The 144,179-nt window shown below is 39.7% G+C and overlaps 1 protein-coding gene across 1 annotated transcript; it reads right to left on the bottom strand.

Moving 5' to 3' along the window:
- Positions 1-38,959: 38,959 nt before the first annotated feature.
- On the bottom strand, positions 38,960-129,652 carry GALNT1 (polypeptide N-acetylgalactosaminyltransferase 1). Its single transcript, XM_050890904.1, has 13 exons — positions 129,465-129,652; positions 104,387-104,561; positions 85,041-85,269; positions 77,710-77,884; positions 63,962-64,128; positions 57,556-57,763; positions 55,764-55,934; positions 53,184-53,301; positions 52,110-52,290; positions 44,481-44,620; positions 43,260-43,358; positions 42,365-42,499; positions 38,960-39,861 (listed from the first exon to the last, which is right to left on the bottom strand). Exons 3-13 carry the CDS (start codon positions 85,177-85,179, stop codon positions 39,715-39,717), a joined length of 1,680 nt encoding a protein of 559 aa, XP_050746861.1. The 5' UTR covers positions 85,180-85,269; positions 104,387-104,561; positions 129,465-129,652; the 3' UTR covers positions 38,960-39,714.
- Between the last annotated feature and the right edge of the window lie 14,527 nt (positions 129,653-144,179).

Raw genomic sequence — 144,179 nt, 5'->3', positions numbered from 1 at the left:
TGAAGTGAATCAGGAATGAAACCCCACAACTTGTCCAAGCCCCGTGCAGTTCATGACCCAGGGGGATAAGGCAAAAGGTCCTGTGGGTATTTCAGCTTCCTCACCCTTTTTCCTCACCAGTTCAGTGCAGAAAGTCTCTTCCCTGGGGTGCAAGGTTAAGCAGGACCTCCCATTAATTCTCCAGATGGATCCTCCCTGATGAAAGGCTCCCAGATCTCACCAGCACAATGTGCAGCGCTGTTCCACTGCTTCGGAAACAGCCAGCCCCACAGTTGTTTCCAGAGAGGAAACACAACAATGTTTCATACATGACTGACCCAAGCTGGGCTGGGTATAAATGATCTCAGAGGAAAAGAATCATCATCTCTCTGGCCCATCACCTGCATTTCAGATCCTCAAGGGCAAAAAACAAGGCCAACAATAGGAGGCATCTACAAAAAGCGGACAGAAAAGCAGGCTGGGGAACAGTGTTGTGACCCCACCATGCACCAAGCCCCACACAGACCCAGACTAGGACTCCTTGGAGCCCACCTTCAGCCCTGCCTTAGGAAGCCCCCAGCTTTAGGGGAGCTGAGGGGCGGTGCCCATCTGTGGCCAAGTCAGGAAAAGGTTTTAGCAGGAATAAGCCGAGGCACAACATCGGTGCCCTCATGGACAGTTTGGAGCCATTACACGGTGCAGGCAAGGTGGAAGGGGGAAGCTCTCCAGTGACACCAAAATGCTGCCCATCTGCTGGCACGATGAAACACGTGCCAAACTGCACCCGCCAGAAAGGGCACAGCATAACGCTGCCTCCACACGTTCATCTCCAGGTGCCTGGAGCCACATGGGTGCCAAGATTGACGCGCCGGCGTAATCCATGCTGTTGAGAGTATCAAGGGCATGGAGGATTACTCCTCCTTCCCCACCTGCCTTCACTGCTGCTTGTTCCTCTCTCCCCCAGCACATTCCCATCTCCTCTTCTCCTTCCTTTTGTTGACATTTCTCTTTCTCTTTTGCACCTTGTCTCTTTCCTTGTAGTCTATCCTGTATAGTGTCAGCCTTGGGTTGTCCCGGCAGTGCAATCGTCCCTGGAGAGGGCACCATGCTATACTCCAGCACAGAAGCCCAGCAAATTACTAGATCAACACTTGCCTACAGCTCCGCGCCTGCAGCACTAACAGTGCCGTCTCCCTTTCTCGCTGCTGAAATAAAAAGCAAACCCTGCTTCAAGTGAAAGCCAGCAGCTGCTCAACTAACAGTTCCTGTAGTATTTGATAACAAAGACCACCTCCAACACCAGCTGAAGGACAGTTTTGCTGCAAAGGTTTTCCTACTCTCACAAGTAAGCAACAGGCACATCAAGCGGAGAGCAATCTGTCACTGAGAGGCAACATTGGACTAAGGGGTGTGGGGGGGGGAATACAATAACTCACAGGAGACAGAATTAAAAAACACTGTAATTAAATAAACCTTCAACATCAAAATGAAATATGTCAAACAGGGCCAGTATGTTTTTATTAAATCAGGGCCAGCCTTTCCCAAAGAGATGGGCCAGTAGGTAATTCATTCTGTTTGTTTACTCAAAGTTCAATTATGTTCCACCAGTATTAAATATTTATTTAATTTCTCTGTGCATAAATGATGGGACATACTAGCACAAAACAGTGACACTAAAAGCTATATCCATTAACTGATACATTGTGGGGAGAGAGAGAATACTACCATGTATCTTGCATTATCATCTAACATAGGAAATAGAGAGGAAATGGCCTTTTCAATTCTCCAAAGCATGCAATTTGACAATTCTCAGCAGTCTTATCTTGCACAGAGATTAGAGCTAGGCAAATAAATTAAAGCAGCATAATCAATGAATGCATTCCTCCTTCCTGTTTGCGAAGAGGGGAGGGAGGCTGGGGTAACATCAGGCGGTCAGGTTAATGAATGTGTTCATGGCCCAAAATTACTAAATGAGTATTTGTGCGCACACACTTACACTGAGTTATTGATTACACATAACCCTATTTGCAAAGAAAACTCCTCTGAATAGTTTATAGTTCTGGTTAGACATGGAACCTGTGAGGCTAACTGTGGGGACTGCGATTAAAAATATCTGTACCAGCCTAACTTACTGTCATGGTTTAACCCCAGCCGGCAACTAAGCACCACACAGCCACTCGCTCACTCCCCCCCTGGTGGGATGGGGGAGAGAATTGCAAGGGTAAAAGTGAGAAAACTCATAGGTTGAGATAAAGACAGTTTAATAGGGAAAGCAAAAGCCGTGCACACAAGCGAAGCAAAACAAGGAATTCATTCACCACTTCCCATCGGCAGGCAGGTGTTCAGCCATCTCCAGGAAAGCAGGGCTCCATCACGCATAACGGTGACTTGGGAGGACAAATGCCATCACTCCAAACGTCCCCCCCTTCCTTCTTCTTCCCCCAGCTTTATATGCTGAGCATGACGTCATATGGTATGGAATATCCCTTTGGTCAGTTGGGGTCAGCTGTCCCGGCTGTGTCCCCTCCCAACTTCTTGTGCACCCCCAGCCTCCTCGCTGGTGGGGTGGTGTGAGAAGCAGAAAAGGCCTTGACTCTGTGTAAGCACTGCTCAGCAATAACTAAAACATCCCTGTACTATCAACACTGTTTCCAGCACAAATTCAAAACATAGCCCATACTAGCTACTGTGAAGAAAATTAACTCTATCCCAGCCAAAACCAGCACACTTACCAAGTTTATTGATTTAACTGCACCAGCATAAAAATCTCTCTGCTGCAGGATATTGAACATGCATTACAGGTTAGCGCTGGTATCATTACATCAGGTCAGCTGAACACAGACAGCATTGTCCTGCCTGCAATCCACCTGGATGACCCATCTTCATGGATCACTTGAGACCCCAGCTAAAACCACAAGAAGATTGGTCTCAGCTACAAGATCAAACGTTGCAATCTAAAATCATAAAAAAAAACACAGGGAAAAAAGCTAATAGGTGGAAATAGGGGTACAACTCAGGCAAAGATCCTGGCTGAAGAGTTGCTGGCATGTTTGTAAATAAATCATATTTTGCAGCTTTAGCGCCATTGCTTTGGATTCCTTGATAAACAAGGTGAAATGGGGTTAACACGAACTTGGGTTTAGTGCAAACGTTCTTCCAAAAATAAGGTGATGGGAAGCATTTCTAGATCAGAGACTCAGGGCTGAGACCTTAAAGTTTTCTGCATTGCTCCAGGCTCCTGCAGGGGCAGGGTTTACAGTATTTTCTCATCAGGACGCTCACAGAAGCACACAGAGCTGCCTCACCTTTGTAAGCAGGGGTGCTCAAGGGTCAGATTGCTCCAGCAGTGAAGGCAGTACCCATCCCAAAAATGCACACGTTAACCCAGATAGCCGGAAGACAGATTTATTGCTGTAGCTGAACTATCTGATCTGGCTAGTCTGCGTGCCTACGCCCTGGGGAGCGCAGATTATCTCCTCTCTAATCTCCTCTCCCCTTTCCCTAACCTGCAGAGTGCTACCTGCAAACACACACTGTTTGGTGTAGGCTTAAACTGTTAGCTATTCGCATCAGGGCCCTACCTTTTATTTGCTCGCAAAGCCCCTGGCACATTTTGGAGTGACATAAATAAAGGGGCAGCCCGTTCGATTTGCTCTTCCTTGTCAGCCGCAGCTTCCTCAGGTTACCTCTTTGTTCGGGAAAAATGGCTCTTTTCATACCTTGGATAAATACAGTCAATCCTTTTTTAATATTTCCTCCATGTCTGCATGTTCACTTCATCTGTTTGTCCTGGGACACTTCCAGCTATTTTCAGTGTCTTTCTATGGGCGTTCATAGGCACGTCTTTGTCTCCTACAGCAAGGTGCCCAGTGTAACGCAGAGCAGCGTCTGACTGCGCCAGTACCAGAAAGAGGCAGGTTTTCAGATTACCAGAAAGAGCAGAGGGCAGGAGGAGACACCGTAACACAACTACAGGCCCGTTTCTTTCTTTCCTAGGGCCCCACTGCAGAAGACGGGGCACAAACTACAAAAAGATCCCCCCTCCACCTCCTGTTTGCAGGTTTCCTTCTCCAAGAGAGCAGCTGAGTGAAGCCACCCAGATGCCAAACAACAGCCTGCTGCACCCACCATCGGCACCTTGCTGCTCCCCATCGCCCCCCGAGCCCAGACTACCACCCCTGCTCTTCCCACAACGGGCTTCCCGCCCTCCTCCACAGGTGAAATCCGCTGCCCCGGGCTCCACCTGCCCCCCACACCGGGTGTTTCAACAAGAATATGAAGTAGCTGAATTAATTACCAGGGCTGTGCAAAGCTTCAATGTACAAGTATGAACTCTGCTCCTTGGTTTGTAAAAACATACAATGTATTGCTAGAGGGAGACATTACAGTAGCACTTAAAACTGACCAGTTTCTGCCCCCAGCAGATAAAATGCTACAACAACAAAGCCATCAGGAACAGTTTAGTCATGCACCAATTTTTTTTCACTTTGCATTGCAGTTAAACCTAGCTTAAAACTACTTTATCCTAATACAAGCTTTTCCGAACATTACAGTGACATCAAGGGTTACTTGCTATCGTTTGCCAAGCCCTCAATTGTGTTGCCATGCAGCCAGCTAAGAAAGAGTCCCACTGAAGGGTAATATTTGATGGTCTAACTTTGTATAACGTAACAGGGGAAAAAAAACCCACAGTGCTTTTCAAGTGAATTCATAATGTTCTATAATGTTTTGGGGGGAAAAAATGCAAGGATAAAGTAAAAAGGAAATCAAAAGCACACCACAGCATGCAAACTCCTCCATTCAGTCACTCCGAAGCAGCAAGAACAGCTCATATTTGTATGAGTCGGAAAATAAAGTCTGCCAAACGCTTTCCCAGGAAATTATTTCAGGGAACGCTACTGAATTCAGAACAGCAGCAGCACCATTATTTAACTTAAACACAGAGCAGATATTTTAGCTTGATTTTGCCCTTTGCATCTCAGATCAGCCAAAAAACAGCCATCCCTGCAAGGGAAAGCAGCAGTGCTTAGCATTATGCTAGAAAGCCCAGGGAAAACTTTAGTTGACCGTTCAGAGACGAAGCTCTGCTCTAGGAAGAGCAGCTTTAAAATACCATACTTTACTAGAGCAAGCAGCCTTTGATTAATAAGGTCTCATCCAAACAAATGTTAACTATTAGACCCATTAATAATTGAGACCAAAGATAAAAGCACAAATACACCCAGGGTCTGCCTCTGTGAGCTCCTTAAGTGGGGGGAGAAAAACAACAGAGAGTCGTGCAGCTGAATGAGATACAAGACCTGCTCCTGCTCAGACTCAAAAGTGACACTCATTCTCTGTAGGAGGAATAAGAATAGGCCACAAGTCATCTGCATTGCTTCATGTTTCCTTCTGAATGGGAGAGAGGGCTGGGAGAAACATGCAGATGCCAAAACCTTCTGCTATGAAGATGCGTGAAGCTGGCTGTTAACGCTGACCTGCCCCATTGCTTTCTTTTTGCAGTACCAGCTTCCCTGAATAAATTATGTCTCTGGGCCTTTTACACCTGAATTTATTCTTCAGCACCCTTTGACTGGGCTTCTCTCTTTGGGAGCAAAGTGCCTACAGTGATGACAGCCCAAATTACCTCCCATAACCTCTCCACCCTCCCTCTGTGCTCGAGGGGCATGTGGTGGGGTGGAGGGACCCCTGCCCGGCCCCCCTCTGACACGGCAGCTGGGAATTACTGCCTGGGTTCAACCAAGCAAAGTGCTCTACCGGCCTTGCTTCGAGGCTATAGAGATACACTGGCTGCTACGTAAACCAACACCAGCAGCTGAGAACAGAGCCTCACCTGCCTGTGGTCCTAAGCTTGCATGCGCATTTTATGGTAACTGTGCCCCGACACAGCCTGATGAGGGGATGCCTTTAGAGATGATGGTTCACTGACTAGAAACAGCACCAAAAAAAAAAACCCAAAAACCAAACCAAAAAACAAAAAAACAAGACAAACCCACCCCTAACATTTTTTTTAAAAATCAAATACACAGTCAAAGACATAATTAGGAGATATCAGCCAGAAATCTTAAAAATCTTACTATAGGACCTCATTCTCTAGAAGAACAGCAAGAGAGTGGATTTACTTTTTTTTCTTCTTTTAAAGCTGGCAAGTGTCTCCCAGCTCTGTAGTGAAGACATGGAGGTGAGGGAAAAAAAACACAAGAGGGCTTAGTGTTTTGTTGTTTAGCTGCGATGCTCCAGGGCAGGATGTTTCTTATGCTTACTGTATATGAAGCATTATTTTAAGAAACAAGCTGGGAAATTTCCATCAAAATCGCTACAGTTTATGGATAGAAATTGGCATATCTGTTTCATCAGGCCTTTAAAAATGTTTACCTGAAGAGTTTCCTATAAAATCACCCAAACATCATGACAGGTGCATAACAATGTTTAGATTGTTACTGAAATACAGTATCTATTACTAACATATATATAAAAGACACCTTTTCCTCCATATAGTCCCAGCAACTAAACCAAGCAAAACCCATATTACCCTCTTTTTTTAAGTTCCTGGTTGCAGCACATCTGGGGTGAGAAGGAGCACAGTGAGGCCACTGAGAAATTCTATCTCTCTAATTGAAATCAGAGCGCTTTTCTTGTCTTCTCGATGGGTGATTCCTCCACAGAGCCGTCATCTTCTCCTTTCATGAGAAAGGAGGATTTTTTTCACTCAGGTAAACCTCAAAGTAAATCTGGTCCCAGTCCTCCTCCCTTCCCCCAACATACAGTGGGCCCCCGTGGTCCTTTTGTTCCTACATGCAGCGAGTGGTTTCTCGGTGTTTCTAGATGAAGGCTTACACTGAGTTAAAGAGACGGGGAACCTTCAGGTCGTCCAAAGGGCAATACTCCTGCGAGTGCTGAGGAGAACGTCAAGGGGCCCAGAGGACCCAAGCCAGTGGTGCTCTCTGGCTGTGAAGGGTAACGATGAGGGAGAAGAGAGTGACAAGGTGCTTTCAGGATGACTTATTTGCAGAGAAGAATGGCAGACAGGGAATTTGGAAGGAAAAAAGTGGATATTAGTAAACAAGAGCAGAAATGGTGGTCGACAGTCCTGTATTTTTAAATCCATTTCAAATTTTAGAAAAAAACCCAACATTTGAACTGGAAAATTGTTATGGACAGCTGGACAGATCAGTGACGTGGACAATCAAGTCCGCAGGTCGCCAGCAAACAGCGTGCAGAAGAAATTCAAGCCTACCTACAAGCCCTGCCAGGATACAGACCATGTTTCCCCATGCTGGCATGGCTGTTACTTTCCAAGGACGGGACCCGAGCCGCTGCACTCATTTCCTCAGCAGTTATTTTCTTGGAACTCAGCAGAGTATTTCTTCCTTCTTTTTCCTCCCTGACAAAAAAAAAGCATGTGATGTTATTTAATGTGACAAGCCAGCTTTCCCATCATTTTAATTTCTTTCAAGGAGAAGCACCCCACACAGAAATACACAATGCTACACAATAGAGTGCCAAAGGGTCTAAGTGGGGAGTGGGGAACTCTCAGAGTGTGTCTAAGAGGGTGACATGTAATGCAGGTTTTTTTCATCATTTTCTTTTATTTCCCCCTCTTTGCAAGGCTTCCAGTCAAGTGACATTTTGTTCGATATTCACATCATTTCCCAATTACAGTTCTTCTAAAATTCTTGTGAACAGCTGAATAATTCCTGGTGTGGCTTTGTTACAGCTCATTTCACTGCATTAGCTTCCACTACCTCTCCTCTTTAGAGGCTGAACCTGGAGAAGTAGTTCAAATTTCCCTCTCTCTCGCATGCCTCCCTCTCCACTTTCGCTTTTACCCAAGCAGGTCTCTCTTATCTCAACTTCCATTTCTATTATGACCTGGTTTAGTGTAATTCCCCCAGCATACGATAGCTAAAAGACAGGCTAAAATTTATCCTAGTGATATAATCACCCCAGCAATTCAGCACTACTTACCTGAGGCATTCCTGAGCAGGCAGGGCACTTATGAACAAGAAGGATCAAGAGCCATAACACGCCTCTGTTATGCTGAAGACTCTCCAGCACACTTTCATGGTTGAAGTAGAGCAGTACATTCAGGGTAGGATATTCAGAAGCAATAAAAAAGGAGCAATCCACCTTTTATGCCTTTGACAAGGTGGATGCTCGTCGAACATCTCTCCTGCAAATATTTGTACTCATTGGCAACTTCATAGACATAACACAGCCCATTGAATGCCACTGACAGTCCTCTCTCAGGTTAGACTATTCACACAGGGAACTTTTTTTTCCCCAGGCAGAGCAATATAGAGTTTTTTAGCCCAGAAGCCATCCTAAATGGATGGCGCAGTCCTGGCTCTGCAGACCCAGTGCTTATCAATCTGGTTTCTCTGCTCTCCCTCCCCCCAAATTAAAATAGTTGTGCAAAAGAAGAGTGGAAAATGACACGCTCACGGAGAAGCTCGTGATCATTAGTGAGTTCACCCACAGTTATATCCAGTGAATACAGATTTTGGTGGTAGCCAGCCACAAGTCTGAAGGATTTTTCCACTGCACATGAAGATCCGTTTTGCATGCTGAGACACCATTGACACACAGTAGGGCTGGACGGGATCTTCCTGAAACACCTGAGGCATATTTAATATAGCTTAATGCCTAGAAAGAGGTCAAGGAAACAGAGATGGATATTACCGCTACACATAGTCCCTCCACCTTATATTATTAGAAAGGGACACTGGGAAAGAGCCTCCTAGAGTGTTGTCCCTCATAGCCTCACCTCTGCAGACCCTTGAAGACTGGCTGCAGTCGAGTCCCCCCGGTCCCTGCTGACATCCAAAAAGCAGTAAACATATGTGTCAACAAAAGCAGAAACTGGAGTCCTAGTACAGAGGATGCAGGACAGAGCTGATTTTCAGCTACCTGGTCATTATTTCATACCCCCGGATTCAGGCCTGTCTCCCCAGCCCACCCATGCACCTCATGCTTTGTCCCCCTTCTTTGTGCAGCTGTGTGAACTGCTTGTGGATACAGATATTTGCTGAGAAGCGGAGCACAGGTCAGGAGCTCACTGGGGCCACTTCACTAAGCCAGGCTACCCATGCCTACACTTGGGTGATTTATTTTTTTCCTGAAGAGATTGCAGGTAGAGCTTATGCTGCCACCTGGGCCCAGCAGAAAAGGCACTAGGCTGGGGAGTCAGGAGCCTTCAACTGCTGTCTCGGCTACACTGTTGATGCTGTGCAATGATGAGCATTGCAATGATCCTGCTCAAACAGGATCCTGCATCCTCAAGCTGGTCTCAGCACTGAGGTTGACACCAATTTTTTCACCCTTCCCTCCCTCACTACGCTCAGAGAACGAATTCCTCCACCCAGAACCCATGTCCCAGCTCACACCTGAGCTGAGAGGTTGAGATGTCCGTCCTTCCTTCCCCAGCCCAAAAGCTGAGCAAAGATTATCCTGAGGTCACCTTTGCAGCAAGAGGCATATTTCTGAGAACATTCCTGACCACAGAGTCCCCACCGTGCTTTGCTTCTGCTGCACTGAGCCAAGAGTCTATAGATTTCCTGCTCTTAAAATACATTAACGTAATAAAAGTCAGAATTACATAGCCTGGTATTTGTGATTTACAGCCCTAGGCCAAACACAACAAGTAAGAAATAAGAACATGCTGTGGCAACTCAAACAATCCAAGTCTGTTATGCAGGGGGGTGAACTTTTTACCTGCAATGGAGGAGAAGAGCTATTGTGTCCATTGCAGGCAAAACAAAAGCGACAGAGAAACATCTGCAATACTTTTTTCGGGTTTTCAAGTGAATAGATCAACATTACTAATGACTGGCCTCTGCAGCTGTCCTGTCTAATTACCAGCTGCGCTCGGACATTATCATCTAATATTAATACCACTGGAAACCCTTATTACATTCAGTTTATCATGATGTCATGTCTGGCTTCTTGTCTTTCTTCTCCAAGTCTGCATGGTTAACCTAGACCAGTATCACTCCCTGCTTCCAGACTGAGCTGGCATTTTCAGAGCCTCTTTGCTGAGGATGCTTTTAAGAAAAACATCACAGGGCAAGCAAGGCACCGTAGACATTTAGTCTTTGCTCTACGATTAGCTTTATTCTGTCCAGAGTCTCTTTTTTCGATATCCACATCAGCGTTTAGTCTTTGTGCATAAGCACGATACCAGTGACCAGCTAACGAAGCTGAAATTTAGTTTTAACGTGTTTTGACCTGAAAAGTGCTTTTACTGGCACTGACTGAAAGACTTAGATGAACAACCAGCAGCATTCCAGCACTGCACCTGTAGCACCCAAGAGGAGCAAGCCAGACAGAAGACCTTTGCCTTTCAAGCCTATGTATCAATGGTAGAGCCATGCTTTTCTGATAGCTTCAATAAGCAAAAAAGGGAAAAATGTCTCTTTGCATTTAAATGAATGACTTTAACAATGTTTCTGAAGGGAGTCAGAGGAGCAGTCCAATTCAGGAGAAAACTTAGGCTAAGGATTACACCTGTACTATGTGTTTGAGGTTCTGCAGCACCAAAACACCAGGAAAAGGTGCATTGGGGCACTAACTCAGGGTCTGTATCCTCTCCTGAAGGCAATGTAGGCTTTGAATGTCACATTGAGACCACAGAAAACCAAAATATTATATTAATCTCTAGGTTAAACATATGGCAGACAATAGGAGCTTGTTTTTTCTTGCTAGCATGCTTCAGCAGCCAGATACCCACAGGAACACACCTGCAGGGATGAGGGGGGAGACAGATCTTCCCTTTGAGGCCGAGATGCTTTTTGGCTTCCTGTTGGTATCAGTTCCTAGGAAATGGGCCCTGTTTCCACAAAGATGGATATAAACTGGGCATTTTCCATAAGCCAGTTGGCTTGTTGTCACTGCTTATGAGCTTTTTTTTTTTCCTCTCCTGCCAGACTGCTGGGGAGATGGGCCCCACATCCCTTCAGCCTCGCCACCTCGGCCCCCCTTCATCATGCTGGCAGCAGCTGCTGCGACATCGCTTCAGAAACCAGGTGCTTCTACCCCGGGGGTACAAACTGCATGACCCCACTCTGTATAAAATGGCCACATTAGTCACAGAAAGTGCTTCCAGGAAGGCTAATGACAGGAAATGGACCCAGGCACTGATGCTTTGCATATTAAGTATCTCTTACTGCAAGGATCTTCCCTGCTCTTCAATGAAACAATATTCAGAGGAAGTACTGGTCACAAACTTTCTCCACCATCATCCTTAATAGCTGGTAAAACAGTTACTTTGACCCCTTGATGATAGTGCATGACCACAAGAGCAGTGGAAGAGTGGATGCTGTCACCAGGTGCAGTAAGTCAGAAATGACTGTGCACGCAGGCTTGAAGTTTTCTCATGGACATCTGCTTTGAGGTCCTTAGCTCCCATGCACCTCTCAGCTGCCCTCCATTACGGTCATCTGCAAGAAAAACACCTGTTATTATAGTGGAGATAACCTAACTTGGCAGCCAAAATTATGGTCAAGCCGCTAATATATACAGGTCTCCTCTTACTCCAGAGGAGGGCAGACTCAAGTCCTGAGCCATCACACACAAATTTGGGCACAAGTCTAATATAAATGAAAACATTGCCTTTTTAGCTTATTGTTAAGCATAATAGCAAGCCTGAATCTGAATCAAGTTACCCCAGTCTTAAAAGGGAATAAGTTACAAGTGAACATTGAAGGATCCTGTACTGAGGATGCTTCAAAATCACAAACTGAGTTACCGTATCTGGGACATACATATGCATACATACAACATGTAGCTGATCAACACCTGGAAGACCTTTTCCAACTGTTATCCTGCTGTCAGTTTTGCTTTTTTCACTAGCATGGGAAGGGAAGGAAGAAAGAATCTGATTTTTCAGCTAAAGCATGTGTATTTGGTTTTCCTTTTTCTCTTCAGTGCAAGTGGCAAGAAATAGGGTATTTACAGTTTCAAATATTTACACTATTTCAGTGGGGTTTTTTAAAGTGGATTAAGGAGTATCGGAATATACATGCCACAAGCAAGGAACAGCTGAGCACTAGGGCTAAATGAAGATCAAAGGGCATATATGCGTCTGGATGTACTTCCTCTGTCTTTTGCTTGCATAGTAAGTACTAGGATCTGTGTCTATAATATAAACAATATAGAGCATGGGAATCACGGAAAGGAAAGTGGGGAAGACAAATAGAAATTGTTTGATATCAAACCTCACATTTGCACTTTTCTTAGAAAACATAATAATCCTCCAGAAAACAGAAGGTAAGGTAACGTTCATAACATTAAACACTAGTTTCTGAAGTATGGCAAAAGAAAACCAAAACATGAAGCTGGTAGCCGCTGGGAAATTCAAATAACCAAGTAAGGGTTTGAGTTGGATAAAACTCAAATGGACTTAAATAATACAAAGCTGCTGGATGTGCAGCCAGTGCGTGGCAGTAGCACGGAGCTCCACCATTTCCCTGCGCGTGTAACAGGGCACTCCTGGCTCGGGCACTCCAGTTTCCTGCCTTGATTCACTTGCTTTCTCTTGCTGGTTGGTGGTCTTCCACACATCTCTGAGAGGATATCAAAATGTTTTTAGTGTTATCACCTGTTGAAGTAGCTTCAGGAGTTAAAAAAAAAAAATTATTTTGCTCCTTCCAATGAGGTACGATTTTCGTTAAGTTTCTGAGTTCAGGAGAGCAGCTGTGGTGCATGCTGAGGATGATTATTTCTTTTCTTGCAGAGCAAGCAAGAGCCCTCAACATTTCTGCAATTACTTCAGACCCCATCACTGGTGTTTTACATTAATTTCAGTCCATCAGATTTTTTTCAGGTGAATGTTCTTGTTGCTGCTGGGTACATTTTCTCAGGACCCGCAAATCCGCAGCTTTGTGAGAAGCCTCACAAAACTGCAGCGCTCCTCAGCTGGCTGCTTACTCCCTTCGAATGCACACATATGCCTCACATCAACAAAGCCGTTCTCAGTCCACCTGTGAAGAGGAATTGTTATTTTCTCATTTGAATGTTGAAGCAACACCAGGTGAGACAACAAAATATGCCAGACGGAGAGGTCAAGACAGCCCAGTCTCATTTACAGGACTCCAAACCACATCAGTTTTTTTTGTCTCCTTTCAGCGTACGAGTCCCATCTGTGTCTCATTTGCTGGTGACAGAAGATGCCAGCAGTGAGAAGAGGGGCAAGATGCCAGGTGGGATCAGCCATTTCACCCCCCTCCCCAAGAGGGATTTGGTGACTCTGACCAAGGCCAAGGTGGCCCCAGCAGGTCTCAGGTGGTGAGGGAGAGCAGATCCCCCCCCTCTGAAGTCTCAGGCTCTCACTGACCTCCCTTCCCTGCCCCCCAAACCAGCAGGGCAAAGGAAGCCTCTCTCCCCCCCTCCAGCATTGCAGGCGTCTCTTCTGCTGCTATTCACAACACCAGTCCCTTGTATTAGGCCATGACATGAAACACCAAATGAGATCATGAAAAGCAGCAGCGTGTGTGCAGCAGAGCTAAAGGTCACTGCTGCATGTGAATTCACTTTTAAAAATAATTAATTGAACAACAGCCTGACATTTACCCTGCAAAGGGATTTTTGAAAGTTTGCTTGCTGAAGCCTGATGCTCACAGGCTGCAATGTTTACTGCTGAGGGAGCGGAGGATCATTGTTATTCTAGAGCAAATAAAAGAAAATGGATCAAATTCAACTCTGAGTAAAGGAGGAAAAAAAAAAACCTATAGGTAAACCTCGCATTGGATTTGCTCAGCTTTGCTCTTTCTCCCTGCTTTGTTTCATGGGACCAGTGAATACCATTAAGGCTGAACAAACATTTCCAATGCAAAAAGTAATTTGCACTTGCACCTAATGTCTTTCCTCAGGGCTGAAATTTCACACACCTTTTCCTACCTCAGAAGTATTTTTATTAATGTTATTTGCGGGAATGAGAGTCTGAAAAATGGTCAGGCAGTTTTTTTGAGGATATAGAGGAAGAAGGAATAAGAGAAAGGAAATTGTGGTGTTCTCCTCCTTACATCTTCTTTTTAACTGGTAGCTCAGTCGCAAGTGTCTCATCCTTCTGTTTCACAGATAGCCTGAGCTGGGTGGCCTGATCAGCATCAGTTGTGAGGGGCCAACAATCTAAAACCATTCTTTTTACCCACTTGGCTTCTGCACGCCCATGGGCTATCAATTTCCTTCTGACTATACGTGCCCTTTTAAACCCTGGAAGGAACAGGCCACAGACTCATTATCAATGACGTTGAACACAGTGGTTGCTCACCCAGAAGCCTGTTCCACACAATGTTCATTAAGTACTTTGTCTCACAGGGAAGCAAAAATGAGAATTTTCATTGTGGACTTGGACCAGACTTTATTCCATTTTCAAAGCATCTGAAATTTGAATGGAGTCTGTATCAGAGCATCTCATCCTTTAACCAGCTTCCTGTCCATTAAAAAAAAATAATTAAAGAAGTCTTTCCTCCAGTCCCAGAGCAACTTAGTTTCTTTAGTAACCTCTGGTGTGGACCCTTGCCTAATGCTTGTTGAAAAATGACATACATGCCCTCTCCTGGGCCATCCTTATCCACATACTTAGTGACACACCCATGGGACCCAGGAGGCTAGTTTGGCAGGGTTTCCCTTTAAAAAAAGCCATGCTGACTGCTTTCCACAGGCTGTGTTTATATCTACCTGCCCAATGCTCTTATTCCTTACCATCAGCTCTGTCATCTTACCACTGCTGGGAGTCAGACTCACTGCCCTGTGGTTCCCAGGATGCCCTCTAAAGCTTCATTTATAAGGGGAGTTTACAATTAGGGATCTCAACTCTCCTTTAAAGAAACAAGCTCTTTATGTGCAATGATACTGATTTTAAGTTTTGGCAATGAAAATCTCAGTCTGGTGTCTGTATGTTCTTCCAGCCACAGCCAAGCTGTCATTCTCAGCATTATAGCAACTGCAAGCAAAAGCTTAATTCTTCTTTACATTATCACATGTCTTGCTTAATCACCTGCTATTTGTTGAGTAACACACAGTTTAAAGGGAATCTCATACACCAGCACGCTGTAGCACCTGCCATTAGAATGCATAGGTAGAGACAACACGTACATCTCCCAAATCACAATATAAAGCAAACATTTTCCTTTAAACAGTATACATTTTCTAACATATTTGCATAATTAGATTTTGTGTGATTTAGCACATAAATCACAATTACAATCTGCTTTCTGAATACACATCAATATACACAGCATCATACTGCAGACTGTGTGCAATATAAAGATACCTAAGCCAGACTTTCCAGCTCTGCTATTGTACTATTGTATAGGTACTAGGGAAAGTAACAAAGCCGGCTACTGTGTCAGGGCGGTCCCTGCAGTCACATGAGACCGACTGGAAAATTTACCTCATTAGTTTACAGCTAGCTCTGAAATTAGTGGTGCAGTCCTAACAGGCCAAGCTTAAGAAGCAGGTAGATTTGCAGATTTATTGCAAGTACATTTAGGTCAATTATTTAAAAAATCATTTTAATTTCCTAAAGGTACATTATGAAGCCGGTTAATCTTATGGCTGGCAGGCTAGATGTGGCTTGGGACCTCTTGTACACCTTGGCTTTGGATCCCAGCTCTCCTATCTACTGGCCAGGGTTATTTATGCTTGACCTCTGTGACAAATCTGGGTGCGGTACCCAGCCATCCGGGCTGGGGTCCTTTACAGGCCACTTGTTTCTCAAGCGCAGCTGATGCACAGACACACGTGACATGGTTCTCAACATCCAATACTAACTTTTTGCAACTCCTTTATCTACACACTTCATAGGCAGAGTTCCTCCTGTTTACAAACTCTGATCCACATGCCACTCTGAGCATGATGCTGAGCTCTTTTTTTTGTATGTTGATGGCAAAGAATTTCAGAAGGAGCTAAACAGAGCTGAGCAGGCAGAAAGGCGGCAGGTGAGCCTTGGTGTCGATGTAAGCAAGGGAATACACCTAGGGAAAAATAGCCTACCTGTGCCTACACGATGTGAAGCTTGGAAGAGGCAGTTACAACTCAGAAAAGAGATCTTGGAATGATCATTGACAGCTCTCGGCAATTTCTAACTCAGCGTACAGGAGCAGAAAGAAAGAAACACCAACATATGTTGGGCATCATCAGGAAAGGTAATGAGAACAAGACAGAAAGGAATATTTTGCCACCACATAAGAAGCTGACAGCCTACATCTTGAAAATGGCGTGTGGCTTGGGTCTCTGCATCTTAAGAAGGTCATAGTGAAATTAAAGAAAGTACAGAGAAGGGTAACTAAAGTGATTAAGGGGACAGTACATTTGCCCAACAAGGAGAGATTATAAGAGACTGGGACTCTTCAACTTGCAAAGGACAAAGCCAAGGGATATCATACAATGCAATATCAATATAATGACATAATATCAAAGCTGGTGGCCATGCTGAATGCCAAACTGTTGTTCACCAGATCCCATATTGCAGGAGCTAGAGGACACTCAAAGAAACTGGCTGGAAACCAACTTTAAAAAGTTACAATAATTCCTTACATAGAAGGTAGTGGACTTCTAGGACTTGCTGCCACAGGAGACTGTGGATGTCGATAGTATCAGCCAGTTAAAAAAGGAATTAAACAAATTCACAAACAATATGTAAATGATTTCTGAAAGGACTGGGCGAGGCTGTATTCTGTATAATTTTTATGACTGTGATTGTGGATGCTGGAGAACTATGAGGGGCATGGACCAACACAAATGGCAGGGCTTGCATAATCTCCTTAAACAGCCCCTCCTGTTGCCATTAAAATCTATGTGAATTTTGCAATCATCTTCAAATGAGGCCAGTATACTGCAGAACCAGCGTAAGCTCCCATATATCATGAATGGGACTTGCTGGTAACCCAGTAGCTAAAGGCTGTGATGGATTAAAATCTGCTTGGTAAGGAGGCTCACTCTCAGGCTCAGAAACATCAGGGGACTTCTACAATTTTGACTGGATAATCCAGTTCCATCACACACGGTGCAGAGTGGACCTCATCAGATCTTAAGCAAAATCTGAATGCAAACATTACTACATATTGCTTACCAAAATACAAGAAATATGTTGTTAATACTCCACAGTGCACTTCATTGTAATTGAATACTGTGGAGCCGCACATATTTCTGTCGACATCCTAAAGATACAGCATCTTGACCTTCAAATTTTAGGACAGACAGATAAAACAACTCATCATTTGGGAAAGAGCCATAAACAAACTGGGATTCGTTGGGCTGCATCAAGGTTTATCTGAGCTTTTTGTTTTCTTGATTTAGAGGATTGTTTGGGAGTGCACCATAAGGACACTCTCAAGAGCAATGTTCCCATTTGTAAGTATCTGCAAAATATCCCCTAGCCTCCCTGCCTTTATATCACGTATTTTTAAACAGCAGGAAATCCAGACTACAATAAAAAAACCTGCATACTCAGCTTTTCCAGCAAAATGCCAAATCATGTGATAGCTTATTCATCTGGTTTGAGTTGAGCCTGTCACAGAGAACGAGCAAAACTGAAGGAAGAGGCCATTTATGATGGTTTACTAAATCTCTCCTATGCCAGTTTTCAGTTGGAAGGGTAGTACTGGTCACAGTAAAGAGCCTAAATCATGCTCTGTATGTCAGCTGATAAAGTCAAAGATAACACACAAGGGAAACATTGACCCTTGCAACTACTGGTGAGACCGAAGTCCTAGGTTACTGATGGGAAAAGGGAAGTCTGGCAGCGAGAGGACACTGAGAAAACACTGCAGGTAAAACCTCCAAGAACTTCTTGGTAACCCCATCCCTAAGGACCAGGGTATATTACACTCCGCTCACTAAGGTGTCTCAGTCTCAGACACTTGGTAGGCAACTCTGGGTCTTCTATAATTCAGGTAGGTTAACTGGAAGCTACTGGCTTTGGTTTTGCTATCCCAGAGCCTGTGAGGGTTGCAGGAATTTTCTACGTCTAATTTATGTGTGCCAGCCTACAATTAGCCACCAACCTATGTTGGTAAGGAGATCCGAGTGGAGGCTTGAAGGAATGTACATGAGCATTATATCTTAAGAATCAGAGCTAAAATTATACGCTTAAACCACTTACTTACAAAGTCTGTTTCTCATTGCAACACAAGTAATCACCCCCGGGACTCTGCTAAATTGACGTGTGTCCCAGTTAACATCTTGCATCACCAAGTCTGTTTAGATTCCTATAGATTAACTTTAGTTTTGAGAGTTAGAGATAGCAATAGTTACTTTTCTGCTATCTGAAACACTAATCACAGGTACTAGGTAGACGTAAAATTGTATTGATATTTAGTTCCAGAAGCAGTAACCTTTTACCACGACACACAGACAACTTTTACTCCACATGAACTTGTGACTCCTGGAAAAAAAAAAACAAAACCAAGAACTGTTTGCTTCATTCCAAGAATTTTTTTTGCATAAGTTAGTGTCAATGATTGGCTAAAAACCACCTCACCTCCTTACCACAATGATGCATTTGTGTGGGAGCAATGTCATCATTCCTCTTTAAGGTTCAAATTACACAAACTCCCCCTTTACTCAGCAGCCAAGATACTTTCTGAAGAGTTTCTGAGGAGATGAATGAAGGAACAGGTCAAAACAGGCTGCTGCCCAACGCCATCCTAGATAAACCCTGGTGTACATACTTACCTAGAAACCTAGATAGAAAGGATCTGTTCATATCATCATGGCTTTTTGATGTGGTTGTGCATTACGGCATCCTGAACACTCACTCCCTATTTCAAAGCCTCAGAAGCAGCAAGGCTGAGCCGCAACTTTCTATTCCTTTGATGGAAATTTGGATCCATGGGTTTTGTTGGGGGTGAGGGGTGGGGGTGAAAGAGTGTGAACTGCTAAATCAAAAAAGAGTTACATCTGCGGTAACAGACATTTTCCATCCGCAAGCCAAGAGTCTTTTCATCATTTTACTTCCTTGAACAGATTAGCTCTGATTAACAACTGCTTTTTAGAAGCCTGTGTTGTAACATCAGCTCCTCCCAGCTTTTTGGTTATTCCTCTCCACTTCATTTACAAAAATATGAGCTCATGTCTGGTCCTCACGTCTAACCTCTGCTCCCTTCTTGCTCAGACAATAGATCCCATATGCCTTCATGCCCTCGGAGGTGCCCGGCTGAAGGTCAGCTCTGGAGCACATCTTCTTCCACCATGCAACTGAGCAAACTTCAAACTTTATGAAACTTTCTGTCTCTCCATCCCACCATACCAGGGCAGTTACGTGTTATATATTCTCTTAATGCAATTTTGTCCACATGAACTCTGAGTCTTGCTTTCTGATAACTGTATTTCCACAGATACAGCCTGCCCCTTCAGACACCACTTACAAGATGGGGGCATGAATGGAGAAACATAGTGGATCAAAGGAATAGCCTCTAAGAGCTGAAGGCAGGAAGCAAGGGAGCTGCACACACACAAGCCAACAGTGCTCCTCACTTCAGGAGCTTTTTGGGTTTAACAACAGCTAATCAGTAGAATACAGACATGAAAGATGCACAACATGTCACTGCTCCTCTGTGATCTCCTGTGTTCTGCCACCACTCACACCCTCTGGAGAAATGGGATCCTTCCAAACCAAGTTCTGAACTACTTCAGCTGAAAAAAAGCCAGAATGCACTAATCCCACCCATGTATGACAATGGTCATTTTTATCCGTAAACATGAGTGCAATATTGGCTGGTACCGATATCCATGTGATATATGGATATTATTACTTCCAGTGTGCTGCATAGTACTGGTTCAGAAGACATGAACTTAAAGTCTGGCCTGTTTAAACAAAACTGAACTCAAAGTATGGCACTATACCTGCTCCTGATATGTCCGTCCTTTTTTCTATTCCTACAAGCACTTTTTCCCAGTTTGTTAAGCTTCATCTCCCCTTTTATGCCTCTTGCCCTCTGAAGGACTTGCCCAAATACTTGGCAGGCTACACCCATGTGCACTTCCAGTCAAGTGAAGGAACACACGGTCAGGGTGAAGAATTTGCAAATTGCAGATTAAGGCCTGAGAGAGGAGGACAAAAAGAAAAACGGACAAAGAAATGCCATTTTCCCCCTATAACTTACTGTTGCCAACATTCAAAGAACAAAAATGAGATTCATGGAGGAAATGTGGAGACTGCACATTAGCTAAACAGAAATGCACATTGACGGTCACATATGTTTATACATAGAGTCTGCATGAAGCAGATAATGTGCATTTGAGACAACCACCTGCTTCACCCGTTGACATGTATTGACATGCATTGACATGCATATACTCCTACTCATGGACCTTGCCTTGATGGAGGCAATGTAATCCAAACTGCGTTGTAATAATACAACTGCACTTTCAAAAAACTATTGATAACTTCGAGTGTTGTTGTTATTCAAAACCCTTGCCACCTTTGGAGACTTTCATTTAGTGTGAAACCAGAGCTGATTTTCAACTGAGTTCTTTCTTTTCATGTGAGGCCAATATGCCTTATCTAGTTAAAAGAAGCTCTATCTCCAGGATTAGACATCTGATGTCATTAAGACTTCTGCAAGCATTTAATTAAGGATTCTTCCTCTTTCCACATTCCCGCAACCACACAATATTGAAGACACCAGGTGATTCTTTCATTTTGGTTTTGTCCCCAATAGCTTTCCACAACTGCTCCTTGAGCTGGAAGTCTTTCTGCTGGGCCCTGGCAACAACACCCTAATCATGGCAATGCGATGTACGACACGTGCGCTTGTGTCTGGCACGTAACCAGAAGCAGCAGCTGCAGTTCCAGGGCTTCAGGGCACAATAAGGAGGAAAAGGCCATCCAGGTCCAGTGCCTACCTCCAGTAGGCAGCATGTCTTCTGAGGTTGTGATATTGATGTAACGGTCAGGAAAGGCAGCAAAGGAAAGATTTTATTTCAGTTCAAACCAGTAAACATCTGAACTTAAACATGTAAAGAGAACAAACACTGAGAAACTAATATCCAAAGAAATCTGATTTAACCCAGAATTTTGCTTTTCTGATTTTTTAAGGACTATTTATAATTCTGACAGTTATAACACCAGTCCTGACTTGGCATCAGTTCCACAGAAACAAAGAAAACAAAAAAGTGTTACAAGGTCCAAGACAAGCAAAGTGTTAAGCCTGCAGGCCATTCCTCTGCCTTCACTCCAGGGTGCTCTCACCTCCTGGCTGCTTATATCCCACCAATCAATCAATTGCATGGTAGCCACTGCAACTGCCAGAGCATGGAGAAGGAGAGCAAGGGCAGGGTGAAGGGCATCAGAGCAAGGAGGGTCCTTGGGCCCTTTATTGATAGAGACTACCTAGAGAGACTGCCATGAGACCCATATTCATCCCTTAGTAAGACAACTCATTTACTGCAAGTTGCACACAACCTAAAACGAAGCTCAGGGAACACAAATAGGACTCCAATGCTGCAAATAGGTCTGTTCATCTATAAAATCCTTTATTGTTGCTAGACCCCAGAGGACCTGTCAAGCTCCCTCAGCTTTTTTTCCCCTCAGTGTCTCTATGTAAAATACAGGACCAGGTTTCCTCTCCAAACAGTGATGATGTTTCAGAGCTCACCACTGATATCACACTGTCTTAACCCAGGCTTTGAAAAATGAAATTCCTGCCTTGTATTCCTCAGGTACAATAAACCAAAACTCATTAATCTGTTATCTTCTTGAAAAAAAAAAACTTAGATCTATCTGAACAGACAAAAAAATACTATCAAACTTGGTGGATAAATACACTCCTAGAGATAAAGGTCTGTGATGGGTGAGTTTCGGCTGCTGGAAGATACATGTTGATCAGCGAAGCAGCCCAGCCCCCAAGCAGAGGGCTGTTTGCTCCCTGGCCGAGCTGCTGCGGTGATGCCCAGCTGGACTCTGCAGCACCCAGCCACTGGTCACAGCTGGGCCAGCTAGCCACAGAGGACAGCTGGCTCTTCAAAACAATGCACCTCACTTTGCCGAACACATAAAACGTCACTGCTAAAATCTACAGATAAATCAACTACACACAGAGCGTTAACAGTAAAATAGCAAAGTAAATGACAAAAAGATTATGCTTGATCTGCTTGCATGCATGTGTGTTCACTTGCACATGTGGAATAGCAACCAAACACGAAGGTGCCCATTTAACCAGTGCAACATATACAACTGGACTAAAAGACTGCAACTAAACATGTCAAATGCATTCAGTGAATACACAGCAGTTTGCCTATTTGGATATACTTCATTTTGCAGGCCATTTATCTACACCCTTAAAATAAGTTTACTGACAAGCATACAATTCCCGTCAGTAAATATGGACAATGATTCAATTTTCTTTTTCTAGATGGAAAAGATTGTCCACGCGACCCTAATCCCTCTGTAAAATACCCCACCAAAAATACCATATAGACACACATTAAAATATTGTCATTATTTTTATACGTGCATATAGGCATATTTAATATGCACACAGAAGCTTATACTAAAAGTGTTCTGCAGCCATTTGCCACCATAACTACTTGTTAGGCTTTATTGCACACAAAAACGGTTTTGAAACTTGCAAAATAAATAACGTTTCCACCATATTCCTGGAACAAACTAATTCCTGTCAGAAAGTAGCAGCTGAACCCACGCACATACGGTGGCCAGAAGGGAAGTGTGAGTCCACAAGCAGGTGGCTTAGCTGCTAGAGGTCTGAATTGAGCAAGGGGGCCCGGCAGGCAGAAACGCACTGTCTGGTACTTGGATGCCCTGGGACCTGCTCGCTGGGCAATGAAGGCATGTTTCCAAGCACCTTCTGCCCCATGCAGTTCTCAAACATCAGATCCTAAGAAGAACTGATGATAAGAATAGTTTGGGTTTACACACACCTGGAAGAATGAAAGAGTTGAATGCCATGGTATTGAGTATATAGAGTCCCTCTGGAATGGAAGTATTTAAGCAGCATTTCACCCCGAATGAAGTGAGAACTTGCTAGCAACAATGAAGAGGACCTCATTTGGCAAAGTGGTGTACGTGGTACGTTTAGCAGCTGTCAGCTGAGTTGGGCAGAGGAAGATAATAGGAAGGGTCCATGATGAGATGAGCAGTACAACACGGTTTCGAGTTTGTTACTGATCCAGGGCTGATCTTGACCAGCCTCCCTGACACTGTCAGGGCCTGAAAAGAAATCAGACTGCAGTGGGAACCCAAAGCAGCAGCCCTAGGGAGACTACCAGGAGACCTGTACTTATCCCCGGATAACTCAATTCAATTTCTGCAGGTTGCACACAACCTAAAATGAAGCTCGGACTCTGACACTGCAGTCAGGACTGTCTGCCTCCAAAATCCTGCAACAGGAAGTCATGCTGAGCTGAAAACCAGTCAAGCAAGCTGGGGTGAGCTCCACAGGTCAAGACAATATTACTGCATGGAGAAAAAAAAAAAAAAGGCATGCCATGAATTGCCTCATTTTTGGCAAACACACAGTGGACAGTAATGATCACCTCAAGCACTGCTAGCTAAGGGAATTGACAATCTGTCCATAGCCTGCTGCAAAGCACTCCAAAAAGCAAATGAGATTATTAACTTTCAATTGGACACTGTTACACAGTTACAAGTCAGTTGCCAGAAACAACAGTATTAAATGGAAAAAGAAGTTCCAAGCACTGAAAATTGTCAGGGAGTCCAGGTTTTATTGTGAGGAGTCTGTCCTGTAAGAGGAGAAAGGAAACCTGACACGCTGGTGCGTGAACCACCGTCAACATTAATGAAAAAGGAAATATTTGTAGCAGTGCTTGGGAAAACAGTACCTTACCTGTACTGGATAAAGGATGGGAATACTTGCTCATCGCTGCAGCACAGAAGCAAAATTCCAAGTGTTTAAATATATAAACCCTAAAGACCTGGTTAAGACAACTACAAAATTACATCCTACAAAGCTTCACCCTCCAAATACTTTCCTCCTAGGATGACCACTTGATTTGGTTAAAAATATAGGGAAGCATAAACAGTGACGACTGGCACCTCAGGAAAGAGCCAGAGCAAACACAAACCAAGGCAAGTTTCATATAACAGGAACTCAAATAACAAAGCAGCAACTGATAATGGATGTTAGGCTAAACTGTGTCTAGTACAGCTAAATTTAGAGCAGATCTACAATATAATACAGGTTTCAGGTAAACAAAGTCTTTTCCTATCAAGAAGGGGGTGGCTGTGATGCTGAAAGCTGATAGTAGAGGAGATGAGTTTTTATGGATATATGAGGCAGATAAAACTTCATAGAAATCTCTGATTTTTGATTCTAGGTCCCACCTCCACCTTCTGCAACACAAGCCCACATCTGCTGGGGACATCAGTGACTTCAGACAGCAGTCATCACACCAGCTTGCCGCTCCAGAGGAACGTGCATTGGGAGATAGGAGGTAATGCCACCCCCAGTGTCGGGGCTGAAGGACGCTAAGAGAAGCCGAGGACAGGAGTCCTGCTCCCCCAGAAGGCCTCAGGCAACAACCAAAGCAGATTAAACAAGTGCCTCAGGTCAGAAGAGTGCTACAATAAACAGATAAGGATGTTTCAGTTGCAAGCCCAGGCAGCCACACAAAGCAGCTCACAACTTAAGTGAACACCAACAGTAAACCCAGATGCAAGCTCAGGAGCTTGTGTTGTACCACAGCAGTCTGCGAAGCCAGGTTTAGCTGAGAAAAGATGGATGTGCTATGGGGACCACCATCCTCAGGAGCGTAGCTACCCCTCCTTCAAAGCCCTGAGATAACGATTTTGCGTACACCTTACCTTTGCGTTGTACAGTATTTTCCTCCTTATAAGAAAACACAGGAGCTAGGACAAGGAGGGACAAAAGGGTCAGCTAACGCATCCTGCTTATTAGAAGGAGACAATACTGATATACTCCCCCACCAAACCCCTCATGCAAAACCATCCGCAGTCTGATGGAAACGTTGCCTGACAGAGCTCAGGAGGCTCACAGGGAGCAAACTGCTGGTATCAGCACAATGCAAATAGATGAAGGAAAAGTTCACTGAAAGCACTGCTCAAACAGAGGAACAATAATGCAAGTTTATTCGGTAGCTGGTGGTCAGCTTTTACTGGGAAGTTAGCTACTCTGTGAGTGGCTCTTGGGACTGAAATACCCCAAATACTCCCGTAATCCCTCTCTTTTTCTTTTTAGTCAGCACTAGATGTATAATATTAAAAAAATAACAGAAACACATCCAAATAAGAACACAGCCATTGCACTCCAGATTATTTCCATATGAAGCCTTGATTTCAAACAGATGATGATCATTATGTGAAGCAAACAAGAGTAAAAAATACTGAGTAATGGACTCTGAAATGTAATTATTTTAAACAGCCTACTTAAATAACAGCCAGCACACTAAACCCACACATCGGCATTTAAGAAAGCGGAAGCACGAAGACTGAAGACTCACGCTTCTCAGCGCAGCATCGAACGCGCTGGAGGCCGATGGCACAGCCGCGTGCTCTGCTCCTTCCCCCTCGCTTTTCCCCTTTGAACTCCGGTATCACCCAAACGCAGCTCAGGAACTTTCTGCAACAAAAGCCTGCTCTAACTTAAAAAAAGTCATACCCGTGGTCTGAAACAGTTTCCCCACCTTAACTCTTGGCACATGGCGCAGTTGTCAGAGGATGACATTTATAGCCCAGAGAAACTTTTCTGGTACAGCCGTGCATCAGGAAAGGAGTCCTATTGTGTCATAGTAGAAAACCAATGTTCTCCTCCAAGGGCTTCATTTAATCTTAGCTTACAGGTTCAGAGCAGTATTATTAAATTAAAAGCAGATCATGTTATTTTATTCAAATCCTCTCCCACTCCTCTCTCTCTCTTCAGCATTCTTAGTTTCTTGGCAGTAATTGAAAACTTACTTGCCCTCTTCAGCTGAGAAATATGAAAGATCAAGTCAATTCTAGGCCAGTTCTTGAGGTACAGTAAAATATAAGCACAGAAAGGAAAATTCCCAGGAATGACCACTATTTTCATCCTGAAAAGTAGGGTGGAAATCACATAAGATTCTGCAAATTTCTTATTTAGTTTTAGAACAAAGAAGACTTAAAGTGCAATACTTGTACACATCCTGGTCTTCAGGACTGAAGTTCAGCTCTATGGAGCTAAACAGAAGAGCAAAGAAGCAGATAACTTTTTTAAAATCACAAGAAAGTTGTAGTTCTTGCATTCCTCCCCCCCCCCCGCCCCGAATAATAATAATAAAAAAAAAGACCATTATGGATACTTTCAATTTACTTACCCAGACAAGCACAGGAGAGAGCATTTATCAGCAGTGCAAATTAATAACTGAAGCCACCTCTACTCTTTAAATTAGGGCACTTGCTGTCTGTCAAAGCAAAATATGCAAACTAGATAAGAGTCACAGATAACTGTCTTGAAAATTTTACCTGTTATGCTCTGAATAAGGATGTGGTGCCAATTGCAGGTTGGTTTTATATGGCCAGCTGCGAACAGTTTCAGTGTCATCTAGAAAGCTGTTTGATATGAGCTTGAAAGATTTGCTTTCTCATTCTTTGTATTCCTCCGCTTTTTTGGAAAGGGACTGGAGCTGAGTACTTTGGACAGGGCTAATTCCGTGCTTAATCTAGCACTTTAAACCAGCTATGACAAAGTCTGACAGGACAGCTAGTAATTACCACTAACCCTACAAGATCCTAAAATTTCATATCACAGAATTTACAACATTATTAGGCACAGGGAAGAGGTTTTAATCTCTTTCATATGATTTTACGGCTGCCTCTGGCCTTGCGCAGTTGTACTTATACTGTACTTATAACTGATGCTCGTGACTAACAAAAAAGGGGGTGCCAAAAATCGGTCCAATACAAACACTTCCAATCTGTATAAAACAATTGTAAAATGGTTTTCTCTAAGATTTGATCACTTACTGCTATGCAAAAGATTTTGCTTGCAATGCCCAGAAGTTTTCTGAAAGGTTTTCATTACACAGATGAAAAAAGACTGCACATCTTGGGAGAAACTCAAAATGCAACTCACAAGCAAGGAGACTGCTAAAGAAAGAGACCTGGTTTTGACTGGTCCAGGTTTGCTCTTCATAGGCACTACTATCTGGACAAAAACGATGCTGATGGCTAACAGCCACCAGCGAGATCACTAGCACCTTTCAGAGCACCAAACCAAAAGAGCACTTTCCCCCCCACACACACACCTTTAAAACATTGTCAAAATCAAAATGCTTGCAGGCACTTTATAGGCCATCTGGAACCAGCGCTGGCATCAACCTATTTTGTCTTTGCCATCAGCTTTAAGCTATCACCTTGAAAAGGATTGCATGTTACAGGTAGGTGCAGCAGAAGCCATTTAGGCCAAGAGCAGCCAAGTGATCCGAGGCAAATGCCGGGTCCCTCATGGGAGGTGGTGAGGACAGCAGGAGCCGGGCAGCCAGCAGCAGCCACAGCGCATCAGGGCCGGTGTTAGCGCTGGTTTTGCTGCGTCTGCCACAGTGATTCAGTTGAAAAGGCAGTCAAATGAAACCACGGATACGGATCTCCCCTCTGAACAGGGCTCGGGCTTTAGATACACGATACTTTTGCAATGGGGAGGGAAAGCAGAGAGGAGATAATGTCAGAGAGATATACCCAGTGTAGGGAAGGTTTTGAAATTTAGTGGTGTCTTTGGTCCCTGGTTTGAGATCAGAAAGAGAAGGGTGGGTGGTTGCTCTGATTTGGTGAGAGAAAAACCACATGAAGCAACTCTCTGTAACAGCGTAAACAGTGCGAGCCAGAATTGCAAGAATAATTACAACCGAGGAAAGCGCAGAGCAATGGAAGAGCAGCAAGACACCACACCTGCTTACCTCCTGCTCTGCCCCAAGATTAAGCCTCTGATGTAACCACAGAGTTGCATTTTTGGCATTCAAGACAAGGGGGAAAGAGTGAAAAGACATGTTGCAATGCCAAGAAAATGGGACTAGACCCAAAAAAGGAAAAAGTGAGCTCTTGTAGCTGTCATCATCTTCAAAATACTTTGCCAATTCTTTGCAACATGATGTGTTGTGTATTCTTTAAGGGTAAACATTTCAAAGTAGTCAGCCATGGAAGTGTTTTTTTTTCTTTAAAAAATTTCTTCATGTCTTATTTTTTTTCTTCCTGTGACCTAGATACTCATGCTAACAGCTGCAGAATCCTGCCTAGCAAGGTTTTCTGTGCAATTCAGTGGAGACATTTAAGACTAAACACAGTGCCTTAGATTCTCTGCTTCCCCATACCTGTACCCTCCTTTCCCACAAAAAGGGAATCTAACCGTTGTTTTTCCTTTGGCTGTTAAGCAAAGCTTCCTTTTCTTTGAAAATTAACCTATTCTACACGAGGGGGAAAAGGGAGAGAAAGACGTGCTCTATCTTTTCAACGAGAAGAGAAGGATGGCTTTTGTGGGCTACGCCTTCTGCAAACGAAGATTGAACAGGGCATGGAGCAACTACGATGGCCATTCTGACACAGCCACCGCTGTTGTGCTTCAGAGAAAGTCCCTGTTACCAAAATTCCAGTGTGGGGGCTGGTGCTGCTTTGACTCTTAGAAAGACACTCTCCCAGCCTCAGCATGCCCACCTCTTTCAGAAGTCCCTCCTGCGAAGCAGACACAAGTGATGCCATGAGAGTGACAAGAAGTCATGATGAGCAAATCTTCAGAGGGATGCTTCTTCAGCTCACAATGTTTCACGTTTGTTTCCAGTTGTCATCATGTATTAACAGACCTCTGCTCTTGTCTCTCAATAACCTGCCCCTGTGCCTACCACGACACTCTGGAGCCCAGATCCTCGGGCTGTGCTCAGCAGCTACAGCCCAAAGCAAAAGTGCCCTGCGCATCTCTGCAGTGGCAACATGCAGAGCTGGCCTTTCTCACTGAGCTGGTAGTTCCTCACGGAGGTGACAGGCATTAGTTACCTGCCCATAAGAAGCATATGAGCTCAGTCACCTGTTCCAGAGGAAGGGTCGTAAAATAATAGGTTTATGTTTAGCTGAAACTTGTGATGACATCTCTTTCTCCAGTAGTGATGCAGATACAATTTTTGGCTCTCCTAACTTAAAAGGAAAATAATTTGCTCTTCCTAGGACTCAGCTATATGTATTTATTCTAAGTTACTTGAACCAACAGAATGACTCCTGGGAAAGCATAAACTTTCCCCTATGCTGACCCTAAACATTTCCCATTTGGAGTGGTTGCATATACAGCAAAAACTGGTTAAGAAGATACACTATCTTGGACTTTAAAAGAAAAAAATCCTGCTTTCAGTAAGTAGAGAAGCATTAGAAATTATATCTTTGAGAAATTCAGAGAAGCAACATAGTCAATTGTTCATTGAGTTTTTTTACTATCCCCCTAACTGTGAGAAATTATTAAAACATAGTATGGTCACTATCAGGGCTGGCTTTTCTTGGCTCTTTTTTTTGATGTGCCAGCAAGGAACAAGTCTGTTCCAAGTCACATTTACCCCATTACCTTATAATCCAAACCCCATCAGGTAGAATATGAGCTCCTATTCCTTCTCTCCTTGATTATATACAGCTGTATTAAATCAATTTTAGCTAGTTAACATTCCTAGTCCAGGCACAGCGTAAAAAAACTAAGCTGAAATTTACAGTCATCAAGCTACATCCACAGGATGCAGGAACAATCACTTCATTAGCCTTTTGCAACAGCTTATTTTTCAATAAGCTTCATGCTCTGAATGATCAAGATAGTCAGAAGTCAAGGCTCACTTCATCAGCTTAAAAAAAATCACACACAAGTTCACATAAAACTGAGATTACCTCTAACTGGAGTTCTCCAAGTTGCAGTCTACTTGCACATTTGCATCTTGGTTATACATATACCACAATTCTTTATTTCTAGTATCCATAGTGGGGAAAGTAACTCTTCCGCTCTTTATATTTGGGATACAGATGTGCCTAGCACCATCTAAGTTCCTTCTCAGCCACCTGACAGATAGCCACAAACTGTAAGGACTTTTATGGAAAGGGAAAGGAGGGAGGAAAATGAGCCCACATACATATGAATTAATTCCAGTTGTGGGTTTTTAACTATTCTGTTATCAAAAGAAAGATGTATGGAGTCACCTATAGTGTTAACATGAAGCACCCGACACATCGATAACTACTTGTCAGAGGGTTTCTTCTCACAAACACCTTACCAACACCACGTTAGCCTTAGGTGCTCACATCATCTACTTGAGAAGTAGCAGGAAGAATACTTAATATAACCCCAGCTGTAGTGAAGTACTCTCCAAAGGAGGAGGACACAGCGTATACACAGAGGTGACCATTCCCCTAGCTTTGTCAACTAATACTACAGACAACCTTGGGTGGGCTCATCTGAAGAACATCACACCATTGACAAAGGCAAAACTGTCCGCAGTAATACTATGAAGCGCAGCTTTTGAGGTGAGCAGTTTAATGAAAAACCCGGGTACCTTTATATCACAATTAAAGTGGACCTCAGATTACTACAGGAAGAAATTTAAGCTGAACTACCATATCTGAAAAAAGCTTGGTGCAGGGTAGAGAAGTTATTATCTGTAAGTGCTTTTATCTTCTCTGTATTTCTGGCAGAATTTGTCCTTCTTGCAGACATCTTCACAGAAAAGTTCCATCAGGGGACAGGTAAGATTCAGCTAGCTTCCTTATGGAGCTGTAGTATTATGGAGTATGAACACAGCAAAGGACAGTAAACAACAAAACTCAAACCCCACAAAACAAAAACAAAACCCTTTACAACATGATGTCCGCAAAACTGAAGGACAAACCAGTCTCCTTCAGTTCCTACTGCTCTAATCAGCAATATTAAGGACTGTAAGAACAACACTCTGAAAATCATACATAAGTATACACTGTGTAATCCTTTTTGCCATTGATGAGAACATCTTGCAAGGCAGATGACATGTATGCTCCTGAAAGAGCCGCCTCGCACCCATGCCCAAGATCAAGCACAGGAGAATTGTTAGGCACAGTGCTCCACAGTTCTCCATCAGGAGGTCTGGCAGAAGGGACAGCATCACTGAACAGCTTTGAGAGCGCGATAAAGACATTCCCACTATCGCTACAGTCCCCACCAAACCACATTGATTATTACCCCATTGCCATCATTACTATGAGTCTAGTTCTATCATCTCTTTGAAAAATGAAGGAAACTTGTACACCAGCCTTTCCGGTCCTACAGCCAGAATCACATCTAATGGACCTCTTTTTTAATTTCCCATACATCACTGACAGGATGAGAACAATTAATATGTCTTGTTGATGTCCAAGTCAAACACACAATTAACAGGCAGACTCAAGCAGTCCCATGTCTGGAAGAAAGTCCATTACACGTTCCTCTGACATTTCCTACAGGAGATATGGGAACTTGAACCAATTCAGCCTGTGCACCAGAATATTCAGAGTACGCACTAAATGAGCCACAAGCAAATCGGAGGCTCAGTGCACCAATATATCAGCGGTCAACTGCTTCTACACCAAAATACAACATTTTGCTGTGTTGTGGATATTATACCAGCTGGTTACATCGTGTTGTCAGCTGCCTGTAAAATCCCAGCAGATACTGATGAAGCACCATGCAAAAGGCATCGCCTGTTCAGAATAATGTGGCCTCCTCCCTCTTTATGGGCCAACAAGCTGGTTCTCCTCTAAGCAAATGCTTTATGCGGAAGCACTTTCAACTAGCTATTCAGGCAAAAATGGGACAGAGGCTGCCACCTTACTGTGTATCAAATCAGTTCAACCACCAAAGAAAACATTTCACTCAGTAGGTTTGTGACCTTCCAAACGAAACCATCCATCCATCCAAGCTGTTGCAAGCCAGGTCTGCAATCTTCGGGCACCTGTTGTGGGATCAGGTGAAGGGAGGGTGGGCACCACCACCGGTCCATGATGTGTTGCACGGTGTCAGCACAGTGGTGGCAGGAGCAGAGAGGTGCTCACAGGCAAGTGGCTTCCAACACCAACTACAGAGCAGACCAGGTGTGCTGGAGTGAACCAACAGCTTTAAAATGCCAGTGCCTGAGCATAGCTGAAGAGTTATCTCCAGTTACTGTCCTGACAAAGGCAAAAAAATCCCTTCTCTACTGATGAAGTGTTAGGGAGGTGGGATTTTTGGGAACCTGAAGAAAACAATTTCTTTCTTTTCAGTGATGTCAGTGATTCCTTAAGATCACTCCAACATTTGTCACAAATCTGACTGCAGGAACCACCTGTGTTAATGGATTATACTCAAATGGCCTCTGAAGCTTTCAAGAGGCTGGAAGATCACTGATCCAATTGGACTGAAGCATCAGAGAAACAAAGCATGTCTAAGGGGACTGATCTTGACACATTCAAGAGATCCAGTCTCTGGCAAGTCCTTAGCCAGAAAAAAACCCAGACCATTGGGGTCTGGTTTCTGCAAAACCCATGACTCAGAAGAAGATATAATTTCCTTCAAGACATGTTTCAGCACTGTTACACGGGGCCAAAATGCACTTTTCAAGGCAAAAGTACAAGGCAGAAAAGTGGAAATGGCACACAATGCCTCCTAGCAGTCCAGAACCATGAAAAGGAACGAGAACAATGAAGCGTTTCATTGCACCAGGGACCTGACTGAGCAGGCTTGAGATGGCACTGACTATATCTTATGTACCACACATGACAGGCAGGGCTCAGCATGCCTACAACAGATAATACAGAAGTAAAACAGCTTCTCAAGTGATAGGGTGTACACATTCCTGCTGTGGGGCTGAACTTCAGTTATAATTGATTGAAGTGGTTTAACGCGCTTTGTCTAAACTGCTTCACATAAATACACACATATGCACAATCTGCAATTAAATAATTCTTTGCTTTTTCTTTTAGTAATTCACATTCAAGATCACAAAAAACCCAGGCCAGATCAGAAGAATGATTGGCTTTGACTACAAAGGGTAATTTTGAGAGCTACTACATTCAAGCAAGCCATAAATATGGGTAACAGAGTTGGTTCTCGTGGTTTTCAGCATCTGGGAATGAAAGAGAAGGTTTTGGGGTTTGAGATTAGTCTCCAGTTCATTCACCATATTAGTACAGCCACATCTGAATGGAATTACATATGCAACTTGATCTCACTGCCTCAAGGACACTTTTCTTTTTCATTTCACATGGGGAGACGTTCATTACCCTGGTAATGGAAATGACACTTTCCACTCCCAGCACTTCCCTAACTTAAAAGTCTACAGGAGAAACTGCAAGCGAAGGGTTCACTGGCATTCAACAAGCCACCACTTACCGTATTACAGCAATCACCTATAGTGACAGCTGCTGAGATCCTAGGATACTTACCATCAGAATTGGTCATTTGAGCTGTGTCCATCTAACTGACATAGATCTGAAACTACCACTTTGCTAATTTGGTTAGCTACCTGAAAACATTTGCAGACCAAAAAGATCCATTAGAGACCCGGATACCCTGATTAATCAGTTCATGTACATCAAAACCATGAAAGAAAACAGCAGCTAGAAAATTCTTCCCGTTTTCACTGAACTTGAAACAAGGTTTCTGCTCTGAAACAATCCAGATCTCCTCATTGTGCAGCCAAGGCAACTACAAAACTTATTCTCAAATTCTTTGGTCTGAATATTTCCAATGCTGAAGTCGCCGCAGCAACGAAGGCTGGGCTCCTTTCCCACTTCCTGTGGACTGGACACAGACCCAACAGTTTTTCTTGGACCACTTAACAGGATAGGTGCCTCCCTTCGCCAAAGTTAAGTTTGCAGGAAAGGCACATTTCTAGAATTTAGAGGAAGCAGTGGTGAAGTCTCTTTAAAACACTAGTTTAACCTCCTTTCTATTAGCAGTTCACTTTCAGTATATGAACTATACATGGCCAACTGGTTATAGTCCCAGAAACAGGGAAGTGACATAGCAGACAGTATCTGAACAGTAAAGGTTTATGATCAACTTTGAAACGCACAGTGAAAGGATGAGAGGCAACAGACAAGTTGCAGGAAAGGAAATTCCGATTAGGTATTGGGGGGGAATCTTCACCATGAGAGGTGTCAAACACAAACAGGTTGGCCAGAAGGTTGTATCCTTCAAGATACTGAGAACTTGATGGGAGAAGGCCCTGAGCAACCTGATCTAACTTTGAAGTCAGCCCTGCTTTTGCAGGGGTTTGGACCACATAGATGACCTGCAGTGGTCCATTCCAACCCAAGAGAAAAGGAAAAGTAGGTATGTCAGAAACTTGTGACTGAACCAGTATCGTTAAGTACTGAGAAAGAAGTCCAAGTTATTTAAGGCAGCAAAATAACCAAAGCTAGGTGATTAAACAGCATACAAGGAAAGAAAGCAAAAATCTATAAATTCAACTTAATGCAAAATGGAACAAAGAATTACTTCTATAGTCCGATATTGTAAGCTAAATATTCAGAAGACTAAATGCCACTGAGGATCACTTAATGAAAACATTTCCTTAATGCACTATTAGAATGCATAGTGGATAACATAGAAATAACGCACATCTCTAATGGCAATATACGAACTCATCAGTACCTTAAACACCGTAATCCAATCTTTGAAAGAATAAAAAAAAAAAAAAAGACTCATAGAAAGGTCATAAAAATGAGACAGAACTCCACAAGAGGTGAGACCAAAAAGCTTTTTTGAAGAATACAAATACAAAGCATGAATAATATCAAGGTTATTTGAGAACTCCTAAAGAGTTCATCTACTGAAAGAAAGATGACACATTTAAAACTGAAAGAAAGGAAGTTCTTCCGTTTCTTACTAGATGCTTCAGAGGCAAGGAAACCAGTAATGATTATTTCAGAGGCAGGTTACTATCTATGCCCTGAACCGGTGCTATGGCAATTACTTGGTTTATTGTCAGAAGCAGCAGCTTGCTTTCATCTCAGAGTTCGGTTTTGATATGGAGTAGCATCACCTGGCTGAATGGCTCGGCATGGTAAGGATCAGCTGACACCGCATGAAATGCAAGCAGAATGCTACAAATGCATTCTCCAAGATTCAAAAAGAAAAGAAGTGAACAACGCAGTTAGTTTTCATCTCAGTGTCATAACTTCTAGTTTCTAGATAACTTACTAGCTATGTGCCAATTTTGTTTTCTACATTAAAAACTTATTACACAAAAAGTACTATTTTGTTATTCAAAGTACTGTACACCAAGTGCATCACCTTCACATAATATCACAACTATGTTTAGTTGAACAATTCTCAATTATTAGAGTGTTTAGAGTAAGACACAAACTTGGGAACTATTTGCTTTAAGATGATTGTAAGAAATGTTCTTACAGACCTGAGAGCAAACAGCTCTCTGACATTGTGAAAGTTTGATCTTTTTAACTTGACATATTCCTGCCTTACCCTAAATCTCTGGTGTTACAATTAAGTTCAAATTAGATGTAAGGCTCCTAAAGCTATTAAAATCTATTCTGTAACACTTAAATTTGCCCACATTTCTTCATTTGACAGCATGGAGGAATTGTTAATGTAGTGAAGGAAAGCTTTGAGTAACTGTTTCTCAGTCAATCTTCTGAAGCATACTTGCATCTCCTTACTTACCTTGAAGGGGAAATATGGCAGAATAAATCTGCCAAGGTTTTGCTCATCTCTCTGAATGTGTTACATTACTTGAACAAATACAGCAACTAAGAAGCATTCTGCAGAGTAAGAATTAGAAAGATTATCTTACTTTTGCTGCTAACTTGTAACATAGAGATTCTCTCTTTTGCTTACAGTACGTATCTCAGATTAGGACCATTGCTGTGATAAAATGAAAAGCGACTGCTAAGCCCTTTTGTATAGTACTACCATAAAAATAAAGCTACTAAAATACAACTTAACTTCATACTGATAAAACAAACTGGCAGATTAAGACAAAAACACTCACAGTTGTATGTACACACAGATAACTGTTTCATGACTTTCAGTATCTAAACAGACTGGATGACCTAATCAGATCTGGCACAGTGTAGTTAGCCAAAGTTTGTACCATAATATGTAATACACTTCAACTCAGTTAAAAGGCACTGGTGTTTCTAATAAATGTCTTCGCACAGGCAAATGAGAAGAGATGGAGAACAGAACACTGTCTTTAGAGCATGCACACGAAATTTATGCTAAACACACTGAGCACAGGACAGAAGGACAAAAACAGAGTTTACCAATTCTCTTCAAAATATGACTACTGATTTTTTTTCACTTACCCTGCGTGTATTTGTTATCAATGTCAAATAAGACAGCAGTGGTCTTTTTTTTTTTCCCCCCCCTCCTACATCTGATCTGAACAAAGCAGCCATAAATGCAGAGGCACTGGAGAGCAGAGTGAGATTTCTACTAGAAATTATCCATATGCCTAACAACACAGGTATGTTACACAATAAGAAAAAACACAATGCTTTTTTTTTCAGAACAGGTTAAATAAAAATAGCTAAAGATGTTCTAAAAATTCCATCTGAAGACTTCAGTGTGAGAAGACAGATTAGATGGAAAGGAATTAAGTATGCCTGTAACTCTGAAAGGACAGAGTCAACTAATACTCCTATTCAAAGCTGGGACATTGAAGCACTATGCCTGTAAGTGGAGGACCACCACCGGGAGACCACAGCTGGAGTCACTAAGGAAGCTCACTTTCAGCAGGGAGCTCTGACAACAGCCACCACATTTGTGGTAAGAGAAGCTAGAAGAAAACTGCGTGGGGCAAGCTATTCTGTGGCCATGTTTGAAAGGTGCTTAATACAACAGAGTATTCGAAATGCACATTACCAGAGGGACAGGGAATCTTTGCAGAAGCCCTGTGTTGTCCACCAACACAGTACAACTGCTGAGCACGTGCCGTGGCGAGATGGGCAAGCTAAGCACAGCCCACTGCCAGTCAACCAGCACCAGTTACCCCACCATGGGACTGGCTGAGCTAAGGGGTTTTGAGCCAAACACCCAGGGGCTGCAGACACTCTCCAGTCTGCTGCTTCCCCTCCCTGTATTCAGCAGGGGAAGAGGGCTACCTTTGCAGATAAGGATCGGTAAGGTGTAGGCTGGTAATCGGGTTGCTGCTTCAGCTGTCTGAAGCTGACAACTTGATATGTGCGTTTTTAGTTGTGCGATGACTTTTACTGCAGTTTTATGTGACCAACATATAAAATGACTTGTTGAATTAACGAGGGTAAAATCATAGTAACACTGAGGCCTGCCTACAGGTTTAGTTACATTACAAGCCATGGCACTTAAGTTTTGTTAACAGGATATCACAGCAGTAATCACAAGAGTTAAAAATATAAAGTGAAAATGTATTTGGTTTTGTGTGTTCAGTGATGGGCCATATAATTATGAAATCTGAAACACTAAATTGAGAAACTTTGACAACTTACAGGACTGTTACACTGCACTCTGATGCTCCTGCTTCTCATTCCACAAAAGGTTACCTACCTCTGATTTAGAGCCTCTTTGCTGGCAATGTTTTTAAAAGGGATGTATTTTGAGTTTGGGAAATTGTTTCTTAACTAATACATAACCTCATTTTTTACACACCACCACCACCCCCCAACCCCCACCCTGAAAAGTGCTAGTTTGCTAAGATAAACTAAAATAAAATCCAAAACATGACCAGAACCATCATTCACTGATACACAGCAGAAAACTGAAAACAGTATTTTGGTGGCTGATATGCAGTATCAGACAACCACAAACTGTACCTCAGAAACGGTATAAAAGCAGGAGGGACCACAGAGTATCTAAGGAGCAAGAAAATGTATCAATTACAAATGATGACACTGTCACCCATTCCATCCTCTTCACTGACCGTCTCAAAGGCGTAAGTCTTCTCACATAACCACTAAGACAGACTTTTTTTTTTTAAATCACATTGGCACACTTCAATATCTTTCTGATAAACGTACCGTACCATTACTCTCATAAATCCACTTTGACCTCATAAGATTTGCAGGGCTATCCAAAAAGAGGGGTCAATGAAAGATAGTTAGATATTTAGATGCTTTATCTGATATTAATCCCACATCACCTCATCCTATGTATTTTTAAAGTAGCAACATAATACTGCAATTTGTTAACATTTCCCCTGTTTTGTGTATGAAAACTCTTGTGTACTGCTGCAGAAATAATGGAGATAATGACTAAAGCAACCTGGAACAGCAAATCTAAAATGGCCATAACAGCCAAATACAATTCCACACAACTTTTGCATGAGTCTAGGTTTAATTTGCTTTACAGGACAGTTGGCCAAACAATGACATTTATCATAAAAATATCCTCTCCATTAAGCAAATCTCATTTTTCTTTCCAAAAGAAAATTCAATGTATACTCTGAGAGTTCAGTGGCTCGTTTTCAAGATCAGCCCACACAGATTTTTCTTAACAAAACAAAGCAATTCAGTTAAAAAATGCAGACCAATGTAATGACATAGTCATATTGCTTTTGGCTATATTAACTTTAAAAACCATGCCAATTTAGCTATTTTTCTTTAGGTTTTATTAGAAAAAAGCAGCAGATCAACATTACAATTCAGAGTCTAATCTAAATATGCACTTGACAATGAAGCACATCTGAATATGAAGTGAAAAAGGATTCCAGAAAACCTTCAGTTTCGCCAGTCTCCTGCTATCCAAATCATGTATCTTTTCTTCTGGCTTTCTGATGACTGAAATCAAACAAGGAACAAAAGATTTATTGCTATGAAAACAAAACCATAGTACAGTAGTACGAGTCCTGGGCGCTAAGTGTATTCTGTCAAGTTAACTTAATAATTTCAAAGTATACTTAAATCTTTTGTTTGGCCACGAAAGTCCATAAGCTGACTGACCCAAGTATAAACTGAAACGGCAGGTCTGGACAAAAAAAAGAAAAGTTAGACAGCATGTTAACCTCCAGTTTTGAGACAGTAATAAAAAGATACAATTCCAACAGCCAAGAAATTAAAATAAAAAAATGAAAAAAGTTGATCTGACATTCAAGAGCTAGTTTATTCTTATGCTCATTTTGTTTGTGCCCAAAATAATTTTAGACTCACCAGGAAAAAAAAAAAAAAAAAAATAGTATTTACGGACTATCACACAATTGAAAAAGAGAAACAATTGCCTTTTGACTTGGTTATTTTCCCCCACTGAGGTATAAAATCTACATATAAATTTGATATTTCACTATAACAAATTGTACTTTTCATAGTTCTGATTTAGTTTCCATTAAACCCTGTTTACGTTTTGTTTTTAAACCACAGAATTCTTATTTCATGTTACTGAATCTGGTTTCCAGCTCTCTCTCATTTATTTGTGGATCTATATTTAGTAGTCTGGTTACCACTGCTAACCAGGAAAAAAAAAATTCTTGGAACTTTCTTCATTACAACAGCACTTTCAGCAGAGGTTACTGATGTGCAAGCAAACTACAACGATATGCAGCTCTTCAGAGAGACTATTTCATTGATTATGTTTCCACTGTCCAAACGTTCTCTAAATTATTTGCTGGAAGAAACTCTTTCGATCTTGTAAACATCAGTGGGCGCAGTTTCACTAGTATGTGTGGTAGTTTCACATCCTTATACAGGAAGGCCGGTTCACAGCTACCGAGAAGCCGCAGAGTTCTAACAGCTGACGAACTGTGGATTCTGCTGAGCAGAAGTTTCTTCTGTTGCTACTTAACAGTGTAGCCAAAGTATCAGCCGAGGTAGCCCAGTCAATCCTTGCTTTTCTTTAGAACCTCTCAGAATATTTCTGGAAGGGTCACATTGCGAAGCAGCCACTGCTGGGAGCGGCTGCCATTGCAGTCTCTGATGCTGGGTACCTGGCTGTCCTCTTCGGTGGCTTTATCCAGGCACTGGTTACTGTTCACATGCAACAGGGTTAATTTCTTGAAGACAAAATAAAAAGAAATTAGTTTTACAAAAATCACCAGGCATAAGCTAACCAAAAAGCTTCTAGTGGCCATTAAAATTCTTCCATAGGTAAGCAGGAACTAGACAAGACCCCTTGGTTACTGACTCCAGGTCCCAATCCTAAAGAACACTTAAATGTGCTATTTGATGTTGTCGATACTAAAAAGATTGCTTCATGAAAAACAGAACAGTCTGAACTTTTAAATTATGTTCTTTATCAAGCAATATCCACCATTCTTTCAATAGGACTATACAGCTAGGGACCTTTGAGGAGTTACAAATTAAAGTTTGGTAAGATATACAACTTCAATTATTAGGTATAATAGTAGTTTTGATCAGATCAGAATGAATATGTATCCAAAAGTATGCTTTTTTCTCAGTTGGGGACACAAAAACTGACCTTACACTATGTTCTCTTAGCACTATGTTCTTTTTAAAAAGTACGTTCTTTAAAAATAGATGTGTACAAATTCACATACGTATATATCTTTTCCAATATCTACTAATCTTACTTATGCAATCTTCCATACACCACTCTGTCTACCTCAGCACTATCCTCATGGAGGAGAGATCTTTGGAAGTTGCATTTCCTGCCACTGTACTACGGATACTCATCAGTGCATCAACTTGTTTATGGTACTGACAGGCATTACTATCAGTATTTCTTCTTGCTGAGAGGCAGCACAACCAGGACACTGGACTGACTGAAAAGTGACAGAACAGGCAGGCCTTATGTGCACAAGCAGCAAAAGGCAAAACAAAATGAAAAACAAAACCAAACCAAAAACCTGAGCACATCAATCTCCTGCACTCATACAGCAGCTGAAGAATGAAGAAGGGAGTTGGAACAGACTTAAGCAGACAACTAACTAACACAAAGCTTCCCTTCCCCCCCTTTTCTTTTTCTTCCTGGTAGACGTTAAGGGAAAGGGGCTTCTTACATGCCTCCTGAACAGAGGCAGGAGGAAAAAAAAGTACAGAAAAATCACCCAACTATGCAGGCAGGAGTTCTGGCTAAGTATTCTCTAACTTATTTTTGTGCTTTATTAGCCAGCTTTCAGTAAAGTTCTGAAGATTATACCTAGATTTTTCACTGACAGAATAATGAGAAAAAACACATACAACCAAAGTTATGGCTGACGATTGACACAGGGGAAGTCTGTTTTACAGTCTGTGGCAATCACTGCAAGACAGACTATTGCAATTAGGTGTCTAAAGATGCAATGTTCTTACCATTGATAAGGTAGAAACAAAATAAAAAGCACTTGCTGTTTGGTGAATCACTGCATGTAGTAATATTACTCATCTTATTTACTTAAGTCAGGTAAACTAATTACATTAAAAACAAGAATGAATGGTTCCCAAGACTCAAATTTAATCATTCCAATTAACATTTAGTCCTGAAAGCCTTCAACAGCTTTCTTCAGTCTCCTATCAGCAGTTGCTAGCAATGTGCAGAAATCCTAGTAGAGATCCACCATCTTCCACATTAACTGTCATCCTAATCAAAAAATCATCATTCATACATATTTCCTTTTAGTCTTAAAGGCTGTAGGTTTTGTTAACACCTCAGCTACTAAAATCTATAACAAGTCTATTTAGTTAGAAATACACCCCCTGCTTTTTTCTTTTTTTAAATCAGTGAAATGACTTGTTAGTAGCTAAATATCTACATGTTCTCTTTATAAAATAGTCATCATAATTATACTGGCAAGATTCTTCTTCCACAAATTATTGCAACTGTCTTTTGCAATAACTGATTTTAAATTAACAAGCTTGAGAACTATTTTTTTCTAACTAGCCATGACATAAGTCAGAGGTCTTGACTGCACTACTCAATCACAAAATTGTTTTTAGAGCTTGCATATCAAATTAATGATGAATGGATCAATGGTCAATGATTTTTAGATCTGGCAGTTCAACATATAAACTTCAAAATAAATTTGAACATTATGTACAAGAAAGAATGATTAAAATAAAGCTTTTTTAAGCATCTCTACCTTAAACGTACCACGATTAGAAATGTAAAATCTTCCTTATAATTTCGGAATGCTGATTTTTTAATTAGAAAAGTATTTCCTTTTAACCTTGTGCAAGATAAGACATCAGGTGCTGAATTTGTCACAAGATCATTAGCATTATCTTTTACCGGTCCAGTAGATACCTGGAATACTTTTCCATTGTTGATCTCATCATAACACAACACTACACTAGCAGACTATCTTTCTCCAGAGGATCCAAAAGCACATTGAAAATATTCTTCTAAAAGCTCCCTCAAAACTCACCAGGTAATTAAGTCAATACAGATGCCTACTGAGTGACTACATCATGAATTAATAACAGACAGAACATAATCCTGACTTTGCTTCCCATTTTGACTGTCAAATAGTGGTCGCACACTGGAATATGTTACTCTGTAGGCTCACGTAAAAACCCAAGTTGTCTCATTTTAATGTCACAAGTCATTAGAAGACTTACCACTGGATCATATTCCCAAAGCTGATTTCCTTTTAGATGGTGGCACTTGAGCATGGTTACTGGGCCATTAAGTTTGGATACATCTAAACACAAATCATCTGTTCGAATTTCTTTGTTAGCAGTATATGAGAACACCTAGACAGAAAAAGAATGAGAGGAACCGAAAAAAAAAAGTTCAACTAAAAGATATCTGGGGTGGGGGGAAGGGGGAACATTTGTGCATTACTTCATTAATATCCACTAAAATTTTTTTCTTTTCCCTTCAACATGTGTAGAAAGACTTTTTTTTTTTCTTTTAAGGGAATAAATATAAACACTATATGAACAAGCTCTTCGGTCAAAATTGACTTTTTTTGAATTGCAGACTGATTCCTGTGTAGAAACAGGAGGATCCCCAACACAGGTAATCTTGGTATATTGGAAAACAATTCATCAAGAATTATTAACAAAGTAGAACAAAAAACCAGATGTAAAACAAATTCCAGAACTGACAACCAGAAAAATGTACATTAAAAACAGCATTTCAGGTACAGGCATGTTATTTTTAAAGTAACAATGCCAATCAGGAGGTCTAATGAGAAGACAGTTCCAGAGAACCTACAGGAGGTGAAGTCTAGCTTATAGCAGTCTCCTCCTCCCCTCATTTCATTTTTGACTTGAAAGTTGATCTAAAACCTACTGCAATCAGGCCTCAAAAACCTACAAATGACAAACCACCAACAAATCTTCTCATGCATTTCCTCTTACAGGCATCTTCTTCAATGAGAGTTTCCTGAACTTTACAACTTAAGTATATTTTAAAGATAACTACTGAAAGAATTGAAGAATTGTCCCGATGAGAAGTAGTGTTCCAAATAATTCAATACATTAAGATAATTTTTTTTAAAAAAGTCACCTGATTGCCACCCATTCCATGGCAGTTAAAGATTCCAACTTTCTCATTTTCTTTTCTTGCCATGTTATCCAGACATTGATTTGTCTCCACATTTCTTATCTGGGAGTGAAAAAGAGCACATCACCAAAGGCTGTTATTTTTAGAAGAGAACTAGGTCCATATCAAACCACACCGGCACCAGTTCTCTCTGCTATACACCAAAGGTTATGTGAATGAAACGTAAAATATAGGAATCGTACTACAACGAGAGACCACTGTCCGAGACTCAAACTCCCAAGTAAATGTTCAAGCTACCAGGTTACAGAACTATGTTTGTTTCTTTGCTTTCTTTCGCGGATCCTTCCATCTTGGGGACTCTTTTTGCTTAAAGACCCAGCTACAACAGAACGGACACAAATAAGTCTCCAGCCCAAAACTTTCAGAAGTTTTAAAGCACTCTCCTAGGCATGGAAGGTTTAATTCCCTTTGAAATCACAGGTGACTGAATTCAATTTCCTCACTTCTTGAGTTACAGCCTTAATCCCTGTATTACTATATAGTAAGCAGGCATGAATATCAAGTCTCCTGATAGTCATGCAGCAGCACGAATGCCTGCTCCATTGTTAAAAGCGTTTCTTTTGAAAACAAACAGCACAAAATCACCCTACAACAGGCTCAATATTTGGCTCAACATGACTTGTAGGGAAGAGTAGGTGCCTACTTATTTAGGACAGCATCATCTGTACTACCTCTACAGTCACTTAAGAAACTTTAAAGAAAAAACAGAGAAATGCCCAGCAAGGCTTAGGGATCACTGAAATTTGCTGGTCACTAACGAGGGTTCTGGGGGTAAAGTTCAGAGCAGTTTTTAGGCAAAGCCCTTGCTTAACCTGGTCTATTTTTTTAAGCAAAACTCTGCTCATAATCTACACAGAACATTATACAGAAAGTTATCCATAACTATACATTTCTGAAGGAATATTTCTAAAGCCCTTCTATGTGACATTTAGTACTGTAGTAAAAAAGGGAAAACATTCAAATTACAGTACTGTATACCAAAGTTCAGTTTTCTGCCCCACTGAGAAGCCAGATGTATCATTTTACAGATGACAGGAACACAGGTGCAAGATATTTGAACTTTGCTGGAGATAACTTGTTTGCCCTACTCAGTTCAGAACACAAACAACTCACTGCGCAATGTACTTTACATAGGGTAGATAAATACATAGGATAAAATCTTACCTCTCCCAGAGAAAAGTAATGGCGTGGAATTTGGGAATCAGGATAAACGTTCTCCAGGTACCAGGAGAAAGGCTTGCACTGGAGCTTGCGTCTTAGTCCAAGTCGTGATGATATGTCCCCATAATCAACTTTAGTAACTCCTGTAGCAACAAAGAAAGTTTTATTCAATGGCTCAATTCAATAAATGTTATATAATTCCACTTAATACAAAAATTATCAGTATAATACACTGCTTGCATGAAAGACTTTCTCTTTAGAAAGTCATCTCTACACAAAGAAATTATTATTTTTTAAATATAGCATTATGCTGTTTATATTCTCAGAGAGGACACGTCAGTCACTACCTGTGACTTCTTTTTCCAGATAATTATACAAAAGATGGAATCACTGCATCTGTGCTACGCATAACAATTTCTTACCTATGGTTTGTGGAACAATTTGAATGCAGTTACTTACTAAGTTATCAGAGGAGAAAGGCTGAAACCATTCTAGTCACTAATGCCATTCTATCCCCAATGGCAACTGAGGTGCCTATCTATGCAGCATTAACATAGCAGTCTCCTTCTGTGGAGCAAGGAGAATTCCATTTTAACTTAATTCTGTAAGCCAGGTGGACCCTTTGTCATCTATCTAACTGGAAAAAGAAACAATCAGAAAGTAGCCTTCATACAGGGAACTAATCCTTTAATAATTCAGTATTTGTTCAATATAACTGCAGCATTTGCAGGAAGTATGTTCACCACCAGGACTGTTATCATTTTTTTGTGGTATTTTGCCTGCCTTTTTTCTCCTTTGCTCCTCATTTATCAAAGTGCTCGTTCTTCCTGTATCTTCCCACTCCTTTATGGTTGTTTTAATTCCTTCTGAAAATTAATTTGTGCAAGTCCCATCTGCAGATGGGTTGAGGAAAGTGTGCATGATCAGTAGATATTTTTGCCTCACCAGAATTAAGCACTACTGTCATTACTATTCCAATAATATTAATTACTTAAGGGTAGGATAATTTCTAGTTTTCAGGTATCACTTTCTTTTTGTATTTTCCACACTATGCTCCATACCACACAGGCCAAAAGTAATACACAACAAAAAAACCCAAACCAAAGAACAACAAAAACAAGTCCTAGCAATTTAAATTCCCCTCACAGGTCACAAATATGGCTCAACTGGCCACCACACTATAGATCTCCAGCTGCATATATTTTTCAGAAATCCCTCCACTTAGAGGACAGTGAATTACCTCTAAAATTGTTGACCTTTTGAAACTGAGTTTGAGACATTTCTAAGTTGGCATATTGTGTTATTAAATTGACCTGCCAGCAGATGGTGTATTTCTACTCAATTAAGACAGGTAACTGCATAATTTCACCTAGATGTTTGTAAATATCAATAAAAACATTAGTAAATTCAATATTCCAGAAAGAAAAAATGCTAGCCAGGCTTTTATGCTTTTGTTTGTTTGGTTTTTTTTTTAAATTAAAGACTTTTAACAAAGATGCCAGAGAACTATATTGGTAAGAGAATGAAAGCAAAGGAAAGCTTGTTTTTTAATGAAATTTTCAATAGTGTGAATGAAATTTAAAAATCTCTTGGAATAGAATCCCAGAAAACTTCAGTCTGGGCTTTCCAGTCACAAAAGAAATCCCAAAACCAAAAAACGCAAGACAAACAACCCCCCCCCAAAATACTGCCCTATCTTCACCAAAGCAAATATTTGCTCTACACCAAAAGGAGCACTCTCTCAAAAGATGATGAAGCAAGAGAGAGGCTGTACCAACCACAGCTAAGTATGGAGTTCTTCATTTTTCAGTGACTCATTCATCAGAGTTTGCGACACTGACCTTCAGAAAACAACACTGTCAAGGCTTTGTCACAACACTGAATGGCAGTAAGAATTACAGTCACACCCATAAAGAATTAAATGCAAAGTGGTACATAATAGCATACAAGCATGCTGTTTCTTAAGGTAGTTTTAAATGTCACCATGAAGAAAGAAAAGTGCCAGCTGATTTTCCCTCCGTCACAGTGAAATAAAAGTTGTGTATTATATTCCATTTAACCATTTTTAGTCTGAAAGATTTTTTAAAAATCCTCTTGGAAGTTAGGTCTGCACCAAACCGTATACTGGCACGTAGACTGCAGTGAGCATCAGGTTACCAGATGGACTGAATAGCAGAACCGGTATAGCTGCCTTAGAGGAGTCCTCTAACAAGGCTGAATTACTCTGTTTCCTAGGTTTCTGGTACCTTATCTATATTACTTAAAACTAACTTGAGCGTTCCTATACATTTGCACTATACAGTGCAGCAGCAGTTACTTAGAGGTAACAGTTCTTTTGGGGAAAAAAAATGGAAGCAAAGTAGGAAAAATGCAAAGTATAAAGTGTATCAAAAATTAAGTAAGTCTAGATCATTATTTCCTCCACAGACTGGTAAAATTTATATACACACAACAGTGACATATACCTTCCAGTGTTTTCGTACTTGTTTTTAAAGGCTTGGCTAAAAAATCAAAACAAAAAACAAACCACAAAACAAGAATTAGATCAAATCTTCCTCCCAGGAGACAATTATACCAGACTCTACAGGTATGTGCATCATGAGGAAGACAATCACATCCACTAGTTGTTCTTTCAAGTATTTGGCTTTGGTTCATTTTAAAAAAAAAAAAAAAAAAAAAAAATCAGAAATAGTATTTAACAGTACTTGCTACTGTTGTCTTTACTTGACCACGCAATTTTTTTTTTTTCCCCCCACCCCCTCCTGCCCCAAACCCTAATCACATTAAAAGCCTGGACCTCCCTGATGATTCTATTTGTCACACAGCTTGCTGTTTGCTGTGGGACAACCGCATGCTTTTTTTCACACCTATGCTTAAAGATGCACTCAAAAATAAATATTGATAAGGCAAAAAATCACACATCAAATCATCAATCACACCATCACCAGTTCTTTTGTACAAATGTAAGATTAATCTCAACACTTGCTTGTGCTGTCACTATTCTTGAGGAAGTTTGGTATGCAATACCAGACTACTCTGATTAGTAATATATAATGGTCTTTCCTTATACCTTTACAAAAACATACATATAATGATGTCTACCAGTAGAATACTCCTCCTTCAGTTTAATTTTCTTTGCCACCTTATATTTAAGCTTCCCATCAGCCACGTTGCAACAGCTCTGCCATCCTCAAAATTTCAAAAGAGCTGAAGATTTGCTTGCCAAGTTCAATGTTTGGCAATGTATTTATGCTACAATGCTTTGGGAAAAAAAAGAAGCAGCATGATGTTTTCATCATGATTATAAATTGCGCAATAATTTTCAAAAGCACAGTATGAAAACTGTTTCATCTAAAACTAGTCTTCTGTTAAAAATCATAGAACTTGTTTTTATTTAGTATTATGAAACTTGATAAGCAATAATCATTTAGAAACAATTTGAATAGCTACATTATTTGCATTCCCAATTAATGCTAATAGGGAATACTAGCTGAAAACAAGAACACATGGAATCGCTCAGTACATATTTTGAACATAGGCTTAGCTACATCGCAAGATGTGGACTCAGTCCCTTCTCTGTCCTCCCTATCAACCATAAATAAAAATGTTACCTACTTCCAGTCTGTACATACTGAACCTTGACTTACCATGCTTGGCTAGAGACCAAGGCATGCAGCGATTAGAAACTAGGCCTACTGATCCAGTTTTCAGGATAACACATCTATGTCTCTGCCTAGATGGCTCTTGCTCAGGTAATTCTGCAATGCTATTTTTTCAGGCCTTCTGCCTGTCCACTTAGCCCCAGTGGAAGATACCTTCTAGGGCAAACTTTTGGTCAACAATAAAATTAATTTCCGTACAAGCTAGACGAGGCTCTACCCAAGCTCACCGGATCTGCTTTTCGGGATGCCTTCAGCTCACCAGCTGGGATGCGAAAGGCTGCTGAATGACAATATTGCACACTGGACAAGGAGCAGGGGGGTGCATGTAGGAGCTGGAACCCAGACTCACATGCAGCACAGGGAAACCACACAGTCTTAAAGTATCCATGCTTCACCTTTAGATTAAGGATACCAACAAATTCTACAACTGTCAGTTTATCATTAATTAGTAGTTAGGAGAAGGTTAGGGGGAGGTACCTATGGTAAGCCAGCCTAATGCTTTGCAGCTGCTGCTGCGGAAAGGGGCAGCTTCCCCTTGCTCAGCTTCAGATTCCTGCTGCACCTCCTGTGCCGACACAGGTGCTAACTTAACCAGTAGAGAGCCAGCCCACAGCACAAATAACCCTGACAAGTTCAGCAAGTCAAATCAGTTGACACAGATGAACAATCAACAGTGAGGGGAGGTGAAGCCCTATCACTTGCCATGAAAAGCAAGGCACTCTCCTCACAGCAAGCTGTTAGACTGACATCGCCATCTCATGAAGCCTCAGCTCAGACAACCCAGTCCTAGTATTTTAGACTGGAGAAAGTGATGAAAGGCCAGCACTAGAACTAAAGAAGTGGCAGAGTCCGCAGAACAGAACGACTGGAGCCAGGAATCAGACTATTCACCTGCACATGCTGGATCTGTTTTCTAAAAGCCTAAGAGGAAATGGCCTGGGAAACAGCACCCTGCTGTAACACATGACTGCGAGGAAAACTGTCAGCTAATGAGAAAAGACCACAGCTAGTGCCATTACTGCCGTGGAGAATAGCTGTTGCATGCAATGAGATAGGCTTGATTTTGGCTGAGCAGCAGCTGCTGCAACACTTTCCTGCCCAACCTCCATCTGTACCTAACCACTTCTAAGCAGAGATGGCTTCTAAAAATGCATGAAAGCTTAAAAGAGACAAGTAACAATTTCTACTAGGCTGTACTTATTAAAGAAAAAAGGATTACAGGCTTACTTTTCAAGAGGGCAGCTTTCCATTTAACTACATTACATCAAAAGTAAAAAGTCTCTTGAGTTCCTGTCATTCAAGCAGTAAGCCTTTTTTTTTTTCCCAGACAACACAGATTACGTGAAGTGGGAAAGCCACCTGAGAATCTTAGGTTTGCTTTCCTGGACCAATCCCTCTGTGATTGGGGAGCAGAAGAGAGAGGATATAAAGGAGGAAACAAATTTCTTGTTAGCCAGGCTCAATGATGCCTGTCAGTATATTACCTCCTTCAAAATCCAATTTTCTCATCCATGTCAACTAACAAGAAAAAACCCGGGTGCACAAAGGATTGTCTGTTTTCCTTGCTCATCTGCGCCCAGGCTTGCAAACCAGCATCAGCTTAAAAATTCTCACCTCGCTCATTGCAAAGGACTCGTGACACTGTCAGAGTAATACTGAAAGTACACGTTGTACTAGCAAACAGTTTCACGGGCTGCATACTGTACTCTGCCAGAGGGTCACTACACCATCATTCTGCAAGAACTAAACATTTAAATTTTTGTATTAGAAGGATACCTGGAAAAGCAGAGTATGGCTAAATGAGCCAACGTAGCAGATTCACTGAGTGCCTAAGACAACTATTGGCCATAAAGACTTACTGAAATTTACACTGATATTATTCACTGTTAACAGGTAAAATCACGGTCTGCAACACTCAGATAAGATTGGAGATACCAGAATAACAACAGTAAGATGTTTGTGAACTTCCCAAAATAGTAATCCTTTCTAGTTAATACCTGCCGGCTCTCACAACTTACGTGGATTTGCGGGGTGAGAGGTGTGAGTGGCACTGAGTACATTTATGTGTTCGTTCTCTGAGCAACAGGTATTACATCATAGCTAAGAATGACCCACAGTACAAACCACTCTCTTCACAGCCCCAGGCAACAAATCAATTTCAGAATAATCCAACTTATTCAGGTACTTTATGATTCTATTCTTGAAACACTGGGAAATTCTAGGATCAAACTTCAGTGCAGTGTCAATATGGATATGGGTACAGAAATGAGATCATGTGCCAGTCAGCAGGTGCAGATGCTCTAAGAGGAGCCTGGCAAGAACACAGCCCTATCCAACAATCATTCAGGCTATTAGCGTACAAACTATGCAGACGTGCATCTTTTGAAAGGAAAGAAAATACACAGTGCAGTTACAGATAATTGCTTAAGTTACTTTCACCATTTCAAAATTTCTACCATATTCTATTTTAAATTAAATTCTTTCATTCCTTTTCTCCAACAGGAGAATGCAAGCACATTCCACAATACTGCAAAGCTATGAAAGAAAGTCCTATCAAAATAACAATCCTACAAAATTCAAACAGTGTAACTCCTTTTGTAGCTTACACTTACCACATGAATCGGAAGGACTATAGAGATTATATAGAGAATAACAGAGTCTTATCATGGTGTTCAGCAATTTACATTTGTTTTTAAGAATTAGGTTATTTTTATAGTTAGGTGTTCCAGCTACTTCGTACATTTTAAATCTAGCTTGACATGCATGCACAAAAGCAATCTTAACCAAAAATGATTGCACCTATTTATATACAACTTTTCTGAGTATCTATACATGTCATGTTTGAATTCATAATGCTTCATTAATAACAATACAGGGCAGTAACAATAAGCTGTTAGCTTCTGATTTCACCTAAAAGCTTTGAGTAGTAGCAAGAATTTTTTTTAATTAAAAAAATCTTACAGTCTTATTTGAGTAATACATTCTCTTAAGACAAAAAGCCACCATAAATCTGCACATTCACTTGTTCTCACAAGTATTCTTAAAACCTGTAATCTAAAATTTGACGCTGTTCAGACTCATACTACATTGTATTACAGCTTTTAAATTTCAGTACTAATGCAGGTTTAATAAGCAAGTCATAAGGAAATACTAGTTTTAAAGATATGTCTTTAGAAAAGCAGACATGGCATATAGAACTACCGCTTAGTATTTGAAGTCAAACATCTCTAATGTCTCAAGTGTTTAGAAAGGATGTCTGTTGCTACCCAAACTTTGTCTCTGTCTGTCTTTTTAAACAACAACAACAAAAATATCCCGTAGTGGAAAATAGTAATTCAGTATTTCCCAGGCTTCCTTTCTTTTCCTGATTTTTTTTTTTCCAGAAAGTTTAAGTTCATAGGAAATTTGCTCTCATATTTTACATCTCTTGTTTTGTTAACATCCATTTTAAGAAACATAATAAATATCATCACAGTCAAGTATATTGGCAACTTGCCCCTATACTCTGGATAGTGAAGTGCAAACTCTACCAAGCCAGAAGATGTTAACTTTTGCCACTCCTGCTACAGGGTTTCACTTAAATCACTTCTGATCTATTCAACCTGGAATGCCTACAACACAGAAGGCAGAGGCCAAACTCCAGCACATTATGAGATGTATTTGCATGGCTAGTTTTCAGCACTACGGTTGAGCTCTTTGACGTTCCACTGAGCTTTAATTCTATCGCACAGGAAGCTCATTCATAAATCATGCGCATGTTTTTAAAAAGAAAAAAAAAAGACTTCAGAGCACATCTCTGGCTAACAAAATTATTTTTCAATTAAGACCTTCCTTTTTGTACATTTTATGTGAGCTTTGTCTTATGAACTTCAAAACGGTAACATTTTTATTTAAATATTCATGTTCTTTCCCAGTAGTAACAACATTTTAATTCTTAATAAGTATTTCTCATAACCAAAGACCTGCTCACCTGGGGAAATGATGTAAAAAAAGTTTTTGAATTCATCCATCCAGACTTCTGCAAGCCGCCTGTTATTTTTGTTGATTATCTGCCCTGTACCTCCTGGAAAAGTGTACGGTGTTGCTTTTCTGAACACATGCCCAACATGTGAACAAGTTACAATTTCCAAAGTGCCACCACACTGCCAGATCTGAAAGTGATAGAACAATTATGGCATAGCTTCAAATCATTAAAAAAAAGTTTAAAAATGTTAATCACTTGCTTTTGTTCAAGTTGGAGAAACAACATTAGTTGAGGTCTAGAACAAATACATACTGCATGGAAGAGCAATGTATGCCTGTTTCCTGCTCAACAGATAAAGGTGCTCACAAGCCTGAGTAAGGTAGCGTAGGAAAGAGTACATCAGGCCTCACAGCAATAATGCATCAGCAAGAGACTACTTCAGAGAACTTGGCAAGCTGACAGCGAAGGAAGGAAAAGGCTCACAGGAAACCCATACACTTCCCAAGTAAAGTTTCTGAAAATATTTTCAATTTTATTTTGGACCTCTAAAAATGGCAGATTCAGAAAGCTGAACTACTTCAGAAGTATCCACCTATATGCTCTGAGCTGATAAGTAAAGCTAAAGGCAATAGTGCTATTCAGTAGGAACAAAAGTGACAATACTGGTTAGGTCCACATTCAAATGAACACATGCAATCATTATGTTAGAAAACAGCAAGAAGAGAGAGTTTGTAACAGAGGTGCTAACATTTCACCAATACTTTACACCATGCACTGATGACATCACCCTTAACTTATGCTCCCCAATTAGCTTTTCTAGCTGAACTCCTTTTAACACACACGCATTCATTCTTCAGAATGACCATCCCAATCTTTTAATCACAAAGCTCTGCCAACTATTCACCATGCACTTTCCACTGACAGATACAGTCTTTGCATATCTGCATTGGAGGAACTTGACAGGAAGCGAAGTGCTAACTGCAACAGGAGAGGACACTGATGCAGGCAGCAGATCCATATTTTACAGAACTCAAGATGCACTGTCCTGAGTAACAAAACACTGAAAGGAGTTTTACCTACCCTGAAAGAAATTTCTAAGTTTTCTCCACCCCAAATATCCATTCCAGCATCATATGTTCCAATTTCCTGAAAGTAATCTCTGTCTATCGAAAAAAGACCTCCTGCCATTGTAGGTGTCCTGGGGGAAAAAAGAAAAAAAAAAAAAAAAGGACAAAAAATAAGCATCACTCACTACGAAAACATATACTTAAATACATTTCACACTTACACTGGCAAAATGGCTTTTTATTTCCCAAGTTCCTAACATGTTCCTTCTCAGTAGGCTTCCATCCAAATTCAGTTACCACTGATATACTTGGTAGCTCCAGTTTCTTACAGGAAATTTATACTTCTGGCAACTGTTCTTGAAAAAGTTATGGGAGGCCATGAAGTGGCCTGCTTGCTTTCACTATTATTGCTTCATACAAAAAACCTGTACAGTCAGGGTTACATCCAGATTTTGTTTACAAATTCCTTATTGGTAGAAAAAATAAAACTCTGCTAGTTTCTCCTACCTTCAGCAACATCTCCCAAATTTCCATTTTTTTAGTCAAATACACAATAGGCAAATTATATATTAGGCTGATGATATAACTTTGTAGTTCAAGTATACAAATTATTTACACTTTTAGCTTAAATGATTTTCTATCACTAGTAATTTTCCTGAAACACTTTGGACTTTTTCTGAAACACAGAAAATATAAGCTAGGTCACAATCTAACTAAAAATTTATGTGCCTTTTTTCCCCTAAAAAGTAAGTGGGGGAGTGGAATACAATTAGCCATATCATGAGAAGACCTCTGGATTTCTTAAATGAAAAACAAACAAAAAACAGTACAGGCCATATTCTCAACTTTATGCTAAGTAAATATTGCCCACTTTTCAGAACAGCAAGGCCAGAAAATGTACGTGTGCGATTGTTAAAAAGTACACGTTACACACAAGTTATATGTCTTTCTCATTACCTTTGTCATAACATCTACATCACACACAAGTATAAATTCACCTCTGTATCAGGTTTGCGTGGCAAGGTTTTGGTAGTGGGGGGGGCTACAGGGGTGGCTTCCCTGAGAAGCTGCTAGAACTCCCCCTGTGTCCATTAGAGCCAATGCCAGCCGGCTCCAAGATGGACCCGCCGCTGGCCAAGGCCAAGCCCATCAGCGACAGTGGTAGCGCCTCTGGGATAACATATTTAAGAAGGGGGGAAAAAAAAACCCTGCACAACAGCAACAGCAGCAGAGAGAGCAGTGAGAAGATGTGAGAGAAACAACTCTGCAGACACCAAGGTCAGGGAAGGAGGGGGAGGAGGTGCTCCAGGCGCCAGAGCAGAGATTCCCCTGCAGCCCGTGCTGAAGACCATGGTGAGGCAGGCTGTCCCCCTGCAGCTCATGGAGGTCCACGGTGGAGCAGATATCTGCCTACAGCCTGTGGAGGACCCCGCACCAGAGCAGGTGGATGCCCCCGAAGGAGGCTGTGACCCCATCGGAAGCCCGTGCTGGAGCAGGGTCCTGGCAGGACCTGTGGACCCATGGATAAAGGAGCCCACGCTGAAGCAGGTTTGCTGGCAGGACTTGTGACCCCGTGGGGGACCCACGCTGGAGCAGTCTGTTCCTGAAGGACTGCACCCCATGGAAAGGACCCACGCTGGAGCAGTTCATGAAGAACTGTAGCCTGTGGGAAGGACTCACATTGGAGAAGTGGGTGGAGGACTGTCTCCCATGGGAGGGACCCCACACTGGAGCAAGGGAAGAGTGTGAGGAGTCCTCCCCCTGAGGAGGAAGGAGTGGCAGAGACAACGTGTGATGAACTGACTGCAACCCCCATTCCCCATCCCCCTGTGCCACTGGAGGGGAGGAGGTAGAGAATTTGGGAGTAAAGTTAAGCCTGGGAAGAAGGGAGGGGTGGGGGGAAGGTGTGTTTTTAAGATACGGTTTTATTTCTCATTATTCTACTCTGATTTGATTGGTAATAAATTAATTTTTTTTCCACAAGTTGAGTCTGTTTTGCCCATGACGGTAATAGCTGAGAGATCTCCCTGTCCTTATCTCGACCCACAAGCTTTTCATTATATTTTCTCTTCCCTATCCAGCTGAGGAGGTGAGTGACAGAGAGGCTTTGGTGGGCACCTGGCATCCAGCCAGGGTCAACCCACCACAACCTCCCATCCATGCACTTTGAAGACATTAAGTTTATATATGTATGCACACACACAAATATATACACACATGCCAAAAATTGATGCATCTTTTCAAAATATTGTTTACTTTGTTAGAATAAAAGATAAAAATAAGTTTCAATAAAAAAAGATAAAAATTAGCTTCAATAAAAACCCATGCATCAGTATAAAAACTAGTTAAAAGCTAGTAATTCACTGGTAATTAACATAAAAATATTTCTAAAGTGACAAGCTGATTGCTTCCTTCATTCCTACCGAAAGTTACCACTAACCAATCCATGTAAAAACTTCTATGCTGTTCCTTCAACCAACCAAAAATGACGCTACAACACAATTCATTAAGTACGTACTTACAAGATTAACCTAGAAAGGATATCAGTAAGCATCAGGTGAACATTTTAACCCATTTAATAATTTCTCGTTACCTAACAGGAAGGGTTCGATCTCCTTTCCGTCGATCCATCTCTCTCTGAGGAACAGGATACCAACGAAAATTCAACTTCCAGTTGAATCCACCATAGGTCATGTCAGAACCTGCCATGTATTCGAAGGTGTCATCGCTAATTACGTCAATGATGGGACACACTACTGTTCTCCTAGAAAAAGGAAAGAACCAAAACCTATTAATTAAAGTGTCAAAAAAGGTGGGGTTTTGGTCTTTTTTTTAATTTTGTTTTTAACACATACGGTTTAGATTTTCATAATGCCATCTCTTAACAACAGTACTCAATAGAATATTACCATGAAACATACTTAAATTCTGTCTTGCTAATTAGAGTTAATTCATCTAAAGGAAAATGTGTTTTTCTGATACAATTTTGGCAATACTAGCTCTTTTTTTAAATAGTATTTGCACTATTACAGTAATAAGTATTCATCCTTCTGCAGATGGAAAAACATCACAGCTTTCTCAGTGCTACACAGTGATTGTATAGAAAACAAGAGGTTTTAATTTCTAGTTAAGTGCTCAAAGTAACTTGCAAGTTTTGAAATTAAAACTTGGTCATCAGCTCTGGGGAAGTATTCTTATATGCCCTCAGGACTAAGAAATGATAGTCATTGTTAACAAAGTATAACTACTGCATCAAAGTCGACAGAAGGAGGGACAGAAAAATGTCCACTGTCCTGACATTATTAAGACATATACTCACAGAAACTAATTCTAATCATCCTAAAGACACTTAAGTAACCATCCTCAAGCAGGCTTCCTCTCATGGAAAGCTTTGTGAAAAGATTCAGGAGTTGCAACTAAATTTAAAGGACTTATTTAGTTGAGCCATTTGCACAAATTGTAACAATTTATGTATCACAGCCTCACAAAAAGTGTATTAATGGTAACTTAAAGGTTAGTATTATGTCTTAGCACAGTGCTGAACAAAGATTCTTTATTACTTGCAGCTCTTTCATCATGTAATGCTATATTTTGTAACGTTAAATTTTAAAAGTGATTTTTATCTATAACCATAAGAATAAAACAGAGATCTGTAACACTATACTTCATATCTAGTCTATTTAATATGCTGTTTACTAACAGACTAGTGTGCAACAGAGTTACTGCTCAGATGTATGAATGTTTTATAAAGCAGACCATTCTCTCACTTGTTTGGTTTTTTTCCCCTCAATACAATTTCCATCACACTATCATGGATGTAAATGTTGTGACTATTGACTTATGATAGAAATATAAAGCTATGTTACTGCAGTGTAGATCAGCATGATTCCAGTAGCTATTCTAACCTTAGAAAATACATCCCAGAAGACCAAGTCACAGCACAGATTTCCACAATACAAATACATTATGAAATAAAGAAATCACAATGAGAACCTGAAAACAGTAAACCTGACAGTTCTTGCTCACAGTGTTGGTGTTACAAGAGATCAGGGCTCCATTTCTTCCTCAAGAATATCTTCCCAAATTCATGAAGGAATGGGCCAGGCTGCAGACGGAAGACCTCAAATTCCACAGCTTTCTCAACTTCATTCATGCTCAGGTCTCCTGCTATTTAACACATTATCCCATGCATCCCAATATAAGCTTCACTTTAAATGAAGTTTTACTTTTTAAAAGTTGTAATGAATTAGCCTTTTATCCTTACACCAATGAGAATTTATCCAGCCCTTCAGAAAGTAGATATTTGCTTGTAGGTTATACTGTAATACTTGGAACATTTCTTAATAACCAAAAAAACCAACATGGACCAATAGATGGATAATTACCTGTCAGCTTTGATCCTTGCCAGCAGAGGTTCAAGCCAGCCTACTGTACATTCACAATGAGCATCTAAGAAGGTGATGACCTGGCCTTTAGAAGCAGCAGCCCCCTTTAATCTGGCTCTAATCAATCCAGAACGCTGTTCCATTCGAATCACATGAACAGGTACTTTTAATTTTTTCACGTAATTCTCCAACGGTCTTTTCAAGAAGTCTGCAAAGAATGATCAAAACCATGGAAACTGTCAGTTACATAGTTCAGCTTTTTTTTTTTTTTAAGAGACTTGAATTAAGAGACATTTCCTCATTTCTTTTCTATCCTTTTCCTACTTTCTCAGCTAGTTTCCTCTGCTGCTTATTCTACACTTCACAATATGCCCTTCCACATCTCCATGTGTTTCACTTGCTAGAGCAGGAAGTTCTTCCTCCTTTTCATTTCTTCATTATGGAAAACACAAAAATGAAGAGAATATAGAATGCTTACACAGAAACCATATGGGATAGGCAAGTTTTTATTATGGAGTAGATGTGACTCTTGCTTTCAAAAACATATGCATAAGTGCTCTTGGACAGAACGCTCCTCTACCAAAAAAATACAGAAAATGATCTGACTAGCTGAACATAACAAATTACCTCCTACAGGAATGTAACTTACAGATAATTTCTTTGCAAGCAGTTTAAAACATGATCAAATTCATTTTTCAATTGTGTTTTCTCTAGATTTTTCTGGCCAATATTTTTTCTATTAAGTTATCACTATAACATCTAAAAACAAAAATAAAGACGAAATCAGCTATACATAAATGAATACCTGTAACACCAACAAACCTCAGCTTAGCTGAGGAACAAATTATTCAAAATAGAACAGGCATAACTGACTACCATATGCCTAGAGACTCAAAATTACTTGCATTACAAAGAGCTGCCAAATTAACAAATTTCCCATTGCCAGGCACAGTTTTTGTCCATCATGAAAAATTAGACTATGATGCATGATGCCAAAGGAAGAACAAAGAATTGAGGGAGAATGCATTTGACAGTCACAGAAACAGATTTCTGCAATAACTTGCAGATTTCAAATCTGTAAAAAAGGCAAAATAGTCTTAGAACACAGCTACGGAATATATTAGATTATACACTCAAAGCACATGGGAGTTGTACTACAACAGTGCAAAGCCCGTAGTAGGATTTAGCATAAGATATAAGTACCTCATACAAGAATAAGCGTGACACTTCGGGGGGGGAAGCACAGCATGAACTCTTAGCGGCTGTTTTGTAAATCTCAAGAGGCAGAGCTGACCTGAGGGTGATTACCATTCCTTACCACAGCTCTGGATGAATGAGTTCTAATTGCCTCCTCATTTTTTTCTGTGCACTGTTGGACTGTCACTAAAACCCACAGAAATAAGTTCGGACACATCTTGAAAGATGAACTGTGCTGAAAGAGCCTAAGAAGTTGATAGATCTCAAATATTTGTCTCCAGAGAAACTCAAAGCAAGTTAATTCTTATTTTGCATATTAACAGAGACTCAAACGAATAAATGTTTATTAGTACAAAGCACGTGTACATGTCTGAACATTTTGCAGGCCTTTTGGGGTTGAGCACAAACAGAGATCATTTGGCTGACTAAGTCTGTAGCAAATATAATCTCATCTCTTTACAGCGTAGCTTTCCAAAGCCACTAACTTAAAGGAACTACTATGGTAATGTTTATAGTTTTAATGTGTATGGCTTCCATGATATACACTAAAAGAATAAAAGAGTGAAGCATTTCTCTCTATGCTAACCACCTCGCAAGCAAGTCACACAAATCAGCATGTTCCTCTGCACATTTCAGTTGTAGTACTGATAAGCTTTTAAAGTAGTTCTAACCACTTAAAGCTGAATGAATATGGGCTATGACATTTGTCCTTGAATGCACAGTTACACTAACAGAATGGTAAAATTCTGCCAGGAGGAAGAGATAAAGAGAGAAAGATTTCAATAATACAACTGCAGCCAGTCAAGAACTAGCATAAAACAGAAAGTTACATTACAGAAAGTCACGGTCAACATACTGCATATAAAAATCTTAAGTCCTACCTGCATTTTCTCTGTAAAGTATTTCAACTTTCAATTTATCTTTTCAAGTACTTTTCAAATTTTTTTTCTCTAAGAAACAATCACAGTTGTATGCAGTGTTTTCACTATGGAGAGAATAGGGTTAAGAACAGTCCTTCTCCCATGTTTAACCATGTCCATAAAAATATTCTTATGAACTTACCACCTCATTCAAAACTTCAGAAGGGAGAATTCCCAGAAACAAAACATTGTGCCAGACATTCAGTAACTGTGCCCTTAAAATATTACAAGAATTTCAGCAAAATAAGCAAAAAGGTAAAGCTTGACGTCTCATCCCTACAAAAGCATGGAAAATAACTCAGGCATCAAGATTTCTGGTGTTCCTCTGCTAGCAGCAGTTAGGGTTAAATGCTCAAATCTAACCAGCATATTTTCCCACCAGAGCACTGTCTCTTAGAGCAATACACATCCCTCACAAACTGCTCCCTTAGTTCAAGTAGCAAGAGTCTAGAGTTTTGGACTAGTCATACATCCAGAAACTGGTAACGGTTTCTTGTAAGGCGAGACTTGCTTTTTTCTTTAAAAAAGAGTATTTGAATAGTCTTTTAATGCATGCAATACATTTTGGCCTACAAGAAATGCCAGAATCAAGCTGTAGACATTATTTTCTATACAAACCTATTGGTCATATTTATACTAAATCTGTATTAAACACTCAAATGAAAAGTTTTATGCATTACAGAGTCAGCTGTTTACGAGTGACCCAGGATGACAGCTGAGTAAATTTTTAGCATTGCCTTACACACTTCAAACAGAGTGAGGTTTGACAACACTAAAAAAAAAAAAACAAAAACCAACAACCCAAAACCCACAAATACTTCTACTTGGGAACAATAATAATTCATGTATTTTCAGAGGTATAACTTTAGTTCCATTTAACTCTTTCTGCTGGATACCCCTTTCAAACTTTTTCTGTATCAAAAGGGTGCATAATTTTACCTAGAACTATGGACAGTTTAAAGAGCATCTTCTGTGGCAGTAGCAGAACTAAGAAAGCCAAAAAAGCAGATATATTCAGTTCAAGTCAAGTAAGTGCATGAGTTGAAAAATACCTTGCCAATTCTATTACTAAGTCACATTTATATGAATAGAAATGCAAAATTAAGTTTCAAACATTTTTTTTTTATTAAACTACAACACAACACAGATTTATCACATATAAGCATGCAAACACAGTTTTAAGAAGTGTGAATCTTTTTTAAGACATTATTGGCAGGAATTCAGTTTTTGTTACATTGCTTTGATCTGTATCTGTATAACTAAATTCTGTGAGTGTATTCTATCCTGATGCAATCTGCCTACCACGCTTGGCCATTCAGTGCTGACCTAGTTTTAAGCACTGACTAAGCCTGATTTCTCCTGTTAACATTTTTTTTAAATAGTTACCAAAGATCAATACTTAAAAACTAAACATGCAATTCTGATCAATAACTAGAGAACAATGTAACAGGTATGTCTTGTTTCTCCAAAGCTTTTCTTTTTGGTGTAAATAAGTGCGTGATATTATGCAAATTCATTCTTCTAAGAGTATGACACTAGCAGGTACAAAGTGTGCTTCAGGCAGACTGAATGCTTACTTTATTCCAATTAAATTGACTCTGATGCTAGAATTCAAAATACACTACTCAGGTTGAACATTTTCTTTTTCTGGAAAAGTCTGCTGTTTTAGTTCAACACAAACAGAATGCTTAAGTAGCATATGCTAAACCCTTCAAATTTTCAGGCATCATACCCTTCCGTTTTGTTCAATGTAAAAGCATACCTGCTGGAACCATAACAAGTTTTTGGAAAAACAAAACAAAACAAAAGTGTCAGTAATTGTTGAAAATAACTACAAATAAAAGATGCCTGAGTGATCTGAAATGAAGATCACAGATTTCAAAACTAAATATTGGAACAGGTTCAATAACACCACCAAAAAAAGTCTGAAATACTATATCTTTCAGCCTGGAATTAAGTTCCCTTGCTTTTACGTAACCCAAACCCAGAAACAAAAAAGTTATCTAGAGAAAGCCACATGCTTTTTTAACTGGACTATAATTCTACTTCATAATGAGGACATGGCTATTGCTATGTTAAAATTGATTTTTTTCTATAACAGAAATTGAAGAGGCAAAACATAAGAAATATTATGTCTACATTATTTTAATGTTAGCTTGCTCTTTATTTCTAGGTCATATTGAAAGTTGACCTGTCACAATTAATCAATAGCACTGATTTGAATTAGTGCCAAGAACTGTTTTGACAAATGAAACAGAGCACATTTGCAATAAACAAATGTACTATCTCTGTTCCATTAAGGAAGCATATACCTGTACAATAGTATATATACCAACCTAGTATAGGCACTCAGAATCCAAATATGAGCATCCATGTTAGGAAGAGGCTTGTTCCTTGTGAACAGCTCCAAGAGAGGTGAGCAGTTTCACACGCATTAGAACCAAAGAAATGTGGAATTTTTACATAAAGGTTGAAAAACTACAGGAAATTGAGGGGTGTAATTACAAATTCCCCACAAGTGATAACAGTGAAAATTTGATCTTGTGCCTTTCTACAAGCAAAAGTTAATCACACCTCTCATCTAATCTGGAAAACATTTATGTGGTAGCCTTTCCCTTTGCATGGGCATTCCTCCTCTGCTGCCAGAGCGTAACTGTATTTAAGGCCTCTGTCCCTTCCTCCAAATTGCACTGAAATTGGCTGAAGCAGTTAAAGTTAGTATCAGGTAAGAAAGCAAAAGCAAGCAAGGGTGCCCAAGTGAGGAAAGGAACACAGACTGATACAAGTGCAAACACAACCTGAGTGCACGAGCGATGCTTCCTTAGGAAAACAGGTTGGTCAGAGCTCAGTTAGCTGATATGATCTTTCTTTAGTCTACTCAGCTACTCCACAAACAGCTTTACTCTAGACCTACACAGTTTGGAATAGGTCAGTTAATATGCTAAGGCATCATACACACATGCAACCTGAGGAAGAAACTCATAATACTTTCTACCACATTAGACATGAAGTGCAAAAATCCACTCCTAAAGTTCTTCAGCTACAAAAACTCCTGTTAACCATTGCAATGGTTACTATCATAAAACCTCCTGTTAACCATTGTAATCCATGCACCATAATGCTACTCAGACCATATGATCTGAAATCCAGTGTCTCTCTTCATACATAGACCTTGTTTGGACAGATCTTGTTGTTTGGACAACAGTCAGATATCTTACTCTGAAGTTGGAATTACCATAAGCAGCAGACTATGGATTTTGCATCACTGGAATCAGAAGCATCAGGCAGAGATGTCGGCATGCTGGGTGTAAAACCCTTCCGTGACTAAAGCATGGGAATTCCTGCTGATACAGGTAACAGCCTACAACTGGTGGCTGTCAAGACTTTTTTCTAGTGGCCTACTAGCTATTAGTCCCAGTGGAAAACTTTCAATGTAGAAATATAGAAAAAAGGGTGATTCAATATAAAAATATATAAATGTTTTAGATGAAAAAAAACATACTACTCTCTCATCTCCATTTACAAACACAAGAAAAAAACCCATCCCTCAAGTTATACTTTATAACCCATACCACCGAGGAAGATTAAGCAAGGAACAAGCCAAATATGAACTATCAAACAAAATGAAATATCAAGTATTGTCTAGAATATTATTTTAATTTCTACTATATTGTAATTTACAAAAAATATGAAAAGAGTAAAGTCCAAATAAAGTTATTTTAAGAAAAAAATCAACTTCAAGTTTTGTCTATTAATTTCATCACACATGGAAAGTTTCATTCTATAGCTTAGAGTTTTCATCTGGAGCACTAGTTATTAAAAAGTAGAATCTCTTACAGCATAGAAACTGAATTTCAACTTCCCATGAACTGAATAATCAAAATTAATCCCTCTGAACGCCAAGCTTGATGGTGGTACTGACAGTAAGTTTGGATGTGCGTGAGGAACAAAGTCGCCTTTGCTATTATTCACCAGGTGATTCAGGTATTAAATGCCCTCAAGCTTTAGCAATGTGTTAAAATTCTAAACGCAAAACATGAAAGCTGTAATAGGATAAACCCACTAGCAAACACAAACTACACTGTCAACAGAAAAGTAAACAGACAGATAAACTTATACTAGTTTTCAGTGGAGAATGACCCACCTGTATTTCAAAATGGGCACTGCCCACTCTGCCTTCCCCTGCCCCAGCTACTGTGTTTTGCTGAGGAGAGCTAAGCCCGTAGAAAGTCAGTCTCAATTTTTGAAGTAAAAAGAGCAGCAAGCTAAGGCATCGACATGATCATTACCTCTTTCACTAGCATCATCGACGAGGACGATTTCTTCCAGCATGTGTCGTGGTGACCGGTTTATCACACTATGAACAGTTCGTAGAAGTGTGCTCCAAGCCTCATTGTGAAAAACAATAACAACGCTTGTCGTGGGAAGGTTGTCTACATACACCTTCGTTTTACACCTATGAACAAAAATAAGGCATATATTTGTAAAGGTCAAGCCTTCAGTTAGAATTGCAATTTTGAGGTTTATTCCTGAGTATCAATACTAACATTCATGATATATCAATTGTATGCAAAGTATGACAAAGGAGCGAACAGTGCACAGATTTATATTTTTACCTAAAAACCACCCTGACTTTGATGTATCCATCTATGTATTCCATCCTACCACTAATAAAGGAGAACCTCAATTCAATAACCAGTTCTAGAAATGAAAAAGACATCCATACTGCTTACACACAGAGATGGTAACAGATTATTTCCACTACCCCTGTTTTGTGAAGAGTAGCATGTCCAGATACACTAATCCAAGCTCCTAATTTAGGCTTACATTCCCTCAGAGAGCAAGGGGGAAACCCTAGCACTGTAATGGGGACAGAGGGGAATGGAGAGAGACACACAAGATAAGAAATAGTAAACTTAAACTAGGAAGTAAATGCAATAAAAAATATATAATGAACAAACCCAAACAGTAACTAAAAGAGGTAAAGAATTCGGGACACAGCTGCAAGACTACATGCATGCTACCTATAATACTGGTGAGTTAAGTGTCTTTCATAATTTAATGTGTTTATATGACACAAAGAGGGTTTTTTCCCCTCCTCATTGTGTACATGTTGGAAGTGCTATAAAGGTTCATCAAATTAAGAGAGAATTATATTCACATTCCAAAGTTAGCATGGAAGACCATAGGTTTAACTCTCCTAACAGCACATATAGGACACTTCTGCAAAATATGACATATGCTCCAAGTAACCCCACATGCAGCCAACATTTTACACTCCACAATACTATTTTAAAACAAGTGATATTTTCAGGATCTCCTAGAAAAATCAATACTGTACATAAAGTACTCTAAACAATTCTGAAAATACAATTTTGCTCTAAAAAATAACCATGCAGATTTAAGTGTTCTCTGCACAGATCTGTTCCTCCTGCACATTCAAAATCACACACAGAAACTTACATAACATTTGATGGTACTAAATCCTTTAAGAATCAAAGGTAAAGAGATATATGCAGATCTCAAACACAAGGAAAACACTGAAGCAGAAAAAGAAATATATTCAATGGAGCTTCATTCCAACAAAAAAGCTTTTATTAGATCCCAAATTATTGAGTAGATTCACTGTAATGTAACCCGATCTAAATGCTACTAAAATACATTAACAAGTATCTGTGACTATCACCTTAACAGCAGTGCTGAGGGCTTGAGAAGTACGTAGTGCATATCCTCTACCCTAAACATATAAAAACAATACTGAAGGAACAGCCTGCCAACACAGGATCATGGTGTCAGCATCTAATCCCACCCCAACCAGTGACACCAGGAACATCAGCCAAAACCGGGCTCCCAACATGAATATTTTATTTGCTGGATAACTTGGTTAGCCAGAGGTCTTCTAAGTGAGAGCAGCTCTCACAGCACACAGGCATTGCAGCTCTGAGGTGGTAACAAAAGCCCAATGTCCACAGAGATCCCAGAAAAGATTAGTAAGTCCAGGTACAATTGAAGAAACACCTGGAAGAGCTTCTGTGGAATCATGTTTCATTTCTGAGAATTGAAGCTGTAGGATCAGGCACTATCTGTCTTCAATATTATACTTACTTACACAATTATGGCCAAATTTAACTATTCACCACACTGAAGTGAACATCATAAAATCTTTAGGGAAAGCAGTCATATATCCCTATGTTTTCCGATGTAATTCACATGTAAAAAAACTTGTAAAGCATGCCAATTGATAAAGTTATTTCTGTGGTATTACTTCAAAAATAAAATAGCTTTTCACAAAAATGCTATGAATTTCAGGTGAAAAATTCAAGCAAAATAATTTTTCCCCCATGTTTGCCACTTGTTCAGCCTATTTTGCTACTTTAAAACCAAATTCTCAGTGTTTTATTCCTTCTGCTGCATTGCTCCCTAGACCAGAAAATAAGTGTCTGATTGTAGACCTTCAGCTACAGTAGTCATACAAATCCACCAACTGTTCCTCTACTTTTTGGCAGAATATTTGTAAAAAAGTTGAGAGAAGCCTGTTAGCAGTTCTCTGTGAAAAGCAATAACAATGTGTCATTCAGCAGGAATATCGCGCTGCGGTGGCCGCAGGATCTACTATTGTAATATGAAATCTCTCATCTCTAGCCTTGCCTTTTTTTATGGTTTTACAGAAGATTTTATTTTACTGAGCTCAAATCAATGAATTGGTATAATAAAAGCCAGCCAAGTGGTCAGGGACTACCATGTTTATAAACCATTACATTGTCCGAAGTATAAATATATCAAAACATTTAAGATCCGTCTTTGAAGGGGAACTTTTTAGCACTAAGAGGAAGGTTTACAGGAATTTTTTGGGACACTCCTCCCCCCTGCAAGGCATTCCCACTGCCCTGTCCTGCAGAAGGTGAACATCCTCCTTTCCATAATGAGACTTGCCTATTCTCACTCCCAGAGATCAGCTCCTTCTGGGGTAACAATTTAAGAGCGATGCTAGACTGGCTTGTTTACCAATAGGTAAAAGGCTGCCATGCGAAACACAAGGGTGTTTCGTAACAAAACTGGCTTGGAATTTTTGAATGCTATTCTTAATAAAGTGTTTGGTGTGAAGTTATTCTGGAAAGATTCATTGATGCAGGCAGGATAAAAGAAAGACTTAATAGTATGATATCTGATTTTTAATACTCCTTTCACCTGCCTTTCTATATATACACCTTTTAGCTATATTTGTACAAATTTTTGTGAATACATACAAATAAACCCCCCTGTTTTTAATTTTGAAAACACTGACATAGACAACTTTTCCCCACGGGAACATATTGCTGCAGAACATAAGACAAACAAAATAGAACAGTTGACGCCTGTGACTAGAGCATTAGCCTTCTATGTAAACCTCATGTTTTATCCTTACTAATAAACACTGAAATTAAGAATCCTTTTTGTCTTTCGTTTGAAAACAAATTACCCCAGAAAGGGATTACTATAGAATTTAAAATAAAATATTAGTTTCAACCAACAGTTATGCAACATTAGTAGCAGAATATAACCATGAGGGGTATGACACATAGAGTATGAATTAAGGATAATTTGAAGTTTAATTAACTACTAATACACTATGTTCCTTTTGTTGGATCATGCCTCAAACAGTTTTAAAAATTGAGTGCATAATATTAGGAAGGCATACCATCTCCAGTAATTTAATGAAGACTCCAAACGGCAGCTGAGAATGTCTACTTCACATGGAATGCATCATCCTTTCCTTAATCTATGGCATTCACCATGCAAACTCTCGGCTAATGTGACTCCATATATTATTTAAATTCTGGATACTCCCCAAAAATGTCAGACATTTTAAATGCAAGCAGAGACTTACTGCCCTATTACCTACAGACACAGAAAAAGAATAGGCCAGATTGTTAAAATATGATCAAGGCAGAAAGCCTAATTAGTCTGCATTTCTTGATGTACACATTCCAATGCTCAAAACACTAATGTTCTTTATTTCATAGCAAGTGTCCGTCTCATGCACTGAAATCCCCACCTTCAGCTGCATTAGCCTTGTATTCTTCCCTAATATTTGATTTCTTGCTTTCATGTAATTAGGAAATAAAATGGAAAATTAATTAGGAAATAAAATTAAAGTTATCCAAGATCTTTAATGCACCATCAAATTCAGATTTGAGAAAAAAAAAAATTAAGTTTACAAGCTATACTTTTAAAAGTTGTTTTACAAAGGAGCCCCAGGACTTTAAAGACATGACTCTACTCCAACCTCTGTAACATGCTCATACACATTCTTCACAGAATTTCACCTTTTTGCAATTTTGCATCATATATTCAGAATACTTTGGCCCAGTTCCTTATAACTACATGGTTACTCCTAGGTCCATATCGCCCCAAGAGCACAAGGCAGTGTAACAGGTCCAAATCCTTCATAACTTGAATTTAAGTTTAATAAACTAAAAGCAAAGGAAGGAGGACAGATCCTAGCATATATGTGTATAACATTGCTGAAGAAAAACAGTTACAGCAAAACAAATACAAGTTGTTGTCCCTAACACCCTGTAGCCCGATTTCGAAGTTTTAAATCTGTTACAAAAGTTTTTAAAATAGAAGGCCAAAAGTAACCATGAGTTGTGTTATGCTTTTCTATTATCGCGACTTTCTGTGAAGGCGTTAATTGAATCTTACATAGAAGCTCTGCACATTTTAGAGGGAGATGTCCAGAAAAAAAAATCTCAAAGAGAATTTTATTCAGTGGACTATGTATAGCCTCTTGAAAACTACCTGATGCTACTTCAAATGTACCTGAGGAGCCTCTGAATAAACCGCTTTCCTACTTTTTCAGCCCAGGGTACAAATAGTCCACAGGAGACATTACAAAAATAACCAGGCAATTCTGTCCAAATAAAATTAAGCCATTAAATCTCAGAGTTTAATTGCTGTTTCAGCACAATCTTGCACAGAAAGACAACAACTCTTCATTTTGTGCTTCCTACAACACCACAACCACATACTCTCAACTCTCCTCCACGTCTGGCAGAACTGGAAGACTCTCTCTTCTCTCATGACAGTGAAGGAATGAGAAAAACGTAGTTCACTGCTGCGGGGACAGAAGAAATCGACCAGGCGATCTTACAAGATCCTTCATTTGAATTCCTCAGAAGGCGAAATTCTTCTGATACCTATCTGCTCTGCTCAGTGCCCGACTCGGAGATCAATAATTGGCTTATCCACTCTAGCCATCGGCACCCGAGATGCAGAGACGCCAGGAACTCGGGACACCATCCTTCGCTATCCTAATGCCACCTCTTTCAGTTTACTGTTGGGACTTCCACAAACACTTCAAATAGTACCTTAAAAAAATGCAACTGTGCAGCCATCTTATTACAGAATAGCACTTGGCATTTTATCAATACTATGAAATTGTATTCATGGATCAATTTACTTAGAAATTATTCCTAAAACCCAAGATTGAGTGCTACATGTGTAATGTTGTCATATCTTGAAAGACAAATATTTACAGTGTTAGCAGTGATCTGTCTGCACACTTTTCAAAGTCATGGTAAAGCATTTCTGAAAGTAATGTAATAAAATGGGATTTAATATACTGATAGCTCTTAAATACTTTTGTTTCATAGGCTAAAGAATCACACCCCAAAAAAAGCTACAAACAGGGTAGAAGTCTTGTAGGAAATCAATTATACACTACTATAACATTTATGCAGTGAGACACAATGAGGAAAACTGCATTCACTGAGGCAAAACATGAAAAAAATCTTAGGTCATTTTCTAGAAAGATGATGTCATAATTATATGCTGCATTAGAAACAAACACTGAATTTCTAAATACTACAGAGCAGATCTCTACCCCTTCTGATGCTGCCAACAGGTTATTCTCCACAGAGGGGCAATGAGAAGACAAGTAACATTGGAACTTTTTTTTTAAATATGGAATTTTCAAAACAAGGCCACTCATGCTTACCTAATCACAAAAATTAATAGACTCAGACACTACCTGAGCCATGATTTGCTATACTTGATACCAATTTTATTCCCAGATTCCACCAGCCTTTCATAGGAACAAGGCATGACCAATGATTTACAGTGGCTCAAAAACATTAACAGCAGTAAAACATGTATACAATCCTTGTTTTCTAGCCCAGTGCACACAGCCCAGAGCACGGTGATAAAGGACAGAGATGGAACACAAGCAAAAGTGTCTCCTGTGCACTAAGCAGCTCGGCTGGGAAATCCCAGTGGAGCTCAGACCAGAGCTCGTATGTGCAGTATGATAATGCAGTGCCAATGCATTTTTGAAAGCTGTACTAGCAACAGATTGGGGCAGGGAGGGAAACATATTTAGTCATCTTACAAATTTAGTACAATCTTTTATCTTGCATACTACAAGCAACAGTTATAAATAAAAGCTGCAGTTATAAATAAACTGCATCCCAGAACTTAAATTTGACAAAGGAATAATCCAAGTCTCGCTGGAAATCAGGTTAGAGCTGAAGTTTTGAGGAAATGCTACACAGCACAGCGCCTGTAATAAATCTGTTTAATATTACTGATGCAGTACAAACAGCATACTCTTCAGTACTAAAATATATTGGAGTCTCTGGGAAGTAAGCATTGGTATCCTTAGACTTGAAAACACAGATTTATTTTCTATTGAGGTTACCAAAGTTAATGTCAGATCAATAGAGAGGAAAATCAGAAAATCTGAACTCCTCTCATGAAACCTCAGGCTTTAATTACTGATATCTGATGAATATCGCTGCAGTGCCATATAATGTCAGTACTCAATTGTTTAGCTGGCTATTTGCCATAACTTATAGCCTGCAATAAAGTTAATGTAACAAAGCTGAGGCACAGCTATGCCCAACGCAAAAACTTCTCTCTACTTAAATCATGGATGAAAACAGTTTTGAAATAAGACTCTGAGAGTCACCCTGAAGCTGCTGAGCCTGACCTACATTTCCATCAGAGGATAACGCCCTGTAGCAGGGGTGACAGAAAAACTGTCAAAACACTACAGCAAGAACCACGAGCACTCAAGTGGTGTGTTTCTGGTAAACACTTAGTCTTTCCTGGATATGAGCAGCAGCCTCATGATATCATTATGAGCAAGGGTGTTAATAAATCTGCTTCCAACATAAATTTTAAGAATACTCCAAGCACTCAAATTGAAGACAATCGAGCTGGATAAAGATCTAATTTTCACACAGAAACAACACAGCTAAAAGGGTGTCGTGGTTTAACCCCAGCTGGCAACTAAGCACCACGCAGCTGCTTGCTCACTCCCCCCACACAGTGGGATGGGGGAGAGAATCAAAAAAAAGTAAAACTCATGGGTTGAGATAAAGATAGTTTAATTTCTACTTTCCTTAAAAGAAAGGAAGAAAATAATAATGATGATAGTAATAATAAAATTACAATAATACTAAAAGAATTAGAATATACAAAACAAGTGATGCACAATGCAATTGCTCACCACTCACTGACCGATGCCCAGTTAGTTCCCGAGCCACAATCTGCCCCTTCCGGCCAACTGCTCCCAGTTTATATACTGGGCATGACATCAAATGGTATGGAATATTCCTTTGGCCAGTTTGGGTCAGCTGTCCTGGCTGTGTCCCCACTCAACTTCTTGTGCCCCTCCAGCCTTCCTGCTGGCTGGGCATGAGAAGCTGAAAAATCCTTGACTTAGTATAAACACTACTGAGCAACAACTAAAAACATCAGTGTGTTATCAACATTATTCTCATACTAAATCCAAAACACAGCACTGTACCAGCTACTAGGAAGAAAATTAACTCTATCCCAGCCAAAACCAGGACAAAGGGCTAAAAGCAATACTTCTGAGAAAGACGGAATCACTGACTGTCGTAACATGCCAAGCCACTTTTCACTACACAGACTTTGCATACAACCACAGTTTTAACTTGTGGCTGCACAAAGAGAAAGAGCTGCAGATAAGGTTGCAACAAAACTTCATACTACCCCTGAAGCTGCTTCTTCCAATCAAATCAGAACAATCTGGTTTAGAAAGAGGTCTTCATTTCTATAATTCGTATCACAACTCCAATTAATCTTTCTGAACAGGTGACCTAAATGCAGGCAAATCCCTTATTCTTATTTAAACATTTCCATCCAGCCTGCTTAATGTCTGCCTTCAATAGTATTACGCAATTTACCTGACATCAAGAGTATGAAATATTCCTTTCTTCTGATCTCAAAGATTTGGATATAAGAAAGGTCGCATTATCTCATGAGTCAAGCAGAAATCTTCTTTAGACCCTGGAAACAAAATCCAAAATGGTCCTTAAAACCATTGTGGTTACAGAATTCAAGCAGAATTTCACAAAAATAATTAGCTGCAATTGACAATTTTCCTTATCCTGAAAGTGATTACAGGAAAGCATCTCTTGACAGAAGCAAAACCAAGTCTGTCCTCAAAGACTGAAATTGAACCTTAACTTCTCTAGCCAAATTATTTTCCATACTTTACCTATCAATTTGAATAAAGTTCAGGATATGGCTGCTCATCCAAAATGGAAGACTTTTATAACTAAGAATGAGATTGCTTTTACAGATGCCAGGTTAATTAACAGCCTGGATTTCTAGCTTGTAGCAAAATGTTGAACAAACTTCTGTAGTCTTCCACCACCTATGTCGACAAATTTGATCTTTTTTATTATCTTTTACATCACTATGACCTGAGCTAAATGAATACCAAAAGTTCACAAAGCATGTCACAATTTATGGAGCTATTTAAATCCCCATGAGGTCATGGGGATTTTAATACACACTTTCTCTGTAAGAAAGTTTTTTTTTTCCCCCGCCATGTTCCACCTAATCCAGTGCAACTGTAGGCTGCTGCCAAAAGCAATAATCCCACTTTTCACCACTGCAGTTTTGTCCCATCCCCTTCTTTGCACCAGATCTGGTAATCATACAGCTGCTGGATGTGTTGTTTCAGTTTGCTGATTCAACAAAATATACTTTTTTCCCCTTTTTGGTGTGCAATCCTCCATCCAGCCAGTGAATACCATGGCCACACAATCGTCAGATCAGTATCAGCAGAAGCAGTGAGAAGACTTCTTTTGGCTGCATTCCACATTTACACCAGATTATGTGTAGTATAAAACTACCCCCTTAGCTCTTCTCCTGAATTAAAATAATTAAAAGAAAAAAGAGAGCACACCTTCACAACCCTCACATAGAAGTAAATACTTCAAGTGCTGCCATTTAAAAAACCCATAAAATGTCACACATTTCAGTTCCAAGAGCATGCCCTGGCATGTGTGCCTTTACTAGTTGTACCATGAATAGGTTTACTCAAACTATTTTCCTCACACAGGAATTGTGTAAATTTTATGAATGTGTCATATTATGATTCAATTGTAGTATCTTAAAGTATACAGCAAATCAATTTGTTTTGAGAAGTTAAAAATCCAAATTCCAGTGTATTCTCACATGTATATTTCAGGCTTAAAATCAACAATACATTTTTAAAGCACACATATGAAAACCAGATTGCAGTCCCATAACTGAAAAGCATTATATTTTATCGTATAATTAACAGTGCCTAAATCTAAAGCCTAAATCTAAACACAGTTCTTTCTAAGCAAAGAGATGACAGAATTAGTCATATGAAGGACTTACTCAGAAGGTAGCCCAGCATAATTGCTATAAACTCCACAACATTCATGTAAGTTAGACTTAGAAGAATGGCTTTTAACCCCAGAAAAAAAAATTGTCTACTTCCTCCCGATTGCGAAAGTAAGCTTGGCAGCAGGAACTGAGCAGGGTAGTTTGATTCAGCAAAAAAGCCTTCAATAATAACTTAAACTGACCACATTACTGTACTAGTTAAACATCAAGTTCTTAGAGATCTGCATCTTATTTTTCTATTAAGTGGCTGAAGTCATAGTTCGTACGAATTTAGACCCAGTTCACTCAAACATGTAGGGCCACCTGGCTAAAAACTCTGCTTATACCGTAACACTATCTACACCACTCAAAACCCAACATACCTACTTCCTGAATACAGACCATTTGAGAAGAGGACAGTTAAAAGATCCCAAGTGTCATGCAGAACTAACTGAGGTATAATAAGATGTCTGATACCCTTAATTCTGGCAAAATTATACCAACTAAGGAACAAAATGACAAGGAAGATCTTTTATGCCAAGTTCTACAGAACCTGCAGCCTTGGAGAAAGGGTTGCTAAAGTATCCCAAAGCTATCCCCACTCCTTGTTGCAGGTCTGCTTGGGGAAGCCCATCATCTTTCCAGGAAATCTCAACCTGCAAAACATGACATCCTCCTAGTGCTGCATCAGAAGCTCCAGTGGGGACCAGAGCTTACATGAACGACATTATTCTGTCCCAGCTATGCCTCCACTGTTTCCAGCCTTGACCACTTCTGCCTGGAAAAGAAGAGCGTTTTAAGATGCTCTTTTTTAGTGTAAAAAAGTCAGAATAGGGTTTAAACTCTCACACCAGGGACCCAGATGTCTCCTTAAATGTTTTATATATTCCACAAATTATTAAATAATGACTACAGCCTGGAAAGCTCAGTCTTAGAACACAGAACTCATTCTTCATTTTACAAAGCACCTTCCAAGTCACCTCAAACAGCACTGAGAGCAAAACCAAGTCATACAACACATACAAATTTCATGCATTTAGCCACACCGCTTTCCAGCCTGAATACCAGCTTAAGACACACAGGCACAGCTGAACACCTATTTTAGTCATTGACACCTATTTTATTCACTCCCTCATCTTCAGCAAAATCAAGGCAAGACTCTAGTGTTCCTCATCACCCATCTTTTACTCTTTGCTGTCATGTCAAGCCCACAGCTGCATATTTTCCTGGCAACTGTGAATCAACTCCCACTTTGATGACTGATTCACAGACCAGAATAAGACATGCTTACAAGAATTATTCTATTAACAACTTAAAACCAATCTGCTATCCCGAGCTCCTTGTTCCCCCGCAACAACCACCCTCCAGAGGTTGTGGGACTGTCGGTTATATTAGTTAGTTACACTAACTTGCCCCAGTCCAGATTCGGGGAAGTATCCAGGCTAAAAAAATTACTTCTGGTTTAGTTTTTTCTGTTAAGCAAATCATTTAGTTGGGATAACGAGAAGAATAAGTAGAATAATGTTCCTGATTACAGACACAAAATGACTAGCAATTCAGACATATGTCAGTGATTTTAAAGGCATCTATGTGCCTCGGTAATTTTGTGCCAAATAATAAAAATAAATATAAACCTGCTAATACAACCAGGGCACAGCTCAGCAAGAAAACAGATTTCAACTTCTGTAGATGGCTCTTACTGAGGAGTTCCCTGAGCTGGAGAAGTGCCTAGAAGTTATTAAAACAGCTCACATTTTTGTTCTTCTAGTAAGGAAACAGAATTTCTTGGCCAAAACATAAAGACGATGCCTGGAGTGGGTCATCTGTAGAGATTAACCTATGAGCACCCGGAGGCAGACATGTGAGACAGAACATGTAACCCATGAAGGTACTTGCTGCCTCGAGGACCCAGCAAGTACACAAACGTGCTTGCCTTTGCACAGGTGACAGGGGGCTTCTGCAGAACCAGAAATTAACGTGAAGGATAATGTAGACTACTTCAAAAGCTGCTCTCCAGCTGGCAGGTTATGCCATCCCCATTAAATACATGGTCCTGGCACACTTAATTCCACCAGCTTTTGAATGATTAACTGTTAGGCAAAACTTTTACAGACTTCTGTATTTCAGAAGAACTGACATACCAGAGAATTATAGTACCTGAAATAGTCATATTCTCCCCCCACACCACATTAAAGGAAGCAACCCACAAAATCTGTGAAGAAAATAATTACATGGTTGAATAGCTAAGTGTGCCTTTGAACACATTCCACTTTTTCAAAACCTTGATTGAAAGTGCTACTGGCAGCTGTGGTGTAAGCACATAAATGTGGTAAGGAATGATTAGAAATTACCCATCTGCCTTCTCCCAAAACTATTTCCATATTATCAGGATATAATATTTCCATATTATCTATCATATATAGATAGAACAAGTCATAACAGAAGCAACTCCACTAACGCAGCAGAAAGCATTTCTGACCATGTGAGTATTTTGACTAATCAGATAAATACTTTCATAAGACATACATACATCAACGGAGCATATTTATAGTTTTCACAATTCTGAAAATGGGTACAGTGTTCTTGGAAAGAAATATTAATCCACACATACAGATTAAGATACCTTTGCCTTGTAAACACAGTATTGTTCTCAAATTTGCTGGGGAAATGTTAACACACTCCCCAACTTCTTAATTAGTGTGACCTTATGGAGTACATACTGAAAAGATGACAAGAGGAGGAGCTTTTTGGGGACCATTTTTCTCTCAAAATCTACTAAAAATGCACACAGCAAATAAACGTTAAAATTGTTGGCAGCAATTTACAGAAACAGAAAATCCAGCCCTGCCCTGAGACCTTACGTAAAATTGTATTCTAAGATTCCACTTTCACACACATAGTATTGTGATAGTATTTGTGTCCATACAAATGGAAAAGAGAAACAAATGCAACATTACTAAATTTATAATGCATATCTTACTGTGAAACACAATAACTAGAGAGCATGGCCAAGCGTGCAAGACAAAAAAATTCCTATAGCTCAGCCTGATTTTAAAATTGTAATTTCATTTGTTTGCAAAAGCTTGAGTGATGCTTAGGTAACAAATTTTTAGTAGTTTATGACAATTTCTCTTTCCATTTTTGGTTAATTCAAAGTCTAGACTTCACAAAGCTTACGATTAAGTCAACTTTTTAGATCCACAAATTTATTTTCTTATCTTTATACTTACACTATAAAAATAGTAGTAGTTTTGAAAGGAAACCCTGCAAATTCATGATTTGCATTCTTCCACTATACTGAGAAACAGGCAAGTAGTGACCATAAAATCTGACTAATAATACATCTGAAAATCAACTGAAAAATTACATTAACTCAAACTTATGAAATCATATTTTGAAAAATACATGGCTTGATTATTAAGAACACCAGCTCTACCAGGAACTCGCACACTACACAGAATCACATTCACTACAATAGATGAAGGCACCTACAAAGCGGCTTTATCACTCATTAAAAATGAAAAGTGGTCAGAGCTTCATCTCATTCTTCTAATATTATCTTCTGAGGTAGGAAATGAAAACAAATTCATCCAGCAGCTAGGCCTTATGTATACAGAAGCAACAGCAGAGCTTCTAAAGAAATGGGGTTTCTATAGCATCTGATTCTTGCAAGAGAATGCAGATAATTGATTGGGAAAATATTGTTTCATGGGCTTTATTTAACTTGAGAGTCCCTTTCATAAACAAGAGGGGTTGGGGGTGGGGGGAGTCATCAGCTACCCTGCCAGAGTAGCCCCAGGAGAGTAAAGCAATCTTAGTTTTATTTAAAACAAGGCTACAATTTTCTTTTTAATTACTTATGACTCAAATAGCTCTGAAAGGATCAATATTTCAGAGGCAAGATAAAAAAAAAAACCCAGATGAATATTAGAAAACATTATAATGCAATCTAAATGAGGCTTTGCACATTTCATTAGGTAAGAAATTTTTAAAGTATTTCTTTCTCATCATCAAATCTTTTCTATTTCATATAATGCAGAATTTTAGTCTGCCTCATTAGAAGCAGTGCATGAATTTTTCAAATAAGTAATTTCTTCCTGAAATGCCAAGTCTTAAGTTAACTTTGTTTTCCTTCAATCAAATTAATTTCCATTCCCCAAACAGGCTTCATACTTGTAATGAGATTCAAAGTTAAATAACACTGAAGAAAACTGGTTTCTGCTGTTCAATCTTATTTTACAAATAAGTACCATACATACAGGAAATCCTCCTACTTTTCACTTCAACAGTAATATCTTACAAAACTGAACTCTTGCTTTGTATCACTCTTTGCACATTCTTCATTTAAGTAAAGTACATTTTTAATACAACACAAAGCACTTACCCTTCTAACCTGACATCAGGTAAAGATCTGTTGAGTGCAATCATTTCACTTGCCATTAAATTAAATTGATTTATTTTAAACATTTCTTTCATTTTTTCTTGCTCCTCTTTTGGAATGACCACAGGCTTCCCCATCTCTCCAGGTCCTTCATGTGGTTTTTGTATGGGTTCTGGAACTAAGAATAAATAAAATATTGGTAACCACTTTTATGCTTGCTTTTGTTTGTTTATACTTTAATTTACACTGTAGGAGTGTTGCTGTTTAAAACAGGGTTCTAAACCCACCAGGTTTTGGAAGTGAAAACAAATCTCCATATTTGGGAGTTAAGTGCTACTGTTAGACACTCCAACTCATTTGAAAAAACAGTAAGGGTTTATATCTATCTATCTATCTATCATCACATTCTAATTGACTTCACTGGTAAAGTTCTGGAACAACAGACATTTATGTTCCAGGTTGTTCTTACACACACAAGCTTTTCACGAAAAGTTGAATTTTCCTTTACAGGGATTTTAGTAAAGATTAAAGTAGAATTGTAACTACATTTATTTCCACATTTTTATTTTGACAGAATGACATTGGCATTTACAGTTTAGAAATAATTTATCTTGGTTTTACTAACATTATTTTAAGTCAACGTAATTACATTTTGGAGTTTAACTTTAGTACTCAAAAGAGAAACAGTAACACTTGACACGTTTAAACCAAAGAAATCTTAAATATCAAATATCTGATCAAACTGATGAGGGAGAGAGGGAGGAGAAAAGGAATCCAGGCTCTTGAATTATTTGGGTTTTTAAACAAAAGTAGTGAAAAACCAAAACATTTAAAAAAATCATGTTACATTTTCTTTACAAATACCCATTTACTTTTCTCCTGAACTGAAATGTTTTAAATGCTCAAATACTGAATTTGAAATATAGTTCTACTTTACAAATTCAGTACAAATTTCAATTTAAAAAAATAGTCATTTAAGATCTAAACAGAGGAACAGGAAGTATTTTAAAATAAAGGCACCAAAGCCCTCAATAATAAGCCTAGCTTCAAATTATCTTTAATTTGCATCTAGGACAGCACAGTGTAATTAAAGCTTATGCCATGAGCAAAGAGCCATATAAAGAATAAAAATAAAATTAAAAAAAAAAGCCCAAGCCTTCCATCCTTGCTGAAACACTAAGACTTAAAATATATACTTAATAATAACTGAAACATTTTGCTAGTTTGCATTTAGCATTAATCGGTTACAAGCATAATGTGTTCCTTGAGAAACTTTCATTTTCAAGTACCTGAAGCAATTGCACTAGTTTCATAAACGCAGTAAGATTTAGCAGAGAAAATCCTCCCACCACAGAGATGCTTTCTTTTTACCAAACTCCCCTCGACTGCCAGCTGAGCTGTGTAATTCTAGAAGTTGCCAGCCAGCCACTCATACACTGAAAACTGATAGAATAAGTATGTCCAAGCAGATCCTGAGCAGATTGATTTAGGTGCTTGTTTTAACCATGGGCTAAAATAAGCAAGCAGTTTGCTTTGTGTCTTTGCCTCCTAAGAAAGTACGGTTGAACCTGCATCAAAACTTGCCGATTTGCAATTGCATAACCTTTTAAACTAGAATTTGTGCCTTTTGGGGGTAATTAACATAAAATTATGGTATACAATAAGGCAATTATTTGGGCTTAATTTTATATATTCAGCTTGTTTTTATTACGTGGGCTATCATAACTATTTTTATTAAGTGTATAGCAATTAGTATACAGGTTCACTTAGACAGAAAATGATTAAATGATGAGTGTTCAACATACATAAAATGATTAAACAAAAGCTATCAGAATATAGTTATATTCACCATGTTTTTCAGCATTCTGAAGAGTGAATGTCTTATCCTACCATATTTGCTATTCAGAAGAAAAAAAAATTCGTTTCATTTATACTTCCAGTTGTTTCTTAACTTTGACTATACCAGTTAAACTAATTAGCTAAATTAACTGAAAACTCATCTTTCACATTTGCAGATCTTGCTGTTAGATGCTAGTTTAGCACATCAGTGAGTTGGATCCAGGTGTACAAATCCCACAAATTCGTCAGTTGAATTTTTAAATTTCATTAGCAAATATATACTACTTGATTACACATTTTACCTAAATAAAGTACTCGCTTGTCCTGCAGAAAAATCCAGCAACAGCTAACTAGATCCACAGATATTTTATGGAACTCAATAAATGCAAAAACAGGCAAGCTTGGTGTGCAGGCAGAGAGATGACTTTCCATGAAAAGTTAACCATCTTCTCTCAGGTTTCTGCATTTATGGTAATCTGTTTTCCCACAAAAGCATGTAGTTTTCATGTAAACACAAACCAACAACATTCTCCTGCAATGACTAATACACATTGTTAAAAATTCAAACCGCAGTGCTCTTTTGTCAGTTAATTATGAAAAAAATATTTCCTTTGAAGGACTGTAGACATGTACTGATGACATACTTCTAACAAACAGAAATATAATTTACAGCTACAAGTTTCAGAGCTAAATAAATGACTTAATCATCACCTGATCCAACGGGAAATCTAGTAATGTTTTTCCAGACTTTTCTCATTTGTATCAGTAAACCTTTAGTTTCAGAGGGCTTGATCTCTTCCAGATCTTTGTTAAAAGTCAGGAACTCTTTATGTCTATGGACTACAAATTCCTTTTTACCAGGCAATATGCCTGATGAAAAATAGATAGTTCAAAATCTAAGACCAACTAAAGCCAGAAAAAGGGATGGATTCTTCCATGACATGTCTTTAGGGGCCACAACAATGGTAAACTGACCAAAACAAAATCCAGTCACCTTTGGAGGAGCCACCACAATTACAAGAAAGCTGTTTGGACAGGTGAAAGTTCAGAGAAGTTTTGTCTCTTACACACACCTTAGCCTTAATAGAACAAGACTGATTTATGATGAACAGTTCCTATTTTCAAAAATTAAATCTGTGTTTTATATCTTGAAGCTACTTACTTTTCTTCTTAGGAGTTTTTTATGCAGATGAGAATATTCAGAATGAAGTCACAACTTAGAGATTCCATCTTTATCAAAGAGCTCAAAATTCAGAACACAAGGCCTTGATTGGCACTTGACAAAAATGGCTGGTCCTAGTTTAAATTTTTCATTGCCCCAAGAAAAGAGTGTAAATAGCAAGTAGCTGAGATCACAACACTCCTGCAATACCAATCCTAGATCTGAAAGAATTTTTTTTTTTTTTTTTTGCAGGGCTTCTAATCTTTACACAAGTGGAATGCCCCTTGAGGAAAAAAAAAAAAAAAATGGAAAAAGGATGAGTTTGGAAGTTTATTTAGAAACTGCATCAAGTGCCAAAGCTGGAAGTTCCTTTGCAGCCTTACCTTTAAGAAGCCTATAACTGGGTATAAGGAAGGACTCATTTGATCTTCATTTAAGTCAAGACCTCTAGAGCTGACATACAGGATTCTTACAAAAATAAGATGGAGCTACACAGAAAAATCTTTATTAGTAAAACCACAGTACTACCTGGGCATGTTTTGTTTACAGGAATGGTCCCTTTTTGTATTGTTAGAGAATGGCTTGAACCCTTTCTTTAAGTCTAGAACTTGTTTACACTTATCAGTAAGTTCTATTCCAGGCTGTGAAACCTAAATTGTAATGCTGAATCCCCATCTGGAAACAATAATGCTCAACTAGCTATCCCAAAAATTTCAGGTTTGGAAAAAACTACTACATAACATGGACGACGCTTACTAAGGTTCAGTGATTTTCCTTCCAACTTGTAACAACCTTTAAACTTACAGCAACAGACTTCCATCAACAATTACTCTTTGTGAATTTGACTGATGAACCATCAGGAATTACAAAAAGGGAACCACCACCCAGAAGATGTGTCAATAGAAAGAAGACCTGTGACAGTCTGGGCAAGGGGAGTACACCATCCAGGTCAGCCAGGTAGCTCAGAACAGGCGAGACAACCTCAGAGCTGAGCACTGGAGAGAGCTTCCCCCAACCTACTCCCACCTCTCTGGAGCGGTCACACTGGGGAGAAGAAAGAGCAGCAGTATCAGCCAGGACAAGCACAGGCTCCCTCCCAGCTCCCATGGATTGATGCTGGAATCAACACTGCTAGGTGTTCTGATCCCACTTCCCCAGGCTACCTCCTGAAGCTACTACTGTCTTCCGCCATGGTGGAGGGGGTGGGCAAAGGCCTAAGCCTACGGCCAAATCATCCCACACAATTACAGTCACTAGATTCCAACTATCCCTCCTCTGGTATCACTTTAGTTCCCCAGTCCCATACTACCCACACCCCATGCCAGGCCCCCTTTTCCCAAAACATCTCCACCTCAGCTGTTTTACTCACAGCCTGGTAAGTGCCTGCCCCTTTTCCACTTCACCTTTTGTCCCCTCATCTCCACACTCGCATCACTTCAACTGCCAACCCTCAATCTCTATGACAGCGGACACAAAGACCTTTATCCCACTCATCTTACAGTTCCCCAAAATCATGTACACAGATTTTTCCACAGACTCACATTCCTTTACTATTTCTTATTTTGAGCAATTTGTAAAATATAACAGTGGTATACAAACAATCCAATATTAGACACACAAGCTGAAGCTCATAATTTAAGATGCTAGTATCTTATGCCATCAATACCAAGGAGAAAGATTTTTCCCAAAGGCAATTTAGATCATGGCTGTAAGTCTCATTCTGAAAAAGAAACTCCCTCCATTTTCTGTATTAAAAACCTAAGGAAAACATCCTTCTAACTTCATGAAAGCCTGAACTGTCCAAAATTATCCTCAAAATCCTTTGCTCCTGCTGAAATTTCTAAAGACTGATTTTTCCAACTAGGCAAGCACAGCCTAAAATAAACTTAAAAACTCTTCAGAAAAACTTACTCATATGTCAAGTAGGTTTATTAAATGCCATGAAATTCTTCCACGAATTGCAAAGAGAAGCTATATAGCAGAGCGACATGGACAGAGACTATTAAATTCAGAACACTTACATAATTTATGCTGAGTCAAGAAAACTAAATCAATTATGGAAATGAGTGGGGGAAAAAAGTGAAGTGAAAAAGCAGATTTTGATAAAAGCTTCACAGAAAAAATAGCCTTAATGTTATCTGAGGAGATTCTAGGCATTCTGAGTGGGAATAAATCCACTACAGACTCTAAGTCAGTAAACTACTGGCACAAATAAGTGGAAGTGTCACAGTGTCAACTACAACCATGGTTTCTAGCAGACATATTTCTGCATATACCTTACTACAAGTCAGCTGTTTAAAAAAACAAGAAAAATGTACTAAACTATACACAAAGTTTTGGTTGGTTGGTTGGTTTGGGTTTGTTTGTTTACAACTCAACCATAGGATACTAAAAAGATATCAAGCATTTGAACACACACAGGTTAGGGAAAGGCCAGAATGAAGACTGTACTCAACTAAGTAAAACTAATGTTGCATAGGGGAAGTCATAATACTAACCTTTAAAAACTGCTGATTTTGCCTCACCTGAAGGATCCCCCAATGACTTAATGTGTAAAGTCATCTGAACTTTCAACACCATCAATATACCAAACCAAGTCTGACATATATTTACTTCAATTGCTGTTTGCCAACAGCAAAAAAAAAAAAAAAAAATCCTGTTTGCAAGACAGCCCTAAGAAGCCTGGCATAAGTTATCTGCTTAGTATCGTGTAAAAACTTTGTGGGAATCCAAAAAGTAGATCCATTCCTTAATACCACAATATCAGTCATCATCTTATCCTCAAGAAAATTTCTCTACTTCTGGGGGGGAAAAAAAAGGCAAAAAAACCAAAAAGACTGAGTTCCTGTAAGAGACATACTTTCTACATAACGCTAATTCATTTTCTCGTCACTTTCTTTTCCGCTTATTGAAAAAGAACCCGAAAAGATGAAATGCAAGCAACTTTAAGTCCCTTCTGCAAAACTCAGATGAACTAGAACCTCTCTAAAATGTTTGCATGCAGTTGTGGAAACAACAGTTCAGAGGTACTAAACACAGAAATTCTACATTCCTATATATTGTTGTTCTCTGTGGAGATTTATCAGCCTGTTTTCATCACAGGGGAAAGAAACCAATACAAAACTAACATTTCCTAAACATCTCCCTAGTGTTATTCTGTAACAGAGCAATATTGTTCTTAAAACATTTCAGAAAATTTCCCAGGGAGGTCAAAGTTGTCCATACCAGATGTCAACAGGTGAAAAAGTTTTTTCTGATGGAAAGCATTAATTAATCTTGAGTACAGTTAGCTGATCAGACTTAACATTAAGCATCACTGCGTAAGTTTCCTACAGCAGCAGTGAAAGATACAGACACAGCCTTTCCAGTGGGAGAGACATCATACTACAAAATCGGATGTTTCACAAATGAACTGGAGGTGGCAGCTGCCTGCAGTTCTAAATGCCTGGGCTGAGACGCTGCAGGGATAAGAATTCTCCCTGCACCAACCCTTTCTCCCATGTGATCAACTATGATGACCTCCCTAAAATAAAGTTAGCAACATGAATGATACTGGCTTTCAAAAAAAAAAAAAAAAAAAAAACCAAACCAAACAAACCATACTCAGCTCATCTAACTGGTACCCCAAAACTAAGATGGCGGTAATAAAACTGAAAGCTTATCTGAAGACCTTTAGTATTGAATAATAGAGCTCTCACTTCAAAGAAAAAGTTACATAAGCATGTGCATATGTGTGTGTGTGTGTATATACACACACCCCCTCCATATTTGTCACTTTTACATCCAAGTTTATTCTAGTTATTTTCACAAATTTATTTTCATTACAACATTCACTGTCCCTTATTGCTACAGTCACTGGCCAAATTTTGCCTTAGGTGGGGGTTTTGGGTTGGGTTTTTTTTTTTGGGTGGGGGGTGTTGTGTTTTGGTTTTTTTTGCAGGGGCAGGGGGACAAGTAAGCTTGGTTATTGGTTTGGTTTGTTTTACTACCAAGTCTAGTGAAGTTAACAACGCCTTTGCTTCCTCACTGGTGGATATTTAGAACATGCTTTAGACTATATTAGCATAGCTTACATTCCTGAACCGCTTGTTGCATAGTTTTATTATTTTTCCATATACATTAGTGCTTAAAATTCTACATCTTAAGCATTTAAGTCTGCAACACACATCTCAGGCAATGTGCTTATTCCCTAGTCATTCAAAGAAACATTGAACATTCTGCCACACCTAAATGCTGATGCAATACTATATTGTTGGGGGCGGGGGGGGGGGGATTAAAAGGAGTGCAATTTTAAATTAGCATAATTTAAAGATTACTCAGGCAGAAAACTTACCATCTCCAGCAGGCAGGCCTCGTTCTTTTTTCTCATCGCATTTGTTGCATTCACTGAAGTACAGCAATAGAAACATATCCAGAAGGACCCAAACCAAAGAGGTGGCAAGGACCACCTTGCAATATGCAAATTTTTTCATGGCACTTTAAGTCAAATACAAAAATAAAAAAGTATAAATAAAAATATCAACAAGTTGCTTTAATCCAGTTTGAGACACCACGTTCTATATCTGGAAAAAAAAAAGAAAGAAAAAAGTCACAAAAAGTTACCTGGGGACAGCAGCTAAAAGCAGAAATTTTAACTACATTTTAAAGGTAACAATTTAATTACCAAATGCTGTATGTATCAAAATGAATGCTCTATGCACTCCAATGAGATTAAGGGAACAGGGTCAGTTAAAGCAGTATTACTCCAGTCCTTTACTATGTTAACAGTCATCACCCGAAACGTTAAGACGAGTGACCAAAACAGAGGGCTCTGTTGAGCCACCGGAGAAGAAGAGGGTAGGCACACATAATGAGATTAAAAGGAACTCTCTGGATCCTCTGGAAATCAGAACAAGCTAAATGAATGAAAACCAGGAACATCTCAGGAAGCAGGGTATCAATCTGTGCTGCATGAAGCCCATGGCTAATATTACTCATGTTCCTCATATAGTACACACTGACCTTCTGGTCCCATCACTAGGAATGCTAGTCTACAAAGGCCTGTATTTTACATGAAGTCTAATGGCACATTACACCTTTGTCACAAATACAAATGCTTTGCTTTCAGCAAACCAAAACCAAACATCCCTTTTGGTAAAGTTAAACAGTACGCAAAGTAAAGAAAGTACCCACAAGCCACTGTGATCACCCACCTGGCATTCAAAGCTAAAGGTATCAACTAATAATTTTGATGCTTAAAGTGACTTTAATAGTTTAATGCTTGATTATAGAGCAAACTTTTGTACATTTTTCAACATGTATACATTACAATTTTAGAATGCCAGCCTTTGAAATTCTCTTTTGTCCTACTCAAATTACAAGCAAATTTTGTTACAAGGACTGCTTATTTCCATGACTGACAATTGGGTAGGACAGAATCAAGAACAGCTTTGAGCTTGTTCACTAACACTAAAATATGATTTTTTACATTTTTTTTTTTACCAACAGGTTCCCCCCCAGTGATGACGTGTTTCAACACAAAGCACTCCCAAAATATTTCCCAGTGGGAACAGCTTACGGAAAATAAGACTCTTCAAAAACACACTAGAATTTTAAAATTGACATACACACAGTTTCTCTTACATGCTTTCAGCCTAAACTGAAGAATTTATTGGAAAGAAGAACTTTAATTGTAAGCCATGATTATGCAAAAACCTCACAAAAAACCTGTATCATTAAGACTACCCTTCCTTTAGTATTTCATTGTCATAATTTGAGTCCTGCCTTCCTCCCCCCCCCCGCCCCTTCTTGGGGGAAAAATACTATGACATCCCTCTTCTAAACAGAGCTTATTTCTTCTTATTGACAGGAGAGACATTGATGTCTCCATGCATCCCTATACACTTAAATGGCATAGGTTTGGATGGCATAGCAACATAGGAGCCTGTAGCCTTCCACTTGTACAAGACTAGAAGGGTGTATATCCCTCTACTTCCTGCATAGGCACGCATCAAATGCCAAGAAAGAGTTTTGTTTGGGATAATCTCAGTTTGCATCTATATAGTTTTGGTATACTGGAATGACTATATAAAATTAAAGAACTGTAAAAGTATCTGTAATTAACAACTTGCTGATAAAATAGCAGATGAAATTACCACAATGAAACATTACGTGAGGTATGTTAAGAAAAAATCCTAGGGGTTGTTTGGGTTTTTTGGTTGTTTGTTTTGTTTTTTTAAATAGACACAAGGATGAGCCTCAACTCTGGATCTTGTAGTTGTACTATAAAGCTCTATAAAACCATCAGCTTGGTGATCAGCAGCAGCGAAAGAAAAACAATTTGTTACAGACTACTAAGAGAAGAACAGAAACCAAACCATCACTATGCCATTACACAGTATCTGCTTTCTCATCTCGAGTGCTATATGAACATCCAGTCTTGTCATTTCAAAAAGGATCTAGAAGGATTAGAAAGGACAAGTGAGAAGGGCAAAAGGATGAAAACAACAAGGAATAGCTTCATTATAAGATGTATGTGAAAAGAGTAGCATTCTTCCTGGCTGGAAGAGATGTAACTTAAATCAAGTGGCAGGTCTATAAAATCAAAAGCTGCATGGAGATGGTAAACAGAGAACAACTGTTGTCTGTTACCCCTACTTCTTGTATTGGCAGAAATCAAATTAATTGAGCAGCAAGAGGTTAAAAAACAAAAGGAAAGTATTCCCCACAGTGTGTAGTTATGCAGGGGAACTACCTGCCACAGTACACTGCCAGTGCTGCCAGTCTATTCATCAGCTGCTAAATACCAAGTCCTCACCCCTACTTCAGGCAGTCCCTGACTGTGACTCTCAAGTGACTGCATGCTAGGAGACTACAGTGAGGAAGTAGTATTACAGTTTCCCCTGTTCTTTTCCCTAGATACACACTATCCACCACTGGCAGAAACAAACACTGTATACAGACAAAATCTGTCTGACATGGTACAACTGTACTTAAACTCTCCACGATGGGTTTCTTCTTTTACTCTAATTCGGGACACCATAGAAATGATCTGGCAAAGAATCAAGTCATACCACTACCCTGCTTGTACTTAAAGGAAACAAATGCTAATTAAAAATAACATGTTTTAAAAGAAAACTAAATAAATTCTTATAATCTTAGACTTCTTGAAGTTCAGACTCATGAGATACTAGCTATAAAAGAAAGTGTAAAACACACAGGAGCACAGTGCTTAAAGGGTCCTCAAATTAGCAAGACACCAGTAGGAGAACGGTAACCTAGACTTTTTGTCCATAAAAATACCAGCTACATCAAGTGTTTTAAAATGCATAGGCCGGCACTGTATCTGCCTCTAATGCAAGAAAATTCCTTTGAGAGTTCAGTGAAATGTCAAAGAGACACTTTGTGAACCCTTTGAATCCTTTGAGGGTTCAGGGAAGTGATTAAGAGACAGCAATGCAAAAGTTCAACACACTGGTTACCATCGATAAGGCCCTTCCCTGTACCTTTAGACAAAGGCTCTCACTCCCTTGGGCAGTAGACCATCTCATGAATTACACTGTATTTTTACCACTGGTTTTATGACAGCACTTCCACTGTCTGCTTCCCAGCAGAATTCAGGCAGCACAGCAGTGAAGCAGACGGGCCCAGAAACTTTGCTGAAGCAACTGCTCTTAGCATACCAGAGCCTTGACACAGACAGAGCTCTGGAAAGAGGACTCCACCATCCAGGGCTTGGGCTGTAAGAAATGCTAGGTACCTCTCTCTGGTGCTGGAGCGGTGGTGGTGGCCTCACCCAGGGGAGGGGTGCTCTGCCTGCGGTGCTGCTTCTTCAGTGGAAGGGGCTACCGGACAAAGCGGGCAGACAGGTACACCATGAGCAAGGGCGAACAGCAGGTAGATGCGTCATCACAGAGACCTTGCAGCACGACAAGCCTGAACCCCATGATGCAGGGAACAAGAGACAGCTAGGTGTTGCACTCAAAGGATAAGTGGATGGAGACTCCCAAGACAGGGGCGAGTGAGGGAAAAATCCAGGAAATTAGTGACTGGTGGCAAGAGAAGGAAAGCCTGCAGATGTGCATTTCCAGAACAGTTATGCTGCCTAGGATGCTGCTGAAAGACTGATGAGTCTGCCCAAGTTCAGCTCTTTGACAGCCACCCCTTGGCTATTCATTCATGTATGAATCAATGATACTGCCAGGTGTGAACCTGAGCATATGAGCAGTGACTGCAGAGCTCGGGGGGGCTAGCGTGTAGCAGGCATGGGGCCCAGATACTGCTCTCATCAATTGCTCCAGTGGGAGGGCAAGATTCAGGCAGGAGTGCACACAGCCTGTCAACACCTGACTGCATGGCTGGTGTCAAAGGCAGGCTTTTAAGACCATAGGACCTGCTCTGAGGAATGAGGGCTGCTGGCCAGGATCTGTGTGACAAAGTGAGGCAAGCAGCATCATGGAGAGGCTCTTGCACTACTTCTGTGAAATACACAGAAGGTGGAAGCAGAGCTACTTTGGAGGAATATAGAAACATCTCCTGAGCATGTGGGGAGGTACTCAGGGAACCATGGAGTTCAAGTTCAGAAGAAACAAGAGCAGAAACAAGAAAGGCACCTATAAGGATACTGGCAAAAGAAAGGCTGAAAATAAAGCAGATCCACTGCTCTGTGGGGCAGCAGACCTGGTGACAATGGGTGTGGAAAAGGCTAAGATACTCAGTGCCTTTTTTGCCTCCTTTGTTATTGAGTGCCCCACATCAGAATCTAGTGGCAGAGTCTGTGAAACTTCACATGAAGTACAGACAGATTGAGTCACGGATCTCTTAAGCCACTTGGATGTGTGCAACTCCATGGCACCAGATGGGAGGCATCTGAGGGTGCTGAAGGAGCAGACTGATCTTATTGCAGGGTCATTCTCTATCATGTCTGAAAGGTCATGCTGATCCAGAGAGTTGCCTCAGGATTAGGAAAAAAAAGTTATCATCAAGAAGGAAAAGGAGGATCTGGAGAACCATCTGCTAGTCAGTCTCACTTCAGTCCCTGCGAAGATTATGGAACAAATCCTCCTGGAACCTACATACACACACACACACACACACAAAAAAACCCCCAAACCAAAAAAAAAAAAAAAAAAACCAAACGAAACACCACACAACACAATTCACCAAGGGCATATCATACTTGACCAACCTGGCAGGTTGCTTTAAGGAGAGGATTGGTTTGGTGAGCAAGAGAAGTGAATGTTGTTTACCTTGACTTTAACAGGGACTGTGACAGTCTTCCAGAATACTTTGTCAGAACTGAGTGCAACATGACCAGAAGAAGTGGGCTACTAGGTGGGTGGACTGCTAGCTGGACCACCAGGCTCTATGGCTTTTGACCAGCAGTACAAAGTCCAGCTGACAGACATTCACGAATGGTGCCCTTCAGATGTCAAAACTGGAGCTGATACTGGTTAGTGTCTTTACAGAGAACCTGGCAGATGGGATCGAATGCACACTCAGCAAGGTTGCTGGTGACACCCAACTGGGGGTGGAGCATGCAGACGATACCCTGAAACGGCCCTGGGTGGCCAATCCAAGGGCTAGGAAAACAGGCAGGTTAAAAACCTCAAGAAGTTAAATAAATGCAAGTACAAAGTGCTGTACCCAGCATGGAATAACCTTATTATCCATATAGGCTGGGTGTCAACAAGCTAGGAAGCTGCTCTGCAGAAAGAAACGTTTGGAGCCTGATGGAAACTTTAACATGAACCAGCAGCGTGTCCTTATGGCAAAGAAAGTCAAGTGCACCTATAAGCAAGTCCAGTAACGACAGCAATAATCCCAAAATGCACAGGTTTAATAATTGCCTTTGCTACCAAGTAATGCAATAAGACTGAAGATTTTTTGCAAAACCAGGTATTTTTCCTCCCTTCAAAATAGTGGATAATAGATAACAAAACCTTTACACATGGAAGTAGAAACGTAAAAACTTATCAAGAATAAAGTGAAAGGAGGAAAAATGGGCACGTTCAAGTCTTGTTACTTCTGAAGGTCAAGCGATTTTTTTTTTCTTCCCCCTGACAAAATCCGTGATACACTTGACACTATAGAAAAAGGTCATCTTTAAAATTACTGCTCATATAAAGTGCATTGTTTCACTTTACCACCTCTTTTGCCAACACAGTTGGCATGGGAAAGAATGCTTACTCTTTTCAGTATGACACATGACTATTCAGTCATTTTTATCTTTGGACCAACTTCATCTTTGTTTATACTAGTGATCAGTCTTCAATACAACTTTGTAACAGACTTGACAAAGGACTTCGTTGTCGTTATTCAACTAAATCAGGATTCTACACTGGATGTGGCACCTAAACAGACAAAGCTGATGTAAAGTTTGTTTTCCAAACTTTCAGATATGAATAAACAGAAGTTGGCACAAAATAAGGGCTCATCAAAATCCTGACACAACATTTGCTCTTTCTAAACTATTAATATCAATTTAAACCAAATGGAAAGTGATTAACTGAACAGCATCTAAGGAAAGATTGATAGCTTACACAAAATTGAATTTTCAGCTTCTCAGTCTATTTAGTAATGAAGGAGAAAAGACTTGCATACTCTAAGGTAACATATTAGGCATATGTATGGATTTTTGAGCGAAATTCTAAAAAATTAAGCAAATGCAAATTGTCATATGAGCATTGCCTAAAACTCCATATATCTGAACTATTAATGAGGCCTGTCCAGTTGAGTATGTCTATATTTGAACACAGAAGTGATGCCAACGCTAGACTCAGGTTTCAGAACTACTTTTGCTACTGTGTTGATGTTTTTGGTTTTTTTTCTTTTTACTGGCCCAGGCTGTTAAATTCTTTTTAGTGCTTGTTTGCAGAGAGCTCATTACCATGAGCTCATCAGTAAATAGGTCAGTTTGAGGATAAACAAAGCATTACCTAGTTTCAATGCTACAAAAGCAGATGTAAAAAGCCATTCAGATCAGAGGGTCAACCCATCACCTGTGGAAAACAGGTGTATTCTGTGTCTTCTTCACAGAAACACAAATACATCTGGTAAATTTCATCAGGCAAAAAATATTCATGAGCTCGAGGATGCCAGGACTCTCTTCTGCTCAGAAGTTAACACAAGAGAAGTACTCTTCGTTGGGCTACACTCACCTGATGGATTTTGAAAGGTTTTAGTATTCAAGAGTCATCTGTTCAGTACAATTCAGCAACAGTAAGTTCGGAAGAAGTGATGAGAGAAAACAGATCATACTAGTCTGAGCAGTATGAGAACAATTCATTAAAAGCAAACCGACTCTTCAGAAAAATCTGAGAAATGTAGGTCAGTAAAATCAATTTCTATTCTTTGTGCTCTATGTAGGAAGACTACACTTCTAATTTATCAGAAGTAAATTTTCAATTCATAAGTCAATTTTTAAAATTGACCATTTGAAAAAACTATCAATTATGTTTCTAAAACTGGTAGGCCTCGGAATGAAGGAAGAATAAAACAGAAACATAGGAGTAGCTGACTACACTTGAAAAACAAGGATGAACTTCATACACAAAGGCAGAAGTTACTGGTTCATAAAGGCTTTCCTACAGATAAATTAGAATGCATAAATATGCTTATAAAAGTAGCTCTTGTGAGATGAAAATCCGGCTCATCACATCGAAAAGCAATGCCAAAAATGGAACAACAGGTATGTACCCCATCCACGATTTTGTCAAACTGTTTATAACTGTATGGAACTAAGTCACTGTGCACTTGAACCTCTGATTCTCCTGATTTAGAATCATAGAACAGTTTGGGTTACAAGGGATCTTCTTATCTAAGTAGTCTTTACCTGACCTCTAAACTTTCATGATTAGTTCTAATTACTTCTACAGATACATAGTAAGGAAATAACATTTCTAAACTGAGTAGAAACACTTTCAAAACCAAGCTCTTCTTTCAGTTACTGCAAGAAAATTCATTTAAAAGACATTGCTATTTTGGTACCTACACTTTTCAGAAACATCCTAACTACAATCATTTAACTTCCGAAAAAATTTTACTATTTTGCAAATTAGTGCTTAACTGTTTCTCAAATGAGTTTGTAAGCAGCATGTACTATCTTGATTAAATCTCCTCAAAATTTTCCAAGCAAGCAAGCAAGCAAGCATTTGGTCAACACTTTCAAGCAGTTTCCACTACTACACAGTCCTTCCTGATTCTCTTCCTAATCAGCATGATTAAAAAAAAAAGATAATTTGCAGACTAATAACTACCTAGTATGGCCCAAATATTAATTATACTAGAAATATAGTTTACCTCCATTTAATAAAGATGAAATATGTGAAAATTAATTGCAACAGGGACAAGGACATGGAAATTATGAAACTTAAGATGAAATAAAACCAACTGAGATTACCTACTCTGGTAAAACCAGGATGGCCTGTATAATCTCTTCTGTAGTGCCCAGAAAGAACCGCCACATGAAATTTCAAAGCGTGATAGCAGAAAAGTCTGGTAATTTACTACACATACGACCTAAACCAGGCATAAATACAAGGATATTTAGAAGGACAGCTTCCAGTTGTCCAGAAGTTGTCCAGACATATATCGTTAGTTTAATATAATAAAGTATATTAATACAGCATTAACATAGTATACATTAATGTAGTAATTAATACGGTATATAAATACTGCAGATGTTTCTAGAACAGACTGAGTGAATGATCAGGGATATAAGTAGATCAGAAGTTGAATAAAAAGCAATATAATTTTGGTAAAATTAGAACAGTGTAAATTTAATTCAATCTATAACTGACTTCAAAGTTACTGCTGTCAGCTAGTGCAAAATGTTTTAAATACAGCTCCCACAGGAAAATTAAAGTAAGGAAGATCAGGATTAATACAAAAAATAATGTGGATAAACAAGATGATTACAAGAAAGACTGTAAAGGCTCATAAAAAAAAAAACTTAGGCTGATGAGAATGTACCTTCGATAATCTAGCAACTATTTTCTTGAGTGATCTTGGTGCTAGATCTAGATGGGTGATCTTAAGGCTTGTTGCCGTTAAAAAGGAACAAGTGATAAGGTAGGAAGAAAGATGGGTTTGTGGACTGGAATAACAGAATCGAGACGACATTTAATAAAATATGTTCAATAGTGTGCCTTGGACCATGTAACTTTGCCGTCAGCTGAAGAGTTTCAATAAAGCCAAGGCTCATAAGGGTGACACTGTGAGCTGCCACTCTCACCCAGTCATGGACAAAAGGCCAATGAGGTTTTTGAATGCATCATTTAAGTATTCTCCTTAGATATAAAACCAGAAACCATTGTATGGTGCACCAGTATTTCACAAGAGGAGGACAGAGGGAGCGCTATGTATTCAGCAAAGAAGAGGTTTCAAAGCAGAGCCCTGTGGATTTATAAGAGACCACTGCAGGGGACTGGACACAGTGACCCAGGTGGTCCTTTCTACTCCCACTCTTCCAGCCTGGAATTCATTGAAGAGTAATGAACACAAATGAACAGGCCTAAATTAATTGCTTCCAGAAGCAAATGCAGATGCCAGATCTTTGTCATAAAATTCCTCCATACCAGCTCAGTGTTTGGGGTGGGGGATTTTTTGGTTTTGTTTTTTTTTGTTTTTCAGTCAGTCTTTTAGAAGGGGAAAAAAAAACAAAACAAAACCCCCAAAAAACCCACAAAAACAAATATCCACACTCATGGATTCCCCTAATGCCAAATTCTCCCAATAGATTGCTTTAGAGAATAAAAGATTATTTACAGAACTCTTCAAATGAAAGTCTTTGAAAAGCTTTCTTAACTTACTAACTTAACTTACTAACTTAAGATAGCTGTAGCCAATACTTTTTCAGACTGACTTTAAGAAATCCCTATCTTGCTTGCAGGAAGAAACTGCAATGGGCAAGGTTTCAAAGGACCAGATGAACAATATTTTTAATCAAATAATAAAAGTTCAAAACCAATTTAATCCACAGATTTTGGATTTACATTCTTTTTTACAACAATTTTTGCTATACAGGAAAAAGAATAAATTGATCCAGGAGGGAGACAAAATATTCCCCATCAGAACATCACTGTAAATATTACAAGAGCTCAAAAAGATAGCTAAAATTTGGAAAGCAAAAATACAATAGAAGTACAAAGACTACTGCTGTCATATAAACAGCTGAGACTCCCTAGACTCCTACTCCATGACTTTAAAGTAGCTTTCAAATGACTGAGGCAACAATTTCATTTTTCTGCCTGCTCTCCAGGTTGAATGAAAATTATCTAAAAATAGACAAACCTATTCAGGGATCTTTCAGACATTTCCATTCTCTCAACTGCTTTGAGATTTAAAATATACTTCTGTTATGCCCAGTGAACAATCAGTATACATTACTTAATATTGCCAATCCTATACAAAAACCCTATACATCTTTTTACAGTACTGCTTCAAAAATTAGGAGTACATCATTAGTTCAATTTAATTACAACACATAACAAAATGAATACATAGATATCTAGTACCTTGAGGCCAATAGCAGTAAGTTTTTGCATAGGCATTAAGTTATTGTGTATTACAGCACTGGCAGGTAAGTTCAAACCACCATTATTAAAATCTTTTCCTTCTTATATTGAACAACAGATATGGCCTCTCCTGACAGCTACAGAATAGGCAATCCTTTTAAGAAAGCAGATTTATAAGCCAATAGACAGTTATTTCTTTTCCTGAAACAACTGCAGTCTTAAATTGGGCTACTGACACCTCAGATGCTGACAGAGAGCAAACATTCCTCTTCAACGCCATAGCTACTTCACATACACACTCTGGGAGGGCTACTGAGTGTGCTTGACTTAGAGTAACAGCCAGCTAAAGAATACAGACAGTATTTTCATCAGTGAGTATCACAGGCAGCATGAAAACAATGAGCAGTTCACAAGTGAAAAGCTTTTGTTATTAACAGCAGCAAGAGAGGATTTTAAAGTCAGTGCTAGCAATGCACCAAGCTCATAAATCCCCGACATACAATAATTAATGGCTGAAGATCCATCAGTAAAACCTATTTGAGCTTTCTGCTGCTCTTCACTGAGGCCTAGAAGGCTGAGGTGGGATTTTCTTTGGTTTTTCGTTTTAGAAGATTCGCAGTTGGTGACCCAGCACTTAGCTTTTTCAGTACAGCAACACTCCTGCCAATCAGCATCCCAGAGCTATAAACTGGCTCCAATCTTTAATAAATCCTGAAGAGCTGTGCTAGCTGGTCTTCCAAGCCCAACACTACAGGACTGGAACAGGAAAATCCAGGTCACATCAGCACAGGTGTTCTAGGTGAAGACCTCCATTTCCTCAAGAAAAACAATTTTGTCATGTGAGCGACAGACCTTGCAAGTTCACCATTACTCAGAAGAAACAGTTTTTTAAAAACTAAGTAATTTTAGCTTCCCTATCAGAGTTAAGTGCCAGTTCCAAGGCTCTTTTAAGAAATAAAAAGCTGAACTACCCAAAATTTGTATTACAACGGGATAGTGTAATAGTAGTAGAGATTAGGCTATTAGTATACTATTTGCTGTCTGCAACAAAAACCTGTAAACACCTCCACATATTTTAGATACTCAGGCTTGTGACATGATGTAACACAGCATGAAGGCTTCTAGCCAAAAGTAGCATCACTTGGCCTTACAAGGCATATGTTCACTAAGACCAAATGCATGCAGTCAAGAATTTCTAATAATCAAGAAGCCACACATTCCAAAGACTATTTTAAATCATCTGGCAGGGGCAAGATGAGCTATAAGTAGAACACACTAGCTGACAGGACTTAAAATTTCTGCTGAAAAAAATCAGATTTACTATTGAGAGCAATCTTCTTCAAGAAATCATATGCACTAGATTAGACTATGTGGAAGTAAAAACACGGTAAGCTGTTCCATATTCTCAATGCTCATATTTTCCATCTTCCTTTATAATGTTCCTGCATAGTCCAGAAAATCAAATTTACTTCCAAAATTTTTTAAAAGTTCCACATTAAAATGTCAAACTGCAAACTCAGTTTTTACCAGCTGAGACTGAACTAAAATGAATACTATCCTTATCAATAGATCACTCTTCATACAGATGTGTTAAATACTCAATAGAATTTTCTGCAGATGATACTTTCTTCAGTCTGCACATGTCAACACTTACAAACATCAGGTAGCATTTGCTTTTGAAGTATTTTGAGGAAATAAGCAGATTCTTCTTGTAAACACTGATGAACACAGACAAAGGGGGTTGGAATTTACTCTCTATTCTGCTATTAAGATAGAAGTTAGAAGAGAAGAAAACTAGCAACTCAGGTGTCAGTATTAAAGAATCACAAATTTCAAGGAGAATCTCTCACTACTTAAAGCTCAGAAGAATTCACTGTCACCAAGCTAGTTACACATTTTTCATAGACAAAGACCTAAACAGGCTATGAACAATCAAGTGAATAAATCTTTTACAAGACATTCTTGAAACCTTCCTCATATGTTAGGAGAAATTGTTAAATCTTGCAAGCTAAGTCTTAAATGTTCTAAAATATCCAACCTCCATAAAGCTTCTGATTATTCTGTAGATATGTATCAAAGTCAAAAGCTAGAGTGGAATAAAATTGTTCATTAATTCTTCAAACACTTTTAAAGACGGCAGAAAATTACACAGGCAAATAGTCATCATTAAGGATGAATCACTAATGGGCAAAAATTTGAATTAAAGAAAAGCAGATTATAAAGGAGATTCCGGAAACATAGGGTAAATTGCCGTGAACAGATTCAACCAACCTTATGTGAGTAACTGCAGAAACCTCTAATCCTGAAAACTTTCTATCGTAGATTAAAAATCCAGAAGGTGAACTTGAAGAAATACCAAATACATTCAAAGAACATTTTTTCTCTGCCTTCAATGTATGTGGAAAATATTCAAAAAATTTTAAGCATTCTAGAAGAAAAGCTTTGAAAACAATACAGGTAAAGAAAAATGCTGGGGCCATAGGGTCTTTATCCTAGAGAAGCTGGCTGAATTCTGCCTAGAGTAACTGCAGAACTTGCTGACAAATCAAATACAGGCAGATATCAAGTTAAAAACGGCTGAATGGGATAATGAATATGACTAAACGTGAAGACTTAAAGAATTAGGAAATATAATTTGACAAAATAAGGGTGACAATCATTTAACACTTGGTGGGTTACATTATCTCAAGTAAAATGAAGAATGGTAAAGAACTCAAAGGTTTTGTTAACAAGTTTTATTTCTCATCCCTTTAACAGTGACACCGCAGATAGTTTAAAAAAAAAAAAAATTAGAAATACCCCACACCCCCCACCACATCTAGGGAAACACCAAAATTCTAACCAAAAGTAGCTCAGCAGTTTTGCAGGGCTAAACACTTCTTGAAATATAGAGAAAACATCAGATCTCCATCCAAAAAACCTAGCACCCTAAAAAAAAAAAAAACAAAAACAGAACATATGCTTGTTTCTCTTTCTCTGGAAAGGAAAGCCTTATCAGATATGGAGGAAAAAAAAGCTAGCATTGTCCAATTTCGCGACACATTCATGAAATTATTGCAATGTTTCTCACAAAAACTTGTGCCCCTTTGCTATATCCATCTGCAAATATAAATTCTACATAGAAGGCAAATGGCTGTATTTATACAGACAGGCCATATAGCTCTTAAGCATACATTCACACATGAAGTCTGTTTTTACATCATAAAGCTGTCTGCTCATCAGGTAACTTCTGCTAACAACTGTTTTGTACTTAACAGGCACAGTATTGCACTAAGGATAAGATTCTTCACATCCATCCTTCACTTTTCCTCTTACTTATACTTACTTGCTTTAGATTTAGTTTTTCTTAATTTTGTCTTCCCAGAGATCTCTGACAACACAAGCTTGAGAAATACTTTTAAGTTCTTATTTCCATTGTCAATCCATGCGAATGTACACATGGTATAAAAAGAACCACCATGAAATTTTCTTTAAGGACCCATAAATTTGTCCATGTAAAGTCTATTTCTGAAGTAGGCAATGTTTGTATTTTGGGTTCTACTTTGAACAGGTAAAGAAGAAGAATAGAACTGTCAGATAAAGAGCTAAATATGGAGAATAACAAAGCAGAGTTCTGGACATCCTTTAGAACTTGGGATCATTTGCAAGACTGGACAAGGAAAGAAGAAACCGAAGGGGAGAAGTTGCTAGAATAGTTTGCAAACAGCCCAATATAGCAATGGGTCTTCTTCAGGACTAGAGTCCTGGATACTTTCTTCGTCCCCATGGCATCTTGGTCTTCAGCACTGGTACTGATATTTCCACAGAACCAGAGCCTGAACTCTAGAATTCAGACTTCAGGTGAGCTACAGAGGTTTATATGCTGAAGCACCTGTGATGCCTGACAGTACAAGAGAATTTACAGAAGTATCAGTACTGTCCATTTTGAACTGTTGCAAAGGCTGGTTTCACATTTTGGGACATTCTCACAACAGAAGTCTACTCTCCCTTTCCTTTTCACTGCATTTTCTCCTTTGATATTCAAGCAAGCAAACTATCCTTAACCCTCAGGCAGGCAGCAGCTCTGACCAATTCTGTTCCATGCAAGCATATACACTCTCCTTCCCCCATTACTTACATCTACATCTCCTAGGTTACTACCATACAAACAAAAATTCAGATAACAGGTAAAGTGGAGACAGGATGAGAAAGTGATCTTCTGTTGCTGCTGTTATCAAGACTATATAGCAAAAGGAGGAGGAAGGAGAAGAAGAAGTTAAGACCCCACCTGTCTAAGAAATAGACAGCTGCCCATATGATTCAAAAAACCTGAAGCACACAGTATTCACCTATCCAACAAACGTCCTTCTGTAACTGTAAAAGTAAACAATTACAAATGATGGACCTAAGCACAGAAATGGTAATTGACCATGGACATACTCTTAGCTCATTATAAGTTACCAGCAGGCAGAGCTTCCATATTCCATTAAGTGGAGGGGAAAGAACTCAGTTTGATCCACCCAGGTCATACACCAGTCCTAATGCAAATAAATGAAACCATTTTTACATTAGCAGTCCCTACAAATATGAATACGTGAAAAAGCTAGATTGGTAGACAAACAAAAAGCCCAACTGAATAGTCATGAAAGATTGGCAGAAGTTTGACAGCCAACAAAAAAAAGACAATATAGGGCCAGCCAGCAGAATAAAATTACTTTTAATTGCAGAATACTGAGACTATATAGAAAAAAAACCCAAAGACTAAAAAGGACAAGAAATCCAGTCTACTAATTTCATTGTGAACAGCTTTGTCCTCTCCCCCCTGCCCTAAACCAGATATATTAGATAACCTTATAAAAAATATTTAGAAACCAAGGCTTCATTTGCCAGTATTTCCAGACAAACTAAACACTGGCTACATTGAAGACTTTTCTTAGACTCATCTCCAATACTACAATAAATATTTTAAACCTCTTCATGTTCACTAGAGTAGTACTTCCAAACAATTAAGCAAACAAAAAATCCACTAGTTAAACTTGGTTTGCTGAAACTTAAAAATACAAAGTACGAACACTGAGATCAAGAGCATGTTGCATTTAAATCCAGTCAAGTGTGACAAAACGTCTTCGTTTTATAGTTTTTCAGAATGAACTTTCTTCTGCACTCTGGACTTCCCATTATAAAAAGCATACCATTATTAATGAGAGAAAAGGTAACAAGAAAGAAAAAGGTCTACATCAAACAGGCAGATATAAATTTAAAGAAGCTCATGGCTAGCCCTATCCAGTCACTGTAATCACAGCATTTGTGCAGGACTGGATGCACAATTTGGATTACCAAAGGGTAAACATAACCACTGAGCACTCTTTCCAACTTTCAACTTCATTGAAAAATAAAAAAAATTGACATTCAAGTTCACATTTGATCAAAAGCAGTAGTATGGAAACAATAAGTTGAGTTCTACAGAAAACAGCAATCCTGTTTTGTTAACGGCTTCAAAAATCTGTACTTTTTTAAAAAAGAACAAACCTATCATGTTTTCAGCTTATTTGTGAAAGAAAATGCTAGAAAAACAAAAAGCAGTAAAACTGCAAAAACATTAGTTTTCACTTATGTGGAAAGTATTTAAACAAAGTCATTTTCAGAAGAAAATGCTACACTTGCAGAATTCTGTAATAAATGCTTTTCAAATGTTGCTGGATTTTATTTCTTAATCCTCTAGAACAAAAAGGGCAGATTCATTCACATGTTAAATTTCAAGACTATACTCTTACACCTAATGATTCGAAAAGAGGTTTTCTATCTGGCTTAACTTGTAAGTTTTCATCCTAATATGAAAAAGGTTTGGCAAATTTAAATAAAATAGCGATATCAAGATATAGGCACTGCATCAGTAGGGGAAAAAAGTAAATAAAGTTTAGAATTTGTTATTTGTTGCATTGTGCAGCGCTCCAGAGAAATCTGAAGAGTGTGATATGTAATTTAAGGCAGAAAGATTATTTCTTGAAAGAGTTCACTTTTTTCCCCCACTTACCTATAAGATTGACGCTAACAATTTTCTGCATAGTTGCACAGAGAAAACAATCAGTAGAACATTAGGTATGGCAGAGATGTATTAGACTTCGCTAAATTACTTAAGTTTCTTCAAGTACTTAGGTGCTTATTACTTTGCCATTTTTTTCCAGTTGTCAGGCACTTTGTAAAAACCAGCTAATGTATTTAATTTGACACATCATTTTTGAAGGTATAAAGCTGGTAGCAACTTAAGCATCTTGCAATTCAAAATTCATACCTGACTAGAAGCCAAGAGAGAAACAGGTCACCATAAAAAAGGTTAATCTGTCAGAAAACATTAAAAAGGGAATACGATGGAGCTGTTTTGCAAACTCAGCTATACATTAATTGGAGACCACAGCATTTGAGTAATACAATCACTTTTTAAATTAAATCAGATACTTTTTAAAGCCTCTTTTAAAATTCTGTGCTCCAATTCATTTAAAATTACTTTTCAGTAACTTTTCTGAAAGATCTTCAACTTGTCTGAAAATACTAGAATCTTTACAACAGGAGAGAGTAGACATGCCTGAGAAGCCATGCCACATGGTTCGACCATGGTTAAAGATTCACCAACATACTACTGTGTAAGTAGTTGCTACTCCATCTTCTCTCTCATTCCAACATGCCAGCCTTCTATTTTGCCAGCAAAAATTTACACAGCAATGAAGAAACTCAATCAGGGAACTGATAAAACTGAAAAATAACCAAGAACAATTGTGTTTTTTCAGCCACATCAGTCTCCCAGTGCAGACCCAGAGCAAAGAATGCAGACCAATCAGGTATCCCCCCAACAGCAGTTATTTCCACTCAAATCTGTTACCTCATTAAACTCACCATTAGAGTCAACAACCACAGAAGAGGTAGCTGAGCTACAGTGAAAGAAGTATCAGTGGAGCTACAACTTGAGAGGCAGTAAATCCAGAAATAAAAAAATTTACTCTGCTTTTTTTTACCTTAAATTTTTTATTCTGAGTAGCCTCCACTATTATTTAACAGTATTAGGTAGTAATTTTGGATATATTTTTCCCTCTCCCCTAAACTGATGCTTGTTCAAGCTATACTTTTTAAGCACTGAATTTAAGAGTACGTGCCAGATTAAGATCTTTTGAAGTTGACTGGAAAAGGATCCACTTAGACCTGAAACAGGCTTTTTCCTTTTTACCCCACTGAACTGGAACTTCAAAGTTGGCCCCAATGAGTTCTTCAGAACTCAGTCTGTGAAAACTAATCTTATGAAAGCTGCTAACAGGTTTGCAGGAAAGAAAAAAAATAAAGATGAAAACTAAGCAAAAAATGTCATTACCAAGGATATCAAGTGGAGGACAACATTTAACACACTAAATACAACTGATCTGGTTAATCTTTTCTGCCAAAGGAAACAGACTTGTCACACCACATCTTTGCCCGTCTGTCCCGTTAAACTTTGGTTCTCCATCTTGTTTCAGCCAAGCTTAAAAAAAAAACAGTAGCAAGTGGGAGATGCACACAGAGAAAAGGCTTGACAAGAACTCAGTTGTTAAACACCTCATTGGGCAGCCAGTGACTACACAGTGGTAGTTTACTAAGTCATCTCTTCTCTGACAAGGATGCTTTAAGGGAACAGTGTTTACTGTAGAAACACAAAATAAAAACCAGGCTTTCTTAGTACAGCTGGATGGAAAATTGATCTGAATTCCAGCTCACTAGCCTAGATCACTCTTTTCAAGATGATATCACACTGAGACAGTAAAGGTAGGTTTAGGAGAACTGAAAATGGGGTGCTTTACCCACCTGGATATTGTACTTTCCAATACCCAGAGACAACCACAGTAACAGATAAATGAGGCTTGTGCTAATATCTAAAGGCATTCTTATGGACATCTGTTTAATAGCTGCAGACAACTCAACTGGTCCACCAGGACCCTGGAGGAACAGAAAAATATGGAAAATGCATGTGGTGGGTTGACCCTGGCTAGATGCCAGGTGCCCACCAAAGCTGCTCTATCACTCCCCTGCTCAGCTGGACAGGGGAGAGAAAATATAACGAAAGGCTCATGGGTCAAGATAAGGACAGGGAGAGATCACCCACCAATTACAGTCATGGGCAAAACAGACTCAACTTGGGGAAATTAGTTTAATTTATTACCAATCAAATCAGAGTAGGATGATGAGAAATAAAACCAAATCTTAAAACACCTTCCCCCCACCCCTCCCTTCTTCTCAGGTTTAACTTTACTCCTAAATTCTCTACCTCCTCCCCTCCAGTGGCACAGGGGGATGGGGAATGGGGGTTGTGGTCAGTTCATCACATGTTGTCTCTGCCACTCCTTCCTCCTCAGGGGGAGGACTCCTCACACTCTTCCCTTGCTCCAGCGTGGTGTCCCTCCCACAGGCTACAGTTCTTCACAAACTGCTCCAGCATGGGTCCCTTCCACGGGGTGCAGTCCTTCAGGAACAGACTGCTCCAGCGTGGGTCCCCCACGGGGTCACAAGTCCTGCCAGCAAACCTGCTCCAGCATGGGGCTCCTCTCTCCACAGGTCCTGCCAGGAGCCTGCTCCAGCATGGGCTTCCGATGGGGTCACAGCCTCCTTCAGGCATCCACCTGCTCTGGCATGTGGTCCTCCATGGGCTGCAGGTGGGTATCTGCTCCACCATTAACCTCCATGGGCTGCAGGGGGACAGCCTGCCTCACCATGGTCTTCACCATGGGCTGCAGGGGAATCTCTGCTCAGGCGCCTGGAGCACCTCCTCCCCCTCCTTCTTCCCTGACCTTGGTGTCTGCAGAGTTCTTTCTCTCACAGATTCTCACTCCTCTCTCCAGCTGCAGTTGCTGTTGCACAGTAACTTTTTCCCCTCTTCTTAAATATGTTATCACAGAGGCGCTACCACCATTGCTGATGGGCTCAGCCTTGGCCAGCAGCGGGTCCATCTTGGAGCCAGCTGGCATTGGCTCCATTGGACACAGGGGAAGCTTCTAGCAGCTTCTCACAGAAGTCACCCCTGTAGTGCCCCCACTACCAAAACCTTGCCACACAAACCCAATACAATGCAATGACAAAGTAGTAGCATACATGCAGTCTCTAAGTGCTCCCTTTGCTCTAAGATACATCCAAAGCAGACAGACCTGACCAAAGCATCAAAAATTCCTGGATTGCATTTTGTACTAACCTCCTCTGAAGGTTTATAGCCATCTGGATGGTCCACTAGCACTGGTGGCAAAATCCTGATACATTGCTGTAGAGCATCTGCAGTAGGAACCATAGAGCAACAGACTGGCCTAGGCCATTCTGACATGAACGGAGAAGCAAAAGAGGTCTTCCATCCACAAGGTCTTAAGGCTATCCTAGAAGAAGAACAGAAATTCAAGTAAGTTCCAGACTCAACTCTGGCAGAGCTTGAGGTGGCAGGGGAGGAAAGTTTCCCAGCATTTAAGACTCCAAAATCCAAAATCCTGTGCAAGGGAGAAGGAGCCAAAAGACTGCTTCTAAAAAGAGGCAGTGAACTGAGCTTGTGAGGAAAACAACATATGCAGGGTAGAGTGGAGAGGTGGAACAAGTCATCAAAATTTTTTAGCCTTTTAGATGATATGATTTAAATGGGAGGACTGCCTGTCTTCCTAAATAAGCAGTTATCTATTTTTGAGTTCTATATATGTCACCCTCTATCCAATCATGAACACTTAGCACAACAAACTATGAATTGTTCTCGATAAGGCTAGAAAACAACCTCCTCAACAGCACACATTCACATGAGCAGCTCCCCAGATGATCATTCTTTTGGACTAAATTTTCCCATACATATTCTAGTTTATAGATGTAGGTTTTTCACATTCTTTCATCTCTCGCCCACAAGTTAAACATTAGCATTTATAATGACAGCTTTTGTAAAAAAAAAAAAGTGTTATTAAACTAACACAGACCTGATGCTTAAGAAGTAATGGTTTTTTGCTTCTAAAAAAAAAAGTGACACCTGAAAAATGATGCCTGAGCCTTTCCAAGTGTTCTGTTAAAATTTTAGCAGTATTGAATGAATTCCTTTAAATCTCTTCCTTTACCCAGTTAATACAGTAATGTCTGAAGGAAATTCTAAGCAGCTAAAAAGTAAACAAAAATATCTCATACAAGAAAGCAGATTTTTTCAATTTTTAATGCAATTGTAACTTGCCTACACTTAAGTAATATTTGCCATATATTATGAGCTTACGTGTTGTATTTGCTTTATTATGTATGAGCCTAAGTTATTCCAGTTTATTGCTCTACCTGTTTAAACTGTTAGCTTTTTTTTTTGTTAGCCTGTCCAGATGAAAAATTATGTACAAGGGAGAAAAAAATAAGATGCTGACACGATGATAACATGACAGTATGGAGGAAATACATGATAAGGAAGGCTAAGATTGGTAGTGATAGAAAATATATTTGTCAACTGCTTATTCTGAAACAAATTATTACCCCAGTACTGAGGCAGGTGAAGTAAGTATAATACCTGGCAGTCTCCCATTTTTTTTTGCATATCAAAGTAGAAAGGGAAAATGTCTCAACTCCTAATTTTGTTCTCTATTTGAGGATAGATTACCAAAATACTGATAAAGCATACTGATAGAATAGGAATAGTAAGCAGTTTTATATCCACAAAAGTGGTATACAGTCTGAATTTTAAAAGAACTGGCTAAGGATCTCCCAGAAATAATACTAACTTTTACCAAATCGGGGGGGGGGGGGGGGGGGGGGGGGGAGGGAAGTTTCAAAGGGCCAGAAAAAATATGGATTCACAAGATGATCCAAGACATACCCAGCAGGACACCTAACATAAATCACATGATTGTTACTGTTCTGAAAGTGTTAAATATTAAGAGATCATGCCATAACTCTCAAGAGACCCAACAGCCTTTATCAAAGCAAATTAGTCACAGCCTTCAAGATGGTTAAACACACAGACTTCTATGATATATCTGACTAGGCTCTACACATTGCACTGTAACATGTAATACACAAAAAAACATCAGTGTTGCTTATGTTAAATTAGCTTTTTTTATATTACTTTTCTTCAGTAAAACTCAAGTGCTTTACAGAGGTGGAGAACATGATCCATTTTTACAGATGGGGAAACTAGTCCATTACTGGCTAAGCAGCTGGCAGATCTGGGAGCAAGTTTTCTTCTACCTGCTCAAGAGTTAACGGAATTATCTATCTATACATCTATCTGGTTAGATGAAGATCCATATTTCAGTGATTTTGCTAATTTATATATTTCTTCAAAGGATCCTAAGACAACAGGCTCTTTGTTCAGTGCTGTCCAGACACTGGACAGAAATATCTCTTATAAAACACACAAACAAAAAGCGAACAATGAGAGCAGGACACACAGAGAATGGCCCATGTTGCAATTAGTAAGCAAGGCACATCTACGAAGGGCAGATGTTCGCTTTTTTGTAGTGAACTTCCATGCACTTAAAAGCTTATAGTTTCCCTTGATCTTTTCTTTGGGTTACAAAAATGCCAATTCAATCATTCTTTCTGCACATACCATCTTTTCTAAATCACCAGTCATTACCATTACCCTCCTGAGGCAAATTAACTGTGCCTACATCTGTCTTGAAGTACAATGGCCAAAACTGATACAGTACTTTAACCTTACAGTACAGAACAGAGCAGAAGGTTCAACTCTACATGTCCTCTAGATTATACTATCATTTATTCATGCCAATACATACACACACATCCTCTTTCTGAACAATGCTGCATTGTTAACTCTCATTTTATAATCCATGGCTTGCCCTAGATCAGGGTGGGGAATGGGGTGGCAGGAACAACTTCAACAGTTGTTCTCCATCTTTTATTTTTATGTTATTTTGACCTAAATATAAAGCATTTCACTTATTCTTCTAAATCACATCCTGTTCTTTCAGGCCATCTTTCCAACATTCAAGATTCTTCTGAATTGCCATCCCAGCTTCGTGTACCTGCATTTATTCCCAAACACATCTTGTCTTCAGATTTAATAACCATATGCTATTCCATTAGCCAGTTCATGAACAAGAACAATAAGCTGAAACTACACAAAATCCCATACAGTACGCTTTTCCCTTGCTGAAAGTGAACTACTGAAAAATAAAACTCTGGCTACTGTTAACCTAACGATTTTACACAGATCCTAAAATAGCCTTTTTTTATCTAGGCTATGTTTCCTTAGCTTACTCTTGCAGAGTATCACATGTGGCTTTCTCCAGTCCACAAGCTTCCTGTTGCAGAGGATGTTAGATTGGCTTGATCATGCGTTTCTGATCTTCACAATAAGGCTTCCAAATTTGCTTCCCTAAACTGCATGTTCAAAGAGAGGACTGTCTTACCTGTAACTACATCTCTTCAGTATGTTTCTACTCTAGCTGGATTTTCCATTATATCCTGTCAAGAATAAAAATTAAGGCACAGTATGCACACAGAACTGGCTGGTGATTTTCTCATGGTACTGACTCAAGACAAAAGCCATTTTAGCCAGAAACAGGCAAAAGAAACCAAGGTGAAGAAGATGCACTGTGCCCTTTCATTTTCTTGATGTAAATCCAAAGTAACCCAGAAAAAAAGTAATAACCTACACACACTGCTGATGTGGATGGGCAAGTGGGTTAGGAGACCTGGACACCAATAACAGAATACGTAGGTGAACAAAACCAAGAAAGCATCTGCTGCAACAGCAGTAATGAGTACTTAGATTAAGGCTACCAGTAACCATTAGCTTTCAATGTTCCATACCATGTTACACTGCTACACAATTTAAACTGAAGACTACTTCTGCTTTAAACTGTGCATACAAATCGCCTACAGACTTCAAATGAAATTGTTGAGGCTGGGATTTTGGAATTTGGAATCCAAGCAGCTTCTGTTAATAAGTTTTCACATCAACTCCATGTATTTCACAGGATGAAAGTTAGATGAGGATAATTCTAGGCAGAGATCTCCCTTGCCAATAATTTTTACTGTCCTGTTTTATACTCCGTTACCACCAGCTAAGTGTTCTGTCATCACAAGCAGCAGGCCCTCTGCACAGTGGGTGCTTTAGCTTTTGTAAGTGGCACCTAACAACAAAGAAAGGTTTTTTGGAAAATAGACTTTTCAGGGGAATCCAATACTCTGAGCTTTTATTTAAACCTAAACAAATTTTAGCCAGCCACTCTGATATGCTGACCAGATTCACAGCCACAATGTTTGCAGAGTGCAAAATATAATTGTCTCATATTCAAGTAAAGGTCTATACTGAACAGTCTCCATATTTGCATTTCCATTATTCAGAGCACTTCTTTCTGACACATTTAATGTTAACAGCAACAACCATGCAGAGCTACCTATGCACAATGAAATATCTATTCCTATTTGTCACTTTTTATCCCACTTACCACTGTCACCTCTACCTAAATATAAATGGATTGACTGCATGATTTTTTACTCATGCATTATCTTCCCAGTCTATACAGTCAATTTCTGTTTATTCAGTGACACACCTCCCCACACACACAAAATCATACAGCTGCCATAAAGCATGTAGCCAACTCCATTTCGTCAGCTTATTTTTTTACCAGCTCAGTCCAGGGGTATGACCCTGCATATGGTCAGAAATATCAGAGCAAGGGAGTGAACAGGAAAGCATAAAAAGGACAGAAAATTATTAGCCTGCCATGAAACTTCATAGAAAACAGATTTATAACACTGAGAAAACCACATCTTCTACCTGTTAGTCTTGAAGTGACCAACAAAACATAAAAAAACCCAGAGCATACAACAAAACCACCACAGTTTTATTCCGTAAGTCTCCATGGCTTTATCATCTTATACAGAAAGACAGCAAGGGAAATAATAATTTGAATAAATCTTTCTTAATGGAGACAATCCAAAGATTTTTTCCTGCATGCAATTTGTCAGAAAAAAATAAGATTCATAGGCATCATTTGTAATACAATCAGCAAAACCATAAACACAGGTATGTGTTTAACAGGTGTGAAGTACACACTGCTCTCATACTATCTCCCCAAAACTTATAAAAAATTGTCAAGGTAACAGTTATTTCGACCAGGCTGACATCTAAAGCGTATCCCCTTACTTTTCTTGGCCTTCACCAACAGGTTGTTCACCAACCAAGCAACAATTCTGGCAAGTACAGCCATGCAAACAACGCAGCAGTGCCTTCCTCTCACAGGCCTACCTGCTGCCTTTTGTCTTCTGGGGACGCTGACTCAAAGCAACACAAGCCAACACTAGCAGTGTATGAAAGGGACCAAGAGTAACTGAACCCATGGGCGGGTTTTAAGTAAATATTAATTTTAGAAGTCAACTGTAAAATGCACCCACCTCCCCGCCCCCAAATCAACACTACAGCAAAGCTCTTTTTCACTTTGCTTGAGAGTACTACACTGTCGGAAAGCACAAGAAAAAAATAAAAATACAAGACAATCTACTGCTCTCAACAGTAAAGTGTCTACTATCATATTCAGCATCATTACTAAATCTCTTTGGACTCTAAGAAATACCTTTTTCATAATTCAAACAGTACCTACACAGAATTGCACAACTTGAAAAAGGAGAAAGCTATCTTTCATAACCTCACAACTGCTCTCCAGAAAGACAAAAAACAAATTATTTGCAAATCAGGACCAGCACTACAGGTCTGTAAAGACGACAGAAGTCCTTCTTAACTATCATGATTCAAAAACATTAGTAAAGCAATCAAAGCCAGTTTATTTTGATAGCATTAACGTACATCAGCCTTAAGTATGAGCATGGAGCATCAATGGTCCAGGCATGCTTGCCTTCAGTGGGACTATCAACAAAGAGTTGTGTGTTGACTGTTGCGAGCTGGCAGACACCCTCTGCACCTTCTCTTCAGCCACCAGGAAACACTACCGTCATTGTTTCACAAGTATGCAAAGCAACCAGCACGGATTCATATGGAGGATGTGAGCCACAGTGCAAAATGCATTAGACACCTCTCAGCTCCTTCAGTTGACAAAGCATTCACTATGAAGGAACCCAGAAGTCAAAAAAATAAGATTTAGTGTCAACTACAAGTTTTCTGTTTGTTTGTTTATAAAGAGTGGGTAATTTAGTTTTTCAGTAATATTTCTATTGTAATGGGCTATTGAAAACTTAAGACTGAGCTGTACTTCCCTCTCAAAATCTCCACCTTCCTATCCTATTCCGCAATAGTTTCAACTCCAGTCTTGTCTTCTCTCCCCCTGCTCGCGAGAGCTCAGGTGCGACCAGCAGCAGATGCACACCCCTGACATTACAGACAATGCATTTCTTGTATACAAAGCACTGACTTTGGACCTCACTGACAACTCTTCACCACAAGTCACATGAAGCTCAGGAGACATCAGATAATTATCGCTTACTGTAACAGCTCAAGTAGTCATCTTCCTCAAAAAATGCGAGTATGGCAACAGCCTTAAACCAAGCAGCAGCAACTAGGCAGAGTCATCAGCCCCCTCCAGTACGCCAACTGGCATTAGTCCCAGCTACCTATATAGATGTGTGCATATGTACATGTGCATAGGTATGTAGACAAGTGGATTTCTTCATTTAGTTTTTATGAATGTGGCTCGACTTCCACTTTCAGAGTACTGTTCTTTGCTAGAAAAAGTGTACATGACATTAACACTGGCAAACATAGGATCCCTTCAACTGAGAAAGACGATGCTTTCCGTTTAACCTTTTCTAGTCTTCCCTGACCCATTAGAAAAGAGTAAAAGTTCCCAGACCTACTGAGGAAAAAAATCCTATTTAATTATAAATACAAGATAGTTAAATACTTAACTACAATAAAATCAATCACAGCTGCCCTCATAAATGTTCAGTAAAATTGCATGCCCTATGATGATCAATGCTTTCTTCAACAGTGAGCAGAGAGCTTCAGGAAAGCTGCCTGCTATATTCTCAGGTATAATACTCAACTGAATAATCTGTAACCTCCTGTTTTCTGACCTGATGCAAAAAAAACAATCAGTAGGAAAGCTTACAGGGAGAGGGTGTGGAAGAACAGAGTTTAGAGAAAAAAATGTACCTGAGTTATTGTCATACCCAGTTTCTCCATTTCCACTGAATTTTTAATGGAACTACAGAGAGTGAGATAACTACAGATATTTCCCATTACCTCAGAGATGATCAGAGGGATGCAAAATTATGGACATTCACATATGCTACTTTAACGGTGCTTAAAAGATCTTCCACAGGCCAAGAAATCAGTGTGCAAGTGGCAACAGGCAACTGCGGGATAATAAAATTACAGCAACTCTGTACTATATGTAGAGAAAGGGAACTACAGAATTGTTCTACTTCTAACCAAAGGCTTAGCTTTTTTGGAGATCACACACACATATGCTATTATAGCGTGCGCTATAGCATATTACTTAAAGTGAGGAAAGTGGGAGGAGGAGGTATCTAAGCAAGATCCTAAGACTTGCCATTCACAACAGGCAGTACTTGAAATAAATCAACTGGTAAATTTGTAAAAGCAAATGTCAAATTTACACATTGCTTCTCAACATTTACAAAGGATCTCAATGATATAATATTTTCTCATGAAGATAATAAACAAAGTGCTAAGTGCTAGAAAGTCCCCAAAGTAAAACCACTGCTCCACACATCTAATTACGTCTGTTTAGACACTAAGAAATCTTTTCTTTCACTCTGGCATAAGAGACAGTCTACTGGCTATTCAGCTCTATACCTTCATTGAGAAAGAAATATAAATATTAGAGTCCTTACTCTAAACCAAATAATTTATGGCTGTATACAGAGCTAAAAAAGGCTGCTTATATATTTACTAACTTAGGAACCAAATGTAACCATAAAGAAACCTCACAAATCAAACAGGAAGTATTCTCTTGCAAGATGTAATTAGCACTTGTTAATCAAAGAGGGAAATGAGAAAATTGTATTCTTGTCCACAAGCTTTTATGAAGCCCTATATTATCACACATTACAACATTAGTCCCCCAGTAAGTAATGGAAGTATTAGAGACAGCTGTTTAAGATGTGAACAAGCATATCATAACTCCAAAGTCCAAAATAATGTACTCCTTATTAGGAGGACTTTAATTCAGGGAACAGTAAGTCTACAGCACATAAAAGTAAATCTTTAGAAAAAACTTAGCCTAGAGCACAGAAGTAATACATAGAACCTCCCCTAGGAAAAAAGTCTGGCCTGGGGACTCAGTTCTTTGAAAATATTAATGCTCTATTTGAAACAAAAATTTTGTGGTGAGGGAAATAAATGGAAGCGAAGAGGGAATGGTTTGCTGCCTTCTGCCAGATTTAAAGCATTTCAGTAAGACTGTCAGTGTCAACAGGAGAATATGTACCCTAAAACAACAAACTGCTTGACTGAGCATATGTCTTCATACACAAATACTAACCCTCCCACAGAAATTCTAGTTTCGGATATCTTCATCTGCCTCCAGGCAAAGCTCTGCTGCTTGCAACAGTATCTGAAATTTGGCTGAGCTGACAAATGACTATCATTTCTCATTTGCAAGAGTAGGAAGATCACTTTAAACAAAAAAATTTCTTCGACTCTTCTAAGTAGAAACAGGCAGGCAAACACTTTCTGGCTTCAGGTGAGATAATGGTCCCTACTTCAGGAAGTTTTGTTTACCACGAAGGAACACAGGAAACATTACGTTATCAAGTTTCCAAAACAATGGATTCAGTTAGTAATACGGATCCTAACTTCTTTCTTGTCCCTTTCTGTAAAATCAGTAACAGGTAGTCGAAACAGAATACTGAGAGCTATTAACACTGTCATAACAAGGATGAGGAAACTGCGACAATAAACCAATGAATTAGCTTTTCTAAAAAAAGCACTGCTGTTTTAATGCAGCCTTTGGCAATGCAGCAATCCAGCATACAGTTTCCCAAATCATGCTGCAAACCTTAAGGTTTTTTCCTAGATATACCCTGTTTCACTTAGTTTACTAATTGCTGAGTCAGTCAGCTGTTTGCAGTGCCTTTCTTTCACAAGCACAAACCCAGAAGATACTTCCTTATGCAGGAAACAAGGTATGCAGTTTACATAAACATCATGCCTAAAATCAAGTAAAAAAAAAAAAGAAAAATACTGAAAATCAGCACTGCAGTTCAAGGAATGCATAACAACGTCCCCTAGTCCCTAAGCATTTGTTTCTATCCCCATGCTACTTTCTGACAACATCACATTTGGGTACAGGTTAGAGCTAATTTAGCACAGAAATGTACTGCAATCCAGAAAATTTTGCAATCTATTTCACAATACATGCCTAAGGGAGGGAAAGAATGGCCAGGAAAAGACTGTTTAGTTCAGCAGCAGTGGCAGACTGGCATGCTCATGAAGCTAACAACCTAATTCTTAAGTTTTGAGACTTGCCATTGTTGTTACACTAAATCTCAACAGGCTTGTTACATGGTAATTATGTCCTCTGTTTTCTCTAATTGTTTGGGTTTTAGTTATTCTGTATCTGTTTTCCATCTCAATTTAAACACCTCTCTAGCAGCTGGACCAGGAACATTGTGAATTACATCATAACATCATGAAGAAAGGACTATTAATCTGATACCTGGCAGAATGCTTCAGGGTCTGAGAAACTTTCACTACTGGAAATCTCCATCAGCTATTCAGATATAAATTCAACCATTTAGCATTTTCAGTAACTGGAAAAACATCAGTTGTATAACCTCTTGCTTCCCTAAAACACCTGGCTGGCTCAGGGTTGAGGAATAATTCTTGTTTGAATATTCTAGAAAGGGATGAAACAGGAATCTTCCACACAGAAGCTCATCCTAGTGTGAATCAAAAGTTAGGTAGCAATACAAAAACATTCAGAATGTTTAAGTTTCTAATCAACAGCTAAAAACAAAGTTACTAAAGATAGTGTAACAAGTAGGCTAGGTACTTGCTATGTTGAAAGGAAGGTCAGGATATAGAGAGAACTATGACTTACAGAAGAATAAAATCTGAACATTTTATTTGATAGCAGGTATGCTATACTATAGAACACTTCAGCAAGCACCAAAATGAAAGAAGGCACCTTTTAAAAATACAGTTAAGTAAAAAGCGATAAAAATATGAAGGTACTACTTTTGTTGAATCAACACTGAATTATTCTTATTCCTTTAGAAAGATAGGAAAAATCTTTGGAAGTACAATACTGTCTTAAACCACCTATCCTGAAATGTTTAACTTGACATCAGGAAAAGCAAGCAGGAAGCTCTCAACACTTTTGCACACCTCATGATAGGCCAAAACAAAGCCTCCCAACTCATTCAGCTTTCAGCTCAACTGTTTGACAAAGTCATACCCTTAGCAAACCACTTCTTAACACTGGCTCAACATGGAAAGCATCAACTAACTTTTTTGTATACATTAGGAAATGTACTATGTTTTTTAAAGACTCAAATCCAATTCATCATTAGTAACTGAACTAGAGAAGCAGTGCCAGCTGAAAAAGCATTTCTAAGACCTTCCTCTGCAACTGAAAACTTGAGGCTTGCAATTACCTCCCTGTGAGGCTCCCACCAAAACAAAGACCATCCATTTGTCAAAACACCTAAGCTGGATTTCCATGGTATGATACATGAACATTTAGCTTCAGATTACTTTGATATAAAATTAATAAGAACCAACTTATAAGTAGCAGCTCAAGTGCTTCATCAGCTCCAAAAGAACAGCAAATGCTGAGAACAGTTATTTGCTTTGCAAGCTGAAGTGTTCTACAGACCAATATGCTCAAACCACTGATTTGTCAGCATTGCTCTTAGATTTGCACCAAAAAGCGTTCCACACTTCCAGAAACTAAGTTCTAAATAAACTCTAAATGAAAAGATGATGACTTAAATATGACCCTTTCAGCAAAAGCCTTATCAACCTTCCATATTCATGGAAAAATTATATACAGGATGGAAAATTAAATTTGATTTTCCATACCATAATAACAATATTCTGCTTACTCATCAAGAATGAATAGGGCAAAAAAGTTTGTAAAAGACTTAAAGTTCAGTGCTATCTTCAGCACATGTATGTAAAAGAAAACTACGAGAATTTATAGAGCATGTAAATTTAACTTATGTAACTATCTTGCCTGTCTGGTTTGGACTACCATGTAATTTTTTTGCTCAAGAGACATCACATCTTATCCAAATACATCAACTGTCTTGTCTACCTCCTCAACAATTATTCCAACATACCCCAGTGCTATAACGGTGTACCCTATGCTACAAATGAAAGCAGATGGTATGCCTATTCTACACTTTACTGGGGTATATAAACCCCTCCCATTTCTTGCCAAGATCCCACTGATATTTTCCTGCTAATCATAGCTCACCCTCTTTTGCCTGAATTATATCAGTGTCTTTAGCATCTAAAGCATTTTTTTCCTCCATTTTTATGTTTCCATTTCCAGAAAGCACAAGCAAGCATGAAAAGAAATCAAGTCCTATATCAAGCACAAATTCTACTCTTGTCAGAGCCAAGAGTGGCATGAAGGAAGGAGGTCAAACTGATTTTTTCCTACCTGAAATTGGCTAGACAGGCTAATCATGCTAGTCAAAACTTTCAGCTGCCAACAGGTAGATTCTCCCCAGTCAACACTTCTACATTCTCTTAATAGTTCTGGATTTGCAAACTCCTTTACTAATTAGCTTGCTACACAACCTAACTGTCACTATTTGACAAAAGAAATAGTGAGATACTATTTAGCCATTTAAATATTTTTGTTATCTTCTAGAGCAAGACATTTACATTTTATTCTCTTGCCAACTCTTCTGTTCCCTTCTCCCACAGGTTTTCTCTTGCCCAGCTCCTGTCTGCCTATACTCGGAGCCCCCAACGCATGCCTTTAGGCAAAGCATTGATTAGGAGACACTCCAATGCTGTTTGTAGCTGCAGTAAATTAAAAAGCTGAAAAGGAGAATGTCATTGCTTCCTTCACATTGCTCAGTGCAGTTGTCCAGGGAAGGCTGGAGATCACAGCTTTAGTCTCATCAACAAGATCTTGTACCAGAGTTCTTATTTCAAAGCTGTTAAGATGCTACCAAAGCCTCTAATTCTGACCCACCCCCAACTACTTTCAATCGTTAAAAGATGCTTGGTAACATCACTTATGCCACCCAGTCCCAATTTTCCTCAGTCTCAAACATTTGCTCTTTGAGGCAATCTACTTCTTTTGAAACAGCCTTCAACAAAGCAATGTCTCATTATCAGATTTTATTTTATTTTTTTAAGCAGAGGTCTAGCCTTTGACCATTTACAGCTTACATACATACTGAAATAATTACAAGCTGAAGAGCCAACAGTACAGTATTTCAATATTGTGACCCAGTGATTTACTTATAATGCTTTGAAAAGAATGTCATTGACCCATGAACATTACCAGAACGAAGGGAAGTTTGAGTGTAACAGAATGTACATTACGTGTAATTTGCAAATTTTTGTTAATATGCTAAAAGAAAAAAAAAGAGCAATCCCCATTAGGCAGATCAACATAGACACATAATTCAGATACCATTAGCAACAAATGAAAAACTAGTTAGAATACATCTTAAGACAACCTATGCTTTTTCTTAGGACTTACTCACTTCAAGGCTTGAAGCAACCAACTCTTTTGATGATTATCTTTTTTTATACCAAGGAAGTTGTTACGTTACATATTACATGTAGAAAAAGCAGATAATTCAAGTAAAAACTGGAGTGAAAGTATAGGTGACAACAATGCTAAAAATATGTCAACACTTACGTTAACATATCACTTCTGTCTGAGCAGACAGTTGCTTGATTAATTTTCTCACCCTTCTGTGTAAGTAGCTGTCATGGGTAAGAAATAAGCCTTGGTTTTCTCAATACAGTAAGATATCCAGTTTAATTTTAGTGTAGAAAATATTAGAACAAAGACAGTGAGTTGAGCTTCTTTCATTCCTTTCCCTCATGGTATTCAGAAAGTAAATAACTAGGTTATCACTTTCCCTAATTACATCAGCTTACACACTTTACATGTATGAACAATACATTAACCTTCCCCTCATCTTGTATGAAGCCTGCTCTCCTCTTCCCTTTGGTTTTTCAAGAGAAGAACAGGAGATGGTATACTTACAAAATAACCACTTTATAAGCTAATCATCTCTTCTATGAGCGGATTTCAAACTACTCCCATTTAAAAAAAATACATTCAGTAAATTCAGATTGAAAAGTTCATAAGCAAACTGTGGAAACTTCGTGTCGGGGAGAAGAAACATGACCAACTACTCATTAATGCAAGCAAAATGGTTTAACTTTTACCCCTATGTTCTTCTGAAAAACTACGCTGTAGCAGCAGCTAGCTACTTTTTCATAATTTAAAAGAACCAGCTGCAGTAGGAGCAGCAGCACACTGAAAAATATCTGATGGAATGCTGATGCTTAGAAATAAATTGCAGTCCATCTGCAAGCAGCCCTTGCTAAAACAAGTTATCCTGCCTTGTGGAAAGCAGAACTTGTGGCCTGATCTCCCATAGATTTCAGTGAACAGCAACAACCTCAGCACCTTGCTGCTGCTGCCCCTTATGAGCTCTCCTTTATTCAGCCACCCCCAAAACATCCATTCCCCACGTGATACTATTATATCTTCCCTGTGTCTCTTAATTACCAAATCAGCAAGAGGTATCACATGCTAGGGTTTGTTCCAAGGTTTAGGTATGCCATCTTGTCAGTCAAAAACACGGCTCACACTAGTGAACTGGCAGGCTGGAAAAGAACAGGCAATTGTTGAGCTGTTGAGTTGCCTTTCTTCTTCCTCAGCATCAATTTTCTCAAAACTTGTGTCAATTTAATATTTTGCAGACTTTTGCCCATCGAGTATGACTAAAAGCAGCCTACAAACTGGGGGGGAGAGTGCACAGGGGAAGAATGATGGAGGACTGAAGGCGAACAAAGCAGGAGTTCAAACTGTCTCAAAAGGCAACTCTTCCTCTCCTGCCAAAGCGATTTTTGTTGCCTGGCTGGTGCAAGCATTCACCTAAAAACACTATTAGCTTTTTACAAGAAGGATTACCACAGGGCATGATGTTAGGATATTTGACATACGATGAGAAAACAGACAAACTGCAGGCAGAGAACAGAACCCCAGCCAGCGCTGGTACGGCCAGGGAAATGCCCCTCCCTTCACTTGAAGACTGGACATTTGATCCATACAGATGCAGCCAAAGCAATCGCCTTCCAAGTTTTTCCAAGTGTCCTTCAAACTTTCTGTGTATTAAAGTTTTGTCTTTAACTGTCTTCTCTCCTGAAACAGCCATGTAAAAAAAAAAAAGTTTATTTAGAACTCTATTAAGCATTCTTTTTGAAGCTGAACAGAAAACTGTATTTCTTCCATAAACCTTCATTTACAGTAGATACAAAGATTTTCAGACATATACACAGTCTTAAGATAGAAATCTCTTAAAATTTCCCTACTCTATATACAGTTGATTTCATAAGCTTGGAGGTTTTTCAGTAATGTTCCTCCATAAGCATTCAAGCTTTTATTTATAAATACCTTTTTTTCCCCCTCCATCTGAAACAAATCCCTTTCGGAAAAGGAAGATAATTCTTCAACAACTGTTTGCATAAGATGGGCTAAACTTTCTCCTTCTTGTGTCTGAAAGTGACTGCTCAGCCCATGACGAGTTTCATGATGCCAAAGCAGTAGCAATTCTAGCCACCACCAAAGAGCCAAACTAATCCCCTTTCCTCCAAATCACAAGGCTCAGATTTGGAAATCTTTAAACACAGCGTTTGTCACTCGGGCCACTGTCTTCATTTCCTCTTCAATATGCCCAGCCATAAATAGATTTCAATTTACTTCAAAGATGCCAGTCATCACTTTTCTCTTAAAGAAGCATTGTCTCTCTCTTCTGACATATCCTAGTTTACCTTTTATGTAACGGTTTAATACATTGTTAAAACACAAAGGAACTCATTAAGTTATTCAAAGTACATTGAAATATCTCTAGTAAATTAAATCATGTCAAGAATTCACATGCAAAGGAAAATACAAGACCTCACACCCTTTCTGAATACTTTCCAGGCACCAGTAGAGTAAAATGAACATTCTCAGTAAGCTGACTTTGAGGTAATTTTCTTTTTTTCTGAAATACTTGAGTTACACTAAAAGTGATGATTTTCCAGAAAAGGTTGAGCTTCACTTTCAGACAGCCAGGTCTAAGACATGTCAAACTAGATATCAAAAAAACCAAATTACTAGCAATTTCTATTATTTTGACTTCTTTCAGATAGATTTCTCTACTCCCATTCTTGAATCCTTACCACATCCTTCTGAATAAAAATTAATGACACACCCAACCACTCATTACGCATCCAAACAAATGGAAGAAATGGAAAAATCACAAATTACGGAAAACTGTTAAGCTGGTATGCTACAACAGTAATTGATAAGAGCTGTTTTAAACTAACAATTAGCCAGCATTTTACAAGTGACAGATACAGAAGCAAACACAGTCTCTTAGAATACCAAGAAATTGTTCTTGTTTCTGCTCCATAGAAATAGACTGTACAGCTTATCCCTGCAGACGGAAGCAGTAATGAATCGTAATTTTATTAGCCTCCGCAAAAAAAGATGGTTTGATTATAAGAAAGTTGGTATCAAATACTTTTACAGTCTTGGAGTTGAAAATTTAGCTATGAGGATCCCAAGATCAAACATTTGTTTTGGAAATCAGTGCCTGACTTGCATGCTATTTAAGTCTGGGCTCTTCTGCACAGAAGTGACAATAAAGAAAGCCTGCTCATTTTAAAAACCATCCCATTGTGGGTTCTTTGTTTAAAAACGCTAGTGATCCAAACTAGTGGATTAGTGCAAACTAGTGACCGTAACTCAGCGCTATTCAACTCTACTGCAAATAACATGAGGTATGCTATAAAAAATAAAAGGCATTGTTTTCCTGGCAGAAGCTGAGATGGTTTATGACGTTTTCAACAAAGAGGAAAATGTGGTTAAAAAGAGTCCTTAGATGTCTTTCAAATATACATAACACTCATGAAATATAGAGAAACCATTGTTTCAGCTCTAAGAAGTTCTTACTGTGTTTGGGAAAGCACAATTTTGGGAAAAATAGTCACGATAGACTAAAACTGCATAAGAACGCTTTATATAATCCAAAGCAAGAAAATTACATATTATTGTACTGCTGTGAATCAGATCACAGCTGAGATTGGGACAATTGGTTTCTTGCACACAGCAGATTTCAAGCATTAACTGGTTGCAAAAGAGCAATTAGTCTTCCTGGACATGGAAAGACAAAATAAAAGATGTGATTTGACAACTCTGCAAAATCCAAAAGGAACTAAAGGAAAAACACATGAGGAAGGAAGGAGAGAAAATAAATAACTTCCAGAAACAAGGGGCTTAGTTTTCTGGTTTTTACAGGGTTTCTTTTTTAAAGATTTAACAAATCCAATATACAAGATTACTTGGTTTCTTTGGGGCATTGGTTACCTTACATTTTTTAAAATTAACTACTGCAGATATAAAGTTTTTATGATTTAGAACTGCAGTGCAAAATTAGATATATAGCCTGACAAGCATATATGAGAGAGGTATGTGCTGGGTCTGCATACACAAGGTGAACGTTGCTTTAAAGTGTTTTAACCATTTCTGGTTACTCACTAGACTCCTAAAATTGTTCATGTTATTTAAATATCCTTTTTCATTCAATGAGATGACACCATAGCAGAATAATGTGAATAATATTATGAAATAGTATTTGAATTTGTAATACCAAAAAAAACCCCCAGCCTTTGACTTTTAACAACTGTACCATATGCCTTTTGAATATATAAGTTAAGATTTTTTCAGACACTTTTGTCAGAGTAACTCTGATTCTGCTGTACTGCATTTAGGTATCTTTCTTCCAACTACACTTTCACAACAGTTGACAGATTGTTTAATATTTTCTGCAGGAGTCTGTTAGTGTTACTGGACAGTCATGGTACCAAATTTTGCCTCATTCTTTAACATTTTTTACAATAAAGTAGTATTTCAACTACAAACACACAAATTGTTTTAGACTTGACAAAATATTAATGCAGCTCCCAGCAATTCAATGAATCTATTCACAGCCAAACATCAAACAGATTTTAGAGCATGTAAAACCTATAATGAATACTATTTTTTCTAAAGTTATACTACCAATACTTTTTAAGCTCTCAGCACATTAGAGTTATCTTGAAGGCTAGATTATCGACCATTTACTTCTGGAACTGCACAAGTGAAGCAGTCCTTAAGGCTGATGTTGATCTATACATTTTGAAAATACTTTAGTCCAATGTTCATAAAACCTGTGATGCCACACGTTAAAACCAATTTGAGGCTGAAAAAACAACCCCACTTTTGATGCATATGCCATCTAACATATCAGCAGCTGCCCCATTCTGTTCTGCTTTAGCAGGGAACTTGAGCTTTTACAAAGAATTCCTGTGCATCCTTCCTGTCACATTATTGTCCCTACTCACTTCACTGCCCAAATAAACCACAGTACAAGTTGAAGGAAAGGGACCACTGAGCAGCTTGGAGTTGTTTTCCCACAGCTATCTTAGACCACATTTCCAAAACGTTACCAATCTGTTCTTTAAAAAGGCCAGATACTTAGATTAAAGCTAAATCTCAAGCAAATGCAAGTTTAACTTACTGGACTTTCCTATCCTATCTGTAACCCTTTTTATACACGAACAGCATTGGAGCAAGGAGCAAGTCGTGGTAAGAATCTAAAGGCCTTTCAACGTTTGTGAGAAGGTACAAAGAGTGTATAATTTTTAATCTGCATTTTAATCACGTCTTCTGAAGGTGGTACTGCTCTTTCCTACTCCCTAAAATTACTGAACTGAACAACTTTGTATTTTTCATGCTGTTTCTGAGACTTTCAGTTCAGGAAAATAAACCACAAAATCAAATATTTAGAAATGTCAGCCTGAAAAAGGACTTCAATTTTATAACCTCTCTTTGCAGGCACAGGGCCTTAAGGGGTGAGTTTCATTTTTCTTGAAATACATATTTCAAGTAAACGTATTTAAACTGTAGTACCTCTGCTGCACTTTAGGAAGCTTAATATTTGTAGTATGATCTGTACATGTCCGCACTATCTCCAGAACTTGAAAACTGAAAAACAAAACAGGGTTACTAAACTATTCCTAATTTAAGTACCTATATTTCTTAAACTTCTGATCCGTGAGCCCTGAAGAAAAAATTGCAAGAGTATATTGGAAAAGGAGTGAACAAAGTCACACACTGCTTGCAGGGGTGGGGGTTTTTTTTGGCTATTCTAAGTATACCTGTTATTCCAAGTATCTCTTTGGAACAGGACTGCTCTGCTATGCTGTCTTCAACCATTTTTCAAAGATAAAAACAGCAGACATTAATTTCATTCACATGATACTATAGATAGTAGAGTTTAAAACCACAAAGTGGTCTTAAAAAACAAAAGTTCTCTGGAAATGCATCCTTAACTTTTTTACAACAGTCACTAACTCACAAACTGGACATTCAAAGTAGTATTCCAGTCAGCAGAAACTGAAGTAATTTCTTACAGAAGCACTGTCTGGAGACAATAGTCAAAGCGGAGTTTTGCATCTAGAATTAAGATTCAGCTTCTGTGTTTGAAAAGTGTATCAATCCCAATTACCCTGAGTACACAATGAACTGAAAAATTAAATAAATCCATTAGTTTAATTTTAACTTAAATGAGTCCTTAAAGATACTTAAAAAATGCCCCATCAGTGAATGTTCTCTCTTCAATGTATTTAAAGCAGAAACATCATGAACAGGATATGCCCATAAGAGCCCAGGTTGTTCTTAATGCTAAATTATTCATAATGGTAATCAAACTGATGAATTTCACAGAGTGAAAGCACAACTGTGACCAATCCTATTTTTTCCACCTACAACTAATTTGCACTTGGACCATCTGAAGATTCTGAAGATTCAGAAGCCTATTATACTTGTGGATTGGTCTTTTTTTTAAAAAAAAAAAAAAGCATCACCTAGCAAAGTTAAGAACTGACTATATGAAATTACATCTGCTTGTCACCCGCTTTTGGCTGGGGTGAGAAATAGCTTTATGCTTGGTCTTAGTCCTTGCTCATCCTGGCCACTCTAGTTAAACTCATCTTAGAAAACTGTCGTGGAGACATCTGATTAAAACCAGTACTAGATACCTCTTCCTCTTTACAGGTCCATGGTCATTTGATCGATTTTTCTTTCTGCTTTTCAGTCAGCTTCTTCATTCTGATACATAACAAGCGCTTCCAAATCTCTCTCTACACAGACAACTGATTCCAACCCATTACTAATATTCCCATCCCCTGGTTTGTTCCTCACAGAATCCTCAAAAAAAACCCAAAATTTGTTTCCCTCTCCCTGGAAGCATCCTGGCATTATCACTTCCCTTTTAATTTTCAGTGTAATTCTGGTTATCATTCACAATTTGCACTAAAGCATTGCTAGCATACAGAGCGCACGCTGAAATGGCATGGAAAAAGAGAAGATAACAATAAGCCATGGCTATAGAAAAGTAAACAGATTCGGATTCAAGTTCTTCAGGCTCTGTTGGCCTTCGGCATGTTGTGCCTGTAAGATGAGGCTAGTATTCCTGTCTCCTGTAGAACCACTTAATGTGAGATATTTATGCACTGTGATATTATCATAATTCCTGTAGCTGACGGGAAGCACCAGCTGAAGCTCTGGAGTCTATTTTGATGCACTGTAAAAACAAAAAAAGTCAAAGAACACGACATACCCTTTTGCTTGCCTGTAACAAGTTTTCACAGGCAACCTGGATGTTGAATATTATCCTGATTCAATTGTTCCACATAACCGGGATGACAAATTTTGTCATATGACTTACACATGAGGAATTCTCTTACATGAAGAAATACTGGAACTCAACATATAGTACGGCGTTCCATTACAAAGAAATACTATTTGTACAAAAAATGCTAAGAGTTTATCTACAGTGAGAAATCCCCCACAAAAAATTCCTAGAGATTCTACCACTTGCACAGCTTAACCAATATTAGCACTAGTGAAAATAAAGTAGACTTTCCAAAACATTTACAACGTTACACTGGCCTGCAATTTACAGGACAGTTTTAAAAAGCAAGACGAGCGTTATGGAACAAAAGAGCAGTTCACACGTTCTGCCTCCAAAGGATGCTAATGCTCTTTCAGCTAGACAGCAGAACACTGAACTGGCTTATCTTTTGGATAAGTTTTCTAACAGAGTAAAGTTTCTGAAAGTTGATACCAGCACGGCACAAGAAAAAAAAAAAAGTATGAAAACACTTCCCTCCTTAACTAGGAACGAATTTCACAGCAGCTGTACATCAGCTGGTCCCGCAGTCTGAACTTCCACAGCAGCAAACTGCTGTTGCTTTATACTGTTCTTCACTAGCAGTAACTTCTCACAGGAGAACAAACACAAATGTCTTAAGGACCATCACATTATGCAGAATAGGAGTCTACAACACAAACAGTGCTCAATATCCCTACCTGTATCCCTCTCTCAAATGCTGGAAAAGATGTGATAATAAAGGAAAAATACACGAGCTGAAACTATCAGTGAGAGTTGCGGTGCTCATTAAACACTGATTCCAGCGAAAACGCACCATTACAAAGCTCTGACTATTGAGGATAACTTTTTAATTCCATGGAAATGAAGCTGACCACGCCAATACCAAAACCAAACACCTTGGCAAAAAAATAGTTTTGAAGCCACTTCACAATCAATCAAATTCCATACCATAGTTACCTACCACTTAAAGGCAGAAGAGAAGGAAAAAAAAAAAGTTGTGGGGTTTTTTTAAACGATTGAAAATAAAGCCCTGGATTACAGAAGCAAGGGTGGTAAGTGATATCAAGAGACGGTCTAGGGAGACCACCTTGCCAACGGTACATTTTTTTAACTGACCAGGTCTCCAAGCACATTTGCTTTCAGTGACAACTGAGGTTATCAGCTAAACACACCTTTCTATGTCGACTGTTCCGTTCCACTGGCCCTTCAAACAAAGACATAGGGAATCAAACTCACATTTCCTACAAGAAACTACAAACCACCACTCAGTAACCTGCATAGTCCAGGGCTTTAGAATTCAAGTTAATTCTCTTCAGTGGATTATAACCAGACCTTTATGTGAGCCTGATGGTAAGAACACCTCAGCGAGTTGGGAGTTACTACAACAGTACATGCGCAAGACATTTATGCAGTGCTCAAAGTCACAAGCTTCTAATTTAGCTGAAAGTAAATGCCCCTTAAGAATCTTCATATTTCACAGTGTAAAACCATATTTAAGTAATCAAAAAGTGAATAATAGAGCAGTTAGCCAGCTCTTTAATACATTAGCTAAAAGTATATCAATTCCATTGATTTTTATGATGGGCTGATTTCACATAATGGATTAAGCTTGCTAGAAAGACTGCAAAAGGGAAAAATGCTTTGCCAGAACTAGCAGAAGATGGTGTCAAAATGCTTTTATGACAAGCATACAGTTAAAACATTTTATTTGGGGATGTTAAATTTAGAATACTACTGTCAAGAATAGATTTGGTGCTAAAAGTTGAGTAAAAGCCATAATTACAACACTGCAGATATATTTTACAGATTTCAGTTATATTTTGCTTTAAATATTTTGTTTTATTCCCAGCTAAGAAACAGGAAGCTTGGACTATGAATACGTAGTCAAACTTCAACACGGCAAAAGGTTAACAGCAGGATGCTTCAAGGATCCATACAGCAAGCAACATTTAAAGGCATTAATTAATGATCAGGAAAAGAAAGTAGAAAAGTTAACAGTTATATAGGTTAGTTAAGTACAGAAGCCCAAAAATGTAACTGGGAGCTAATCAACCATGATGTACAGGTAACACAGTGGCAGATAACATTCAATGTTAATAAATGCAGAAGAAGCATCACTGGAAGTTAAAGACAGAATTAGTAGTATGGTCAGCAACCTTCTAAATTAAGTAGACCTAGTACAAACAAGAGGATTACAAGCATCCCTGTGGAACTCAAGGAAGATCTGTGTTCAATATGAGAACATAGCTGTTGAAAATTAAAAGTATCAGGATTCAAGAACAGCAGTGGCAAGCACAAGCAAAACTGTGGTATCTTCATATAAAACTAGTGCTTCATTCTTAATCATTACCCAAAAAAGGCTGCTGCAGCATTACATTAGGTGGAGAATTAGAAATTAATACTGTTAATACAAAAAATCACAAAGCAAGACATGAAAAAATGCATAGTTGTAAGTAGACTAAACGTAAACAGAAGGGAAATAATTTACACCTCAAAAATTAAGATGCTGCTCAGTGAAAGTGGGAAGTATACAGTTCAGAGGTATGCTTTTTTGATACAATGCATAATTAAATATTCAAAGTAATTTCTAGTGCGTTCGTATAATAAAGAATCTGCCAATAGTCAAAGAAGGACAGAAAACTGGACTGGGATGAGGAACATCACATTTAAGTGTCCAAGTATACTTCTATTAAGTATTGGTGTGAGACCCATACCATAACAGAGGTATTCAACATTTGTCTCCTTTAACACTTTTTATATCTGCCACAAGCTATTCATCTAGATGAACTCCAAATAAACTCCACTGCCACAATTTCACTGCTAAAATCACCATGATGGCCCTGCAGGGGCGGGGGGGAGCAGCATCAGAACCACCACCTTCCAAACAAACTTTAAAAATCAAGATCCTGAAGAACAACACTAGAATGCAAAACATACACTATAACTTGGCCTAAAGGACAGCATTACAGATTTCCAGATTTTGGTTAAAAATTTAAGACAAATAAAAACTCCAAAATTCTTGACAAAGTGATTGGTTTATAAGTATGAAACAGCACCATTCTCAAAAGCACCACTCCAACTGCTAAAAGTTGTTCTAATGCATCTTATACCAAAAAAAAAAAAAGTTCTATTTCAATTTGTAGGCCAGTCCTTTTCCTTGTAAGCACTGAAGGCTCCCAATACAGGTCAACTTGCATCTAGAGATGGTTCCTGCACTTCCGCATAGAAGACACTTAAAGAAACAGACTGGGGAGGACTGCAGAGCCAAAGACCATACCATTTTGGTCCTGTGAATCAAACTTTTGTGCCAGGTAGATAGTCTGAGACTTATCATGTGCACTAAAAAAAAAAAAAAAACCACTAAAAATATAAAATGCAAGATCTGTCAAGAATCTCTTGTCTCTTGAACTAATGTAAATTGCATTCAAATGATTTAAGTATTTGGAAGTACCCTATTTTTAGATGAGTGTCCCTGGAGCTACTTTTTGTTCTCATCCCAAAGACAAACATCATGGTCTTTCTGTGAGAGAAGAAACAAAAATATTTAACAAGTTTACAGCTAACGTATAGTTTATCAACACGTATACAACGAAGAAAGGACAGCAGGGTACTATTTCGCTAAAGCAGCAATTTGGCATTGAAATTTATTCTAAATTACCTCCATTCTTTCTCTGTATAGCTTATTCCTGAACTCGTTTGAACAAATCCAGTCTGAGATGATTGGGGGGGGGGGGGGGGGGGGGGGGGGGGGGGGGGGGAATAAATCTTTGTATAAAAGTGAAACAGTACCACCTCACCACTAGGCTATGCAATGACTGTCACATGGTATTTTTAAAACATTTCCATGACTTTCCTTAGTCTCTTTGAATTGCCCTATTCCTACAGGAACAAGGTATATGAGGAATAAGGTATCCTCATTCACGCAGCTTATAATTCTGAAAATCCAGGCAGCATTCAATAATAGTCCAAGTGTTATCATTATCACCTTGATCTCAAGGGTGGCTTGTATGTGGTGTCCTTGCCAGGTACCATTTGTATCATTTTTCTGAAGATGACCATACTGCCACAATCTCCCTATCGACAATCATTTGAGGAATATTTATCTCTGATGTGCATTCATGTTTTACAGATAAGGTAAGCCTGATAAAATGCAGCGAATTCAAATTCAAAGTGCTAGCAATACCACTTAAAAAAGGCCAACATCACAGGAGGACACGGACAAAATTCCAAGTCACAGAAAACGACAAAGCTGGCAGTAGAAAGTGAAATGCTCTCTCCAATATAAGCAATCCTTTGTATTTACAAGAAAAACGAGTTCTGTGGTGTTCCAAGTGTTCAAAGTAGCATGATCTTCACTGCCTTTGCAAAGGAGTGAAGTTGAGAGTAGCAGTGTATAAAAATACATGGTTAGTTACATAGTTTTGGTTTGTACAGCTGTTGGCTATGTTCATTTACAGTTCATGTAGTGCCAACATCATTTATATAAACAGAAGAGGCTGTTTCACTCCTGTTCATCACAGTAAAAGTTATTTCTCTCAGCAGCTGCTGCACAAAAATCAGTTCCTATTTCAGTGTCTCGCCCTGTAAGTTTACAAAGTGGCAGATTCTAGAGACTGCTAAAAACAAGGAGGACCTAAAGAAAGTTGGCCGTACTTAATATAATAAACGGGGGGCGGGGGGGGAGGACGGACGACACACACTTCTGCTTTCTTGGAGTGGAAGGAGGTAGTAACCCGTTGTTAACACGGGTAAAGTCACATGAAAACTAAGTTGCTTTAGGCAACTACTTGGAATGAGAGCCTTAGTTTCCCCGACCCTCTTCAGCTTTATGAATTAAGAGGAAATAAAGTAAGGCTGATCCGGATTCTAGCATATAAGAGAAAGTCTAAAATAGTAGTCACATGTTATGTAATAAACATTAACTGATCGAACTTGATGTGACAGCGGTGCAGAGGTAGAGCCGGGGATGCTGCCCTGGTACTCCCCCCCTGCACACACACACGCGCTCCTGCAGGCTGCCTGCACAGAGCAGCCCCCCGTCCCTTGGAAGCAGCAGCAGGACGTCCCCAGCCCCCCCGGCCGCCCCTTTCCCCGGCAAGCAGCAACTTGGGGAGCCGCTGGAAGGCAGCGCGCAGCCTGTGCGTGCCCGTCCCCCCCCCGGCCCCGGTCCTCCCCGGCGGCTGCTCCCCGAGCAGGCACCGCGGCGGGGCCGCCCCGCTCCTCCGGCCGCCCGGCGGGGAGGAAGCGGTGATCGGCCGAGGCGGCGGCTCCCCCGCCGGCGGCCGGTGAGGGGAGAAGCTCGGCGGTGCCTGAACTTGGCGCTTCCCTTTCCCGGAGCCCCAGCGCGGGGCGGGAGCGGCGGGGGGTGGGGGGGGGAAGCGGAACCCGAGGCGCCCGGAGCCCGCACTCACCTCGGCCCTCTCTGTCGCTGCGGGGCGGCCGGCGGAGGAAAGGCGGCCGGCCGTCGGGGGGAAGCAACGGGCGCCGCCGGCCCCGCCGCTGCTGTGCCTGTCACCGGGCGCCCGGGGAGGAGAGTCCCGCAGGGTAAATCCTCCGGGCGGCGGCGGGGACGGGGACGAGCCGCGCACCGCCCGCTCGTCGCGGCGGCCGCTGCCTCGCACCAAGTTGAGGCGCGGCCGCCGTTGCGCAGCCGGGCTGCCGGCGACGGCCGCTGCCGCTACAGCCGCGGGGAACCGGCGCCTCCTCTCGCCGCCTCGCTCCGCGGCCGCGGAAGGAGCGCTGCGCCGCCGCCGCCACCGCCGCCTCGGCCCCCCTCTTCCTGCGGCTGCCGGGAGCCGCGCTCCGGGCGCAGCGGCGCGGTCACACGGAGCCCCTCGGAGGAGCCGCCGCCGCCGCCGCCTCCCTCAGCGCCCCAGTGCCCGCAGCTGCAGCCTCCCGGCGGCGCCCGCCCCTCATGCCCCGTCCTGCGCGCACCACCGCTGCCGGCGGCGCCCCCGCCCGCCCGCTCGCTCGCTCGCTCGCTCGCTCGCTCTCCCGCGCGCGCCGCTGCCGCCCGAGCCCTCCTCAGCGCCGCGTCTCCATCACCGGCGCGGGGGCGGCGGCGGCGGCGGCGCGGGGGGCGGGCGCAGGAAAGGGGCGGTGACCGCCCCGGCGCGCGGACGCGTCCCCCGCGCGCCCGCGCCCCCTTGGGCGGAGCCCACGCGCCCCGCCCCACCCCGCCGCTACCCCGGATGTGCGGGTGGGGGGGAGAGGCGTGCGCGCCTAAGGGCTCCGGGCGGGGGGCGGTTGTCAGCGGGGGTGCCGGTACCCCGGGGCGGGTGGGAGGCGTGTGCGTGGGTGCTCCCGCCGCTGCCTCCCCCGGTGCAGCAAAGCCGGCGGGCGCCGGTGTCCTCGGCCCCCGCCTGCCCCCAGGTTGGGGTGGGCCGCTCGTTTTGGCTGGTTCTCGTGGAACAGGCGGGTGGAAGCGCCGCGTGTCGGCCTCGGCGCCGCTGGCCTGCGCCCCGCCAGCCCTCTGAGCGAGGGGTGGGGTGTGCGACGGCTGCGCCTCGCATGTGGGCCTCCGGGCTGTTCGTGCGTGGCTGCGAGCGGGGACTGCGGCTCCGTATGGTGTGTAGGGTTTGTAGTAAGCGAGCAGGTGTGGTGTTTTCCTGTGGCATCCCTGCTGCGCTGGCACCTGCTACAGTCACGGTTACGTATGCCTTAAAAGTAGGTCTGGTCTATGAGGACATGCAAGAACTGCGTGACTTACCGAATTGCCCTTCCTACGCCTTTTGATGGGGGACACCAGCAACAGCAGTTCCCAGCTCCTTGCTGGGCCACGGATGGCTTCGGCGTAGCTTGCGTACGCAAGCACGCCAGCAGCGGTGCTAGGACCCATGGTTGAAAGAAACGTTGCATTGGGTCGTTAGGCTGTAACAAGCCTCCTCTTAGCAGTGGCCCCTGAGCAAGACCGCAGGCCACGGGTATGGGGCCCATTGCAGCATCAAAATGTTAGACGTGTGCCCTGTACACAATGTTGGTGTACTAAGATTATTTCATACAGCTAGAAAATTACTTGAAACCCCCCCCAAGACATATTTTGACACTTGAATTCTGGGAAGTGTTTTATCTTTCCCTACTCTTAAATTCAGCTTTTTAAAGTTTATAGATCAAAGTTTATACGCCCTCTTTAAAAAGTCTAACTAGCAAAGTTTCAGTGAAGAAAACACTGGGTTTCGTTGACGAGTGAATCTTAAGTCTCTGAAATTATGTATAACTTTAAAGAGGTATTTGTTTACAGAACCCAAAAACCATGCTGTGCTCATTATAAACATATTTAACAAGTTCCTTGGCAGAAACCCTATATTCTAAATAGAATTTGAACAGGGAAAGGAAAAAAAAAAAAAAGGCGCGCAGACAAAGTTGGGTGAGTGCCGAACACTGTCATACTGATGCCCCACAATTTTGTGGGGAATTTTGCTGTTGCTTCCATTTATTTCTCTCTTTAAAGACCTTTCTGTTCAGACACTGACTGGTTCTAGTTCTTTACCCACCACACACTTGCAGCTGCCACTAGCCCTATGGTATTTTTATTTTGTCTAACTGTAAGATTGATTTTTTACTCTCTTTGTCACATAATGCAGGTGCTACTTGCTCTTGCCTCCCTCAGAAGTAACTTAGGCCTTTTTTTAAAGGCACTCAGGTTTCCCAACCATTCATCTGGGATACTTTTTCTTCAGACAAAACCAGTGAGTTCAGAATCCTTCTGTGTCCCCACAGATCTGCTGAGGATGAGTACTTAGTTTGCTAGGTAGAGAGCATACAGAATCCTGTTTCTCTGTATATTTTGATGTATGCATATTTTGACAGCCGTATACTTGCCTACTTTTGCAAGTGTTAAAGAAGATGTTTCAGGCCCAGCCTCTGTAAGCAGGAGAGGACAGGCAGCAGCACGGTGGTTGCACTTGGACTCCATCTGCCTGTGCTCCCCTCACTGGGGAGAGTCAAAAGCGGACGACGGGTTCCTGAGGAGAGGAGACATCTAGCCAGGGTAAGCTGAGGATTAGACTAAAAGTGGCTTTGACTAATGTTCACTGAAATAGTTTGAATAAAAAACATTTTGAAAAATGCTTAAAATTGTAGTCAGGTGACGGAGTAAACATACATGTAAAAATACCAAGGTAGCCAGTGCATAAACAGTCGGACAAGGAGGCATTCTTCGCCCAGCGCAGAACTCGCGCATATGTTCACCTTCAATGAGCTGAATGGGATTCCTTGTGTGCTTAAACAACTTAAATGTTTGAGCTTTGCTGTATTGCTCAGCTGATATATTCGTCAGGGACTGTGTACTACGACAGGCAGCTTCCCCGTGAGAGGTAATGCACACCACTGCAAGAACTGTAGAGCTGTCTTCATTTAGCATTTATAGGCTGGGGATTGAATATGTGTGTGTTTATACACAGGCAGATAATATAAGAAGTATCAGGCTTTCCTATGCCAAAAACGTGTGTTTTCAATTTACGCTAAAAAGTTTTAGCAAGAATGATCTATTGTATGCAAGCAGTTTACCATATGCAAGCAGCTTAACACTTGTTCCTTTATGATTGATGATGCTGTAGGATGTGTCCCAAACCCCTCTGGTGGAATGTCTTTATGACACCTCAATTATCTATTCTATTGCATTGCAACCGACCAGGAAACTCACTTAGCAAAAATGTTATCAATTTCATGAGAAGAAGAAGTCAGCGTGAGACATCTAGAAACAGCCAAAGACACTTTAAGAAGTGATATGAATTCACTAAACCATGTAGATAAAAAGATGTAATTTTGGAGTAAGTGTACATTCAAAAATGTAGTCTATAATTTAAGGACTAAGTTTATGGCATTTGTATTAAGAGAAGCATATTGAGATTCAGGTTTATGGATTGTGGAGCACCACTAAGTCAACTTTGTAAAATTATTATTGGAGGGATCTTTTAAAATAAGTACATCTCCAAGTCATGAGAACAAATAAATAGATTTTAAAAATCTTTGTGATGGTTTGTAATTATAGTCAATGCTATCCTTCTGATTTCATAAGACTCTCAAATTACTCTAACATACATACTGCAGAATGCCTGGAAGGGAGAGAAAAAAAAAAAAAACAAACAAAAAAAGGATTTTTCTTGCTTTGGTTAACATGTTTGTCCAAGCTGTGCCGCTCCTCTGATGTGCCCAGAACCCCACAAAATACCAGGTCTGGGGAAAACAGCTAGTACAGTGCAGCAGGGAACCCCCTGCGTAATTTATACTGTAGCAGGCACTAATGGGCACAGTTGCCTGCGTAGGTCTCCATCCTACAAGTGCGGCCCACCGACAGCTGCAGAGGGGTGAATTGACCAAGACAAATGCCAAGGCTGCCAGGCTCAGGGCAGATGAGGAACCGAAGTTCAGGCTACCTGCAAGGTAAACAGAGGCACCAGGGGCCAGATCCCACAGACAGGGCATGTGTAACCATAATTCACGTCAGCAGCATGGCTTAGCGTCGTGAGGACAACAGCCAGGAGCAGCCTTGCCAAAGAATCCTCACAGAACCGGGATTAAAATGTTCCCCAGCTGAAGCAGGTCACTGTGTCAGGGTTTGGCAGTTTGCTGCATTGGAATCTGAAGCAGCATCCCATTCGAACTGAATGCAAACAAGCAGTACCTTAATGGAGGTCATTTTGCACTCATTCAGTATTTACATGGTGTTTTTAAAAGAAAACCTTAGAAATAAAAAGTATATTTACATGCCAGATACAATCCGCTTTGTAAAAAGAAAGAAATATGTAAATACAGTCTTCATGTCAACTTTGGGGAAGTGTTTGTCCCACCAGAGCTAATTGCCAATGAAGAAATTGGCGTTTATTGTTGAGATTGTTACAAAGGGCATCATAAACTAACTTTATTATAGCAAATGTTGAACTGTATTTGCATTATTTCCATCGCATTATCTTTGGTTTACAAGCTGTCTGCAATAGCTGTTCTTGGAAGGTCTCCAACAAAGCATTCTCTTTGGGGCTACTAACTGCAAATAAGATTAAAGCTTAATATGTCTGGTAATCAGTTTTCTTTTAAAGAGTGCAATTTGATTTCTTATGGTCAGCTGGGATCCCACATATCCTCATCTCTTCTGTTTTTCAACTTGCTGCTCTCAATAACCCAAAAAGGCAATTTGCCAACAGATGTCCTTTCACCACTTTTCCTGAATTGGAGTGTCATCTGAGAGGTAGTCATACACGGCTTCTACTCCAGAATCCAAGACTTCGGTCTATTAAATGCAACTTTTTTTTTTCCCTCCAGCCTGGGCAAGAACAAAGCGCTTTATGTCCTCCATTTGTTCTGGTGACATGCAATGAATAAAGATGGGTAAAGCTCGTTTGCTCAGACCGAGCAAACAGGAGCAGGTAATCTCTGTGCTCCCCACCTATACCACTGATTTGCTCCAAGAGAGCTGCAGCTGTACTGGGTGAATTTTTCTTGATAACAATAAAAATACCCTTTGGGGCAAATGACAAGTAAGAAAGAGAGAGCACCACGAGAACTTGTCTGTCTTTCATGAACCCGATCCCACCCCCCAGCTGATCTGATCTCACCTCACTTGTAAGGATGGGAGGAAGGAACGGGTGGGATCTGTGCTGGTACCCTGGAGGGGAGGGTAGAGCACATTCTCATCTCTCAGGGTACAAGGGTCCCAGCACTCTCGCTTCCCATGGATGCTCCCTGAGCCCATGAGCGCACAGCTCTTGTCCGCTTTCCTCCTTTGCTGGGGAGGTGTAAGAGGGAGAACAGGTCTCCTTCACCCTATTCCTTCCCCTGTATTGGACTGGAACTAGGACGCTGTCCTGTATCTGAGGAGAAGGTTAAGGACGTAAAAACAGTGAGACTGGACCGGCAAAACTGGACAGGGTAAGCCTAACCCCACAGATATCATGTGAGTTTGACAACCTAATAATTATTGAATCATTTGGTACCATGTGCAAGCTGAATAGCAGCCACACTGGGCTACTGCCATCTATGCTGCAATATTGTACTACGGAAGGGTCAGGAGTTGCAGGAGACCAGGAATCATTAAGGAAAGTGTTTGGTAAAAGAGAACGCTGTTGGTGACTCTTGCACTTTCTTTTTTTCAATATTGCTAAAATTCATCTTGACTGATACAATACTTTTCCGATTGGGCTTACTGGAGCAAACCACCAGAGGCTAACATTTTCAGAGTCTTAGTTCCTCATCGGGAGCTAGTTTCTCAAATCCTAGTCCTTAATTTTTACTTCTGTTAACTCTCCTATTGAAAACAAGCTTTAGGACAACATCAGAGCATATCGGTATATTCGTCACTTTGGTTGTCAGAGGTCCAAGATGATTTAAACAAAGTTTGCCAAAGAAGGAGGTTGCTTCTAGATATAAACATTTCAAAGAATGTAAACACCAGTTTTCAAAATGTTGTTAAAAGGTTTTGGCAGGTATGAAAGTGCTTCCATTTCCATCTACATTAAACCTGGAGCATATTCATCATTCTTACACAGCCTGTTGTTATTCCATATGTCATAATTTGTTTTGATACTTATTTCTAAGTTCTGTTACAGGAGAAGAGTGCTGCCTTTCTAGGATATTTCTGTCACAGCAACAACATGTTTCAATACATTACAAAACACTTAATCCAGCGAGAAGATCCACAACTACAAAATGTGGATGTTTAAACCACAAAAGAAAAATAACTATTACATTTCATTCAAATATACATGTGACCGAAAGGACTGAGGATTTATCACAAACAGCTCTAGCCTTTACAAAGTGAAAGTGACTGGTCCTATTCTGGAAGAAATATGAGCGAGCTTCCTCCCAAGAAAAATAGAAGCGGCCAGAGGGCAACATAAAGGTATAGTAAACCTCTAAAAGATGTAGTCTCTATTTTATTTTTACCAGAGTAGCTTTATGTTATGGATAAACAAAGACAAGATATAATTTTATGTAGCCATTTGAAAGTTCATAAGCCTGGTTAAAGCAACTTTTCTCAAGCAGTCTTAAAAACAGCAGTAAAACTAGCAACTAATATGTTTGCCTGTTATACTGTCATGTCTACACACCAGTAAGGCCTGTCTAACACCATTCGTTCTCCCTGCAGATGGGATCCCAGTGTTCCTATTTCAGCAGGATGTTTTTGTCACTGACTTAAAAACAATAAGTGATTAAAGCGAAAGCAGATACTAAATGTTTTCACATAAAAGCCTGTCACAGATTTCTCACCCAAATGCTTCCATCTATCCTTCACTATTTACCATCGCTGTTAACACAGTGGGTCAGCAATACGTTTTTTTGCCAAATGTGAAACAAGGCAATTTCGTAGGGGATGCCGGAGGCCATGTGGAAACTAATTGCTTGAAGGAGGAGGTACGTTCTGAAAAGGGACTGTAAAAGTGGCACCAGAGGGCTTCAACTTTGTACCTTGATGGCTTCTTCAATAAATAGGCTCTGTTTATCATGTACAAAAGAGCAAAGGAGAGGAACTGGGCTTCCCACAGACAGGTCTGCAAAACGAAGGTACGTCTGCTCCACACATCCTAGATTAACCACAATAAAAACGCTGAATTCATCAGTGCAGAGATACGCTGCATCATTAAATTATGCCTTCAGTGACAACTGAATAGTCCATTTGCCTTCAGCAGGTTTCTAGTGGAGGCAATGATTGGAACTTAATAAACAGTTGTGTTAGAACAGCACTATTTGTTATATATATGGCTTGTGAAGCACAAGCAGCAGAAGAAAGCAGGAACATTTCTTTTAGTTACAAGCATCAGAAGAAATTACTGGCAGGTAAAGGAGGTAGACTGATGTGATAAAAATACACTACTTACCACTCACTTTTCAGGTAGAACAAGCCCTTAATAAGTATTTGGTAGGTTTTCCCATTAGTCTAGTGTTCCTACCATAAAGTGTGCATTGATTAGCATTCCCACACGTGATTTCCAGTCAAAGGACTCCACCTGTAATCTAGATTCCAGTTTTATTGCCCAGCTGAGGTTTTAAAATGGTCAACACCCACTGCAATTCAATTATTTAATTACATTTACCATTTACCTAAATGACATTGCAAATGAGCTACACCCGCACAAATGGATGGTCTGGGTCAGACCAAAGGTCTGTCTGGCTTCATATCCTTTCTCTGACACCCCACAAAGTGGGTACCCAGGAAAAGATTACAAGGGTCACTACAAACACATGGTGGCACCTCCCCAGCTTCCAGCTGAACTTGGGTTTAGTTTTTCTTTTCAATACAAAGGTGATTTGCAGTTCACTTATTTTCTACAATTTGCAGAAGTCTGCAGAGGCAATAATCCTGAAGATCATCCTCAGCTAGGTCTCCCCTTAAGTATGTGCTTAATTGAAATGTACTGGCCATACTTAATTGCTGCAGGTGAGCTTTGTAGACATGCGAGCTGCTGGCAAAAGCAAAAGGCAAGTATCACCTCTATGTCTTAATTCAGTTTCTCCCTTGTGATCTGGCCCAGACCATAGGAATTCACATACTTTCCCTAGGGTTTTGATTTCTGGAACCAGTGGATGACACGTGTGTGGGGTCAAATAATTTATCCAAAGTATAAAAAGGCTTTTCTGTAAAACCAAGGAATAATCCATCACTCAGACTTCTTTGTTAACAATTTTCAAGTATTGGGAAATTGTCTAACATTCTTACAGCTCCGTTCTTATTCTTAAATCCTTCTACCCCACAATCTCAAAGTATATGCAAGTATAAAATATTTTACCCAGGATACATTTGAGTAATAAGGGCATTCTAACAAGTTTTCTTTTGTCTTGCTGTGTGGCAATGATCTTTGATATTAGTACATTCACTGCCTTCCTTCCAGGGTTGCACTGATTTTAGACAAAGTGGATAAAAATCACGCTGTCTGGAGCTGTTTTAATGCTTACTGCCCGATTCCTAAATCCTGCACCGGAACCAAGTAGACTGTGGCTGAGCACGAGCCCAGCATGGAGGGATTAGAGAAAAAAAAAAATCCAGCATCTCAAGGTAGTACTTGGCAGCTGCTGTTTCAGCCCTAGAGCTACAGCAGCTGCCACAGCCAAAGCAGCACTGCTTGGAACAGACAAAATAAGGCAGATCTGCCTGAACTGTTGATCTGCTTCTCCTTCCCACCTTGTGGCTTGCCTGCATTTTTTAACTCTTCCTTTACGCAGTGCAAATAGTTCTACCTGGAGAGTAATCTTGTGGATCCAGGAGAAAGACTATGTTTTCATCCCTGTTACACAATAAAGCCACAGAAACCTCCTCTCCCTTTCCCCCAGCCCCACCCAAATATTATGTTGTTAAACTAAAAATAAGCCGCATTATTTTTTGGATGTATGCTCAGCAATACTAGCACAGGTGGATAGTACAGAAAGATTATCTCATCAAACGTAACAAGCACAGAGACTGTGCAAGCAATGAGCTATACACTTAGGAGGAGATGAGAAAAAGATGGAGCATATAGTCTAGAATCAGCACAGCAGCATTAAAGTAAATTCATGTATTTAATTTTATATGAATCTACTTTCATACCTTTCTTTTCCTCCAGTCTTTTCTAAAAAAAGGTTTAACTCTCCAGAGTGCCATTTCTGAGATGGTTTCCCATAATGCAAAAGGGAAAAGTCTACGAGCTTTCCAGTGTAAGCGAGCAGCAGATGTGTGTGAGCAGAGCTCAGTACGTAGATAAAGTGCTTAATACAATGCCCAAATACCACAAGTCCCAGTGAGATCTTGAAGCTTGCTATGGAAAAGTGACAATGGAAGAAAGTCAAAGACAGCGCAGGAATGTGATGTTTCCTCTTTGTACTGTTCCAAAGTCCGACAACCTTTGTGTGAACCTGTCAGTCTGATGAAGTCAACAGCAAGACGCAGCGTGTGGCAGTGGGCATGGAAGGTAATACAGTACCTGCTCAGGGTTATAAACTGCATTCCAGTTGCCCTGTACTAATTCTGGGGCTAATCACTTCCATCACATTCAAGAGTAAGCACAATATCATCATTTCCAAAAGACTGTTTTAAAGTTGCGCCTTTGCATCTGAACAAAGTCTTGCTTTTTGTCTACTCATCTGAATGTACACAAGATCTGAGTATTATTAAATATTGGGAACACTGGCACTTTGGTTAGCACAAGTCTTAGGTGAGTAAACATGTTGTACATCCACCACTTTTTTAACCTGAAGTTCTCACAGCTTCTGCTGATGCAACTGGCTCAGTCCCGTTCTTGTTAGACAAACAGCTACATTTACACCAAGGCCAGGAGACACCACACTGAATCCTAACTAAACTTCATGTGACCTTGTAGTGCAAGTAAGGTTACCCCGGCTTTTTGGGAGGCAAACTGGGGTCTTCCCTCAGGTTGCAAAGCAAGCCAATGACATAGTGCCAAAAGGATTCAAGGTCTTACCTCCCCTCCCATTCCTGTGCTTCATTATTAAGTCATGCTCCTATTTTGTTACATGCGTCTCAATTTTCACAACAGCATATCACTGTTTAGCACAGTTTTAACAGTAAAACTTGCTTTATGATTTGAAATATCCTTCTTTGGATAAAGAGGTGGGTTTGGATAAAGACAAAAGTGATTTCATTGAAGATACACTCCTGTCTTGCAAAGTAAGTGTTAAATCACTCTAGCTGAAAGACTATTTATGGTCTGCATAGTTATTCTTTCAGGGTATGACATCATCCTTAGCACATGCATAGCCCAGAACACAGTAAATTATTCTCCCTGAAAATTCCTTTCATTACTCTCAGATTGTTAAATTTCACCTAATGGCAAATTGGTAACTGATATCTGCTGTCTGAAATTGATTTGCATGCCTATTTCTTTTGTTACACACTGGGGTCTCTTACCTTTTGCATCTACAATAGAACTAAAGATGTAAATATTTTAGGATGCAGGGAATAAATTATGCTAGCCTATTTGCTTTTTTCCAAACCTATATTTATTTACTTTTTAAAAATGGCTTTTTGTATTGCAAACAATACTCATTCACACAGTTACACATCCTCTGGTATTACCTCAGCTGCAAAATACAATTTTCGAACTAACCTTTGATGTGGGACTTCAGCCTTGTGTGCAGCCAACTTCTGCCCATAGCCACTCTCTCTGACTTTGCAAAGAAGTGACCTTTTGAAGTTAACACTGTTTTATTCATTCAGTATCACTACTCCAACTAGCTGAACAGTATCAGTATGATCTGAGGCCTCTGAAAGCAAAAGGGTTAATCAGAGCCCCTCATTCAGTCTTTGGGTGTATTCTTCAAAGACAATACCAGCTTAAAATTGATTTCTTGCAAGAGCGCTGAGCGGCTGCTGTAAAGAATAAGGAGACAGCATTGATACAAGTCCCATGAGGAGAATCACTTTAACCTGAAGAATGCTGGTGATGAAAGCAATTACCTGAAAACATAGGCAATGGTTTGATGTTTTTGCTGTTGCCTTTTCTTCCTGGCTTTTGGAGTTGTTTTTCTCTTAGTTCCAGCAGTAAAGCCAGCATCTGCAGTTTGCTGCTGTCTACTCAGCTAAGCAAGTGGCAAGTATTACACTTTTGTTGTGGTGAATCAGGCCCTTAATCTGAACAGTACTGTCTGTAATGAATCAAATAACCTCCAGGGCATTTCTCTTGTATATGGCACAGTTATTTACTTCCATATAAATCATGCTTTTTAGGCACGAAGTGCTGCATTGCTTCTAACACCCAAACAGTGATGAACTCTTGGTCACATATGCAAACAGAGGAGGAAATGCCTCCCTTTCTAAATTTTTTCTAGCTATGCTGTCAATCAACCATAGTTTATATTTCTATTAAATAAGCAGATTTTTCCTTCCCTTATGCGTCTAATATTTTTTTTTTTGGGGCTTTCATAGTTGCTCATCTTGCTACATCCCAAACAACAGGCCCTGGTGTTCTGAATGGCGCCTTTATTAGGATTGTTGTTCTAGAGGCACTTCCCTGGAAATTCGATTGAACTTTTAGATGAATACAGATACGGAGATGAAGAAAGGAAATGTACAAAACTGATTATTTTTCTATTTGAAAACTAGTTTTCCTGCTGTTTTAGACAGATGGAGAGGAAAAAGATGGTACTTAATGAGGTGGGACATACTGTACTTCTTGACAGCACTGCTGAGCCAGAATACCATTTTTTAACATGAAAACCAATGCAGTAGATAATATGCCTTTCAAACACAGTTTTAAAGTGAAAACCAATACACAAATCAACTCATCTCACCTAATCTTCTCATAGCAATGATAGAGTAGTTTGGTTTTATTGCCTACATTTGTATTTATTACTGCTCCCTCTTCTTCCCATTTCCTACCCCTCTCTTTACTCAAAAGAGAAAATAAACAGATGCTAGCAGAGTAACCCTCAAGATAAAAATACCTAAGAATCCATGCACAATTTCCCATGAATTCTTTCGAAGCGTGCTGCTAAAGGAATCTGGTCATGCACTGTAAGCCTCATACTGAGCTCTGGTCAGTGTGGGACATTGTTTTACACCACCAGAATAGAAATGCTGTTCTAACTAAATAAAAAAGCTTACAAAGTTTATAAACCTACAAAGTTTAGAAATTCTCTGCTGGCAAGGTTAAATAATCCTCTGCTCTGAAACTAAAGATTGAAACCATCTGGGACGGAAAAAAAAAAAAGATGTGTCAATTATCTAAAATGAGCTTGTGCTTTACGTATAGCTTATTAATAAATATATAGTCAGACCACATCAATTCTACTGAGCAAATCCAGCCTCCAGGAAGCTTATTTTAGGCAGGTGATTTGGGAAGCGTGCAGAAGAGAAGGCTCATCCAGAGCCGGTGCAGTCAGTTGGAAGAATGCTGTTAACTGGAATGGATTTCAGAGGACCCCAATGGGTAACAGTCGGATACCTTTGGCTGTCAGCATCGGAGTTAACAAAAGGTGTGGTTTTTTTACACTTACTCCCAGCTACATAGAAGCCAGTTACCTTGACTCTCAGCGTTCGTCAGCAGGTTGGAGTGTTTACTATCCGAGGTCTACAATCCTTCCCCTCTCAAAAATCCCAATGGCTGTAAGACACTTTTTCCAGTTAAGGCCAAATCAGATGACCCCTGCAGCAGCACTCAAAAATGTAGCTTTTGAAATTTCACAAAGCCAACTCAGATTCTTCAAATGTGATTTTGGAATAATTCTAATGTTGTCTTTTGCCTCAGAGTTTTTGTGCCTATGTGTTTGAATTAGCATTTTCAAGCCAAAACCTAAAAGCATTTTGCTGTAAGTAACAGTAGATGTTAATGTAAAAGCTAATGGAGATTGTGCTTACCACTGAATAAGGCACAAAAGAAAATAAAAGCCCCAAAGAGTTTACCATCTAAGGGCTCATTAAATTCAGTGGGACTACGTCCAAGATTAAATGAACACTTCTGGGCTAAGTATTTGTGAGATCAGTTTCATTTTGCAGACATAAGATACAAAATTGCCCCTTGAGACTGGGAGAATAATTCTGCATAACAGGAGGCATGCACTCACTCTTACTATACTCAATAGCAAAACTGTAGGAGAGCCCTCTGAAGTGCTTTTTACATACACTCACTGACACACACACTTCTATATATGTATATAGAAGTTTTATCTTTATATATATATATGTATGTCTGTGTATGTGACTTCCCATTACATACATAAATATTAAAATCTCTCTATATTCATATATATATATTAAAATCCAATCTATCACTGCTGTATAGCATATATTGTAACATGAGAATACGTAAGCTAACAAAGCAAGGGGGCAGTTAGAAGACAGAAAGTCTTTCATACAGGTTGCAACTTCATTCTCATAAGACATTAGAGGTCCCAATTCCAATTTTAGAGTCACATAATCTTCTTGAGTATATGAAGTAACTCCTCTTTCTGGAGGAATTCTAGCTCCTGCTACGGTCAATGGAGAGTTTTCCTCTGCTTCCAAGAGGAAGCAGCCCAGGTTTTGCTTCATCCAAACAGAAATCATTCAGACAAGACTATGGTGTCCCTGCTGATGCAGGAATTGGGTCTTGTAGCTACATATTTTAAAGCACTGGATAATTCATAATCACCAATAAAGGAAAAAACCCAACCAAACCAACCCACACCCAACCAAACCTATTTCTTATATGGATTGTTTCAGATGTAGCAAAATTCCCTCTTTCCAACCTATGGTACAATTTTAAACAATCAGTTAAGAGTTTTATGCAAGTGGGAAAGTGGATATTGACCACTGCTTTGGGATGAGGCGGGTTAACATTCTGGCAAGGTATAAGGAATTAAACCTAAAAATTACAAGGGATTATGATCTGCAGAAAAACCCCTACATCTCACCATGCCATTCAAACTCGTTTCTGGTATTAATAATGAGCTCCTACCAGGTTGGGTTTTTCGTTTGTTTTAACACTAAATTGGGATTTATGCAAACATTCCTGAAATAGGATAAACTTATTATATCTTTTTAGTAGGAGACTGAAAACTGCCTACATGCCTACAAAATCATCATTGCTCCATCAGTTAAAATTACATCCCATATTGCTCTCATTTAATCAAAAGCCAATCTTCTTAAGTTATTAAAAAGAACTGGCTTCTTGACATTAGCTAATACCAACATTAAACAAACAAACAAAAATATGAATAGCTCATCCAAAAATTAAGGCAAGTGTGAAAAGGAAAAAAATATTTTAATATAATTGGAGTAGACTCCTTTCTCCAGGAAATAAAAAGAAAATATTGGCAATTTTCAACAAGCATTGGCAGAGCGCACATTAAGAAAATCACTTAAGATTTCATCATGGTAAAAGTAAGATAGCATCAATATTTTAGACTTTGTAACATCTGTTTACAGTCAAGATTTTTTTTCTGAAGTACTATAAATTGTCAATTGTTTATCTACAGTAATGGACTCAATTACTGCTTCCCCAGATTATTCAATGAGCATATTCAGTAACTGAGATAATTAAGCAATAAACATATACTTTGAGATACAGCAAAGCCTTGCCAGCATTAATTCTGCCAAATCAGAAGACATGCACACATTGCAATGTCATTTATTTGCACTTCATTTTTCAGTACTTTGTCCTTCACTGTTCACTTCTGTAATGCTAATGTATTATTGCTTTGAAAATAATTAAAATTATGGTCTG

This window comes from Gymnogyps californianus, chromosome 2 (genome assembly GCF_018139145.2).
Source record: "Gymnogyps californianus isolate 813 chromosome 2, ASM1813914v2, whole genome shotgun sequence".
Taxonomy (NCBI): domain Eukaryota; kingdom Metazoa; phylum Chordata; class Aves; order Accipitriformes; family Cathartidae; genus Gymnogyps; species Gymnogyps californianus.
Note: the sequence above shows the minus strand (reverse complement) of the source record. Positions and strands in the feature narration are given on the sequence as shown.

Excerpts from the sequence above, each read along its gene's own strand:
- GALNT1 (XM_050890904.1), bottom strand. The coding sequence starts at position 85,179 with ATGAAAAAATTTGCATATTGCAAGGTGGTCCTTGCCACCTCTTTGGTT. Across the intron at positions 44,621-52,109 it reads TTTTTACATCATTTCCCCAG|GAGTTACTAAAGTTGATTAT; the intron begins GTGAGCAGGTCT and ends TTGTTGCTACAG. Across the intron at positions 43,359-44,480 it reads ATTACTTTTCTCTGGGAGAG|ATAAGAAATGTGGAGACAAA; the intron begins GTAAGATTTTAT and ends TTTCACTCCCAG.